Source organism: Caenorhabditis remanei, chromosome X, assembly GCF_010183535.1.
Source record: "Caenorhabditis remanei strain PX506 chromosome X, whole genome shotgun sequence".
In the NCBI taxonomy this organism is placed as follows: Eukaryota; Metazoa; Nematoda; class Chromadorea; order Rhabditida; family Rhabditidae; genus Caenorhabditis; species Caenorhabditis remanei.
Window position 1 is genome coordinate 16,196,417 of NC_071333.1, and position 136,697 is coordinate 16,333,113.

A 136,697-nucleotide genomic window follows, 5' to 3' on the forward strand; every position below is an offset into this window, starting at 1 on the left:
TCATTCATCTAAATGTGTGGTGCTCTTTTGCACTACCCCTCTTTACTCTCCATGTCATTATATTTGCATAACCAGTGCTCCGGCGAGGAGGCGCTCCTGAAGACGAAGAATGAGAAGAGGAACGGCAGTCCTTGTCTTCTTCCACTGCTCCATTCCGTTCCATGAAATTTGCACAACATTAGATCCGATCTTCTATTCTTCTACTCATTTGCATGTCGGTCATTCTAGAGACGTAGAAGGCTCTCGATTTACACTTAAGAGTCAAGTATTTCATCACTTCATTCACTTCATTCACCAATTTCCTGGGTCTTGTTGAAAGCCCAAAACCCAAAAAGCTAATAGTTTTCCTAAATTCATTTTTTGTTACTTTAAGTTTTCAGCATAAACGTAACATCCAAAAAATTTCCCATTGTTTTCACAAATACCTCGCCCTATTAATCCATCTTTTTGCTACCTTAGCCTTGGGAGGGAACCCTTTTTTCACTTTTTTCTTCCGTTCACACCCTCGCATTTTCGCGCCTTATTTGTTGTAAGTTTGCTTGTTTAGCCATGGTTTTCAATTTTATTCCGATTCCTTTCCTGTGTTCCAATAGTTTTGTTTGTTTTTTGTTTTCATTTCTATTCTTTTAAAAATGACTTTTGGACATGAGTTTTTTTAAAAGAAAAAAGTTACTTGACCACCATGTCGTCTTTCGCCATTTTTGACACTTTGAGACACTCCCTCGAAATTGGATACTTTGTCGCTCCTTTTTTTGGTCAAAAGTTACCCCCTGCTATTTCCATTTCAAATGAAAATGACTTGACCGCCGTGTACGTCTACTTGTTGTCTTCTCTGATGACACGGAGTAGATGTCTTCAGAACAGAATAAACAAAAACACACTCTCTTATCCCTTTTGGAATGTAAGAAGAAAGGAAAAGGGGGAAAAAGGACTTCTTGCAAGTTTCTGCGCCGTCAATTTGATTATCTTCTCACTTTTATTTTTTCTTCTTGTCACAAGTAGATTCTTTCAATGTCTATTGATGTTTCTTAACTATGAAAGATTGTGTTTCACTTTCTAATTCTCTTTCAAACAAGTCAAATAATTGATTAGTGATTTGACATAGGCAGTGGTAAGTTTCGGCAAAGTAATTTTTTGTTCCGAAAAAAAGTTCCAGCTTTTTCTTTTTCTATGACACATTCCGTTACTTCATATATATTCCCTTCAAAAAACCGAATACCGCTCTACTATACTGGTATGATAGCATAAAAGATTAGTGGTATGTGTGCACATATTGCGGCAAGATCGGTCCTCCCTTTCTACCCTTTTATGGTCCTCAGCCCCTCCTCTTCACAGACTGAATCATTGTTTGACCAACCTCCCATCAAGATCTTCTAATCCGCTGCCTGCCACCCGTTTTTATATTTTTTCTTCGACAGTGTGACTTTTGGAGCACCATCCCCATTTTAGGACTGTCAACATGTATTTGAATATAAGAATATTTGGAATTTTTGTATGCCAGTTTTCTCATCTCACTCACTTTTTATCACTTTTTCTCCCAAAAAGTCCATAATGATTAGCGTTAAATTTGATGGCGACTACCAGGTGGCGTGTTGATGAAAAGAAAGGAGATGAATATGAGAGAATGGGAAAATGAAATAAAAACGAGATCTTGCTAATCTGACTCTTCTCATTATCTATTTCTCGCATTTAATCTTTGAAGAGAAACATATTAGGGCTTCATTGAACACAATTGTTTCTCAATTGGTTTTTTTTTAATCTAAAGAATATAGAATAATTGAAATTTCACATGCTCTCAATTCTAAACCACCCGATTAATGACTTCTTCTAACTGTCACTAACCCAATGAAAGACCTTGAGAGAATGAGAGAATAAGCGGTAGGGCCCTTCCTTTCCTCCCATAAAACATTAATAATAATGATACTGTCCTGAGACGAGAACTGTCAATACAATTACGCAATCGCTCCAGAAAATCATACACCTTCCTGACAACATCTGCTCCGATTTTCTTCTCCACTCTACCTTATATGTCTCATTATCCCGTTTTTTGTTGGTTGTGCTTCCATGTGTCCTAACGTTTATAATAATTGACGTTTGCAGGTGTCATGAAAAAGCGATGAATTGTAGAAACGACTTTTGCAGTATGAGGATGATTATCCTGATATTTTTATGTTGCTTGGTTAGAATTGGAATTTCAGAATTAGAATCTCGTAAGTTTTAAGTTACAACTAATTCTAATAATTTTTATAATTTCCAGAGTTATTTGATCTACCATCATTAAATGTGAAGACCAACCAGTTATACCTTCATAAAAAGAATGCAACCAATTTAACATGCGAACTGACTGCGGGTTACTCAGAAGCCCGTATGCAGTCAGTGATATGGTTGAAGGATAAAGAATTTATTGATATTAATGATACGGATTATGAGTGGAAAGGTTTTATGTAAGACTATCCTTCTAATTTTTTATTTTCAATTCATTTTGTAATTTGCAGACTAACAATTCATGGAACACGACCGCAGAATGAGGGAGAATATCAATGTCTTGCGGAAATCAATAAGATACGCTTATCAAATCGTCAATTGATAACAACAACGATTATTTCCTCTCCACTGAAAATTCGAAGGGCAAGATTTACGAAGTTTGATGAGACATACGTGAATCATGTAAGTATTATAGTATAAACTGTTTTGCCAACATATTGTTACATTGTGTCAAGTTTTATGATAAGGTCTCCTCTATTCATACAGTAGCTCCGGCTCAAATTTTGATTGCACAAGTATGCATTGTTTCTTTTTTAGATGTGCCATTGTCGCGTGACATTTGATGATTTGACAGGCGACATGCATGTCAGGGTGGCATTTTCACTTTTTTTGTTTCAAAAAAAGTTTTTTTGAAAGAGATGAGCCAGAGGCCAGAAGTAAGGGGATTTGAAATACACTTTTAGTACAACAACAATTCTGTCACTTTTTGCCTACGAAACATATGTCCGAAATTTGATAGCATGTTGTTGAAATGAACCAAGGACTTGTTGATTGAAACATTCGTGTACCGTCAAAAGAGATGCCAATCTCAAGACGGCCATCTGTTCTTTTGGTTTAGTATCCATGTTCGGTGCTGGGTTTCAAGTTGATAGATGCTCAGACATGAGTACATCAAATGTAAATTAGCGCGCATGCACTGGATTAGCGCACAAATGACACAATAAGGGGGATGTACAAAAGTTGAATGAGTTTCACATGGAAACGATGTAATGACAACAATATTAATTGCGAGAAATGGGGGAACATACGACATAATTAGTATACGGGTGTTCCTTGAGAAAACATATGGTAACTAGTACATACGAGGATTATATTATATATTTAGGCGAAGTATAATGAGCACAGAAAATATATTTGCAGGCTGCAATCACAGTTCGAGAAAATGAAGTGGCACGTATACCATGTGCAGGAATGCCCGATGTTATCCCATCTCCTGCAACACTTTGTTTTCAACGGCTGGAAAGTGACGATGAGTGTTTGGGAGGGAGAAGTATGGGTTTTCAGATAAAGTCAAACTATATAAAACTGTTTCAGATGACACTAAATACTTTATCAGTGAGACTGGAATGCAGATTTCTCTGGTGACTCCTTCAGACGCCGGATTTTATCATTGTGTGGTCACAAACGAATTCACAGGTCAAACCAGAAAAAGTCCCAAGCCTGTTTTAATAATTGTGAGTTTTCAGGTCTATCTCTCAACTCTTTTTTCTAATTTCCAATTTCCAGGTAAAAGAAACGAATTCCACCAAAAAAACGGTTGGGGAAGTTATCAAACCCGTATTAGTGTATCCATCCAAAGAAACGACAATCGACAAACCAATAGATTTGGCAGTGGCTGAAGGCGAAGACGTCATACTTGAATGTGTTATCAATATGGCGAAAGTTGTTTGGATCACACATAATGATACCACTCCAAACGTCACAATGGATGATAATACATCTAGATTCCAACAAATTTGGGGAAACCTGAGAATCCGGAGTGTGGCGTTGGGAGATGCTGGAATATACTCTTGTCTTGGCTTACCGATTCTTAGTGTGAATGAATCATTTGATGGTAATCGAACAAGACCAAGAGTTGATTATAACCTGGTGGTCTACTCACCTTCCGGAGTTCGCTTATCCATTACGGCTCAGTATGATAAACGATATATGGTGAGTTGAAAATGGATGAATTTTGATAAAGACAAAATGAGGATAATTTTTCAGTTGGAATGCCTGGCGACAAATTTACTTTATGAAATCCCAACAGCTTATATCAATGGAACCTCTATAGTTCATAACATTAATGCGATGGGGATACCTAGCAATACGAATTTCTATACCAACCCTATCAGAGTTCATATGGAAGTGAAAACCTCATTTACTGGAAGTATACAGGTACAGTAACAACTCAAGTTGACATAATTTCATATATGATTATATTAAGTGTGTATCCCGACCTGCAATGGTAGAAGGAGAAATATATGGATATGGTTTGGAAAGAGGAAAATCTATGAATATGTACGTAATGAATATTCAAAATTCGAATGATTTGATCATCAAAGGACCGCATAATATCACCGTCCATGTTGGGCACACTGCAGATTTTCCGTGTATAGTGCAGAGAGTGAAGGCTAGGTCCTGGATGAAGAGTGAGTAATGAAGTTATAACAAACTTTCCCTGAAAAATCCAAAAACTTATTCCAGACAACCGCACATTGACATTGTTCACTGCCAGACGAACTATTCTGGGATCCAATTCTTTAAGAATCCATAAGGTTGAACTTGGAGACGAAGGAATTTATACATGTGTTGCTCAAAGTGAAAGTGGTCACACCAGTCGGTCATCCGCATATCTGACTGTTATTGATAACTCTACTACTACTGCTCCAGTTGTAACATCCACCGAACCGTTCTTGGATAAAAAGAAAGATATGAAAATTGATGTAGAGGATGTGAGAGGGTTTGTGACAGGAACGGAAGTAAGGATACAATGGTCTGTGTTAGGAAAGATGGAAGCTCTTACGAAAGTTGCCAAGTTTTTGTGAGTTTTTGTTTATTTTAAGCATATTTTTCATACTTGTCACGGGCCTGGCCGATTTCCAATTGTTCATCAGCCCTACCCGGGTGAAACGATTTCTTCCCGAAAAACATGTTTTTTTCAGTAGTAATTTTTGAAAAAAGAGTTTTTGAGGCATTTTAGCTATAATTCGAGTGAATTGACAATTTTACGTAGTTTTACAGTGAATTTATTGATAAAAATTACTTGAAAATTTTTTGAGGTATTAAAATTGCGAAAAAATTTCCCACCCGGCCTGCAAAATCTTTTAACCATTTTTTTCAACACAATTTCAATTTTCTTTCAGAATCGAAGCCCAGAGGTTTGGGACTCCTGAAGATTCTTGGATTGAAGCGGAAACTGTGGATTCTCATGTGCGTGCTACAACCATCAAATCCCTTATTCCCGACAACAAATATAAATTCCGCATCAAAATGGTTCGAGACGATGGGACCCATGTTGTTAGTCTACCCACTGATTTTATGAGTGTTGAAGCGACCAGTGGAGACGTCCTTCCTATGTCACCAAAGGTATAATTAACTTTACTTTTTTGCTCACGAACCCCCTTTTTCCTCCAGATTCTATCCGTCTACCAAACATCCGCGGATACTGCAAAAGTGCTCTTCTCACATAACGTTCTTATTGAAAACGCCGCCGCCAGGACGTTTGTGATCATTTACAACGAGGTGTCATCAGAGCAGAATAAATCACAAGTGGTCAGTCGTTCTTTTATTTTTATCACCGCTAAGCTCAGTTTTCTTCTTTTCTTTTCCGAAAGCACTCGTTCTTCTCAAATTTCTGAAAAGTTTTCTCTCAAATTGCGATAGGATAGAAGACTCCGAGTGACAGTTTATTGCACTGAGAGAACACGGAACACTTTTTAAATGCATATATCTCACAAACACATTTTTGACATCAGTCTTATTATTTTAGAAGTGTATTGCTCAAAAATTCAGTATTCTAGTCTGCAGACTTACAACGGGCCGAGTATTAGTACACAAATTAGAAAATTAGAAAATTAGTTTTTTTGTAAAAAGTCGAATTTTCGACATGTTTTTAACTATCGATAAAATTCAACCGTACATTGGATTTTTGACTATTTTTGATAATTTAAAAAAAAATTTTAATTGTGCACATTTTCGACTCCGAGCTGACGGGGCAGAGGTTTTGCAAGTCTGTCACAGAGACATTTTGACGTTAGTCTTATAATTTTAGCAGATTATTTCTTAGAAACCCTCATTTTATATGTGATTCTGACTAAACTGTGATAACTTTCAGATTCAAGTGGACGGTGATCAAACAGATGCAACTATTACCGGACTCACCTACGAAACCGAGTATTTGATCCGTGTACTTGCCGAGAATTCAGCTGGAAAGAGTTTGAGCAGTCCCGAGTATCTGTTTGAAACGACTCGTAAGTGATTTTTCTTTCATTTCGTTTTCGTTTCCCCGTCCCTGACTTTTGCCCTCTTCGTGTTCACTTTTCGGCTTGCTTTGCTCTCGTTCCGCTAAGCATATATTTCCCACTGCCACACACGAAACTTCTGATTGCTACCAGATGTGTGTTAGGAAAACGAGGATATAAACTGATGAGAACGGCCTTCAGAATGAAATTTTCTGTTGTTGGCTTAGATGCTGGGAAACTCTTATAATAAGAAAATTTTAGATAAAGGTTGTGATTTTGATCATAAGTTAGAACTCTACTATTCATGTTCCGGAATCTGAACATTTTGCAAAATACTTTCAGAAAAAAAGCTAAATCACATTTGCGTCATTCCTGCTCTGCTAAAATTGAATCTAAACGTTCGGCCGAATTTTTCGTTCATTTTTTGTTCTATTTGAAGAACAGCTTCCACCCGACTAACCAATCATCTTAACATCCTTTTCCTTTCTTTTAGTTTTTTTTCTGTAAATAATGATGCCAGAATATCACAAGGTAGACTGAAGTTTGTTGAAAAATAATTTCAGTTTGTTATATCACGGTTTTTGATGTGGAGAATTTTTGGTTAGTGGTTACAAGCTTGGAGTTACCAATTTGAGCTTTCAAGTGAATTTTCCAAAGTTTTATTTCCCTGTGACTCCTCAACTAGCCTAGTAGTCTTTTTGTTTGAAAAACGGTATACTTGGCTAGTAGAATTGTTTAGATATCAAATAACATCAAATATATATCAAACATATATATTTATAGTCAGAGTACTCGCGGCCTAAGCATTTCTCATAGTGAATTGATGAAACGAAAAACAACTTTTTCTGTTGAAGTTTTATATTCTCACACTTGCACTCCACTCAATATCTGCAGTTCTCAAATTTCACTGAGATTCTTCCCTCGTATCACTTTTTTGAAGTTCTCAAATCGTTGTTCCTCCCCTCTACTCCCGCAACATTTTTTGTTGCATTCTTCCGGTAGACCGTCCTGGAAGCACTCACTTCCATTCTTTTCCATAAAATGATGACTAAGAATATAGAACATAGTTTTCTATACTGTTTACAAGTCTCCGTCTTGTCCTCTCTTTCACATTTTGTTTCCGTTGTCCTCTTAGATAGCCGGCAGAAGGACGGCAGGATGAAATAGTGTAATACGTATTACTCATCACTTTTTGAATCATTTGCTTTGCCTCTTAACATTTCCAACTCACTTTTAGAAGTCCATCTAATTACTATGTAGTTATTACTAAAATTTCAGCAAAAAGGAATGCTATTGACATTGAGAAGGTTCATCATTAAATAAGCTTCATCAGTGGATTCTATCCTAATGACTATCCTATTCAGAGTACCCAAAAAGAAGAGAGAGTGACGTCCACAAGTTTATATACGCATAATCTATCTTCACAAAAAGGTCCAATAGGGCGAAAAAATGTTTATGCAAATGATGGTGGGGGGCACCGGGTCGACGGCCGGATGTTGCACCCCACACTCCTTTCTTCCCACCTCTACCAGATGCGTTTCGTATAAAATAAACCATCAGTCACCTCTTTTCTTCTCAACAGATTTTTGTGTCAACATTGTTTCTTTTGCTTATTTTTGAAAATTGGGTCGTCAATGAGTCTAGGAGGTCAGATTTGAATTTTGTATTAAAATTGTTTTGTTGCTTGATACTTGTTAGATTAATGAGATCTGCTGAACAGTTGTAAAGAATGCTCCTGTAAACTTTTTTCTATTTCAAGAAACATTCTCTCGTAGATCATGCGCTGCCTTCTGTCCCGTCTCACAATCAATTTCCGGTCATAGTCCTATCATTTTACATATTACGGGGTGGCACAAGCTTGTGAGAACCCATTACTAATGTTACACTTGAGCCCTCATTACGCTCGTTGTCTTCTCCTCTTTTCACTATCATTGATCTATTTTCTGATTGTTCCATGCTTTCGAGCTTTAAGTGTTTTTATTTCTTGTCGATTGGAAATTTCACAGAATCTCGTTTATTGTTTCATTTCTGTTTGATAGAACAATTTTTGTGGTGTGAGCTAGCTTGATATTTTTCCTGACGGTGAATATCTTACAAATCATTAGAAATCTAGGACATGCAAGATGTCGTCTACTTTCTCCTACTTTTTCCTCCGAAGAATGATGATGTCCTTGTTCTTGTTTTAGTTCACCAATCCGTAACTTTTGCTAAGGTCGAGACGTTCATTTCTTCGCTCACTTTAGCACATTTATCACATTGATTGATGATCCGAAGTGTACCAGAGAGTTGGTTCATCGGCTACACATTCAATTTTTCTCACACCTGGTTTAGATTACTCTTCCTTATATTCTGCAGCATCTTAACCATAGATATATGTACCTTTGTCAATTTTGAATATTTTCAGATAGCGGAATGTTGTCATCAGTGCGGATTTTCATCGGATCCATCGAACCACATTTGACATTCAAGAATATCGCTCTCGGAGGAATTATCACATTTTTGGCACTGATTGCAGTGCTTGTTTGTTTCTTCGTTTTCTGCAATCTACGCCCAGGAAAACAACGACAGAAGAGCCAAGGTGAGTGGACTTGAATTTAAAGATATTTGGAATAGTTTTTATCAAATTTGATACATTTTGAAAATGGGGAATTCAAGAAATTTAGTATACTGAAAAGTACTGTTCAGAAAGTTTTTTTTTTCAAAACTTGCCAATTTCAGCTAATGGAAAGTTCTTAGACACCTCCTACCGCATCTTCAACGAACAAAAAGTGCACAAATCTCGCGGATTCGACACCCAGGCCGGAATTCTGGAGCCCGACGTTGATGAATGCTCTCCGTTGAAAGTAGTGAGTCACATTCGTCATTTTGCCACGACGTTTTTGCTATAGCTTCTTGTCAGGTGTCTTCTCCAAAGGGTGGTAGTATGGGATAAACAAAAAAAAACAATTAATTTATTGCAGCGACAAGTCGATGAGAGACTTTCGGGTGACTCGGATAAATATGGGTTCAACAATCACGATGAGAACTTGCCAAATTTATATGGAAACATGGATGATATTATGGATATGGAGGAACAAGCGGAGATTCCGAATGATCCAACTTATGTCTCAGCATCCAAGATGACCAATGACTATGGTGTTCACTCAACAGCTAGATGCTATTCTCCGGAAAGTCGTACTTCTCATGAAATGCTTGTTTCATACTCAAGAAGTGCGCCCCACTCAACTGCCAATAGCTCATCTCCACAGGTACCGTTTTTTCTTCAAGTCATCCAAAAAAAGTATTATTCCAGATGAATGGTTCAATGCAACGTGTCAAAGCATACAACTACGCGGACTCTCTTCTCTACTCGCCCGCTGGTACAACATCTTCAATCGCTGAGACTAATAGCAGTGGAACTGGTCCAATTAGAGCTCACTGTGACTCACCGAACACGGCTCCAGCGTAAGTTTTGAATTTTTCATTTTTGTCTCTGAAATGCGGTTCGAACCTTTATAAAGTTATCGAAGATAGGTCTAATTTATATAAACTATTTTCAGAAGCGATGAAAGTGACCAAGGAATCAGATGTGGTGGATCATCTAGAAACAGTCATATTTCCTCAACTGACGGAGCTAAAGTTATGACTATGGGCACATTTAAAGGATCGACGCCAACAAGTTCATTTGTTAGTACATTTGACAGAAGACGCTCTGAAAATGTTGCTTGATTTAGTCTTATAGTCATACTCCCCCATCCGCCTTATTATTGTTGTCTTCATTCGGGTCTCTCAAGTCAATCCACGTGTTGCTAACCAAATCCCGTTTCCCCATATTACTTCGAACATAAACTGCTGATAGAATAGCTTTAATAGTAATACATAATTTTTCTTCATTTTTATGCATTTTACGGGTAATTGCCATTTTCTTGGTCAATTGTTTCAAGCTTTTATGTAGATTTGTGCACAAATTTATTTATCTGTTTTATTTTCATACTGTCATTAGTCACTCTATCCCAGTCAAGATCTCTTTCGAGACAAGCCACTTAATTTTCTTTCGTTATTTTCTTTTCTGCCACATTGTATTCTTCAATAGAATCGTTTTTGCTTTTTTTTAATGAAGTCAGTTTTCAATTTTTTGGTTTTTTTACAGTAGTGTTTTTCTTCAAAAAAAATTTTCAAAGGTACCCATTTCGAGCAGAATGTGCAACATAAGCCCCTGTTTATCAGGTGCCAGCTGACCCCTGCGTCAACCAAAAACAACTGACACTTGATCTTGTTCAACTGCACTTTGAACCTGACTCTGCAAACTTTCTATTAATAACATATTTCATAACTTCAAGAAGACAGCATTTCCTTCTTTTTTCAATAACCAAGGACAAAGGATGCGATTGGCACGCAATTGTGTTGGTAAGGTTTTTCCTTCTTTCTGTATGTTTCCATGTCGAACAAAACAATATGAAAAATGCGAATCTGTCTGCTTGTTCTCACAGTCGAAATTTTCAGAAAAAAAACATTAAGCTTGAAAATTTTTGTTTTAATGGTTACATACTTGATTATTCTGTCAACTGTGCGACCTTTCAAAGATTCTTCATTGAGTGGGAGGATTAGTTTGTACGCGTAAACCTAGTATGATCTAAAGATTGCGCAATGAGTCTGTGTGTACGGCGTAAGGTCATTGTCTGCTTTGCAACAGACACACTATCGTACGTTCATTCCACTCATTCTGTGTATTTACGTTTAGAACCATTTCCCATCTTATTACTGTCTTACTTCCAACAATTGTTCCTTTGTTTGTAGTGAAAGTTCTTCTAAAATTTTGTCGCGCCCAGAACCTGGTTGTTGTTAACACGTCCCTACTGTTCATCAACTTTGGGTAATTCGCGCGGTATTCCGCTGTAGATCAAAGCGATTAGTTTTATGGCCAGAATTTTGTCTATAAATTTTGTCATGTGTTCAACTTTCTTATCTTCTTGCTCAAGACTATGGATTCATTACCCGAAATCGTCCCCACGCAATTACTTGGGATTAAGAGAGATAGTGCTACTGCGCGCCACTGGAAAAAGTTCAAATCTCGACAGCTTGGCGCGAAACGCCCGGGATTCATTCAAACCGTTCTAATTAATCCGCGAAACTCTCTTCTTTCCTTTCTCGTTTCTACTTTTTTACTCACTTCTCACATATTCCCCATTTATGGGTGTTGTATGTTCTTATAATTTTCGCCCGGTTTTTTTTCTCTCGCACAAAAAAGGATGAATTAACTATTATTATTCCAATCCTCCTTTCTTTCGGTTTTTAATTTCTTTAGTTTTTTGACTTAATAGACTATCACTCAATCTTTTTGCGGTCAACTGAAAGGGAAGGAGGTATGTCTCTCGTTTTCTAACAATCGTGGACTGATACATTTCTCTTTGAATTCACTTTTCTTTGATACATATCTCTGCAAAAACTCAAGGTTGCAGGTCAAAGAAAGTGAGAACAAAAGTTCAAACGATACATTTCGAAATAAGTTATTGAAATAACAACCTCATTAACATTGTGTTGTTCAAGTATTCGAATGGCAACATGCTAGAAAAACAAAATAATTTTAGTGAGAAAGCACATGTGCAGCGGCTTTGTTTGTACAGTACCTCCAACACTAAACTAAATTCGATGACGCGCGCTCTCCCGAGACAAAAACTTTCTCATCTTCGATTCAACTCTCCGCTCATAAAATAAAGTAACTGTCCAGCCACGTGACTCCACATTCCCAAAGGGAAACCCTTTTGTGTCCTGATAACCATTCTTTGTCTAACAACAATCACAGGATAGTTTTTTTTGTGCGAAGGAGTCAGGTGGGAGTTGAATGAGGAACGTGTCCGTTTCATTTACTCCTCCACCAATCATCATCAGTTGATCACTATTTGTTCAAAGTCAACAAAAATTAGTGTGGATTGTGAAAAGACGTTTGGAAATGACCTCCCTTTCGATAAGGTTTCTTAAATACTTATTTTATCTGCCACTGTTTTTTTTGTAAACCTTGTCTAGTTAGCCAAAAAAAATGTTTTGATCTCTCTGAACTTTTTAGCGATTAGCAATAATTTTTCCTACTTTCTAATGGAATTTTCAATCCATTTTTTCATTTAAGATACATTTTGTGGGCGTGAGCACATTACACCACACCATTATTGTTTTTTGTCTGTCTGCCACGGGAAAATTGAAATAAAAAGAAATGTTTGTTTCATAAAGAATCGTCTTATGCTTCTTTTCTTTCTGGGTTTAGAATTTTTTTTGTACAGCCAATTCTTCTGCTTAGCTTCCATGATAGTTAGATTACACTTTTCCAAGAAGGTGTTTCCCGAACCTATTGTAGCCTACGCACCCCATGACGATGTTGCCATCATTTTTCTTATCATTATAAAAAGTTTCAGTTCAGGACAAGACAGAACACTAAAAAACTTTTTATCTTTCTTATTCTTCTTTCAATTTTTCATTTTCTGCATGACCGACGAAAGTCATAAGGGGGATCCCCGCTGCCCTATCTACAACACGAGAACATTCTCCCCTTCTCACTTTTAACTGTGTATCATTTTCCAAGGTCATACCCTTCATTTTCGACCACAATTGCAAAACGTCTTCCCCGTTTCTTCATCTTAGTCGTTTTTATGAGAGTGTATGGGTGAGTGTGTGTTTCGCTCTCTTCTAACTTTCATATCACTTACTTCGGTTTCCAATGGTTTTTGTGTTCTCCTTCTGAAGGAGATATTCTACTTTTTTTTCCTGAGACTGTTTCGTCGACGTTTGGGTGTGGGATGTTTCAGAACGAGTTTATCAAGTTCATCATTACTTTTCTTCTTGATGTTTTTTTTTTCTTTTCTCTCTCCATACTCTCTCTCTCATCTCAGTTTTCATTTTAAGTTTTGTCATTCGTCTCATTGGTAATCCAAGCAACCACCGTTATGCCATCCGCCAATTCTTTCCATGTTCCATCGGACTTCTCTCAGGAGCCAGTAAGCTATTCTAAGCTATTCAAACACAGAATAACTCTCTATTTCTATTCAGGTCCAATTCGTGGCACTCGAGGACACCGGAGCAATTCTCACTCACTCTCGCAAGGGATACGTAGCCATTGGAGAGAAGAGAGTCGAGGTTCCAGTGGTAAGTTGACTCCTATTCCGTTGTGAACTGTTATTTTAGTGAGCAAAACAAAAAACTTCGGCTGGAAGCAGTTTATGTTGCGAAATTTGAAATTATCTGCACTTTAAGTGAATTACAAAAATTATTCTTATTCCAACAAAATGCTTTCAGGTGGACTTCGTTGGAAACTCCGATGTTGGAGTTCTTGAGAACACTTTCACGATGCAATGGCAAAACATTGGAAACACAACTCAAGTCCATTTCACTGGCACCGGAGGATCATTGATCGGATCCGAGGGAAATCCAGGAGTGCTTCTTATCGGTGACGAGCTCATCAAAGTCAATGTATGTCTGGAAATGGAAGTGATCTTAAATATGTTATACTGTTTCAGCTCCTTCTCAAGAGAACTGACGGATCATTCTACTTGGAGGCTAACGAAGATTTCTTGATGATTGTCGCAAAGTCCGAACCAAACGGATCCCCAGATGTTGATACCCTCCAGGCTTCACAGTAAGTATCTTAAAAAATACATTTTGCTCATTTTAATTGATCCTTGTTAATTAAGATTGATCAAAATTAGCAAAACAAAAATAACATTTCAGATTCCCAGCTAGCGGCGCCAAGCTCCCAATCGGATATTGGCACTCCGTCCCATTTCCAATTCCAGGAGCTGGAAAGCTCAACCTGGTTGAGTTGGTAGCCAAATCCGACAAGAACGTCGTCATCAACGTCGCTGAAACCACCGGGGCTCCACTCCGAATCCCAATCAGCACTGTGTTGGACCAGGATTGATTTATAATCTATGTCACCGATAATGTTTTTTCGATTCCATTTATCCAAAGTATTAACGTGTTTGAACAACTATATGGTACTGATTATTGAGACAGAATTCCATCGTCTTACTTGTGTAGTGCTACTTCCTTCTAGATTCTTAATTGTGTTCTTTCTACTTTTTGAAACTTTCCATGCCCAACAGAATTTCTTCACCATTTCCTTTTCAATCAATTAATTCCTTTCTTTCCCGTTTCTGTGTGCTCATTCCTTTATTACCTTTCACTGAAATTTGCCATTTCTGATACATAATGTGAATTTGAAACGTTTCCTAATAAATCTTTTGAAAAAATCTACCCGCTTCAATGAATAAGGGAGACACAAACTACAAAAAGTAATCGAGTGGAAGAAAAAGTGGCAGAAAAAGTTTTATTGCTCTGTCTCACTTGTCTTTATTACTGGTGTGTTGTGTTTCATTTCTTGTGATCTTTGCCTAAAACCGACAGTTCAGATCGAATCATTGAACAAAAATGGAGACATTGGTGGTGATGATAAAGAATTTGAAAATTGAATTTGATAAAGAGCAGCAGGTATAAAACCGAAACATTTTTTTGTTTTTTAAATTTTCTCTTCTAGAAACCAATTCACAAACCAATTTAAAAGTTTAAGTTGATTTCTACTCCCTTAATTAGTCCCCCAATAAATTTTAACTGAGATTGATCTTTCAGTGGAATCGTTACGTCGACGGAGACATTCTTTACGATGTGACTGATGAGAAGAGTGCGAATACTGTCTACAGCTATGTTGTCGACCCGGAAAATAATTTGTCTTTGGAAGAAACACACAAGTACTTTGAGTACATCATGCAGGTCATCAATTTTCATATCTGATCCATTTTCATATCATATATTTTTTCTCACATACAGGCACTGACAAATCTTTCTGTTGACGCTATAGACAAGATTGACAACAAATGGCTGGAAATGGCTACAAAAAACCGGGAAGTTTTTCTAGAAGCAAAAGCGAAAATTCTTAAGAGATGGACTGGATTGATATTTGAAAAATGTGGAGCGGAGAGCACCAAGAATGAAATTTTTTATCAATTGGAAAACTTGACTTTGTCTTTTTGGAGAGCTTCTGCAGAGAGAAAAGGTTTTTCAACAAAACATATTTCATCATATCAAGTTTTGCAGGAAAAATAATATTTTTCCCGGGAATTCACATAGAAATTGTTCCATTTCTACAATCGATAAGAGTGGTGCAGAACTATGAACAATATACGAACGAACTTCATGATGTATTGAAAAAGTATCCGCTAGGTAAGTGAATGACAGTATACTGTAGTATAACTTAAATTCAGAATTTTTGTATCAGTATGTTGAGCCAGAAGAAAAACCCGAACCGTATGATGAACAAGTTCCGGAAATCTTCGTGGAAAACAAGAAAGCGACAAAGAAGAAGATGAAAAAGAAATCTTCCAAAAAAGGATTGACGTTTGTATAATGATTCTGTGATTAGTATAAAATTGATATTTTTTCAGAAACACTATTGAGCTAGCTTTGAAAAGTGGTGAGAAGCGGAAAAAGAAACAAGCACATTTATCACAGAGAACATTGGTATATCTTCAATAACTGTTTCCATTTACTAGTTTTCCAAATTGTAGCTCAGTAGATCGCCATCTTTGAAACGTGGAGAGCACATTCGATTTAATCTTTACTCGGATGTCACTCCAATCTGGAAGAAGTCGGCGGGCAAAGGTAAAATGATCTCTAGTACAACTCGACAGTATATTTCAGAGCGTTCAAACGAAGGAACCGAACACAAAATAGATTTTGGTACAGAAGCATTCCTAGGGCCTATATATCACATATCTTCATTTGAAAGTGAAAGAAAGTCTCAGAAGTATGGATCATGGAGCATCACACTAGGTATCCAATTTTTGTTTTGAGGAGTCATTAGAATTTTAACCTTGCAGACGCGAATCTAGAAGAGAGAAAACTTAACGGTGAAAGTATTCTGGTATCATTGAAAGTCCCGGTAGAAGAAGTTTTTCTCGGATCCAATGAACCTGTAGTGGCATTTCGTGATGATACATCAACCGATTGGAAGAAAGGAGTGTTCACAACTCATTCCCAGTTTGATCAGAGTGAGCAAACCAACTGGAAAGACAACACCTTATACAAAGATCATTCAGACACGTTCATTGTGACAACGCGACTATCCAAAATGGGATTTGTCTCTCTATTCCAACACAATGATTTTCACTATCCCTACAAAAGTTGGCAAATAGTTTTTGACAAGGATAAGATCTCATTGAAATTGCATACCAATGTTGTAGAGCTGGCGTTTGTTATTGAGGTACTCAATTTATCAGTTATTTCTAACTTTTTGTTTCCAGGGATACTACTTCTACTTGGACACTCTAACTGGCGATGAGTTCAGTAAATTGAGAAACCTACATCAGAAAAGAATGTCTTTGTCGGAGCTGATGATGAAGTTAGAGAGACATGGTGTTCATATTATTCCGAATAGTGACATTATTAACAAGCATAGAGACACCAAAAAAGTATTCTATACATGACGACCAGTATAAATATAAAGATATTTGTTCAGGACTTAGAACTAGAAATATTTACTTATCGTATAATTTGCTTGAATCAAATCAACTGTGAATCGTGTCGGATGAATAGCACAGTGTCTTCTGAAACTGTTGTTCTAACAGTTGACGGTGCACCTGTAAGATAATTACATAATTAAGTACTTATTGTCCAATTTTAAATAATTCAGCGTAATATCACCACAAAAGCACCTGGGAAGTATGCTGTCAACTTTGGTGACGCTGGGAAAAAAGGGAAAATTCATGAGAATACTGTAACACCTGCAACACTTTTCCAATTTTTGATGGTTACTCGACCCTTGATTGTTACAAAATAGTTATTTAATCCATCCTGACCAATTCCCTACATAACTTGTATAATTTCCCCCACTACATATTCTTATAATGCCTAATAATGAATCCAGCTTGTGTTTCATTTGTTATCTGAAATCTAACATAGCCGATAAACAACAGAAAGCGTAAATGAACCAGTCGAGAAACGACAAAGAAAGTTGTCAGATAGAGATCTCACAAAAAGCGCGCCGTTCATATAGTTTGGTTAATTTCCGTCGAGCGACTCATTATCCTCATTTTGTTCCTACCAGCTGACATGTTTTTCCGGGTTTTTTGGCTGTTTCTGTTTGCAAGTTTTTGGCGTTTTGTTATAACAGTTGACTTGCAGAAAGAAGGTATCAAACTTTGATTTTGTTAAAATGATAGTTGAGGTATTTATATTTAGGAATTTGCCCTCCCGTTCTTGATATAATAATACTGTTTGACACATCCGGTGGAAATGATACAGTATTCGAACAACAGAAATATTGGACTATTAAAATTGTGAGAGATCTTCCGATACATGAAGATGCTGTCAGAGTTGGATTGATTCAGTGAGTAACTTCAAATTTTTTAAAGATGCCCAACTAAATTTGCGATTTAAGATATTCTGATGCTGCAAAAACTGAGTTTAATCTCTCAAGATATTCTGAAAGAAATGATATTATTACACATCTGGAGACGCTAACATTCATGCCAGGAGAAGATACAAGAACTGGTGTGGCATTGGATAAGGCAGATGAGGAAATGTTTAATTATATCGGAGGTGCCAGGTAATTGCTATTGTTATTTCCATTTCTCAATTCTTTATAACCATTTTGTCGTTTAGACTAAAAGCCACCCGTCTAATCATTCTATTCACTGATGGCCTATCAATGGATAAACCCACAAAGTCTGCAAAAACATTAAGGAGAAAAGGTGAAGATGTTTTTCTTTGGTTATTAATTTTCCTCTTTTTTCCAGGTGTCAAAATATATACGATTAGTGTGAATAGCATTGGATTTGTACCGGAAATGTTGGGAATTGTCGGCGATGCGGATAATGTGTTTGGGTGAGTGTAATTCTGAGAAACTTGTGGAGTAGTAAGGGCAAACGTAGTAGTTTTTATAAAAAACACAGGTGAAATATAGCGAAAAGGTTATTATGACTAATTTGGGGTATGCTTTTGTCATGTCACAAAGTTTCTTCAATTTTGCTTCATCAACACGAAAAGTGAAAAAAAAACAAGTATGAATCACGCAAAAAACGACTTGAGATCGCAATCTAAGCTAGTTACTTTCATCAGAATTTCTTTTGATTTTAGACCAACTGATGAGGATCGTATTGAAGAGCGTCTTCTTACAGAAGTTGAACATTCTAGATCATGTGAAGTGCAGCCAGTAAGTTATCTTTAAAAATGAGAGAATTTTATTTCTTACTGATTTTAGAAGCGCCATGAAAAGACAACAAGTTCATTTGGTCTCAGAATAACAGATTTCATTGCTATCAACCCAGAAAGCTCAGAAGTCAATATTGCAAATACAACGACTATTCCAACAACTATAACATCGGATTCGTTCGCAAGAGATCCAGAAAATTCAGATGAGGCGGATGGTGATAACAATGTGGAAGATATAGGGCGCAATGAAACGGAGACAACGGTCGTAATGGAGATCACAACCACTTCTCCCGTTTCACTATCCTGGAAAGAGCCGATACAATTGTTCACTGTAGAGGCCGAATCTACACATGAAAACAAGGTGCTGAATTTGACAAATTTGAAAACTTCGTTAGCTGAAGAATCTAACACGTCTGAAGCCAAAGAGATTAATGACACTGTCTCTGAGACTGCGTCTACCGGTCAAACACCTGATGATCAACTTACTCTGTCTACTGAACTCCCAACCTCATCTGTTTCTGTTGACTCTCCCACTGAAACGACTAATTCTGTGGAGATATCATCCACTCCCGCGTCTTCACCAGAACCAACCACTGTTCTCACAACACTTCCTCCGGTGACAACTATTTGTATCAATGCACCTACAACTACCGTAACTTCTAGCACCGGCTCGTCTAACTTGTCTAGCTCAACCAGCAAATCCTTTTTGGTGAAACTTGGAGTGGAGAAAGAGAAGAAAGAGAAAGACCCTGTAAGCAAGTTCTTGGGTAGAGATGTTTCGAACTCAAATCTTATTAAAGAAGAGAAGGAGGAAGTAAAATTATCTGAAAACAACTCTGAAGAACCCAATGCATCTGAAACCAAAACTCTACACCCTGATTCATCAGTATCTGAGAATAAAACTACATCAGTCCCACCAGCAGCCACAAATAGATTCTTCTTCTCTACTAGAGTCACATTTCGACCAGTGTCCTCAACGACTCGAATATCTACAACTTCTAGTATTCCGTCTACTACTTCTACAGCCACAACAACTTCTGCAACTACAACAACTGGCAGACCGGTGCCAACTACAACTACACTATCTTTGAGATCTAGTACTTTGAAACAAAAAATTGAGTCTACTGAGAGGTGAGTCTCTTTTTTTTTGAATTTCTAACAAAAAATTTCCAGTTCTACCACCAGTACCTCCCCGAGTTCCCCAGTCACACCTCCCCAAAAGTCAGCCTTCCTATTCCAAACCCTTTCCGCTGTCACAGCGTTCCCTACGCTGTTGAGCATGGAAAAAGCTGTAAGTCGAGTTGCCCTTATGCATATGCTCTCTTGTTTTTCTTATTTCCGTTCATTTTCCTCGCCTCCTCCTCCTCAGTTTCGGGAAAACATTCATATTTTATGTCCGTTTTAGGTGACGCTACCCATCAACAACGCACTCGGCGTAAGCAAACCAATGAAAAAGAAGATTCGAAGAATAATAAAGAGAAGACGAAACATCCTTCCATCGAGCCAAGCGAAGAAAGTGACAGACAAGGTGGTGGAGGTAAAAAGGGTGCCCACACCGACTACGCCACCGATTAGAAGTACTTTGAGACCGATTATTATTGAAGAGAAGGAAGAAGAGATATTTTGTGAGTGAACCCTCAAAACAGTATACCAGCTACATAAAACGCAATTATAAACTATGAATGTACCAACTAAAAACATTCTTTTTTTGTAGCTTCCAGTGTACAATGTCCAATGGATATCCTGTTTGTGGTTGACAGCTCGGGATCCATTGCACGGACCTATGATACCCAAAAGGTCAGTATTATACTATATATAATATAAAAATACTATAAACAAGGACACCCATTTCCAGGATTACCTGACACAACTAATCAAGAAAGTCGAGCCAAGTCGTAGCCACCGTGTAGGTCTTATTCAGTTCGCTGGACCACATATTCAAAAAATGGAATGGTCTTTTGACACGCATTCAAAGAACTCACAGCTTTTGTCTGCAATTAGAAGTGTCCGACATTTGACAGGTGCGTTTTTTGAAACTTCAGATGTTTTTTTTTGCAAATAAAGGTTCTGTTTATACTTTTATTCAGGTACTACCTACATTGGAGCCGCTTTGGAGCTATCACTGATTCTTTTGGATTCTAGAAGAAAACATACCGAGACTACTGTAATTCTGATTAGTGACGGGTAAAGGTCCCCAAAATTGTTAAAACAAGAACTTGTGTGCTTTCAGGTTCTCCCAAGATGACTCTACACAACAAGCAAAACTTCTCAGACAACTTCCCAATGTTAAGATGTATGCAATTTCCTTGAATAAATTAACAAATACGTAAGTTCCCTGAATTTGTCATCATCCCTGTCTTATTTATTATTATTCTTATCATTTTTACTAATTATATATTATTCTTACAGGAAATATCTAACGGATATTGTCGGTGATCGGAAGAATCTATTCATTAATGACGAAAGCCACTGGTTTGAGGAATTCTTCACCAAAAAATTACGATGCGTACCGACTACTAGATAATATAAATAATAATATTTGACTAATAATTCTCGTATAAGTTCCTTGTGGCCTTTTAGGTGAAATGATTTTGCTGTATACTATAATAAAAACAAGACTGATGTGAATAAATTGTTTTTTGTCTTTTTTGTAGCCCCTCCTCCATACTCCGGCTCATCATCATATATTGTTGTATACGAGATCTAGAAATTGAATTATTACAACATAACTAAAAGAAGAGGAATATGAATGTTCCGAGTTTCTTTTCATTTCCTAGTTTTTGTTCAATTTAATTAAAATGTTCATATGAAATGCTGAGATGTATTTTCGAAGCTATTTTTAGTTATACATGCTAGTCGAATCCAACTGAAAGTGTGAACGAAAACCAATTGGAATTTTGTTTTTGGTTCAATCACGACATGCAAAATTCCGTGTCGGCTCGTGTCCGGTCGAAAAATTGCGGGCCGGATTGGAATTTGTAAACATTTTACTACAATTCTTTGCAAAATTTATTTCAGAAAATGTTCCCTTTTTTCTCAGTTATATTCCTCAAAAAACTTTGAAACCTACAAAAAATCAGTCTTCACGTTTTTTTTTACAAATCAAATCGTGAAATTTTTGAAAAATTGATATTTTCAGTACTGAATTTCCGGCCCGACCCGTTGCAGGTTTTATCTACTTGGCATTTTACAAATGTAAAGCGGTATCTCTGAAAATGGTGGTACTTGATAATATCTTCTCAGTCTTAGAAAGAATATGTGATCATCAATTCCCTTCCCGTCAGTTTCACCCATATAAAATGTTCCAGAACATCAAAAATTCCTGCTAAAAGACCTAATTTTTATCATATCTTCTTTTGACATGCATTTTCTCGGTCCTTCCTCTCATTATGAAGTATGTTGTGCAGTCATGCAAGTGACACTTTTGTTTTGATCCTAAACTCATTTTGTGTTGTTGTTATAGTGAGAAAAAACGACGAACATCTTTCTGTTACTAAATTTTTTATTCCCATCGTTTCTTGTTTTCAGTTTGCACAGTGAGTGGCAAAAAAGTGAAAAAGATGGGGGACAAGTTTTCACTCGACCTGGCTCTCATCATCCTTTAACTTCTTGTTTTTGCAAAACGCTAAGCCGTTCTAGTTTTTTTTTCCATATGACCTATATCATTGGAAAACTGAGAAAACGCTGTTTCCAAATATATATTCAGGTTTTGCCCTCGAGGCCTGGTATTCGAAAAAAATGAAGTGACAGTTCTGAAAAATAACAATTTATTATCTTTTTAACACGCGAAATTTGCAAAAAAAAAGTTTCGCATGTCAGAAAGGTAAAAATTTGTCATTTTTCAGACGTTTGACCTTGTTTTTCTCGAATACCAGGTTTCTAGAGGATAAACTGAATATAAATATGAAATCAGCTATTTCTCAGCTTTCCATCGATATAGGTTAACTCCAAACTAGCTTCATGGCTTTCACAAGTTAGTGTTTCGTTCAGAAAAGTTTATATAAAGATCATACTGTTAATTGCTGACATTAACTATCACTACTTTTCTGCAAACATTTCGCAATTAGCAAAAATGCACAAGTGGAAAACTTTCTTGGATCCCATTTACGAAGACAGGTGGTTTTTGAGGGCAAGAGCTCAAATTTAACATCTCATACTTTCATTTGGAGCTATTTCCTGTCGTTTTCTCTTCTACTCTTGGTATCCGTTTCTTTTTTCTTCGTCGAAAGGATATTACGTGAATAGGCATTTCTCGACAATTACTGGTCCGACTTCTCAATATCTATGTTTAGACTTCCTGGAGTTTTTGTTTTTTGTGTTGTTCGAAAAGACCTCCGTACGTTTTTTCTGCATTTCGGCATTTTGTTGTACATACTTTACTTAAAAATGCATTTCATGAGTAGAATCCGTCATTTTTTCCTGCGCATCTTTGCCATGAGCAAAGTCTTAACTTTGGAATAATGAAAATTGTTTAAAATTGTTCTGACATTCCCAAAAGATGATCTTCCTAAAAGTTGAGTGCAATAAGTTCAAGTGTTTTTTTTTCTCACAACAATTTGTTCTCCTGTCCTGTCGTTTTCCGAAAAAAAGGTACCTCGTGCAATAAGTGTTGCATGAGTTATGAAGGATTATGACCAGTGGACCCCTAGTACCAAAAGTGGTTTTTTGTGCTCCGAAACTTTAAGAAACATTCTTTTTCCCGCTGCATACTCTACCAAATGATGCACACTTTTACGTAGCGTGGCGTGCAACTTTTTGATGAATCGTACGAGTGTACACATTTCATTCCAATGAAAAATTAATAGAATAACCAATTCTATCGTTTCCCTTCAAAAAATTTGGGCAGAAAAACCAAACGAATAGAAGCGAGCGTACCCTTTTATTGCCTTTCAGTCGGTTACTTACCTAATGTTCATCGAAATCCTCTTGTTTTTTGTTTCGCTCTCTTTTTTAGCCGATGCGCTGAAAAAAACGCTGAAAAAACCAAAACATGTCTGCGGAATGTTTTCGATGTGACAAAACTATCAAAACTTTAAAGAAGAAATGAAATTTAGAAACTTTATAACTGAAAATGTCACCTAAAAAACTGAAAACAGTTATTCCAGACCCAATTGTTCATTTTTCACAGGCATGTGAGTTCATAAGAGTGAACTTATATTTAATGTATATTTCCTGATGTATTTCGTCTCTAACATCAACAAACCTCCCCACCAAACCTTGTTTGTTCCAACACCACACAGTTTCTAATGTACACCTTTTCCTCCTTCACCATCATCATCATCATCATTTTGTTTGATGCTCTCATTGAACATTCCATCGTTATTCTAAGAAATCGAAGTATCTCTGAGTATATTTCCCTCATCTTTATTCAATTCTTTCCTTTTCTGATTGGTCAGAACATTTCAGTCACTCACTTTATTTTACATATTCATCCCACCGACTATTTTGCATTGGGTGGTTGTGGTAGTGTATTTGTATTTTAATTCGTTCGAATAGTAATTAGTTTGCAATGCAACTCAAGATAGCTTTGCCACTCAATACCACGAAATTAGTGAAAAATGAATGAAACATTTTGGGTGATGTTTGAACAGAGGAATCCTTCCCTTCTTCATTCAAATAATATTAGACTAATATGGAAGAGGAGTACGGTAGCCGTTTCATGTCAAATTTATTCACTTACACTGTTTTTTTCTACTCAGTCAATCCTTAATCCATCTTTTAACATTTCCCGACCTATTTGTATTGTCCTCACAGGAAAACAGGAAAAACACGGGTAATCTCCTCCTTCTCCTACAATTTTATGATGTCTTCTTTTACTCTTTTCGTTTTTCTTCACAATTTAATTTGATAGAATTTGATTCGCAGTGATTCCGTTGCAGTAGCAAAAAAAGAGCAATTAATTTCTCAACCCACTCTTTGCTTCTTCTTTCATGTTGTATTCTTCCTGGTTGCAATACCAAAACCAATTTTTTCCCTTTTCTCTATCATTCCGTTTCGATTCTTTTGAATTTTTGAAATTCCGGGATTGAGATTCCTGCTGCTCCCAATTCATCATTGTGATCTCAGAATTTTCGACGGAAATGGCGTGAGGACGAGGTCCTTAAAGACACCCATCCATGCATATCCCAAAGAGGAGAGAGAAAAACACTTTTTGCCCGTTTCGAAGAAAACGTTTCGGACATAGACCGGCTTTTTTGGCAACTTTTAGTATTGGGAAGAACACCCAGAAGGATAATAACATCGGATATGTCCAAAAAGTGAATGAGCACAGACCCAATAGCCCTTTTTCTAAACTCAGCAACTCTAGGTGAGAAAAACATTGGCTGTTTCAATTTTGGAATAAAAATTATTTAATCCTACATTATGAATAATTTTTGTCACAGTATAGGTCTTGTTTTTTCTAAATGTCGTTTTCAAACTTTGGGTCTAAAGTGCTTAAGACATTCTTTAAAGTTTCAGCTTCCTCCCTCCCTATTTACTTCCTCATTCACCTTAAGCGAGTAGACATGAACTATTTGTTTTGGAGGATTTATTTATCTAAAACCGAACACAAAACCTTTGACCCTTTATATCCGAATATTCGTTCTCCACATGTGTTCAGAAAAATGTCATCAGAATTGTTTTAATGATGATTAAAAACTGGAAAACGGCAAGGCAAAAATTGAGTGGTCATAATCATAATGACTTGCAATCAACAAAACAATTATTTCACGTCATGTACTCTATTCTATTGTAATTTCTGAAAAAATGAAAACAATATCCGGCACGTATGATTCACAGGTTCACATAGACTTGAAATGTTTCAAATGGTCCTTAAATTAAAATTTTGATGTGAGTCCCCAACTCTCGTATTAATCAAGAACCAATTACATATATCTCAAAATATCTCCAAGTTCAAACTCCCAAAAGTTCTTTTCAAGACATCCGCTGTCGCGGCTCATTTCACTCCACTATTTTCATCCCTCCTATCGTGCAGAAGATTTTCAGAGCACTAATCCAATTACACTCATAATCTCTTTTTTCTCATACCTGTCACAAACCATTGCTTTCTTTTTTTCATTCCATTCACATCGTTCATTTTTTTCAACTTTGTCTGAATCTAATGTTCTGTGTTATATATATTATCTTAGAAATCATCATTTTCATAGCTTTTTCTGCTTCTGAACATCAGATAACAATAAAAAGAAAATAAAGAACAAAACTTTGAAAAAATAAAATAAAACTAAGTTTTCAAAGTTCCTGCTTCTTTTTCTCCAGTCATTGTCTGGGACACTCATTGGTGACACATCTCTGAAATAATAGTGCAGAAATAGCCATAGAGGCTTCTCCTAACGGTTTTCCGGTGAGTTGACAATAAAAACGTAGGAGGAATCCGGTTGTTACCAGTTTTCTATTTAACGCCACTAATTTTCATTCGTATTTTGCTATAATTACACAGAACACTAGACTGTGTGTCGTTCTCTTTATTCCTCAAAATAATTTTTCATCTTTCAAACTTTGTGGCTATTCTGGTCCTGTTTTTTTGATCGTGTTTTGCAGAATTGTCCTACGAAAACGAACTTGACTTGAATATTCAGCGAAATGCATAGTCGTTCTATTTTGACTATTTTGATGTTCTTGTTGAATTTCTCAGTATCCATTTTTTGAATAAACGGCATGTCACGTCTTAAAATCGTTATATAGGAAATCACGCACGTTCAAAATCTGATGCATCTAGATTTGTGAATTTTCGGTTTTGGTGTCATTCTGTTTCTAGTTTTTTTATAAGAAGACTCATGGTGTTAGTGATGTGTACATTTCTGTCAACAACTATCGAAGTCCGTGACTTTTCATCTTTTCTAGAACATACTTTCGTGTCTTCAAGTTAGTTCGTGACAAAAGTACAGAACTATTCATCATTTCCGGATCAAAACGGAAGAAAATGTTTGGACCCGTTCAGACTGAATTATTTTCCAGCGAGTCATGCCAGTTTTTTGGCTGCTCTACATCATCGGTATACATCGGAGCGGATAGCGAGAAATAAACATGTTCTCGGCACGCAACTCGACAATTAAGGATTATGGATATAAGTGTCCGTCTCTTCTTTCTTTGCAGGTCGGTACGACTTGACTCCACCCACATCTTTCCGGACGCCTCATTTCTTTCATTTTCTATCCTATTCGCTTTTCGGTTCCCTTTTTCTAGACTTCCAGTACATTAGGATTAGATGAAATGAGTAGAGACATTTTCTCTTCTTCTTCTTCTCCTGCCCCGTTTACTGATCCCTTTATTTCCATTTTTTATTTTTTCTATCAAATTTCCATCTCTTTTTTCTTTCTCAATTCCCATTATAATTCAACCCATCAGACGTTTGCCAATTTCTGCCCACAAGAATTGACATTTTTGAAAACGTAAAGCTATTACACATTTATACGGAATATACGTTCCCCCGCAATAATTTTGTCAGCGGCTTTTCTCTTAGGCGTAGCTTTAATCAAATCTCTTTTCTTTCAGTAAGAGAGAATGATAGCATAGAAATCTCTATTCATCATTTCGCGTTTTCCACTAGCCATAGTAATCGCTAATCTCAGAACTCACCCCCTGTTTTCCACATTTTCTGATTTCTTTTCTATTATGTCAGTCTATACATTTCCCTGTCTTTGGTACGTATTATACAATGGGAACAATAGATGAGACTCGGTTCATTCTGATAGAACACAACGTAAAAGAAGAGCTGTCCGTGCGATTAATTTGTTTTTCGAAAAGGACAGATTTCGATCTGAAATTTTTATAATGTTCTGATAATGTTTTCGAACAATATGACACATTTTTATATTTCGGAAGGAAACAACAAAATTAGCCGCGGTCTTCGTTTTTTCTTGGTACGAGAAGACAGTGCCTGAGAACAATATGGTTTTTGAATACATTTCCATTGTTTCTGATCGAATAAGACCTGATACATCCAAAACCAAACCAACCAAGTCATTTGGCAGAAATAGAATATCCTCCTTAACACCAGATAATCTCAAATTGAACCCTCCTTAACATGATATAAAGTCAAGAATGTTCGTCATTTATTCTTATGTTCTTCCTGTTAGTTTATAGATTTCTTCTCCATCTCTTTTACGTTATTCCGAATATCCTATGAACCATGTCCGACTCGGTTCGTTGACTCCTTTTCTTGCCATTCTTGTGTGAGAGCTCAAGGGTTTCTCGTCTGAAATTTTTCCTCCTTTTTCCTTCTGTATGCTGCATTGACAGGGTTTGGTCACAATCATGATTTCTTTAATATGAACTGTTTTTCTTCAATTTCCAATTTCCAGTTAAGAGTCATTTTTTAATTAGCTAGGAATAATAACCATTATCATTAATTGTCAATCTTGATGAGTGCATGGCTCTCCAAAGTTAATGTGATGGTAATTATCTTTATAGTTTTTTCATTTTTTCTCTCTCTAAAGACTCCCATACATAATAACTGTTTGAGTCGAGCTCACATTTCTTTTCGAGAAAAAATGGAACAAAGGAGAAATATGAGAAAAACTTCCAGTTTTGAAGCTACACCCTGCAAGTTGGAACTTTTGGTTTCCTGGTAGGTTTCCTGGCACAGTAATTCAAAGAACGTTCCTTTGTTGTTTTATTTTCTTGGATTCTTGTTAAGAGGTACACGATGACGGCCGTTCAAAAATTTGTTTGGCTTCTTCATCCCTTCTCACATATTTATTACCACCACATAGTCATTCTCATCTCGACCAGTAGTTACACACACGATACCATTTAGTAGTAGGGCATCGTAAAATATCAAATGTACGCTATGAGCTTTTTTTCTTAGAAGTCTGAGAAGCTCAAGATTTTTCAAGAAATTGTTGTGACTTATGACGTCACCTCTATCGGGGGGGACACCTCGTTTTTTTAAGAACACTGCATTCTGAGGCTAGTTTTGCTTTAGAAAACAAACAGATATTTTGGAAAAAGTTTTGTTTCGAAAAATACTTAAACATAAACAATTAGTGAGTAGTACTCCCCATGTTCATTTTTAAACGGATTCTTTGTTCTGCGTGGAGTTTTTCTCTTGGAAGTACAAAAACTGGAAACCCTGTTCAGTTTTTTTGCTCAATCTTCAATTTAGTTCAATCTGCGATGATACGAAAAAGATTCCAAATTTACGCTCGAAAAAGTTCTAGCTGAAAACATTACTTTTTTAAACAAATGAAGATCAGGTTCTTTCTGACCTATAAAAGGTTTACTTCCGCTTTTTGATCCATTTACTTCTTCAGATGATAAAGACAATGCTGTTTTTCCAAAAATCTTCATATATTTTATTGTTTTCCTAAGGTCATCCATAGTTGTTTTCCCTCCTTCCACAAACTCATGGTAAAAAAAAAGCCCTTTACTTTTTCTTCTCCACGCATGAACTTTGGTTCCTGCCCCGTTTTTTCTTGTTTCTTTTAACCAAAACTCGATTATCTGTCAACTAGACCCTCCTTTCTTTTTCAAAACTAATTTTTTGTTCGGTTTCAGTGTGTGACACAACACTTCGAACTATGGCTATGAACTCAACGATCATCTCGCTTCTCAGTAATACAACGCTGATGGATGCCACCGATCAGCCGGGATATTCTGGTACTGCTAAGGACGCGATGTGCACTTTTCCAACTAATTTTGCGGAGGTTGATTATATCAGTACTTATATCTATCTACTCGCGATCCCAACGATTTGTGTGCTCGGTGCCGGAGCTGCTGTAATGTGTATTGTGGTATTCACTAGGAAGCAAATGAGGTGAGTAAAAATTACTGTAGTCGGAGGGAATTATAGGTTTAAATTTCAAATACAAAGGAAATGTTAACTTTATCAATTTCAAAATCCAATTATATATTTCTTTTTTCTACCGAACGTGAATTTTCAATATCCATTTCTAATGTAGACATCTGAACTTATCTGTGTATATTAATAATCTTTTCATAATCTTCTTTTATGAGAATCTCAAGACTAATTTTCCATTCCTCATTTCCTATTTCTCTCCATTTTCTGGGTATGTTCAAATAAGATAAAGTTCAAGGGAAATGAAAAAAGACCAATATAACATTCCAATATATATAACCATGTATACAATACAACACGTCAAAAAAATGTTGCAGATCATCACTCAACGTCTATCTTGCTGGTTTATCGGTTTTCGATCTTATCTTGCTATCCTTCAGCGCACTGATCTTTTCACCGCTTCAAGGTTGCGTTTTGCAGGTGAGAGTGACATTGAGTTGATATTCAGTGGAATATCTAATAGGATTTGTATGAATTCGCAACAATTTATTCATGAAAGAGCTTAAAGAAAAAACGGAAAATGATGCAATGGTTTTAATTGAAAAGGGTTAGAGCTTTTATCTTATAAGAGTAAAGTTTAAGCTTGTAAGTCCAGAAAGCTTAATACCACTGACGTACTTCAACGGATTATTTTGAAAGAAGGTGGCTTCTATTTATATCTTCTGCTTATAGGGACATGGTGACACAACGGTTTGTCACTTCTTCTGGAGATCCACACCATGGACATTACCTATATCTAACATTGCCCAGTGTGGTAGTGTCTGGACATGTGTCGCTGTAACGGTCGACCGATTTCTGGCAGTCAATTACCCGCTTCATAGCAAAATTTGGTGTACACCACGTCGGGCTGCTACGATTCTGGTGGCTATCACGATTTTCAGTATTGTGTTCAAGGTAGGGCTCGTTAAGTTTTTCCGACAACTGTTATTTTTGGTATTGTGTCTATTAAAGGCTAGAATTATCCAACTTATTATAGCTTCCAACTATACTCCTGTGAAGAGCAGTCATTTTCAGGCACCAATGTTCTTCGAACTGACCAATGATGATTGTGGTCGACTGCGAACTTCTTTTCTCAGAGATAACAAGTATTACAAAGAATACTATGTAACATTTGGGTACCTCATCGCGCTTCTCTTGATTCCTTGGACTATAATGATCATTTTGAATGTTTTTGTTGTGAAAGCAGTGCACAAGGCGTATAAGATTCGTAGATCAATGCAAGGTGGAAAGAATAATCAAGAGGAGAAAGATCGAAGGTGAGTCGATGATGTGAACCATTGTGGTTTTAATTTATAATACTTTTACTGAAAAAAAGTTCGGTTCTCTAGGTGTAGTTATTCACAAACAAATTTTTGAAAGACATTTTTGAATGATTTTCTTCTTTTTTTCATGGCATGTCAAAAGCTAGGAGCACAAGAACCGAACCAAAAGCATGTACCATTTCAAAAAATCTATCGCTCAACCTTTCCCTCTCCTATTTTCGATTCGTCAAAATTCCAAAATGCGTAGAAAACATTTTGTTCCCCAAGTTCAGAAACAGTCTCAGATGCACCCTGATGGCTATCGCTATGGTGCTCACTTTCTTGGTTTTCAACGTGGTCGCCGCAGTGAACAACTTGGCTGAAACGGTTTTCGAAGTCAGCTTAGGATTCTGGAGCCCAATTGGTAACCTGCTCATCTGCTTGAATAGGTATCCTCAAATATCAAAAATAGAATCTATTTTGCACTTTCAGTGCTTCCAATATCGTGATCTACTCCTTATTTGGAGCCAGATTCCGTCAAATGTGTGTTCTTATGCTTTGTGGCAGACAGAGCCGGTGGATGGAGTGGCTCAAAGTTGGAAGGTACCCTCCTCAGTAATCCTTTCAGCCCCTAATTCATAATACTAATTTGTTCTAATTACAGAAGTATGGTCAGTGACTGGGATGGACGAGATGGGACTACCAGAAAAACGAGTTTGGATGCCAGCACTGCTCTATTAAGCGCTCGGGTTGGTAATTTAAAAAATTGGAAATATTGTTAATGAGATATCATATTTCATCATATTAGGAAGCACTGGTTCAAAAAATTTCTTCTTCTTATCTATGCTTTCGCTTTATGTGTTCCGCCTCTCAAAATACTATTACAGCGTATGACCATTTCAAATTTTATTACATACCCAATGGTAAGTTTTGTGTGAAGACTGGGTTTTCGGAATAGACGAGCAATGATTTGGCGTGCAGTTTTAGTTATTTCTTCCCCCGACTGATTTTGCATGAAAATTACCCCTTTGTTACTATTCAATGATTTTTAGCTACTATTTCTATGAATTTATTACTTTATCAATTAGTTGTTTGTTTCCTGATTTGAAAACCTATTGTTTTCCCTCGTTAGAAACTACATGGTTTTCCTCTAGAATTTGTTCTGTTTACCATCAAAATAAGTAGATATTATGATTTATACTAGATATCACTTAAAATTTCCTATTAAAACTCATTAACCTTACAGAGTTCCCGTAGGTGGAGCAAACGAAGCCAAAGTGGAGCACCACATCAGCCAGCCGCTCGCAAGGACACCGTTATTTATACAAGTGCTCAGAATAGACTCTCACTTCAAAGCACCCCGTCGTGAAAATAATTATTCTAAAGTCATATCTAATTTCTGTATATATCTTTATGACGCAAGTTCCGGTTTATTGGTTTCCCACTGCTTCTGTTTTTTTTCTTAAGTTATTGTTCATAATTTATTTTAAAAAATTTGTCAGTTTAATGACACGGATGTTGACAAATATCATTATGCATTGAAAATTTTTTTATATTTTGCTTTATTTCTTATGTGTGCTTCACTGCTTCCGCAAATGTGTGTTTTTTAAATTGCCATCTTTTTGAAAACCTGTATAGTATCAATTGTCTAGTCAAAATGTAGTACTGGTTCACGTTCTTCCCCCATCCCGATTTTTCCGATCTCTTGTATTCTCATTTGGGTTTATCCGGTTTTCATATTATTAAATGCTGCTCGGCTAGTGTTTTCGTACGCTTTTTGTTTGTTGGAACAATTTTTTTCACAATTCCACATTTCCCTTTACGGTGAAAACTTTTTCAATTCACATCAGATTTGATAACTCTATTTTTGAGTAAAAATGAATAAACTTTTATTTCAAATCCTCTTTTTTTGAAGAGTTTCACATTTAGAGCTAAATATATGCTGCCAACATTCTTATTTCTCGGGATGCTCGATATTCCTAATAGTGTTCGGGGCAAATAGATAGAGAAGCAGGTGGTCAGCAAAAGGGGACACCCCTGACCGCAGTGTGTGGTAACCATTAGCAACGCGAGCAGGCAAATTTGGTTCCATTTGCTGCTCGTATTCCTTCAAATTGTTCAAAATGTCTCGACCAGTTCCACCGCCACCGAAAAATATGTTCAGGTAAGATAATTTTAATTAATTGATGTTTCAAAATTCAAACTTGTCAAATTTCGGCCATGTCGGGTATGGCTGAGATTTTGCTCCGCCCGGCCCGGCCCGACTCGCCCTGATTTTTTGAACTGTTAAAAGATTTTACATTTTAAAAATTCAATTCCTTGATGCATAAATAGCTTTTGATTGAATTCTAAAGTATAGTCAAAAATTCTACATTTTCGGGAAAAAAATCAAAAATTTTCAACATTTCGTTCAAAATTTCGTTGAACAAATTTTTAATTTCAAATTCCGGCACGGTCCGCGACTAAATAAAATAGATCGGAAGTTTGCTTCGGTAGCCCACTGCGTTTATTATCCAGCCATTATAAATTTTTATTTCAGGGAAGATTCGTCTTCTGATGAAAATGAAGCTGTTGATCCAGGAAACAGCAACATTTTTCATAGAAGGCGTGAGAATAACCAAATCGAAGCACCCAGTGAGAATGAGAATGATGAAGTCTTCCATCCAGCTGCTGAGGATGTTGAAACTGTCGAGGTCATCAAAACAGACAACGACAAAGTTGAAGAACCAGCAGCAATTCCAAATTTGAGAAACCGTCGAGTGTCTTACGGTAGGATTCCCGTTCCCCCTATGGCAGTTACAGTGGCGGATATTCAAGAAGCAGCGAAACAGGTTTTTGTCTTAATACAACAAAAAGAGAAAATAATTGAAGTGGTATTTAGAGCAGAGAAGAAAACGGTAAAGAAGAAGTGGAAGTTAGAAAACCAGTGGACACAAGACGCTCATCAGTTAGCTTGGATGTTTTCAAAGGGTTTAGGGATCCACATGACAAGAAGAATATGCCAGCCAAGGATAAGACTATCTACGTGGAAGGACCAAGTGAGTTTAAATCAAATTTTATTTTTCTCAACCACTGCAAACAGATGTTTTCTATTCTATTCAGATGGGAAGTTCCGTGAGATGAAGAAAGGGAGGTTTTGGGACAAAGACAAATTTGAGTCCCCAATTATCATTAAACCTAAAAAGAAAGAAAAAGAATCAATTATTCCATATCTACTGAAAGCACCTGGACAAGCATTCCGTACACAACGGGTGTATAACCAACTTGCCAATATCATTCAAGGTTTTCTGGCTGGAATCACTGTGATGCTGGCAATTTTCTCGTTTAATTTGGATGCTTATGTATGTTTTCTCGATAAGAATGCTATATTGATTTGATTTTTAGGTTTTGGTAGGTGGATATCGTTTGATGAGTCTTCCTATCCATGCAGCCTTCATGGTTGCATTCACTGTTGGTTTGGTATCAGCTATCGATAGGTATAGCCTCTCAAAACTGCTGGTAGCAACTAAATAACTCAATTTGCAGAACTGGAATATACGAAGTAGAGCATTTCACTTCAAGAACGCGATTGACAGCTACAATTCACAACAATGGGTTGTTCACAGTCATTGTCTGGTTCTGTGGTTTGATCTCTACCCTTCTTTGTATACAGTTGGAAAGTCAACTTGCGTTTGCAGTATGTTTACTTAGTTTGATTATTCAAAAAATGTTATTGCAGCCAACCAGAATACCAGCTGACAGTCTTATTTACAAGTGGAGAATCTTCAATGTTCTAAGAGCTCTTACTGCAGCCCTCGGTTTTCTTCTATTGGCGTTCAAACCTGATTCGGATACTATGGCTAAAGAATTAAGGACGTAAGGGAGCACTTTCGGATTACTAAAGACAAAAATCTTGATTTTCAGAGCCATTTTCGATCAATTGGAGCTTGTAACAACTGATCCAGACAGACAAAAGATCATATTGACTGCTATGAAGATTTGAAGACGTTCAGTTTCTTATCATAATTACATTGTGTCTTTTTTTGTTATCTTGAGACCATGGTCATGTAGTTTACATATATTTATCGACAGGTTTGATTGATGACATAATAAATCTTCAATTTCCGTCCGTATGGCTTTTTGGGAGAAAAATTCATTTCCGGTAGGGAATCAGATGCATTGTTTCTCACCAGGTTTATTTTGGGAAAGTCGTGAAAGAGGAAAAAAATACATTCAATCATTCTCAAATCCCATTCGCTACCGTATCTGGTCCCAAATCTCGAAAATGTAATGGCGGACACATATAATTGCATGTTAGGTGGCTTCAGAAAAGACCTTGTTCTTTTTTAGTGCTTCTCCCCCCTACGATTCGTCTTCCAGCTCGTTGACTCCACTCCTTTCTTCATTTTTTCCATCTTGCCCTCCATCCTTTCTTCTAAATTTGTGTTTTGTTCCGCAGATTCATCTTCGCATTCTCCCATTAAAAGAAGTTGTCCCAGCAATGCCCCCGACAACCAGCGCCGAGATTTTCGCATGACATTTGCCATCATCTTGACGAAAATGAATGGAGCCCGTCAATTCTTTTAATGAAAACGTTGAATGCGGACCTTCTTTTTTCGTTTTCATTTTTGTCCTTCATCACATTTTCTTCCTGACAATCCTTTTTCTGCTTGGCATTCTCTTCTCATCTCGACACCAAATGTGCTGCACTATAGTGTCGAAAAAAAAAGCGTCGTTCGATGCCGACCCTGCCTTTGTCTTCCCCGTCTCCGATTTTCTTACTATACCTCTCCTTTTCCATTCGTCCGTGTGACCGAAGGCAAAGACAACGGTTCGCGGGGGAAGGAAATCACAACAACCCCCACAGACGGCGTCGAGAACTGTTGCGTCTTTCTGCGCATCGATAGTGTCCGATGACTGCCAACGGTCGAGAACCAAATGGGTTTGCGCTCTAATGCAAACCTCTCAATTAATAATCTTCTCGAGATTGACAGTAATGTTTTTCTCTCTCTCAAGTCGCAACAATTTCATACTTGTTGCGTTGTGTTACACCGCGTATCCTTTCTTTTCTTTCATTCATCTGTCACTTTGCAACTTTCATTTGATGCGTCTCTTTCTCTCTGCTCGAAAACAGTTTGTTTATATGTAAAGCGTGTGAAAACTTTCTCTTTTACTTTCTCTTTTCTGAAAAAAGCGAATCGACTTTCTCTTTATTGTTTTAGAACTGCTATGGAGTCCAGCTCTAGTGGTGGAGCGGTGGCTGAGCACTCTAGACGTCGTATCGCGTATTACTATGACGCGAATATCGGAAACTACTACTATGGTGTAGAACACGTCATGAAACCCAACCGTATCCGTATGGCTCATCACTTGATTCTTAACTACGGAATGTACAGACATCTCGGAATCTTTGTGAGTTGACCTTTTATTTTCACATTTTGAAACAGAATAATTATTCAGAGACCATTCCCAGCAACTGTTGAGGAAATGAGCCGATTCCACAATCCTGGGTACCTCGAGTTCCTCAAAAAAGCTACTCCGGATAATTTGAATCGCTTGGGCGGGGGAATGTTAAAATGTAAGTGACATTTGAATTGGCAACACCAAGTGACCAATCGAAAAACGTTGTGCATACACATGTTTCTTAGTTATCAGTTGCAAAATAGGAAACTGCTTATCAAAACGTCAAAACGCAACATCGCATGTTCGCCAACTAAATGCTCAACCAAACATTTGAGTCGATATTAAGATGCGCCTATTATACTCTTAATGACGGTCGAATACATTGAAGGGAGTATGTCAATAATTGTTTGTTCAAACAGGTTGATGGTATTACCTTTTCTGCAGAATGCACTTTACAAATTGAACGTCGCAACCGTATGAGAATTGTCTGTTGGAAATAACTTCTTAAATAGTGTGTTTTAGTTAGAAATGGTGTTTCAAGGGTTTAACGAGTTTTTGAACAGTCATAGGCCCGGGTACTGGGCGCCGAAATTCAAATTTCAAATTTTTTCGAGTTTTTGAAATTTTTTTAATTTTTTCGCGAAAAAGTCAAGTTTTCGACTATCAGTCAGAATTAGAAAACAATTATTCAAAAATCATCAAAAAAGCTCACATTTTCAGTGAAAAATTTCAAAAATTTCAGAAAAAACTTGATTCATTTTTTGAAGCCGGACCAGGTTTTGACAAGTATGCTAAAAATAGGGAAACATATGAATACTTCCAATTTTAGATAGATGCATTGTGACAAACTAGCAGAGCACACCATATCCCTAAAATGTTAATTAAATTAGAAACTTCAGACAACGTTGGTGAGGACTGTCCAGTTTTCGATGGACTCTTCGAGTTCTGCCAACTCAGCAGTGGCGGATCTCTGGCTGCTGCCATCAAATTGAACAAAAAACGAGCCGACATTGCAATTAACTGGATGGGAGGTCTTCACCATGCTAAGAAAGGCGAAGCATCTGGATTCTGCTACACCAATGACATCGTCCTTGGAATTTTGGAGCTGTTGAAATACCACAAGCGTGTTCTCTACGTTGATATCGATGTTCATCATGGTGATGGTGTGGAAGAAGCATTCTACACTACCGATCGTGTGATGACAGTCTCATTCCACAAGTTTGGAGATTTCTTTCCGGGAACTGGTGACATCAAGACCACTGGTCATGGAATCGGCAAGAATTTCTCGGTGAACGTGCCACTAAAGAGCGACATCAATGATCAGAGTTATCAAAGCATTTTTAAGCCGGTCATGCAAAGAGTTATAGAACGTTTTGAGCCGGCAGCCATTGTTCTCCAATGTGGAGCCGACTCTTTAAACGGAGACCCGCTGGGACGGTTCAATATGACACTCAAGGGTCATGGGGAGTGTGTTCGTTTCCTCCGTTCGTTCAATATTCCCATGATGTTACTTGGTGGAGGTGGATACTCACCAAACAATGTTGCTCGATGCTGGGCTTATGAAACAGCGATTGCGTGTAATGTGGAACTTTCCAATGATATTCCATCCAACGATTTCATGGAGTTCTTTGGACCAAACTACAAACTTCACATTGAAGCTCGCAAAGTAGAAAATAAGAACTCACAGAGTTATTTGAACAAGATGAAACAAGAAATCTTCGAGAATTTGAACGACCTCACTTTTGTCCCAAGTGTACAAATGCGACGTGAGTTTTTTTTAAAGACTATCATTCAGACTGGTCACGGGCCGAGCCGGGCCGGCTCAAAATTAGAAATACTCTCGGCCCGTGTTGAAATTGTTTTTGAAATTTCTCTGAAAAAATGGTTGTTTTTGACTAAAATTTGAAATGCACTCAAAAATTCACTCAAAAGGTAACTATGAATAATAACATTTTTCTTCTGAATTTTAGAAAAACTTCAAAACATTTTGTTCAAAAATGAGACTACTTTTGAATCCGAGGCAAGAGAAAGTTCGGCCCGTCACAATTTTTGACAAGTCTGCTATCATTTATTTATCTTTTTTTCAGCAATCCCTGAAGACGCGTTCCAATCTTTCAACGACCCAACGTTAACCGTAGACATGGCCAACCCGGATATTCGTCACGCTCCCCAGATTATGGACAACGTTGTAGCTCATCCAGGAGAATTTTACGACGCCCAGAACACTGCTGGAATGTTCAGACATGAGGAAAACTATGCGCTCAAATTCCCCTACCCTGATCATCAGTACGGATTCTAATGAGATCCTGAAGTTGGGCTACAAGAAATTACTGTATATGATTTTACCTAATAATAATAAGGACGCCATTCATTTTGGTGTTTTGAAGGTTTTTTTCTCCTGGGCGTAGTTCGATTGCTTAGCTAACTTATTACCAATTGTTAGTTTCCTTCCCTATCTTGTTTTATTTAAAGATCTCAATAACTTAGATCCATTGACCTGCTTCTTGTCCATTCTAGTAAATTCATTCCCGTTCCCGATTTTTAAATTTCATTCCCGATTGTCTTCATTTTTATGATTTGCATTTACCAACAAGCCGTCTCAATTGTAATTTTTGTAAAGTAAAAGAATAAACACTCTTCCTTTCAATCGAACTTTCAAAAGTTTCATGACAGCTCCCGGTCGTTTTTTTCTTCATTGATCAGTCCGGTTGGTGAGCAATTTGTGGGGTGTGTGTGAGAAAACGGAAGATTTCGTTTTCGTCGCGGAGGCGCCCTCAAGTGCTTTGTTTCGCGTATACACGAAAAAATATACATGCACTGTGGGGGTCTCATCTCTCCCTCCGTACGATTTTCTGCGGCAGCCATCACTATGTGTATTTTTCTTATTTGCGGTCCCAACAAACATATGCCTGCCGATCTCACATATGAGATATTAAAATTGCATGGTTTACAAATGTTGCATTTTTCGTTTATCACTGTTGATAATTTTTAGTTTTTCTATGAATAAGGTTTTGTGGGAAACGAAACCTAGCTTTCACTACAAAAAAATTTCGCCTCATTACTTTCATGGGATATTCATTTTTCTTGTGCACTTTGATTTTCATTGAATCATTATAAAATATATATTCTAGAGTCTCATGGCTCTCCAACTATTGAAACGACCTCGACCGCTCCCAGCTTTTAAAGACGAAGAAAAGGGTATCTACGCTCAATGGAAAATTAAAGTAAGATTTTCTCCAACTATTAATTTCCCCATTTCTATTTTTAGGGTTTCTATTATCGAAAAGCAGGATTACCAAAAATATCAGTAAAAGGTGTTGCAAGAGTACGGTATGCTGAATTGGAAGTGGAGGGTAAACTTCCGCATTTTACCGTTTCTAAGCAATTAGTAAGTTTTTTTTTAATTACTCACATGAATTTTAATTATTTCTCAGGTAAACATTGGTTATGTAGAAAATGTGAACGACGATATTCTGGATATAAGAGGATGCGATTTCCGACTTCTGATATTTGGAGTTCAACATGTTGAAGTGAGTTTTGTCCCTTATTCAGACTATTTTATTTGTACGTCTTGATTTCAGATAATTCGAGACTGGCTTCGTTTTCTGGTGATAAGACAACGTATTCCACATTCCTTGATGGGTCTTCCTTTCGATTGGCAGGTGAGTGACAGAAAGTTTTAATTGGTAACGAATTTTTTCATTTTGTTTTTAGGTGAAACCAATACGAGACGACAGAGAATTGCAACTATCTCGTATTTCACCGTTCCATTGCTTCAAGATTTGGTGAACTCCCGAAAATCATTTTGACCTCATAATATATTCCGTAACATGTATTAAAATAAAAGAACTATTTGAAAACAATTTTAAAAAGTGTCATGAGAGAGGTGATGCTATAACAACAATAACTATTAGGTTGTCCCAAAAGTTTTCGAACATAGTTTTGTTAATCTGCTATAGGACAGAGAGCGAGAATCAAACCAAATAGTGCATGTTTTCCATTATATAAGACGTCGGGTGTATTGACAATATCATTCATTTCTTCTGGCTGCCTTCTCTCAATGAACGCGGCACCAATCTTTGTCCCCGACCGACTTCATATTCGTCATGTCATTTTATTTTTGTTTCTATCTAACTCCAAAATCACTGAGATTGAAGAACGTATGGTTGAAGTTTAAAAGGATATTGCCCCTCAACGGCAGACAATTAGCCGTTAGGTCCATCGTTTCAGAAATAATGATTTTCCTTTGACCGAAGCAGCACGTTCTGGAAGACCAGTGGAGTTCGACATTGACAAGTTACGGGAGGTAGTGGAAAGTGACCCACTTCAATCCATTCGTGAACTGGCAACAGTAATGGGCTCTACTCACTCGGCGGTAAAAAGATGACTGGGAGCTCTTGGCAAGTTAAAAAAAATGGGAAGATGGATACCACACAAATTGTCTAACTTTGACCTTGAGCGCCGAGTGGACATGTCACTGCATCTTCTAACCCACCATCCTAATTTCAACTGGCTGGATCATTTGGTTACGTCGGACGAGAAGTGGGTCTTATACGAAAACCACCACAGGAGAGCCCAGTGGGTTGATGCTGATAAACAGCAAGAGGATGTCGTCAAACAGGAGATACACCCTAAGAAAATAGTGCTCTCCGTCTGGTGGTCTGTTCATGGAGTGCTTTATTGGGAACTGCTTCCGGGGGCAAAAACTATCACCGCCGACTACTATTCTTCTCAATTACAAAAGGTGAAGCCCAAACTGAAAACCTCCCCTCTACACGGTCACAAAGTCCACTACCGCCATGACAACGCAAGACCACACACCGCAAAGACGATCAAGTCTCTCCGGGCTACATTCTACTGGAGAGTCCCTGCTCACCCTCCGTACAGCCCTGATATCGCTCCTTCGGATTACCATCTGTTCAGCGACATGCATCGATCCTTTGAAGTCCAGGACTTCAAAACAAAGTCAGAGGTCGAGAAATGGTTGAAGAAGTATTTTGACTCGAAGCAGCCTGAGTTTTGGCGGAAAGGTATTGAATCTCTACCTACTAAATGGCAAAGAGTCGTGGATAAAGGTGGTCACTATGTTTGATTTTTGTAATATTCTGGCTTTGAATAAATTTGAATTCAATAATGTTCGAAAACTTATGGGACAACCTAATATTTCCAAATACATCTGTGCCAAAAATAGTTTTGATCTTTTTTTGATGAATCACAAGTTTTCTGATACTAATAGTTTCTTCCGGCAAGTTTTAGTTCAAAAAATGACTAATTACGCTGACAATACGTCATGAACTTTTTTCGAGCTTATCAGTAATTGAGAGTGGGGGTGAAAACGTTATCATGTTGATGACGCAAATATATTAACTGAGTATAAATACACGGTTTCAATTCTGATTTCCCATCGAATCTTCATTTGATTCTTTTCTACTTCTACTTTCCTAACACTACCAATGTCATACTACGGAAACGGTGGATACTCTCCATACGGTCAACCTGCCTTTGGTGCCCCACCACCAGTCTACAGAGCTCCAGGGTACATGCCACCAACTGTTCATATTCATTCTGATAATCATCATCACGGACACCATCACCATCATCACGGATTCCTTCATGAGTTGGGACATGCTTTGACTGGACATCATCACCACCATCACGGACACCACTACGGACATCATCATCATCACCACGGACACCATTAGTCGATTTTTTTTAAAATTTTCACTTTCGTGTTTTCTTGTCTGGCATAATTAAAATTAAGTTTTCATAATGAATAAAAATCTTTTTTTTTACTTCATTTTAAATTCTGAAGTCGTAACAATTATCTGCATCCAAGAATTGAAAAAAGTGGTGTTCTGTGAGGGGTGTTGTTTCTTTTCCCATGTACACGCTTTTTTTAGGCCCGCTAATTTTTACGCACGCAAGGAGGTCAAACAGCACCGCGCGTAGCTGTGAACGGTGTGCGTGGTCACACAAAATTAATGTCGCCCATTTTGCATAAATGTCTCTTCTTAGTCCTTTTTCGGCATGTTTTTATTTATCCTAAATATCACGAGTAAAGGTTTCCAGAATTTTCCGCTTATTGATTTTTCGACCCGATGCAATTTTCCACTATTTACCTATTTTGCTGAATTTCAGGTAGTGCTCCGTACCACAAGGAACACCTCTTTCCACACATCAACAAAGACTGTTGATGTGTGGAACAGCAAGACGATTGAGGAACATCTCGAAGATTACCTGAAGGAATCTGATGAAATCGAAAACACAAAATGGGTGATTGTGCTGTCAAAACAATAGACGGTGAGATTTATGAGGTAAAATTTTTTGAAAAAAAGATTTGTTGTTCTACATGTTAGAATACTTTCAAAACGGCAGTTACACTAGCTCAGTTGTTAATAACTCACTAAAAACAACAAATCTTCTGTTTTAGAGAAACTACCTGCCGATTTCTCGAACAAGCATATGAAATCGAGAGGAAACGGCAAGCAGCAAAAAAGAAGAGAGACGAGAAATGGGAACCGATAGTTACATGAAAAAAGTCGACTCGGGAAAAGTCAAGGAACACTAAAAACAAGAAATGCAAATTCTGGCAATCAATGAAGATCTGATTTTGGTAAGGGTTTTTTTCAAAAAAAAGCTTTATTCTGTATGTTAGAAACCTTTAAAACAGCAGTAACACTTACTTCGTTGATAATATTTCATTAACAGTAACTATTCCTTTACATGAACTAAACCGACACGTCAAAAATCGATAAAACTCTATTTTCAGATCAATCCTGTTTCTCCAGCAAGCAATCGATATTGAAGCAAAGCGATAAGCAGCAAGAAAGAAGAGAGACAAGGAGGAACCGATATGTGCTGCTTGCAGAAGACGATAAGGAAAACAGGAATGCAACTCGATTAGGGAAAAAGAGAAGGGTCACTGAAAATAAGGCACGCCAATTCCAGCAATCTGAAGAAATCGAAAACTGGAATGTACACGAAATCGATGATTGTGAACGATGGGAAAGTTATAAGATGTGCCCGAAATGGATAATTTTATCCGCAATTTGTATCATTTATTTTTATTTATTTTACTAATCATTCTAATTTTAAAATGTTTTTTTAATGTTTACTCATATTTTTTGTAGTATTCAGCTAAGTAGCCCTTTTTATTGTATTATATTACGTTTTATATATTTTTTTATAACAGATTAACAAAAAATAAAGCTTTAAATTTGGATGAGTATAGTCTCTTATTCAGTTCGCGATTTGATGAAGTGAATTAATTGTAGTTGTTCAGTCACTGTAACTCTTGCGGAAGTGTTTTACGTATCCAGAATCCGCTCTAAGGCTTTCACGTATTGTACCTAGGTTCTATCTGCATTAAATGTCTTTTTAGAATGTATGAACCATACAGAGTGACATCAGGCTTCCAACAACTTCTTCCAATTAATTTTCTCATGGAATAAGTGTATTCCAGACTTTAACCTACCAGTACTTCCGCTCATGCACTAATTATACCGTTTGTAACAGCCGACGACCGGTCTCCCTTTTTCTTCATAAATAGCTATGTTCGAGTATCAATAGTCGTTTAGAGAAAACAAAATTCTCAGCTGACAATAAGAACTATACGAATTTATTCATTAGCAGCACGGGAAAACAGTGTTTGTCAATTTTTAAGATAGGAATTAAAATAGCCAACGGGATACAGATGCAACTTTGAATTTTCCATATACAACAATAAACCTGAGAGGTTGAAAACATTGGAAGGAAGAGGACGCGATTTCCGACGTCTGATATTTGGAAGTGAGTTTCGTCTCTAAATCGAACTAACGTTTTTTGTACGCCTTGATTCCAGATGATTCGAGACTGGCTTCTGGAAAAAGGCAAGGGTCACTGAAGGTAAGAAAAAAATGATTTCGACCTCATAATATATTCCGTAACATGTATTAAAATGAATAACCTATTCGAAAACAGTGGAATAAAAATCTCACGAGAGAGGTGAATCTATAATAACAATAATCAAGTGACTATTTCCAAATACATCAGTTTCAAAAATACTTTTGATCTTTTTTGATGAATCACAAGTTTTCTGTTAATAATAGTTCCTTCCGGTAAGTTTTAGTTCAAAAAATGACTAATAACGCTGACATATCGTCATGAACTTTTTTCGAGCTTATCAAAGACTGAGAGAAGCGTAAAAACGTTATCATGTCTATGACGCAAATATAACCACAGAGTATAAATACAGGGTTTCAACTCTAATTTCCCATCGAATCTTTTCTTGATTCTTCTTCTTCTTTTTTTTAACACTAATAATGTCATACTACGGTAACGGTGGATACTCTCCATACGGTCAACATGCCTTTGGTGCCCCACCACCAGTCTACGGAGCTTCAGAGTACATGCCACCAACTGTTCATATTCATTCTGATAATCACCATCACGGACACCATCACCATCATCATGGATTTCTTCATAAGTTGGGACATGCTTTGACTGGACATCATCATCACCATCATCATGGACACCACTTCGGACATCATCATCATCACCACGGACATCATTAACTCATTTAAAACATTTCTATCTTTTTTATATACCTTTTTTCACTTTGTAATTGTGCATAATTAATTTTTGTGTAGTATAATAAAAAAAAGAAAAAACATTTTAATTTACGTTATGTGTTTGAAAGAGGGTACTTGATATTAGAACTCGGAAAAATAGAACTGCGACAAAATGAAACTGCAACAGTATAGAACTGACTAAAATAGAACTGCTACAAAGTGGAACTGAACACAATGAAACTGTTACAAAATAGAACTGAACGAAGTAGAACTGCTACAAAATAGAACTGCTACAAAATAGAACTCTACCACTAGTTTTGAAAAGGCTTATTGGGCTCATCTAATATAATTTTATACAGTTTTTTGTTGACTATTTAAGATACAAAGACTTTATCTCCGTAAAATAAGTGTTTTAGTCGACTTTTCTCTTCGAAAATTGGTTAATATTCTTCTAAAAAGTCACGAATGCAAAAACTTTTTGAAATATGTGAACCATATTGAGAGACATCAGTGTTCCAAGGATTTGCTTTCAATAATTTTTTTTTTTTTTTTTTTTTTTTTAGATTCCATATGTAAGCAACCAATACTTTTACTCGCGGACTAATTATACAGTTTGTAACAGTCGACAGACAATTTCCTCTCTTTTCCACGAATTCAAGTATTGATAGCCGTTTAGAAAAAGGAAGAAACGTCATATAGTAAAGACGCAAGCTAACAACAAAACCGGAATAATGCTTGTAAACGATTTATTCGAAGATATTATCACTTTTCAAAAGGTTCCGGAGTGCACATCCAATTGATACAACGAGGTCCGTTAATATCCAGCAAAAAGCGGCGGCAGTCTTCATCGTCTTGACATCCACGAATTTTTGGCGTGGATCTGGTTTCTGAGCCCGAGGCAAACTCTTTTCTGTCGCTGTTGCCACTCAGGAGCTTTTCCGCGCTGTTTGAAATTGGCATCAGCCCCAAAACGGCTCCAAAGAAACAAAGTACAAGAATTGCAGCAATAGGGAAGAAACGCATTGTTGAGTTGTATTCAGCTACGTGAATGGTTTTCTTCAGAAGCAGAGCTGCCTATTTATTTGAAATCGGATGCACGTAGTTTATCATTTTTTGTTTGGGAACCAGAAGCCGACAAAGAACGGTTTCTCAGCCGACAATGAGAACTATACGATTTTGTACATTGATCTTTTCTACCTGTGTGTGGAAAACTGTGTTCGTCCGTTTCCAAGATTGGACTGCAAACAGCTTTTGGTATATTTAAATTTGAAATGTTCCATATACAACATTAAACTTGAAAAAATGAAAACCAGACATGAAGAAACTTTTCCATATAGGAGAAGGATTAGGTGGAACAAAGTTTCAAAATATTCTACACAGTACACAGTTTTTCCAGTGAAATGAGTCTCCTCAGAGCATTCATAAATCCTTCCGGAAGAGTTTCTTAAAAGAACACAGGTGACTAATCGAAATGACACTACGTCATGCACTTTCTATTCAAGCTTATCAGTGTGTAGGAGGCAAAATAACACAAATGTTTTATCATGCCTCTTTCGTAATCAACTAGAAAAAGTATTAATAAGTTTTCAATTTTGTTGGTAACATCAACTTCTTTTCTGTTCTCCCTGTTTCATTTTCAAATCTTATCACCAATATGTCATACTACGGTAACGAAGGATACTCACCATACGGCCAACCTGCTTTTGGTGTGCCACCACCAGTCTACGGAGCTCCAGGGTACATGCCACCAACTGTTCATATTCATTCTGATAATCATCATCACGGACACCATCATCATGGATACCTTCATGAGTTGGGACATGCTTTGACTGGACATCATCACCACTACCATCATGGACAGCACTTCGGACATCATCATCATCATCACGGACACCATTAATTTATTTATAACATTTTCATCCAATTAAATTGCTGTTTTTGTTATTTATTGTTGTGCATAATTGATCTTTGAGTAGTATAATAAACATTAAGACATGTTTGTTTAGAGTTGATCACCATGGTTTTCAAAATAAACCAGTTACTCGTTTTCCTCAAAATTATGAGCATTTAACTTTACTAGATTAAGAAAATTGGAAGCGCTTCTTTTTATTTTATTGAAAATAATGCATTTTGTTTGTCATTAACATGTTATTCATGATTTTCGGAATTCTTTTTAAATATCATCAGTGATGAGTTGTTTTGCAACGAGTTCGCATCATGTGTAATGGAATTTTCATAAGTCAGGTGAGACCCAAGCTCAAACGTGTTCATCTTCCCAAACTAGATGATTCGAGCTCTACTGAACATTTTTTTGGTCGGGAGATATATCTCAAGTTTTTTTTACAAAAAATTGTCACACACATGTTCTTTGCTTTCAAACGCAAACAGTTTTGATACCAAATCTTTTTTTTCTGAAAAGATACAAATTTGGGTGTACTCGTTTTACGATCTCAAATTGAATGGGATGACTAAGCGTTCAAAATCAACGTCACGCTACTTTCAAACTTATCGGTGTGAAAAAAAGGCGGAAAGGGTATTGTTAATTCTTATCTATTTTCATGACGCAGTTTTTCAATTCGCCAGGGTATAAATATAGGGAAGCAGTGGTAGATTGGTATCGTTTTCAAAAGTTTCTTTCCTTCTTTCTCTCCTTTTTTTAGAATGTACATTTTTTCATTTCCATTTTACAGCTGAAAATATGTCCTACTATGGAAATGGAAGCTACTCTCCTTATGGCCAACCTGGCTATGGCGCCCCACCTCCAGTCTACGGAGCACCTCCACCAGTCTACGGAGCACCTGGGTATATGCCACCAACAGTAATCCATACTGACAACCACCATCATGGACACCATCATCATCACGGCTTCCTTCATGAGTTGGGACATGCTGTGACCGGTCATCATCATCATCATCACCACGGACATCATCATGGACACCACTAATTTATAATCTTGTTTTTATTGTTAGAGAGATACGGTTTCTGCATAATGATGAAAAATTTTTGTCATGTATAATAAATCAATGATTACTGACTTTGTGCATTTTTTTTTGTTCAAGTTACTGTCAAAAAATAGTTTCAAGCTGTCTTTAGAGACTGCGACACAGTCTTGGCCTCCAACTCCTACTGTATTACAAACATCAGTCAGCTGAGACCGGAAAAGTTATTTCAACATAGTGTAAAACTAATTTACAAAACAGATGAGTGCCCTTTTGCAAACAAAGACCCACAGGATACTGACGTGATGTAATATGACACCGTTGTGAAATATTTTTAGAGAAAAAAAACATCTCAATTTACTTATTTTTGGGAATACTAAAGCTCTAACAGGCGTTCTGATGTATTCTGTGTAACCGTTTAAATTTTTTTGAATACTCAATACTTTGGAACTCTAAACTACATACATTCAACAGTACCGCTTGAAAGGCTATCAACTTTGGCTGTTTTCAATGGAAAATGACCAACTTTGACAGTGGTTCGGGTTAGACAGAGAAAAAGCACATGATTTTTATAGTTGATCATTTTTTGTAGGGATACAGCCATGAAAGTTACAGTTCTTCAAAGTCATTTTTCCCTGAACCATTCCAGAACTACAAAAATGATTTGATATTTTCGCTCAGTCCACATGACACCGATATACACTGTTAAAGTTGGTTAATTTTCCTATTCACTAAAAAAGAGCCAAAGTTGATAACCTTTGGAGCGGTACTGTACATAGAATCCCAAAAACGATTGAACATCGAAGGGAAGAACCAAAAAAAATCATAAAACTGTAAGACCGTTCTTATCAGACTGTGTCAATGATCAGTTTCAAAAACGTACGGTATTTCAAAATACATCTTCATCACTATTCATTTGTATTACTGTTCTTCCATTCAAATGACTCAGAAGAATAAACAAAGTCTGTGTTTTTTTAATCTTCTGCTCCCATGTTTTTATGAACATCGACGTGACTAATACAAACAACAATACGTCAGCCGCCTCTTTCAAACTTATCAGTGACAAAACGGGGTGGGCACTTAATTTCGCTTTTTATCTTTTTTGATGACGCAATTTTTAGAGAGTGTCGTTTAAATACCCGACAGGATTGCCATTTCAGCATCGAGCTTTCTCATTCTTTTTCATTCCCTTTTTTCAGCATTTTTCACACTTCGATTTCTTTTTTTTTTGTATTGTGTTTTTCTTCCAGAAAACTATGTCTTACTACGGAAACGGATACAATCCATATGGAACTCCAGGATATGGAGCACCACCTCCAGTCTATGGAGCTCCTCCACCAGTCTACGGAGCACCGATTCACATTCATACCGACGGGCATCATCATGGCCACCATCATCATCACCACCACGGTTTGATGCATGAGTTGGGACATGCCTTGACTGGACACCACCATCATCATCATGGACACCACCATGGACACCACCACCATCACCACGGTCATCATTATTAACTTCGGTGTTGAGATATTTATTTGTTGAGAGCATACTTTAAAACGAGTAATTTTCAATAAATCCTACTAATGTTTGTGAATAAGCTATTTTAAAAAATGCGTTGCTTACCTTAACCTATCAGTGTGCAAGTTTATAGAAAATTCTGAACGCATACCAAAAGTCAATTCCCTTGTAAGATTTGTAATAGAGGAGCACCTAGTAGTGCCTGTTTGCAGCGGTGTACCTCGGTTCCCAAAGGAAACATCAAAAAGCTGCTAACTGACAATATATAGCTTAATATACATAAAATATTTTTTCAGCTGAATGTGAAATAATTTTCACATTTCCAAAGACAGCCGAGATAAGATGCTCCAACTTTTTCTACCGGATGTGCCTCTATTTTTTTACAGTGAATTCTGAAAAGAAAGCTCAAAATCTCATTTCAATAAAGACACAAGTTTGCAGACTTTTTCATTTCAGTCCTTGTGAAGCATTGGAAATAAAATCCAGTCTGTTTAGCATGAATTTTCTGTTTTTTCAGTTTCACAGATTTTTCCTCACACTATTTGTCAGCATTCATTTTTTATTACGTATGTCCCATATAACCTTCGCCCGTAAACTTTAACAGTTCCGTTTTTTGGTCTATCATCCCGAGGTTTGGACTTGAACTATTGAAAAAGCTTACACAACATCAAAGTAGACTGATAAGCAATGTCAACCAACGGTAAAGCATGAAACGTGCTTGAAAATAAACCGTAATTATTAGTGTACACATGACATTTGGAATGTCATGTTTTCTATTCATGTTCTAGTGTTATATTGAAAAATGTGACATTTCCAATGTCGAAGCTTTCAGATTATAAGGAATAAATGTGTAAAGACAGAAAAACCGGAAAAATATAAAAATTACCGTGTAGTCAGTCACTCTAACGCTCGCTGACCAAAATAAGAGTAACATTGAAAAATCAGCACATCTAACACTGCAATGCGTAAAATTTTTGAATTAAACTATTTTTCTGATTCAGAAGAAAATTGGGCCGCTGCTTGTTTTTTTGTTAACCATTTCCATATACCAAAAATAGCAAGTAATACTCAAAATTTATGTTTAATTGCTTCACTAGTCATGGAAAACTGTAAACTATATGCAGTAAGTAACATTAACGATTTAATAACTTTACAAGTGTTATAGATCTATTTTTGCCATGTATTTTCACGTACGTATTTGAAAAAACGAAATCTTTTTTTTTTGTGAACCTTGTTTTCCTGCTGTTAGAATGCTACTAAAGCCTGTATTCTAATATTCCATTTTCAGAATTGAAAAATAGTTTTTTTGAAAAATATTATTATAATTCATTGAAATCAAACAGGATGATCATTTATTCAGTAGTAGGATTCATTGGGAAGGATGACAATATTCATGAATATACAAAATGAATTTTACATTTAATGGTGTCCATGGTGTCCTCCATGGTGATGGCTCTCGTAGTGGCTCTCGTAGTGATGACCACCCCCGTGATGTCCTCCGTGGTGATGACTTTCATGATGTCCGTGATGATGAGTATCCATGTGTCCTCCATGATGTCCTCCATCGGTGTGAACGTGGACAGTGGTTGGTGGCATGTATCCTGGGGCTCCGTGGACTGGTGGAGCGCCATATCCTCCGTGCATTGGTGGTGGGGCACCGTATCCGTTTCCGTAGTACGACATTTTTTCTATAAGAAGACATGGTTGAGAAAAAGATTGAAAAAAAAGAAAAGAATATAAATCCGAAAAATCGAAAAGTGTCAAAAAATGCAAGGAGAAATGAAACAACTGATGAGGTAAGGTGAAGTCGGTGTGGTATTTAAAGAACCTTCGGTGAATGGAGGAAATACGTCATATGACAGATAAAATCGAAATTATCAATGCGATGGTGGCATTTCGCCCTCCCCACATTTGACGCCTGATAAGTTTGCGAAAAAATGACGGTATTGTTATTTGCCTTAGTCACCTTTCCACTTGCCTCAGGACAAAGGGGCTTAAGCAAACTGAAGAGCGGAACGGGAATCGATCTGACTGACTCATAGGTCAAAAAAAGGCAAATGATCCAGAAAAATAGCACGCCCTCATGATGTTGAAGTATTTTGAAATTGATCAACATCTGAAATATCAATTGACCAAACAAAAATATTTGTTCACAATCAGATTTTTGGATCACATGAGTTATGAAACTAATTATGTAAAAGCTTTCAATTATTTTTTGAATTCAAACGCTTCTAAATACCACAAAGTATAACAAAAAAGGCCGATCTTTTTTTTTCGTTTTTTTTGTTTCTATTACCATTTTGGTGTCTTTCTCTCAAACTATATAAATGGATATTTGATCATATTTATATGAAAACAATAGATATTAATACATAAAAATTTCATTCGATTGAGACAATTCGATTTATAAATTCGAGTTCAATGGAATCTGGACGGAGACGGTGGATTGTTTTTGAACACATGAAATTGACATATTGAAATCACGGTACAATTTTATTTGCTCCTTTTTCCACATTGCTCAATGTGAATTATGCAGCATATCACTCGTTGACTTACGCAACTGTAAAAAATTTAATTAAAGTATTATTTTGTGTTGGCGATACTTATGTTCATTAATAATATTTTATTAATTCTATGAAACTGTTGGGAGCCTGAACGTCCACATTTTCCACTTATCGCAGGTTATCATTATTCAAAAGTAATAAATTTCAATAATTCAAGTTCAACGTGTCCACGGCTTCCGCTGCAATCCTTGTGCGAATAATATAGGCATGATTTTCAAAGATTGTGAAGAAACATAGTCTAAAATAAAAAAACGAAACAAGACAAATTACATTATCAGCTAAAAATCATATAAAAGAGGGTGCAATTTTTAGTCCTCCAGACCTCAGTCATTCGTAATGAATCCGCACGCGAATCCGTGTACCATCCGCGCACGAGACAATGGATTCAGCGTAATAAAGTGCGGAGTCGTATTTGAAATTTTTGATGACGGGCCGTACGCGACAGACGAGTCGTGAAAATAGCCGTAACGAATCGAATCAGGCACGGATCGAAAACCTGGAAAATCTTGAAGCGCGTTTTACCTATGAAACGTGCAAAATTTTGAACAAAAGTGAGAAAGACAAACATTTGACTTTGAACTTATACATCTTTCCTACAAATAGTTAATTAGATTTTCCATTAAAATACATGATGTCCAATTCGATAGCATCGTATTTTATGTTTTTGAACTGCAAGTTCATTGTTAAACATTAGATGGACCGGCAAACTCCCGAACGTTGTTTCGTGAACCGATAAACTGTCAAGCTGTTTCCTTTTCTTCACCAGTACAGATTTGTTCAAACGGTTCTTTAAAAAATTCACCGATCATATTAAAATTTCAACGAAAACACCTATTTTAACAACAGTATCTTTCCGTGTTTATCATTTCGTGTTTTCTGTCAAAAGTTCTGCAGTTCTATTCAGGAAGAATGATTACATATTTATTGTACAGCAGAAGTGTATGCTCAAAAAAAACGGTTCAATTAATGATGTCCATGGGAATCGTGGCTGTGATCTCCATGGCTGTGCTCGTGAGCAGCATCGTGTTGAGTGTGAGCACAATGCTCACCAGCTTGATGGTTTCCAGCATGTTGAGTATCACAGTGATCTCCGGCGTGATGGACGTGTTGTCCATGAGCGTCGTGTTGAGTGTCGTGGTGATGTCCATCCTTGTGCTCATCGTGATGATCGTGGTGACCGTCGGATGGTCCGTGCTCGTGTCCTTGATGCGACATGTTTCAACTGAAAAAAAAATAATAAAGAGAGAAATACTTGAATACTAAAGAGCAGTGGAAAAAAAGAAGTTGTGATGAATGACTGTCCTGGCAGGTCTATTTAAAGGAAACCCAGTGGTTATAGAACACATCACGAGTGGAGATAAAAGGTTTGACAGTGAGTTGGCATTGCGATAGATAAGGGAATTGCGGTCGACGTGGGAAGAAAGTCTCGAGTTTGTACATATGGTCTTGCTTTTACTATTGACATTAGTCAGTCACCTCGTAAAATAGATTTCATGCGAAACACATCTCCATCGGATTGTCCTGACTCAGTTGTTGGCTTTGGCGCATTGAATTGGATGGACGAATGGTTTTTTGAATGGAATGTTTTGTGCGTGGTGAAACTCACTGGGAAATAAAGATGGCATGTTTGGGCAATGAATGTTATTGAATTCTGCAAATTCCTCAGAATCATGAGATTTTTCAATTTTTTCGATGTTTTTAAGTATCGGTAAAAACTCAAGATTAGATTTTGACTATTTTCATGGAAATTTTGATTAAAAAATTGTGCACAGTTTTGCCGAGCGGGCCGGGCCGAGATTTGCATGTCTGGTTTTAATTTGTTTCTCCATATAAATGCCATGTAACTGTTTTAACCATAATCCAAAATGTTCCTCATACCGGTAGACTACATTCTACTCTTACTTATACTCTTCCTATACTTCCCAATGTTGTTGACATTGACACGCTTTTTCAAACATTTTTTAACTTTCACTTCAATACTTTTAATGGCATTGATAAGCTGTGATGTCACTAGACTGAAGCTCAGTACAATCACAATGTACAAAACGTCGAAAACGGTCCGGAACGAAGAGAGATAAGAAGTGTCAGGTGGCATTAATTGGGTGTAGTTTTATTGTTTTTTCTATTTTTTCTTTTCAAACGAGAGAAATTGGTTTTCACAACGTTTTATTGTTTTAGCAGGTGACTCGAAGTGAAAGAGCCAAGAAATCAAGTGATAAGTAATTTTCATATTGGCATTCCTCAAAAATTTAATGGTGCTCGTGATGGTGTCCGTGATGATGTCCATGGTGATGGTGATGCTCCTTCTTTCCATGTTTTCCATGACTGTCTTCGTGATGATGATCATCGTGAACAACTCCTCCTGGAGCAATGTTATGGCCTGGAGCACCAAGTGGTGGTGGAGGTGCGTATCCAGCATTACCGAATCCGGTACCAGCGGTTGGTCCAGCGTACCCAGCACCTCCGTATGGTCCAGATGGTTGACCTTGTCCACCACTTCCATATGGAGCTTGTGGTCCATTGTACCCTCCATTTCCATAATGCAAGGTTGGGATTCCGTCTTGGTGAGGTGGCTGTCCAGGGTGACCGGAGTTGTTGCCATATGGCCCGGTTGGTCCGTTATAGCCAGCATTTCCATAGGATCCGGTGTTCGGACCGTTGTAGCCTGCGTTGCCGTAGTTGTTAGCCATTTTTCTGAATCAACACAAAAATAAGAATTATATGAAGATTATCGGAGAATATAGTAACGGCCAAAAATATATCATGTTTTGCCAAAATGCATAACTTTGAGAGAGCGTCATGATAAAGTAATCGTTCCACAGAATAACGGTTTATGGATAGAACAGACAAAGAGTGGAACTCCAATTTTGTAGTTGGGAACGTTTTTGTCCAGACGCTCCCTAAAAAATTTACATTTCGACAGAGTAACTTCTCCCTTAAATCGACTCATTTCACTGCAAGATAGTGGAATTTTTGAGCTATTCACTTAAAATTACTATAACTCTCTAGGGAGTGTCCGTAGAGAAACATTGTCAACTACAAAAATGGAGTTCTACTTTTGGTCGATTTGATCTCATAAAAATTATTTTGTGGGAAAGTTAGTTTTACTATGACACAATCTCAAAGTTGGGAATTTTCAATTGAAAAAGGCAAAATATGATTAATTTTTGGTGGTTACTGTATGTTTAAGGTATGAGGCGGAAAATAAGGTTCAGAAAAAGTAAAGGTAGTTATGGGAAGATGAAAATGTTCAGACTATTTATAAGACACGAAACGATGGATTGCATTTGAGTTTAGACTCAAGACACATCAACAGCAGCCATTTTCTACCACTAGATGACTCACATCAACACGAATCAAAAGATTCCCGCACTTTGGACTGTCTGTTCAAATATTTGTCCCTTCCACCGCAGATTCTCTGAAAAAACTTCTTTGCGTGCTGCTTCTCTTTTTTTATCTGTTTGCTTTTTACCTTTGAATTATATTGAAAAGAAGACGGTTCGTGGTGAATAAAGCGTTTATTTATGAATTTTGTTGTTGATTACACCGGAAAAAAGAAAAAAGGGCAGAAGGGGGTTGAAACACACTCTAAAATACAAAATGGGAAGGGAGAGAGAATATTATGAAAGAATTGCAGATTTTTTTTTGGTGATGATGAGGAGATGTTGATGACAAGTGATGCGAATGGCTTAGGCGGCGACAGCCTCGGCAGCGGCTTCACTGTCTGGGATCACGACCTCCTGGAATGAAAAACGTATACTACTGTAGTAACAGGATATTGAACTTACAGCTCCCTCATTTGGGTTCTTAGCTGGTCCGTCTTCAAAGTCCTTGTCTGGAATCTGAAGTGGGATTGGTGCAACTGGTGGCTTGGCAGCATCTCCTTCAGCTTTGACTTGCTCAACATACTTTGGTGGCTCGAGGTTCTTTCTGAAAACATTCATTTTGTTGACGACTCGTTAACAAGTCAACCACGCACCTGATCTGTTCAAGCTCGTCGTTCTCCTTGCGTCCCCACTCTGCTGGCGGCCGGGCGGTTCCGTGGGCGATGGTGAAGGCTGGCTTGACGAAGGGGTTTTCGAAGAGGTCACGACGGTCGACGTATGATCTTCTGTCGGTTTGACGATCGAACTTGGAAGCAGTGGTGATCTTTGGTGGATGGACTGATGAGGCGGCCTCCTCTGGGTCAAGTCCTTTCTTGAGAGCCTTGTTACGGGCGACTTGCCGTTGACGCTCGCTGAGCTCTTTCAACTGCAAATTTTCAGTTTTAGAAAATGATTTCGCAGTCACATAATCATTAACTTACGTCGTACTCTTGACGCTCACGTCTCTTCTCCAAATCGTATTTCTCTCCCTCAAGTTTGACAATACGGGCGTGAAGTCCCTTGATTCTGTCCTTCAAGTCGTTTGGCATAAGGTTGGAGACGTCTTGAGCCTTGCAGACAGCGTTCAAGAAAGCTCTCTTGGCATCCTCCTGTTGTTCCTTGGAGAGTCCTTCAGCCTTGGCGCCTTGAGCAAGGTTTCCGAAGCTGGCGGCTTGGTCACCCTTAGATTGGACGGTGAAGTTCTTTCCTCCTGGTCCTCCGACGGCGGCTCCAGCGAAAGATCCAGCCATCATTTGTTGACGGCGAGACTTCTCCTCGTTCTTGCGAGCCTTCTCGGCATCAGCCTTTGCCTTACGGTCTTCTTCGTCCTTGCGGCGTCTCTCCTCATCTTGACGTCTTCTCTCGGCGAATTGACGCTCGTCTTCTTCACGCTCAGCGCGACGTTTCTCTTGCTTCTCCTTAAGCTCACGGAGCTCCTGCTCCATTTGCTCCTTTTCAAGAACACGACGTTGCTCGTAATCGAGAAGCTTAGCGGCTTCTTCTTCCTCGTGACGTTTCTTGGCGGCCTGTAAGTAACTTTATTCAGAACATTCCCTCTTCCAGTCGAATCTAGGTGCACCGCCCACGCATATGTTCCCTAACTTACAAGCATGGCAGCTTCAGCCTCAGTCATCTCTGCTGGTGGCTTCTCCTCCTGAACTGGTGGACGTGGCTTTGGCTTCTCCTCAACTGGAGCTTCTTCTTCAGCGGCTTCTGGCTCTTCCTCTTCGGCTGGAGCATCCTCGGCGGCAGCCTCTTCGGTCTCCTCGACCTCTTCGGCCAGGGACTCTTCAACTTCCTCCTCCTCCTCACCGGAACTGTAAGAGGAGGATTGTATTCATAGAAGATAGTGGATAGAAGTTGGTTATGGTAGAATCAAAGTCATAGTTAGAAATTCTCAGTTTTGGAATCTATCGTGTTGAAAACTTACAGCACTTCCTCCTCGTCGGACATGGTTATCACTGAAAATTTGAATATAGATGTTTTTCCGAATTCAAAAAGTGATAAGATTGATAAGAAAATCATTTCAATACGAGTAAATAAATTGATCTACAAATTAAAGTTATTAAAATAAGAACAATACTAGATAAAACCAAACACAACGTTCAGTTCCCAGCATAAAGTTGAAATGAACAATCGGAGTGTGTGCGGTTTCTGTAAGCCTTCCTACGAAGCTCCTGCCATCGGGTTCCCGGATTGATGGGCGGAGCCGGCGGGTGCCATTCTTCTTCTTCTTTTTCTTTTTCTTTTTGCCTCGTTTTCCACCCTCTGCTCTTCCTTTCGTTGTGTAACTTGTAACGAATCGGGGGTCCGCGGAGCCGAGAGATCACATCTCTCGCTAGATGTGAAAAAGAAGAGGGGCCGAACAAAAACGATGGGTAGGCGGAGGTGTGTGTTGTAAACCTTGGCGATGAGCTCGGCAGCGACTATGCCTCATGAAGAGGCAATAGGATAGGATCCCGGCAAAAATATCACAAATTACTGCTTCTCGTTTCTGTTTCTAGAAAGAAAAGGAGAAGCAGATGAAGAGGAAGCAGAAGACAACAAACAACTCTCTGGGATCCCTTTGCCTCTTCCTCTAGCTTTCTGGTTCTCTTTAGGCTCCCGGGCTCCCCGGAATAAATCTTCAGTCACCACATGGCTGAGAGATCCGTGGATAGTGTGGTTCTGATGAGAGACATGAAAAAGAAAAAAGATGAGAAAAAGTTTAAGAACAGCTAGTTGTGTTCCTAGCAGAGGTTGGAGGGAAAACCTGGGGGATTTTGGATTACACAAGTTTTTGTTTTTAATGAGATAGTTGGAACGGAAACTAATGTAAGCGTGAAATAAAATATTCGTGGAACAGAAATTACAAATCATGATTATTAGTTACTTTAAACTGTGAACACTCTCCTATCCACTCTGAAAACCATGTAGGGATAAGATAACAATAAGAATGGGCTGATTCTTTTTGTATCTGAAATTCATTCTTCCAAAAAAAAACATAACGTTTTCAGAAATAGTTTCCTGAAATTGCAGAACTTTGATTCTTAAAACCATAAATATGTCAGGAAAGTTTCTATCATCATCTTCACTTGACAACTTTCATGAGTTTTTTTGTTTATGAGAACCGAACCTGACTTCTTGTTGCAAGAAACATCACTGCCAAACTCCAGCAGGCAGAATGTTAAAAAAACGGATTTTGGATTGTGAAACAAATAACACTATTAGAATCAACTAAACAGTTTCCACTAGCCGAGTAGTTTTGAGATTTCTTATCACTGACAGATATACTCTAGTTTCACAACTGAAGTATCAAGTTACACTGCCGACTGATTGAACCAAGTTTACATTTTTACAACTCTTACTGGAAATATTGGTAATAAATTCATTTTTTGCTGTTTCACGAATAATATACTGTTATATAGTTGGAGTACTTTTTTCAAGTAATACATGTTGCTAATAGCCAAACTTTTGACACCGCTTGATCAGACTACATTTCCAATGAAGCAATAAATCACCACCCCGTGGCAACACACATCTCCTCTCTTCAGTATTTTTTCCTTGCTCTTTTCCAGAAAAATGGGTTTCCACACGCAGTCGACACACCACCGAGTGATCTGTCATTTAAACCAACACACCAGCAGGAGATGTGTCTTATAAGGCGGCACACCACTTTCAGATGTGTCGGATTTTCAAACACTCGTTTCAGAGGCTACACTTTTTTCACACAAATCCGACACACCACCGAGTGATCTGTCATTCAGATCAACACACCAGCAGGAGATGTGCCGTATAAGGCGACACACCACTTTCCGATATGTCGAATTTTCAAACACTCGTTTCAGAGGTTACACTCCTTGCAACACATAAACGACACACCATCGAGAGATGTGCCGAAACAACTCGGCACACCACATAGTGATCTGTCTGAATAGCAAACATCAGTGCCAGAGGCTAAATTGCCTTTGACCCTTGATAAGTATCGCTTCTGAAAACTCCTCAAACTACGTATCAGTCATCACTTTCAGATGTTCCGGTATACAATTGAAATATATGTAGGAAAAATTAGAAACTCTACACGTGAAACTTTTAATATAAATTTTTGTTCGAAAGATCGCCCATTACATCCTTTCAATTCACAATTTTTTTAAATGTTACTTTCTGTAGAACCAAGAAAACTACACTATCATAATCCCGACGCTCTAATGTTCTGAATATTACCAGTTTTGTGTTTCCATGCTCGCGGCACACCACCGAGTGATCAGTCCTGAAAACCAACACACCAGCAGGAGATGTGCCGAAACAACTCGACACACCACATAGTGATCTGTCTAATTGACAAGCACCAGTTTCAGAGGCTACACTCCTCTCAACACATAACCGACAGACCACCGAGTGATGTGCCGAAAACGTTCAACACAGCACCGAGAGATATGCCGAAACAAATCGGCACACCGCGCAGTGACCTGTCTAATTGACAAACATCAGTTTTAGGTGTTTCGGTATACTACTGAAATATATGTTGGAAAAATTAGAAACTCTATTTTTGAAACCTTTTTCTAAATTCCGATACAAAGAATTTCACATTTGTCCGGTTTCTACCGGTTTTTATCTCTAAAAAGTCCATAAAGTCATCTCAAGTTTCAGACTTGCCTTCATAACTCGCGGGCTTGATGCAGTTGCGCTCTAGCGCATTGTATCTATTCTCCGGCGCGAACATGTAAAAGTGAAGGGAAAAGGAGAATTGTAATCATTCTTGAGCTTGGGGTCACCTAGAGTTAGGTGATTTTTACCCGTTTCAGTCAAGTTTCGCCCGTTTATACTTTTTGGGTGGTTTTTGTCACCTGTTTTCTATTGTTTTAATTAGCTTTTGTTTGTCTTTCTAGCTTAGGGTAGCTATACTGTCTCGTTCTTTTGTAAGCGATTATCGAGAAGATAATCGATTGATTGTTACTAGAATAAATTCGTAACTATCTAGAAAACTGTGTTTATTGATTTTCTTCGTTTTTCGCTCATTGTCTGTTTACCAGAAGCTAGCGTGACACCGTTGTTACGTCTAACTTTCTGACTTGGGGGCCGAACGCCGTTGTTTGACCTCTCGTTACCGAAATCTTCTTCGGAAGACGAGAATTGTTCATTTCGTTGGTTTTTCTTACACGTGGACCCGGAAAGAAAGACTAGCGAAGTGATAAGAACTCTGTTTTTTGCTTACACGTGGACCCGGAAAGCAAAAATCAGTTTTCGTTGCCTCTAGTATAAGAATTGTCTGTTGCTACACGTGAACCCGGAAGCACAGTCAGTTTTTATTTGTCTCTTGCTGGAAATTGTGTGTGCTACACGTGAACCCGGAAGCACATTCAGTTTTCTCTGCCTCTTGTTACAAAATTAAGTGTTGCTACACGTGAACCCGGAAGCACACTCAATTTTTGTCAGTTTACTGATTTCGGCACATAATTTTCAACGGAAACGTCGATTTTCCGGGAAAATTATTGATTTTTTTTGTCGGAAATTAATTTTCGGTGAAAATTTCGTGCTGAAACAGTAAAATTTTTCGAAAAGGCTAATATTTGAATTAGAAGTTGGCAAAAACAGTGCGAATTTCTAAAATTCAAGTATTTCTTGTCGGAAAATTCAAATTGTTCGCAGAGAATAGCTGTGTGTGAATTCTTCTGAGAAGCTGGTGCATTTCTTCGAAATAATCGTCATTTCATCGTGATTTTACTTCTTTTCGTCAATATATCTGTGCGAAATTGGATAATCAAGTATAATTTTCCAGGGTAAAACTCTATCATTGCGAGAAGATGGCGGACATCGACGAAGACGAAGCGACGAGAAGGGCTGAAGAAGAGGCGAATCGATTGGCTGAGGAAGAAAGAATTCGACTGGAAAACGAATTGTTGTCAGAAGAACCAATGGAGGAAGGAGATGAAGAGAAACGAGTCCAGGAGGTGAGATTAGCGGAAATTGAAAAGGCCATCAATGAAACCTGCACTGACATCAAAAACCAGACAAAATTCAGCACGAAACAGTGTAGAGTATTGTTGTCGCCACTCATTGGTAAAATTCTAGAAGTAGAAGAACAATTCCGTGGGAAAAAGAAAGAAAGTGAATTCTGGGAAAAGATGAATGCCAAAATGAATGAAACTATTTTGTCATTGCAGAATGAATTGGAGACGTCGGTCGACAAATTCAAAGCATCACAAGGATCGTCTGGTCAGTCGCTGGAAAGAAATGAAGAAAGAACAAAGCTGGTGAGTTTGCTAGAAGCAAATGAGATTCATACCGAAGCGGAATTGAACAAGTTGTTTGAGAAATACGAACAACTGGAGTATGAATTGAGCGTCAAAGTGGAATATTTGCAGCGCTCTCAACGTCAAACGGACTCGTTTCGTTCGGAAATATGTCGATTGAAGATGAAGTGTGATCAACAACAACATAAGCTTCTCGCCGAAGAGGAAAAAGTAAAGAAGATGTCGGAAGAGTTGAAAGTGAAGCATTCGGCTCATAGTGCAAATTCGGCGACTCGTTTCGGTGAGTGTAACCAGCAAACGGGGGAGCAAAAAGAAAGTACGCGTTACTATAATGCAGAGACATCCGAAATCATTGATACAATTCCTCTGCAAGAATCGCTTGATTCTGGTAGAAATTGGAATCAAAGGATCGTTGAACAAAATGCTCAAAGAAACATTATTGTTCATAATGAACAGGGAATGTCAAACATGAGTGCTCAATGGAGAATGGCACAAGCTCTGCCAGACCCTCCAGTGTTCTCTGCCGGGAAAAACTCGGTAACTGCGGAAACTTTTGAGAGGGCATTCTACATGAAATACAGATTCTTCGATATTGAGGCTCAGAAAAACTTTCTTGAAACAAAATTCCTGTCTGGGAACGCGTTAACAGTTTATAAAGGGTTACCGGAGTCAGACAAAAATTCCGTTTCGCGTATTCTCGATGCCATCAAACGTCGGTTGAGTCAGTCGGAACCAGAAGAGTCGCGCCGGGCGAAAAGCAAATTTCAAGCATTGAAATTGCACAAAGAGCAAACTGTTCAAGACTTTTGTCTCATTATGGACGAAGTTGTTCGCATTGGTTACAAAGGAGTGCCTGAATACCAAATTTCTTCAATGAAAACGACAAAGTTGCTTGATGAAATGAGAGAGCACACTGTTTTTGAAGTTTTGCTTCAAATTCTGTGCTCACAGCTGAGAAATTGTCCTGTTGAGGAGCAATATGAGTTGTGCCGAGTAGAAGCAACAATGTTTGATGAAGAATGGAGAAGTGGGAAAAGGAAAGCAGCGAAAAATGAAATGAGAATGAACCGAGGGCAGTCGGATCAATATTCTCATAACTTGCAACGCACAGGTTCTACACAGAACAATGCATTCGTACCACAACAGTCCTCCAGATTCAACAGATACACTCCGAACAGACAATCGAATAAGTATCAAACTAATTCGGGATCTGATTCCAATAGTAATCAGTGCACATCAACCACTGGGCAACAACAAAATTCCAGTTTAAGCAATGATTTGAATGATCAATGTGCTCCGAAAGGTTATATGTACAATGAGAAAAGTCCGGAATGTTGGAAGAATTTAGTCCATAGTTCAGATTCTGCTGATAACGCGTCGAATAGTGCGTTGCGGTTTCACAAATGCAGTGAATGCAATCAAACTGGTTGCCATGCACCTACTTGTTCGAGAGCGCCTGGGTCAAATACATCAAAAGTGAAGATTAATTCAACTATTGTTTGTTTCAGATGCGATCAGCAAGGACATATCGCTTCGAAGTGTCCGACACGGAATGCTTCGATACAAGAAGTTAGAATGGCTCCGGATGTTCAGTCGAAAGTTGAAGATCAGAAGTTCAAAATGAAGTCTGATACAAAATGTTCAAGTGATAAGGAATCAGAAAGGGAACTGATTGATCACGAAATGGAAACGAAAGATCTGTGTGAAGGGCAGAGTGTTGCTGCTAGTGTTTTCAAGAAAGATATGGTTATTGATGTGGACAGAGTGCCAATTAAAAGCATCAATTCCATAGAATTTTCTGTTATGAGTTCCGATGAGATGTTGCGTAGTGGGGATACAAAGGATGATGGACTTCAGGCCTCCTGCACAAAACACGCACATACAAAGGACAATAATGTTGGTGTGAACAGGGAGTTCACAGAAGCCAATAGTCATAAAAACGGAAATTGTGATGAAGAGCAGAAATCTGAAAGGGATCAGAGAGTATGTAGTATTTCATTGACGAAAACTAAGAAGCAAAGTGTCCAACAGAAGAAAGTTTCTGATGTGATTTCAAGTTTTGGAGATCTGAAGAGAGATCAGAATGAACAAAGTGTTCAGAAAAGCATTGTGAAGTGTGATTCGATACAGTTGTCCATGTCTTCAGAAGATGGAGATGGAAAGAAAAAGAGGAATACAGTGGACCAGAAAGCTGTCGACAAGGTTATGTGTCAAGGTCCCCCACTGAATTCCATAGAAGATTCTTCAAGTCTCAATCAATATGATGATATGGATGCTAACGAAGTAACGGATATTGTGAAGATAAACACATCAAAATCAAAGTTTCTCAATCAAAAGTGCCCCAAAAAGCCTGGACTACAAAAAACGGGAGATGACACCTGCGGTGTTAATTTTCCAAAGAAATCCAAACGGCGTAACAAGGAGGAAACCAGTCCGAGAACGGATCCACCAGTAATACTTCGTTTTGATTCGGATCTATGGTTGCATGATACCGCACCGGGATCATTGGATTCTGACAATGACGATCAACTCGATTCCTATCAAAAATGGAAAAGAGCTGTTCCAAAGATGTTCAAATCCCAAGTGGTGCCTCGTCCTCTGAAGGATCCACCAACTTCAACAAATCAATCGACTTGGAGTGACACCAAGTTCGAATCTGCCAAGGAGTCACCTCGTCCACTCAATGATCCACCGGATTCATGGATGGAGGATGTCAATTGGAGACGCATGCAGGAGGAGTATCGCCCTCGAAAGGACCCACCGAGCCCATATTGTCAACATGGTCATAGGAACCTACTTGGATGTCTTCAGTCTACGCAGTTCTTGCCGACTCCGATGTCTACGGTCAGCAGCTAGATTCTCTTCACTACCGGAGTTCTAATATAATAATCCTTTTATCTTTCTTATTTATTTATTTTTAGTCTATAGTTTTATTCCCCCCTTTCCAACGACGATATTACCCCCCATGTCTTTATCATTTTCTATAACTCTTTATCTACTTTTTATCATATTCTATATTTCTATAGTGTTTAAGTTAAACCCAAAAAAGCTCAATCTTTTGTATCTCCTAGTATCTTCACGAGTGTTCCGTGTCATTCATTAAAGCCACGGGAGAAGGGACTTGAAAGGACCCCGAGATGTCCGGTTTCTACCGGTTTTTATCTCTAAAAAGTCCATAAAGTCATCTCAAGTTTCAGACTTGCCTTCATAACTCGCGGGCTTGATGCAGTTGCGCTCTAGCGCATTGTATCTATTCTCCGGCGCGAACATGTAAAAGTGAAGGGAAAAGGAGAATTGTAATCATTCTTGAGCTTGGGGTCACCTAGAGTTAGGTGATTTTTACCCGTTTCAGTCAAGTTTCGCCCGTTTATACTTTTTGGGTGGTTTTTGTCACCTGTTTTCTATTGTTTTAATTAGCTTTTGTTTGTCTTTCTAGCTTAGGGTAGCTATACTGTCTCGTTCTTTTGTAAGCGATTATCGAGAAGATAATCGATTGATTGTTACTAGAATAAATTCGTAACTATCTAGAAAACTGTGTTTATTGATTTTCTTCGTTTTTCGCTCATTGTCTGTTTACCAGAAGCTAGCGTGACACCGTTGTTACGTCTAACTTTCTGACTCATTACCTATTTTCAACTCTCAAGATATTGTTTCTCTCTAAAGATTTACGAACACTATCAAAATCCTGATGCTATAATGTTCTGAATATCACCAGTTTGTGTTTAAATGCTCGCGGCACACCACCCAAAAGAAACCACCAAACCAATAGCACATCTGTTTCAAGCCGCGGCACACCACATACTGATGTGCCAAAAACTCGAAACACCACGATGTGATCTGTCAAAACTACGAAAACTAGTTTCAGCTGCTACAAATCTTCTAAATATTTCTTTGTAAAGACTCGTTTCCCACGGCGGTCAATCTGGTTTTCATAGCATACTTCTCCAACCAAAACGTATTTCGTCAAAAACATCTGCTCTCATCTAACTGCTCACTATCGATTGACCCACCACCAAAAAATAAAGCGTTTTCAAGTTCTGAATAAATTCAAAACACTCACAAGAGATGTGTTTCGAACTATAAAAGCAGTTTCAGAAGAAATCAAGTTAACTTTTTACACAAAGTACTCATTTTGAACGAAATTTTGGAACAAAATACATTGAAAATCTCGAAAACAAGAGAGTAGCTGAGATGACCGCTAAACTATCAATACAAAGCACAAGTTATCATAGAAATTGTATTGTCAATCATATACTTTACTTCAAAAAAGCTTCCTTCAATTTGAAAAAGTTGAAATTATTGTAGACAGCTTCACGCCTTGACACAGTGGACACAACGATGTCGGTATTTATTCCAGACGTTTAATGTTGCAACTTCAAACTTTGAAGCAGCAGCCTGAAAAAAGCTCTGTTAAGCTAAAACAAGTGGGGAAGAAAGAACAGAGAGGCGTTATTCGTCTGTTCTCCACGAACAGTGTTGTGATTAATAAAAAAAGAATTAGATGAAAGGTCATAGAAGTTTGATTACAAAACGAGTTTGATAGGAAAATGAACTGATTTTGCTTCTAGTAGAAGGGCAAAAGATTGTTGAAAATGAAGATAGCGCTTTATGTCAGACTGAAAAAATACACATACACATTTGAGCATTTCAGATTGCTTCAAAACATGTTTCGTTGATTCAGTGAAATTTCTTTATGTATTAGGTTGGCAAGAAAGTTTTTGTGCATGTTTTGTTTCGAATGCTGCCAGTCAATCGACAAGAATCAAAACCAACTACGCATACCCTCTGTTAGATAAACTCTCTGTGATTCTGATAGCAGTCAGGAATTCTCCCCGACGCTTCTCTTCTGCAAGAGCCATGTCTATCTTTATTCTTGACCGACAACTCTTACAGCAATATTTTTATTTCCGCTTTCCATCTAATACCAAAATTTCAAAATTTGTGCAACCAACAGGAAAAGTTTACAAGGATGAATTCTTCTTTTGGCACACTATAAGTAATTAAGTTTCCAACTTTGAGAAATGCGATTTTTCTGTGGTCGAAGTACCACGTACTAAAAGTGCATATGAATAGGATTTGTACATGCTGTGAGCTGTAAAAGGAGAGTTTCCATCTCAATCTTCCTGTGAACTATTAATGATAATCACTACTACTTATAACACAATTGGAAACTTTTTGAAATGTGTCGGCAACAATAAAAAAAGAGACATTGAACAGTCATATTTTGGCTAAGATCCGCGTTCAGTGAAAGGTAGACATGCGGCTTCGAATTCTCTCTCCTCTTTCAAACTTCAATCGACTTAACCATTTGGGTATCACTGATAAAGAGTGGGTATTGCACACAAACTACCCCAGGGAAACCCACCGACTTGTCGTTGATCAAACGCTGATCATCAAAAGGGAATCATACCCAAAGAAAATAATGACCCTAATGTGGAGGACCCAACACAACGTATATGATTGGAAAATGTGAAAAAATAATCGTCTACTTCTGTTCTTTTTGTGTGCAAAAAATCAAAACTATACGTGAGTCTTTAGCTCCACACGGTCAAAAAGTCTGCCACCTCCATAATGTTGCATATCCGCTAGTTGCATACCCGACAAAATATTTTCTCACCTATTATTGGAAAATAGTTTTTAATTATTCAAATTAGAGTTCGGACCTTCTTCTAACGAATTACTATAAATTCGGGGTAATTCAGCGCTCTGCCGCTGAACAGGACTTCGATACTTGAAGTCAAGTCGAAAAATGGGTGGAAGTCTATTTTGCCTCGAAACAACCGGAGATTTGCCAGGACGATATCGGGAACCTATCCAGTAAATTGGAGACAGTTGTGGACTAAGATGGTTACTATGTTTGGTATTTGGAATGCTTCCTGTTTGAGTAAAAACAACTTGAGTCATGCACAAAAACTTTCTTGCCAACCTAATAGAAGTTGAATTAACAATAGAATTTAACCAAATCCTAGAATTTCGCCACGTGCGGAGCTTCGTTTTTACATATTGGAAGTTATGAGGGATTTTGCATGCTCAAATTTAGTTTTGTGCTCAATCAGTTCAGGATTATGGGGCCCAGTACATTTCAAAAATCGTCTGACCTGGAGCCAAAATCTCAAACGGTTAAGTTGTATGATAAATTGGTTTCCATGCAGTAAGCATATATCAACCAGGACTGGGCATATTATTTGAATTCTTGTTTTGAATGCTCGATATCTTTGGTGAAAGTTAACCAATCTGTTCAAAACTTTCTCGGCTGTTTTTAATTACTAATTTTTACATTAGGTGACTCAATTCAAGGAACAAGGTTGTGCGGTTACTGTGAACTAAAAACATGGTCAAATAATTTGCCCAGCTCTGATATCAACTTTGTATTCAAAAATATCAGTAATACAGCATGTTGTGAAAATTAGGAAAAACCAGTGGAAGTTAAAAATGATTAACAATTTTTAAACCAGGAATGATGCTTTCAGAACTCCCTCCTACCAAAATATTAACAAATTCTAATTGTTTGATCCACCAAAAACGCTCTTGTGATTAGGTTTGAGTAGCGTTAAGTTTCCCCAACTTTCGTTTGTATTTCTCTAAAGATTAGTTCCCTCATTAGATTATCCAAAGTGTAGAACAGTGTCATGGTTATTTTCAACAGATAAGTTTGTTTTTCATTCCTTCCAAGCCGTCGTTTGCCTCAAATTCTATTTTCATTTTTCAGTGATCCCATTCCTCTACAACAAATGCTCGTTTATTACATCTGTCAAATTGTGACGTTTAGATAACCATACAAAGTCTTATCTGCTGCAAATGTAATGAGACAAATGTGAGAGATATCTGAATGATATTATTAGAGTAGTAATTAATCAGATTTCTGACATTCTAAACACTTTATAATTGTTATAACATCCATCTGCACAGCACCTGTTGGTACAAATAAAGGTAGGCTTTGTCTACATGTACCCCCCCCCCTCTTTGTGTATTCTCTTTACTGTTCTTCTACCATTTTTTTGTATCGCGTTTCTCCAAAATGAAAAAGGAATTCCAACTGTGTGAACTACCGAATAAAGTCATAACGAATGTTTTGGCTACAATGCATTTTATCACCACGTAAGTTTTTCTCATTTAAAAAAATTGTTGCTAGAAGTGTATTGTAACCCACCCCGCTTTCAAATAAATCATAAACGACCCTCCATGACAATTTTCATAAGCCATTGTTATTCAAAACTAAACTTTTCAAATGTGGTTTATCCATACAATTTTCAGAATGTCGATCGCACAGTGCTCCACAAAATTCTACAATCTTGTGAATTCACTGAATTTGAAAGCCGAAGTCTCCATCGAGGATTCGTATTTCATTAGTGTATTCACTGACCATTTTGAGCTTAATCTAATACTTCAAGATATTGCACCGGACACAACGCTGGTTGGATCAGTGTTGGCAAGTCATGAATTTCAAAGCGAATGTAATGGCATTTGGAAAAGACTGAATAACCGCGTAATAGGGCAATGAATAAGAACCAGAATGGATTCATCGCACTTTGGATGGAGTAACACAAAAACAAGTGTTGGTCTCGCTTTATTGTGACGATGACAGAGCAAAATCAATAATTTAATGTTTCACGACGGAGCGAATGATTTTTATTGAAAAAAATCCGTACCTGAACGGCCAACCAATTGAAGTTGAGCAGACATCACAATTTTAAATCAGAAATTATGACTACTTCTTACTCAGCAAAGAATTTCCAATAGATCTTGATCATAGTTACCGTAAAAACTGTATTTGAGGTGCTTGCAACTCCATTGTTCAGCGGGTCTGTCGGAGTGCAACTCTATTATAGGGGCAATTTAAATAGAGGGTGTATTCATCTATTTTTCGTCGACGAATTCGCCCGTCCTCGATACCCAACTATCTTTTGAATTTGTTTGATTTCATTAGTTATTTATGCCGAATTCTTCAAACTTTTACGTAAAAACGGACAAAAAATCCTGAATTTTTATAGCAAACTTCGTTTTCAACAAGAAAAATGCCGTCGGGGCACCACTATTAGAGGGGCACCTCAAATACAGTTTTTACGGTATTCAAATTCTTCTAAACTCTTGAAATGTAATTTATCGATAATAAATTCAGAATAACGATTGCTCAATTTTCTAAAAAATGCTGCAATCATGTGAAATCGCTGAATTTGCGATCCCGAAATATCAGAGTCACCGTCGACGATTGGTACATTATTCAAGTTAACACTGGCCGTTTTAATCTTCATTTGGAACTTTAAGACATTGCCCTGAACACAATGATGGTAGGATCAGTGTGGGCAAGAGATGGATATCGATCGGAATATGACGTCGTTTGGAAGAAAACAAATACCCGCGTCATTGACTGGATTCGATTTATCTTGGATTTGATAAACGAGAAAGTCCCATTTTTATTAGAAATTGGGGACGGTGAATATGAGCCAGAATAAATTCAACGATCATTGAATGGACTCACAAAAAGAAAACTGGAGGTCTTGGATCCTTCTGACGATGAGAGAGCTCGATCAATAATTGAATGTTTCACAACGGAGCCAATCTTTTTTATTGAAAGAAAATCCGTACCTGAACGGCGAACCAATTGAAGTTGAACTGACATCCAAGTTTTTAATGATAAATTATGACTTCATCCAACTGGGGCATGAATTTCCGATGAATCTTGATCTTCTGTTGATCACCAACAGTAAAATCATAGATCTAGATAACCACAATTTCTCCCTAAAGATCTGTGCTTTATTCTGAGATCATGGATGCATGAAGCACTTCCAAACCTTCAATTCTTATGTTTCCTGACAAATCAACTCGTGAATCCAGATGAATTGCTGCATGGTATCCATCATCAAGTAATTTCTCAAGAAATTATAAGAGAAAAAACATTCTTGTGCCAAAAAATTGCAGTAATTCATGATTTTCGATCCAAATCAAGCTCCTATTTTATCAATCCACAGTTTCTTCTTCATTTTTTGTTCCGAATTTTTCTGTACAAGTCTTTCTATGTCCCTTTTTTAAATTTGGTTTTCCATTATTTGATTATTTTACACCCTATTTTCAAGTGTAAAATTTTTCATTTCCCCTATCAAGCTGCTTTTTTATCACATCCACAGTTTCATCCCCATGTTTCGTTGTGACGTTTTTCTTACAGTTCTTTCGATTTCCTTCTTCTATTTGTTTTATTCCACTATTCAGTTGTTTTACACGCTTTCTTAAAGTGTATATTTTTTTGTTTTGAGTAACTTCTCAAAATATTTTAAAGGAAATATTTAAAAATACTTCTTTTTTTTTCTTCTATTTTCGTATTTCTATTGTTGTTCTCCGTTTTTCAGATTTTTGATGGAATAAATTTTAAGCTAAGGGCATTTAACTGTTTTCCTTTTGTATTTTTCGAAATTTTCTCAAACTGAGAATAAGCACTGGTTCTGACTATGTCGTATTTTTCTTGATTTCTTCCATGGTGTAACTACAAAATCGTCTTGCTCTGTCAAAATACTGGCCACTTTCGTTGAAAAACATAGTATAATGAGTGTGGTGTAAGCCATTTACCGAATCCGTCTTCTTCAAAGCGCTTCCATCTTGTGTTCTGACCGATTCGATAATTTCCTGGTTGAAAAAATGGTAAAAACATACACTTCCCGTGTTTGTTCCTCTTTAATTGTAAAGATTAATGCGTTCCAGTGAATGATATCGTTGATTATCAATGTTCCATGAGGGTTCCTTTAAAATAAATCGGATACGGTAACATTTCCGTGGCGAGACCAAGATACGCATTCGGTGCGTTGCGGTTGCGTCGCGGTCTTGTTTATCGGTCCGCACGGCCATCCGAGAGAGAAGAGGTTGAGATGGAGAAAGACAAGAAAAGATCATAGTGACCGGAGAGGGCACAGAAACATGCCAAGAGAAAGGGGGAGACGACACACTCTCCCAGCAAACAATGACGTATGCTCTTGGTCGATGTGATGGATTCCGAGGCCTGTTGGAAAATGGAGAGGAAAAAAAGAAATTCCAGAAGACACAGTAGGGCGACAGATGGGTGGAGCGAAGGCTTTCTAGAACCAATCGGCAGCGAAGGAGGCTAGAATAAACTTCGAGTCTGACAAAAGAACAGTGGTTTTCAGAGTAGGTATTGCTTGAATTCGATTTTTTCTGAAAAATTTGGAAAGATCGACAGTTAATTAGTGGAGTTATATTGAAATTTATTGAAGAATCTATTGTAGGAGTGTGTAATAATTAAATGAGTGTAACTATTCCTCCAATTTTATAAATGTTTTCGATAATTAGTTCCAAAATTTCAAGGAAACTCAGTTTTTGTAGCTCTAGGTCAAGTTAAGATTAGTTCCGCACTGAATTCGTTCAAGCTGTGGAAAATTTGAGCATTTTAAGCAACTGAATTTTTAATTGAAACATTTTCAAAAACTGAAAGCAGGATTTTTTCCAAATCGTCTAAAGAAATTTTGAGATCTGTATTAATTTCTTTATCCGAAACTCCTTGCCTGTGGGTTACTTGCCAATTGCTTCTGAATGTACTAGTTACACATTTGGATAAAACGTTTTCATCTCTGCACACTGACCAAGGCTTGTTGAAAAATAATTTTTTAATTGCAAGTTGATATTCCACGACATCAATTTAAACGAAATTTTTTTTGATAAACGTTCATTTGACTTCCTTCAGTTGCATTTAGTCATTTGACCAACGTGAACGTTATTTTCTCCGTTTTCACGTCTCTTTGGCATTGCACACTTCTCTAAATTTTTCCCCGTTTCTCAGTTTTTCTGTGCTCTGAGCCAACAAACGCAAGCGGCTTGAATTGAAGCACGCCATAACCAACAAAAATACAAAATGATCTAAAAACTTAGAAGATATCGAGACTTTCTGAGTGGGAAATTTTTGTGAAGGAAAGTTTGTATTCTGAAAAAGACAAGAGATCTTTGAATGAGTAGGAAGCCATTGAAAATGTGGAAGGGTCTGAAAAAAAGGTTTTTCAACTAAATGAAGAAGTTAAAATCTAGGTTTTTTGGAATGAGGGCAGACAACTACATAAAAAATGAAACTAAATAGAAACAGGATTTATTTGCAGGCTTATATAGAAAAACATCGAAAAGAGCATTTTTTGAAATTGGCATGTCACCGAATGATCTCCCACAAAAAGTATCATGCTGACTGAGAACGGTCCTGCAACATGACACATTACCCGGTGATCAGCAAGAAAAGTTAGAAACACCATATGAAGTCTTTGAAACTTAGTACATTATAAAGCAAATCGCTAGACGAGTCTGATCAAACCGCTCAAAGGTTTTTTAAGATACGGCACATCACCAGATGAAACACAAAATGTTTCAAAACTAGAACACATCATAAAGTGGTTTCCAAATCTTGTATAGACCTGGTTTACCAGTTTCAGTTCACTCCTCACTGCTTGGAGTTGAAGATCAGCTCTCGAATTGCATCAAGAATAGATTCACCTACAATTTCAGAAAACACCGCAGCGATTGTTACATATCCTACTAAAAAATGTTTCTTTGGTTTCAAAGTAAAATGTGCTAGCTCCATTCATAATTTTTTGAAAGTTCCACTTGAAAAGACAAATTTCTGGTGTTGAATATTTTATTTACGGTACTGAAACAATTTGAAAGCTCTCAATATCTGAGAGAAAGAGGCAATGCTCCAACTGGATTTTGTTGCTGCGGTTCTTGTTGAAGCATCACACTCAGCTTCCACTAATCGCGTTCTTCAAAGTTCGCTGTCTGATTGGATTGGGTTTACTTGACCATAAATACGGCGCTCGTCACGATTACCTGAAAATAATAAAAAGTTATAGCTGATGGAATTTGTTATGAAGAATGTTTAGATTTATCACGTTTGCCTGAAAAAAACTCTATTTGAAACGTGATGTTTCTTTCTATATCATAAAATGTGCGTTTTTGTGATGAATTTGAAAAGAACGGAATAAAAATCCTAATTTCACTACTCAACTCACTCGTCAGTTTATTTCCACGTTGATAAAGCAGCAGTTTATCTTGATCGATTTTCTTTTACACTGTCAGCGTCTTCTTTAGTGACTCGTTTCATTTCAAGGTTCTGAGAAACTTTGTTCCAATTATATATCATCCGATATCGTACATCAAGAAAGGTCGCCGACGGGGATGGACGAAAATGGTCACGTTGACTATTGGAGTGGAGTCCATTTATGTTGCAGAGGTAGATATGTGAAATAAATGCAAGAATTGAGACCATTGGAATTCCTGTAGCCATGTCGATACGACTTGCAAAACACCACCAAAATGAGTGGAAAAAAAACCATGATTAAAGCAAGAAACGTATTTTAAAGAACTAAATTGAACTATCTAGAAGACATCCTTTGAATCTGGCAATAAATTTGATTTGATTCAATTGTGTATCATTTACATGGTGGCTCTTATTTTCACATGGTTTATACCATCCATGAACTTGGTTGAGTATATTGTAGTGCCAAGTAACATTGAAACATCAAGGAGAGTCACATTTCCAGGTGGTCCATTTCATCTCTTTTGTAGAGTCATTTTTATCAAATCCATCACAATCTTCATCATCGTTTCGCCTGCATGGTCAACTCTTCTCCCTTTATAGAAATTCCTGACTGCTCGGCGACAAATAGCCTCACACAGTTTCAGTGTGTTTTCACAGTGTAAGATCCTTAGTGATCATTCGATATCCATAGTGCGGGTCCTGCAACAAACGAATAAACAATTTTATTCAAGTTCTCAACTCACTTAATTGTATAAGGTAAACCATACGCACTTTCCTGCGTTGTCCATGTTTTGTTCCCGTTTTGTTGTCTATTTCACTCCCGCCGAAGAGTATTATTGATCCTTCTGGTCTAAAAAATAGAAGAACATAAGTAAAATATGTTATGTGTACTGTCTTAAATTGTTTTCAAAGTGTGGAAAGATTTTGAAGTAAACTGAACAAGTCGGCAACGCTAAAAAAAACATGCTCGTAAATCGACACAAAAAATTATACTTTTTTCTCTTACAAATTTCTCGAGACTCAAATCGATTCATGTTGAAAATAATGACTTTTCGAAGAGCTAATTTTTTTTCTACCTATTTCTGTAAATAATTATATTGAATTTCAGCTTGGGTCTACAAAAAAGGGATTTAAAGAATTTGCCAGGCTGGTATACAAAGGGTGGGATGGAATTTCGGAGTGTCGTTGCTCGTTGTTCTTCCTACTACCAGTGGGTAGGACTGTTGTTGCGAACTGTGAATATATTTTTAAAGTCAAAAACAAGAATGAATTGAAGGTGATGAGATAGATATGTTTCTCCAATCACTGAAAATCCTGATTTCTTGAAGAAAAAGCCAAAAAAGAAAAAGGGAAAGAAAAACAGAAATAGAACACGTATAATGAAGCATTATGAGTAACGGGAGGAATATTAAAAAATACCGAAAGTTATGGAAATTACAATGGAGGATTCCAATTTTTAAGCAAGTAAAACTTGGTCGAACGACAGTTCGCATTCACTTTGAAGCTCGCAACATTTCGCGACCGATTTTCATTTGGAACTCGCATCGAGAATCAATATAAACATCTCACAAGGGAAGTATTTGGAGACGCCATTTTCAAAGGACCTATAATTTTGGTTATAGGTATTTTCGACCACGGGGAGTCCATTTCTGCTCTCAAATTCTGCTAAATGTGTCTTCGACCCGAGTTATGAGCTCTTAAACGTTTCATATGGTCAAGCCTGTTTGCATGGATTTTCAATTTGGCTGTATATACGCCACCGCGCCAGCGGTTTACTTGTGCTTGTACGTTGCAAAAATGAGCATTTATTGCGTATTCTACTTGTCGATTTGGAATTCCATGTGAAAAAAAACTTATCCATATGAAACGCTTGAGAACTCACAACTCGGCTGGCAGACACATTTAGCAGGTTTTGACTGCAGAAATGGAATCTGCGTAGTCGAAAGTACCTATAACAAAATTTATAGGTCGTTTGAAAGTGGCGTCTTCAAAGACTTCCCTTGTCAGAATATGAAAAATGAATTAAAAATCATCGAAATCAACAATCTTCTTCATTTTGTAGTTCGTAATTATCTGAAATAGACTGAAAACCCGACGAAAGCCTGAATTTATTTGAAAATTTCAATTTTTCTTTAAATTTTATTCATATGACTAGCCACAGTTTTCTTGTCGTAGAATCATCGAAATCTGTATTTTTGATCATTTGCAGTTTGAAACCATTGAATCGAAACGAGAATCAGATGATGTTCAAAGTTTTTATTAAACATTGAAATTTTTATTGAAGTTCCGGAGTTCATTTTCAGCTTATTTCCGTTGATTCCAAACTGTGAATGAGTAAGATAGTTGATTTCGACGGTTCTCTTCGACAAGAAAGCTGTTGCTAGTCATCTGAATTGAATTCAAAGAAAGAACCAAACACCCCTTTTTTTGGGAACCTTAAAAAAGAGATAGGTTCCACCGAGATTTGAACTCGGGTCGCAGGATTCAAAGTCCTGAGTGCTAACCGCTACACCATGGAACCTTGCGGTATGCCGATCGGAATGAGCGGTTTTATGGTGGCTATTGTCATTCCTGGTGTCAATCTCAGTTTGCTCTCGCACTTATCAGAAGCTATTCTTCGCAAGCAGAGTAGAAATGAAACGGGTGTACTGTTTCAAAAAACGTTTGGCATTTTTTGAATTTCTATAAAAATAAAACAATCTGTGCTTGAATGTTTATTAAAAATAAAAAAAATATTAACTAAGATTAACAATAAATAATAATAAACAAAAAAAAACAATTTACGTTGTTAGAACTATAAATTAAACAATCAGCGTTCGAAAAATAGCAGCTATAATAAAAACGTGAAATATTGAAAAAGCAAACAAACAGTATCAAAAGTGAATCGCATTTAGAATTTTTCCGACCCCATCTGGACGTTGCAAAAATTGACATTGTCACAGTAACAACTCCGGAAGAAATTCTCAACGTCCTCATTCCACTGAAATAAATTTATTAGGTTTTATCATAAGAAATAAAAAATGAACAAGTCTAAAAAACATTCTCACCTCCATAAGACAGTCCTGGGAACCATCATACTCATTGGAGCCATCATACCAGTAAATTGTAGTGGAATAGATATAGGTTTTCACACAGCTCTTGAAACCATCCACCGCTTTCAAGGTGTGAGAGCCGCCCACGAGGCAAGAAACGGCATTAGTGAATGGTGTGAGCACGGCGAAGATGATGACGAGGAGGTAAGATAATTGCATTGCTTTTTGAGGTAGAAAATGTCGAGGTAGAGTAGAGATGGAAGTGAAACTGAGAGAAAATTCAAACTTTGGAGTGACTTATACTCTCTTGTGGACCCCGCCTCTTTTTACTGCCATAGACGTTCTGAGAAACAAACTCCGCATTGTTTACATGTTCCTGAGAAAGGGGCGTGCACTTCAAAGCACGGAGTAAAAAATTAAACCTAAAGTGTTAACTAAAACTATAAAATAAAATAAACCTGGTTACAATCCTGAACCTGCTAAAACAGACACACGGAAAAACCTGTAACAGAGGCGCACCTAGCGGGGCCTGTTTGAAGCGGTATAAATTGGTTCCCAAATGAAATATAAAAAAAACAATTAACTGAAAAAATATAGCTTGATATTTATAGAATATTTCTTCTGTAAAAAACATTTTGATATCGTTAAAGACAATCAAAAATAGAATGATCCTGTAATCAATGTCTGCAAATTAAGTGTCACTTCTGAATACATATTTCATATCTGAAAAAAAATTCCAATTGCAGCATTCACCTCGTTAACCCTGACCTTCTCCCAATTTGGTTTTTCCGGATCCCATCGAATTTAATGTAAAAAATCGAGTGAAAAGTTGAAAAGATAGGTTCCACCGAGATTTGAACTCGGGTCGCAGGATTCAAAGTCCTGAGTGCTAACCGCTACACCATGGAACCCTACGGTGCTCCGGTCAGGAAGCGTCAATCATATACCATGCAAGGAGTCATTTGCCACTCTTATCGGAACGCGAATAGGAGCCGGCTCGGGTTTGTGCAGCGCTCCGCCAATTGAGTAAACAGAACAGAACTTTTCTTTGCCAAAAATGACCTTTGCGTGAGGAATAGCCAAACCGTTTTGAGTAAAAGCTTTGGTTTTGTTGATTTAGTTTTTATCTCTTCAAAACCCACAATATTTATACCTCACAAACTCACTGGCAGATAAAAATAACAACAGTTTTAGGCCAAACTTCAGCCCGCTTTTGGCACACTTACTTTTTGGAGTGTTCTTACTTTTCTGAACTATAGTTCATGTTTACTCTATAGAGAAACGGCGGGACTCGCAACACTCAGTGATCAAACTTCAGAAAAATTTAATGACTTTCGGACACTACCAAACAAAGTTTTTGGCAGAAGTTTTGGCTTTCATTCGTTGAATTTCAGTAACAAAGACACAAAACTGGAGAAACGTTAGTCCTTGCAGTTTTCCTGTTGAATTTCACCGGATTCCATCAAGTTTAATGTAAAAAAATTACCAGTTCAAAAGATAGGTTCCACCGAGATTTGAACTCGGGTCGCAGGATTCAAAGTCCTGAGTGCTAACCGCTACACCATGGAACCCTACAGTGCTCCTGCCGGAAAGCGTCAATCATATTCCATACAAAGAGTCATTTGCGACTTTTATCGGAACGGGAACAGGAGCTGGCTCTGGTTTGTGCAGCGCTCCGCCGATTGAGTAAACAGAACAGAACTTTTCTTTGCCAAAAATGACCTTTGCGTGAGGAATAACCAAACCGTTTTGAGTAAAAGCTTTGGTTTTGTTGGTTTAGTTTTTATCTCTTTAAAACCCACAATATTTATACCTTACAAACTCATAGGCAGATAAAAATAACAATAGTTTTAGCCCAAACTTCAGCCCGCTTTTGGCACACTTATTTTTTTGAGTGTTCTTACTTGGCTGAACTATAGTTCGTGTTTACTATAGAAAAACGGCGGGACTCGCAACACTCAGTGATCAAACTTCAAAAAAAATTAATGGTCTTCGGACACTACCAAACAAGGTTTTCGGCAAAAATGTTGGTTTTCATTCGTTGAATTCCAGTGGCAAAGCCACAAAACTGGAGACTTTCCCATTGAATTACCGGATTCCATCAAGTTTCATGTAAAAAAGAACTACGGAAAAGATGAAAAGATAGGTTCCACCGAGATTTGAACTCGGGTCGCAGGATTCAAAGTCCTGAGTGCTAACCGCTACACCATGGAACCTTGCGGTATGCCAAACGGAATGAGCGGTTTTATAGAGGCTATTGTCATTCATGGTGTCCATCTCATGTCAGTTTGCTCTCGCGGGGTACAAATATTTTACGCTATCGAGTTTCTTAAAAAGTATACGATTTTTGTTCAGCATTCCATTTTCGTATTCCGAATATTCTACCATAGTCCCGATTTATTTTTTCCTTACTGCCAAAAGAACTACACGACAACTAGATGACCGATCTAAGATCTAATTTGGTGCGCGCATGAATGCGTTGCTCTTTTTTTTTGTTGCATTTTTGCATTTTCTAGAACCAAAGTTCTTTACAACACATGAGAGGAAAAACGAAGCAACTCGCAACTTTCTGTTTGGAGAGTAATTGGAGTTGTCTTTAAAAACAAGGAAAGAGGAAAAATACACGGTAATAACAGAACAGGCTTATGACACAAATAATTGGCAAAACGTTTTGTACTGAAACGGTGCTGAAATTAAAATTACAATTTTCGGAATCATCCACAAGTTTCATTTTCAAATTAAAGTATTTCATGAAGATACATCCTACATTTCTGAACACATTGCATAGTTTTCTAGAAGCTACCCTACTTGCCGAGTGACAAGTAGGTGTAGACCAACCTGCTAAACTATCAGTGTCATAGATTTTTTATGTTTTTTAATTATATTTCCAATTACAATTAGTTCTTCAAGAAAATTAGATAGTTTCGTGATAATACAATAATGGACAAAATTCTATCAACTTTGGCAGTTTTTGTTGAAAATGTCCAATTTTGAAAGTGTGTCGTGATAACTCCGATCCAGTGAGGTCTTGATGAATCAGATATATCAAAAAAATAGCTTCATTTTTGTAGTTGACAACAACAATTTTTGTAAGGGCACTCCTAAGAGAGTTATGGTCATTTTAAAGGGGCAGCTCAAGAATTGCTCTATTTTGCTCTGAAAAAACTTGTCAAAAACACGCATATATCCTCCAACCTATACTAATCTTTAGTTTTTTTTCCCCATTTTTCCACTTTTTACCGGAAGAAATGGATTCGTAAACCAGTGGTAGAGTAAACTCATGAATAATAACTTGGAGTGCCATATTTTGCCAAAAACTTTTTGAACGATCAAATTGTAACACATTTTGTTAGTTTGCAACTTTTTGATATCTATGCGTAGTGTCAAGATGATATAACTCCGTTTGAATCTCCTTCCAAATCAAGCCAATTCGAATTTGCATACATCAAAGAAAAATGATGTAAGCTGTTTTGTTGAGTGATGAAATTTGCAATACTTTTTTCACGGTTGAAGTGTGACTTCTCAACCATCTGCATATTATTTATTATTATTTTCTGGGTTTATGGATAGAAAAGACAATATTTGTTCTGGAATTTATTGATAGAAGAGGTAGTGAGTCAAAATAAATAGAGGACACAAACAATTAAATATTAATGAGAGGACATGGAATAATGCAGAGTTGATTTTTTGAACTGTAGATTGTGAGAAAATAAATAAATAGAGGGATAGCAAACACTTCTCAATTATAAGAACAATTATAATAACCCTTCAAGTCTGCAAGAAAATATTTGAAATGTCTCCCGGCTTCCTCGTCGCATTCCTGGGAAAATGCATCCATGAGAGTCGAACGTTCCTTCAAATCGAGACACTTCTTGGCGATTCCATCCTCAGTGAAGTCATTGACAAGAGTTTGCAATTCAGGGGATTGAATTGTTTGGTTTTGGAGCTGGAATTATAGTAGATTCTAACAAAACTAACTTTGAACTGCTAACTTTTATTAAGAATTATCATACATTTCTAATAAATAACTTATATAAAAGACTTACTGAGCGCAGACAGTTCGCATACGGCGTTGTTAGAATGAACATCCTCTTACAAACACCTCCGACTTGCGGCATTTTGGGGAGAAAACAATTGAATTTGTTTAGTGATGGGCAATTCTGAAATTCAAGATTTGCTTTGAATTTGGTCTCCAAAAACTTACACTATATCTGTCACAAGTCTTGAGCGTACTGTGGGCATTTGAAATGTCCAGATCAAGAGTTTCCTTTGAACCGAACACATTTTTTTCAAAGAAAGTGGCGTAGTCAAGGAAGAGGGTTTCGACGCTGGTGCAGAACTTGTACATGTCCTCGCTTTGTTTAAACTGAAAATGAGGAATTACTAAATGTGACAGGAAAACATAAATTTTGAATCTAGAAATTGTGAAGTTTTGAAAAACTGAACTCTCATTCGTAGCATACTGTAGCTGTTTCAAAAATGACTGACTTTGACAGTGTCCCACTGTTTTAATAATTGTTTTATAGGCTAGACGTTCATAAGTTGTGTGGATCAAATATAGATTTTCACTTTTGTAGGTTTCAATTTTTAAGCGATAGCTTTTTGAATGATTAACTAGGGAATGCAGTGAGCTTGACAAATTCAAGAGAAACCTGCCAGGGCGTCACTTGCACAAAAAAGGTCAATTACAATATTATAGATCTTCTACAGTCAGCCTGTTATTTATTGCCCCCTCCCATTCACTTACCCTTTCACAAGCACTCTTTTTTTCAGCAATAACGCAACAACAAACGAGCAAAAGGCTCAATACGGGAAGAACGCTCATCGTCGTCTTCGTCGATGGCCACGATGGAAAATGAAGACCGAGAATGAACTGGAACTCTGGAAAGCAGGGAGGCGGGGCGTAGAGTATTCCTGAGCAGTTGTTTGTCTTGTTTGTTGTTTCTACTATGTAGCGTGCCAAAAGTTTGAAGAGTAGAAGAAGGAAGAGAAAAAAACATAAATTATTTGTGTAATCTCTCTTCTTTTTTCTTCTTGCGAGTGTCCACTCCGTAGAACCAAAGTTCGGCTCCTTTTCTTTCTGCATGCAAGAAAAAAAGAAGCAACTGGCAACATTCCCCCCACCAAACTTCATTTCATGCTCTCTCTTTTTGTAACAAAGTGACCCATTCAAGAGGAATGCGTTTGTTTACGGGAAATGGATCCTAGAGTCAAGTTGCAACAGTTTTTGACCAAAAGTGAGAAGAGAAAGGAAAGATAGAGGAAAAGATAGAAAAATGAAATGAATGAGAAAAAAATAATGCCATCGTCTGAAATTAAAAAAAAGAGATAGGTTCCACCGAGATTGGAACTCGGGTCGCAGGATTCAAAGTCCTGAGTGCTAACCGCTACACCATGGAACCTTGCGGTATGCCGAACGGAATGAGCGGTTTTATGGTGGCTATTGTCATTCATGGTGTCCATCTCAGTTTGCTCTCGCACTTATCAGCAGCTGGGAAACATTTTCCTACGCTAGTGGATTGCTTGAAAAAATATATGTTACACGCAAACTTATCAAATTTCGGCCCGGCTTCAAAATAAGTTTCCTCTTTTTTATCACTTTTAAAAAATTTTTAAAAAGTTTTACATTTAAAGAAATTACACTTCCTTGATGCATATGTAACTAGCTTTAGATTGAATTTTGAAGTTCCCGGGATCGCCAGTGACATGTTAGGATATTATCAGCATCATGTTCTTGCATTCTGATATCCTACCAAAGTCCCTTTTTTCCTTACCCTTCGTTGAAACCACTGCACGATAACTAGATGGGCGATCTGGGACCTAATTGTGTGCGTGCAGGAATGTGTTTCTCTTTTTTTGTTGGTTCGTTGCATGTCCACTCTCTTTAGAACCAAAGTTCTTCCTACTACACAGAAGAAGAAAACTCGCAACATGTTGCAATCAATCTTCCGTCTCAATTCGTTCTTCGAGCATCAACAGGCACCGGAAATGTTGGTCCACTAGAAATTTGTTGATGTCAACATCGGCGTAGTTTGATCTACAAACAAAACAAAAAAGATTAAGAAGGGAAGATGGCGTGTTGACTGAAATATGGTGGATGGAATGCGGTGAGTATCAAACTGAAATTGATACCAATGAAATGAAAACTACAGTAGTGAAGAGGGGATTGCAAAGAAGAGAACGAGAATGTGGTACTGTTGTCATTTCACTTGTTTTCAAGAAGAACGTTGTAATGCTAGAATCAGTCCAGAAATCCTTTTTTCTCAGAATTTAAAAAAAATTCAAGAAAATCTCTTTCACATTTGGCTTAAAGCTAATTCATTTTTACGTATCCGTAATTCATAGCCTTTGATGAAATACAGTACCGCTCAAAAGTATATCAAGTTCTGCCTTTTTCAGTTAAAATGCCCAACTTCGAGAGTGTGTCATAGTAAAACTAACTGTCCCACAGAATAACTTTTTATGGGATCAAACAGGCCAAGCTTTGAACTACATTTTTGTAGTTGACATATTTTTTGTACGGACACTCCCTAGCAAGGTACAAATCAACAAAGTAATTTCTTCCTCAAGTCGACCCATTTCAGTTTAAAATATATACTTAAAAGTACTATAACTCTCTAGGAAGTGTTTGTACAGAAAAGTTGTGAACTACAAAAATGGAGTTATGCTCTTGGTATATTTGATCCCATAAAAGTTATTTTGTGGGACAGTTAGTTTTACTATGACACACTCTTAAAGTTGGGCATTTTCCACTGAGAAAGGCAAAACTTAATATACTTTTGAGCGGTACTGTAAATATACAGATAAGCGATTACTGTAGTTTTCATTACTAAACATTGCGCTCTTGTTCTTAGCGTCTATAAACAAATTGCCAGTTTACTGGTCCATAGTTTTGTTACTTGTGCATTTGTTCTTTTTTCTTTCACTTCTTCTTCGTCTTTCTTCTTCACTTCTTTTTGACCAGCACATGAATTATTTGTGTAATCCCCTTTTCTTTTTTCTTTTTGCGTGTGTCCACTCACATTCAGTTGAACCAAAGTTCGGCTCCTCTTTCTGCATGCAAGAAAAAAGAAGCAACATTTCTCGACCAAACTCTATTTTTGCTCTCACTTTTGTAACAACGTTTCCCATTCTAGCGGAATGCGTTTGTTTACGAGAAATGCGTAAAGCGAATGTTAGAGTCGAGTTACCAGAGGAAGTGTGGAAGAAATAATGGAACTAGAGAATAGGAAGAACACAAAAAACGAGTAACTAGAAACCCAGATACAGAAAGCCCCGTTTCAAAACTTATGGCTTATTAGTAGGTCTGAAATTGGCGGGTCTAAATCTGAAAAGTCAGTGTTAAAGTCTGAGTCATAATAATTTCAGACCATTCTCATACATTTACTGTACATACCCCATAAAGGGAAACATGCCCCAGGTGTTTTAAGATTTGTTCGTTTCATAACAGATGCTAAGATTTTTCTTTCATCTTTTCAGAGTGATTATGAAAAACGGAATAGCTCAACTCCTAATCTCTTCAGATGTTTTCATGTGCCTGGCGCCGAGCAACACTAATGCGGATTAAATCTTCCAGTGAAAGGAGTCGTGCCCGGTACGAATCCGGATTATACCAACGTTTATTTATAATCCTTCATATGAAGATGTAAGGAAAAGTAATCCAAAGCGGTTACTGTAGAATTATTAAAACCTGAGCGTCATGGTTTCCAGAGAATCAGCATATATTAAATCAGCTACAGTATGCAGCACCGCTGCTTCTGTAGTGATGTGACGCTCAAAAAAGGAAGAACCCCATTTTTCCTTTGACACGCTCACCAGAACCTTGATAAAACCAGTTGCAGAATCATCTTTCTGACTCATACAAACTTTACAATTCTGAAGTTGATAAGAATTTTGAGTTATCACATGAATTGACCTAATGAGTTTCAGCTTCAGTGATTCCCCCCTGTTCTCATGTTTACGATTCTTGTGTTCCACCTGAAAATCTGAAAAGTGTCTTTGTGTGTAGTGTGAACTACTTGAGGCCTTCAGTTTGGAATCAAGTGTCTCTGAAACAATGAAAACAGTACACGACTTCTTTTCAACTAGTTTATTGAGAATGTTTTAGAAAATTAATGGAAAACACGAAATTGAGGCTGCTTGTGAAGGATAACTGGAAGAGTAATGAACTATCTATGGAGCAGCAACAGACGTAGTAGAAGTCAAATTCAGTTCTCTGGATTGCACAAATTTGTTTCGCAGTGGCATGCGATTGCCTTCTCGTCGGATTTGGTCAACTGTAAAATGTTCATTGTTTGAAGAAACAATTCGAATAGAAGAAACTCACGATTCTCCAACAATTATTGAAGGAAGGGTTCAGCTCCATTTTTCTTTTGCTGCCGCCATAGATTTTGCGGCGGGCTCCAAACAGAACGGTGCCAACATAACATAACTGAAATCCGCTCTCCAGGTGAACATCATTTGTCTCTCCGACGTAGCAGTCTAGAGCTGCAGAGGAGACAATGAAGCAAATCAGGAGGAAGACGGTCATTTTAGAATGCATGGTGAGTTCGAATTGGAGAACGTCGGTAGGACAGAAGAAAAGAGTGAGGAGCGGCTCCTCAAATAGGAGCCAGCGTCTGTTTTGGCTCCGCCCCTTTTGCTGAGCTAGTGATGTTTCCTTGTTAACAACGGATATATTCGTAATCTGGGCATGAGATGAAGATGTTTTTTCTATTGTGTTAATGGATTAAGATTAACAAAGGATGATGTTGAATAGATTATGAGCTTGTTATTATCGGAATAGTGTTCTGAGATTTAAGTGCACGTGTACCCAGAGATAAATTAAAAATCAAAAATCACCGGTTGATAAAATAGAGTGTAGTTTTTATTTATTTTTGCTGGGTTGGTATTTAAAAGAACAAGTCTTTCGAAGAAGTAACAAACATGGGATAACAAAGAAAAATATGGCTCTATTACAGTTTAGATGTCCTTTAAAAACTAAAACGTCCCTTAAAACACTTAAACGTCCCTTAAAACACTTAGACGTCCCTTGAAACACTTAAACGTCCTTTCAAACTCTAATTTTTTTAAAACGTCCTTTCAAAAGTTTAGACGTCCCAAAAAACGTTTAAACGTCCCATAAAATGTTTAGACGTCCCTTGTAATCCCAAAATATAGTTCTGAAGATTTAAACGTCCCAAAAACATTTAAACGTCCCACAAAACATTTAAACGTCCCAAAAAACATTTAAACGTCCCAAAAAATATTTAGACGTCCTTTGAACACTTTCAGTGGCTTTTAGTGTTGAAGGGACGTCTGAACATTTTTTGGGACGTTTAAATGTTTTTTGGGACGTCTAAATGTTTTTTGGGACGTCTAAATGTTTTTTGGGACGTTTAAACATTTTTGAACATATTTGGGATCCGAAAGGACGTCTAAGTGTTTCAAGGGACGTCTAAGTGTTTTAAGGGACGTCTAAGTGTTTTTTGGGACGTTCAAGTTTTCAAAGGACATCTAAACTGTAATAGAGCCAAAAATATTTTTAAACACAGAAAAGCCATGAAAGACACCAATAGGAAACAATAATGAAAAATTTTTAAAAATTTTTAAAAATTAACAGCACTTTAATTAAGGAAAACAACATGTTCGCACAACAGAATGACAACTGATCTCTTTCGTTTCCGGAGTTAGGGTAATCTGCATATGCTTGGTCGAAAAATGTGGGATAGAAATCAAGTTTTTCCTGCGTTCAAATCATTAATTCAATTTTCTTTTTTATCCAGATGATTTAAGTTTTTTCAGTAGTATTTTTGGTCGCTGGTCTCAATCGATATGCAGAATTTACTTACAGTTTGAAAACCAAAAAAAAATATCAAAACCGGTTGTGTTTCTATTACGTTTCGCATGTTTGATGAAAGTCCCAATTATAACTGATACGTTCTAAGTTCAATTAATCACGTGGACACAAGAAATGTAGCAGAGGGGCCAAATCTCTGTGTTGGGGAGCTCGCTGAAGATGCTGATGAATTCTCGCTGAATGAGAACGAATCAGACAAAATTTGGTTTTCCTGGTGATTCCAAAATGATGCAGCAGACAGAAAATGAATAGAAAACGTACAAAAGCTAATACTGATGTTTCATACACGATCATTTCAGTTTTTTAGGCAAAGTCCTAAATGTGCCTCCGCTGAAACTCTAACTTCATACATTCTACATTTTTAGGTCCATATATTGTCATTACCCTTCTTTTACAGCAATCATTGCAATCCCCCGCTCCGATCATACTTCATTCAGACGTCATTCACAAAATTGTTCTTCTTTTTCTGTTTTTTTCGAAAATTATCATTCGTCATATTTTCTAATCAACGTTAATTGTATGAATCAGAAGGTATGTCTCTTGGGTGTGGACGTCAGGTGAGCATATGATGTATCTTGCTGAATTTTGTTTACCTAAGCAAGTCGAGCTTATCTTCGACGCAAATTGCTGCAATTTAAATGTACAAATGACACAATTATCTTGAGTAATTAGATTTATTAATTGGAACGAATAGGTTAGCATACGAAGATATGACTACGGTTTGTTAATCTGAGTTGTCGTCCGAGGCGTCCTCCTGAATCAGTGGGTCTTTTTCGTCTTCCTCGCCATTAAAAGAATCCGATTCGAAGCTCCAGCTGTTGCGGCCCTCCGTTTCTTCTCCAGCGGCACTCTCGGTATCGCTCTCATCGGTAGATCCAATGGAAGATTCGTCAGAGCTATCATCATGAACCAATTGATGATAGTCGTACTGTTCATCGACGACTGAAATTCGAGAAGTTATAAACTGAACTTCGAAGTGGATAAATTTACCGCTAGAACCGCCGTCACTCTCGTCATCGGCTTCGTATCCTAGATTGTCTATGGCGAACGGATGTGAAACATCATCCTTGTTATCGAGAGTGTAGTATTTGAATCCGTGAGCAGTAAACACTTTGTGTTCATTCACGTCGGCAGTATTTCTTGTCAAGTTCGTGCCCATCTTGGTATGGATCTGCAACAATAAAATGATACAAAGAATTTTTTCGTTTCATAGAAAAAAAGATGTAATCCAAGTCTTTAAGTCATTTCTAAGATTTTCAAAGAACATCTTCCCAAGAAAGCAATCAAACAGGCTAAAATACTTAGAACACTTTGTTTGAAACAGAACAGCTTAGAAATTTCAGTTTCTACCTCAATTACTGTCAAGGGAGTCTCAAAATCCGTAATCAAGGAGAAAAATCAAGAGAAACAGACTAACTTCAAACAAATCATGAGTTGTGAAATAATTTTGTGTAAAAGCTAAGCAGGACTTTAGACAAAAATCAGCAAAGTACATCGTATGCTCACCTGATATCCATACCCAAGAGACATAGCTTCTGATTCGTACAATTAACGTTGATTAGAAAAATTTTGTGGATGACGTCTGAATGAAGTATGATCGAAGCGGGGGATTGCAATGATTTTGCTGTAGAAATGATTAAAAAAGTGGATGGTCCTGAAAATGTGGAATGTAGAAAGTAGGATCATGTTTATAAGGTTTCCTAAAATACTGATGTGAGTAATATCGTCATTTACACTTTATACCCAGAAAACCAATTTTTGTCTGATTTGCTCCAATTAGGTTGAATTTAACAACATCTTCAGCCAGCTTCTCAACACAGAGGCGAATCAGAAAAACTTGATTTCTGAAATCTTTTTCTGTTCAAACAAGTCCCTCTTGTTCTTCAACTTTGAAATTGATTCGGTCCCCCCTTCCTGTATTTTTTGTGTTCACGTGATTAATTGAACGTGTCAGTTATAATTGAGAAGTTTATTTATCAAACAAGCGAAACGCGATGCAAACGCAACCGGTTTCAATTATTTCTTTGATTTTTAAACTGTAAGAGAATCCCGCATATCGAGTGAGGTCAACGACCAAAAAATTCACTGAAAGAACTTATTTTTCTGGAGATAATAAGAATATTGAATAAATGAATTTAATTTAATTGCGGCAACACTAGATTCCTTTGTTCCAGCTACGATGTTCCGTTGGTAACGCACCTGAAAACTTTTCAGCGCTTCGGAATAATTGATTTTTTTTTCAATAATTTCTTTACTGCTCACATCAGGTCCAGCTTTATAAAGTTCTAGTGAGAAATAACCTAACACGTGCGAATTAGTGTCCAGCGGTTTGCATGCGTTAGTCAAATAATGTCTTAGACAAACTTGGTGTTTAATTGATAGATGACTTTCTGGGTAACTCAATTACTCAGCACACCAGCACATGAAACTGTGCTAGCACAATCATTCACTTCGACGGCGTAAACGTATTTTGTGAGTTCCTTCCTCCTTCCCTTTTCGACTGAAACCAAAGAAAACAAGCTATTAGTGTTAACTTTATTATGTTGATTAGTAATTATTGTCAGGATATTATGTGACGAATAAGTATCATTTAATTATATGATGTTAGGCGAATAATTAAAAAATTAGGAGATTATGATGAGATCGTCGATGTTGGTGACCGTTAACACTAATGAAAAAATGGATGTTATTTAAAATGGAGCCTCGTCCTCGATTCCGTCGACGGTGCAGTTTTTCTTGTACTCCGGCTCGTCCGTGTCTGAAATGATGTAGTAGTACAAAAGGACATTTTTTACCAGGGAACCTCAGAGGACCGCAAATTTAAAATCGTTCCAACCGATATTAAAGATTTCACCCCTGTGCACGGACAGCACCAAAATTTTGGAAATGTCATTGAAGCTATCTTTAATATCTGGTAGCAGTTTGGAACGATTTCAAACTTGGGGCTCCCTAAGGTTCCTTCGTTAAGTGATTACAATCACTAACCATAGAAGTCGTCAGTCTTTGGAGACTCCCCATCCTTCTGAGAATCAGTTCTGGCTCTCTTGACACCTTGCTTGTCATTGGTCTCCTCGACCTTCTCCTCTTCCGGCTTAGCGTCTTCCTCAGATGCCTCGGTGTCCTTGCCTGGAGCGGTCTCCTCATTTTCAGCAGCATCCTCCTTCTCAATAGCAGAGTTCTCGGTATCACCGGTTGGTGGAGCATCAGCGGTCTCTAAAAAGCAGAAAGTTGATTTCGAGTTGGTTATTTTCTCTTCAGTAAACAAACCCTTTGGTGGAGTCGCTTCTTTAACAGCCTCCTCTTTAGCCGATGCTTCAGTTGGAGACTTGGCTCCTGGTGGAGCAGCTTCTTCGTCGACTCGATCAGTTCCAGTGTCCTCCTTAGAATTTTCGTCGGCGGTTGGAGCAACCGGATTCTTGTCAGCATCTGAAATTCAGAATTTTAATTTATTTGAATAAATTTCCGAGGGTTTCTTACCGGCTTTGAGAGCACTCTCCTGCTCATCGGTCCTGACCGGATTAGTTGGAACCGTAAAGACGGCTTCAGATTCTGGAATAAGTTTTATCAGTTAAAACCGTTCAGAGAAATTACTGGCCTACCGTCACTCATGATGATTAGTCCAGTTGCTGAAGTAGTTTATAGACTGAAATAGATGAGGGTTGTTAAAGAAAGCAGAAAGGAAAATAACACAGTCAGAGGTATGAAAAAGCATTCAAGCTATGGTATAACAAAAAAATGGCTCCACAGTTACAAAACACGTTCATTGGAAAATATCTTTTTTTTAATTATGAATCTTCGTAATCGCTTGACACATCTGAGAAGCCGAGTGCTCGCCAGTCGTCCTCGGTAGGCGTTCCGTGGCCGCTGGACTGGTCATCGGAAACATCGATCGGTTCTTGCACATTCACTCTCTCTTGATTAGCCACTCGATTAAAAAATGCAATCAGAGCCGCTGGAAACGTCCATTTCTAGAGAAGAAACACACAGATCATGCATACGTTACCATTTTCGACCGGTTGAACAAGCTGACCAATAACCACCGCATAAGGTTGAGCCGCATTCGGTTGAGCCGGGTTGGGTTGTGCCAGATTAGGTGGTGGTGCCGGCTGTTCACCACGTGGTACCGGCACATTCGGTTGCCGAGCATCCGGAGCTACGTTTGCGCCGACCGGCCCCACATGCACTTCACCTGGTCTCTCGTACTCTTTCTCCTCCGGTGTCGTGCTATCCGCCTCTGCGACGGTGGGACGCTCATCGAATTCGCGGAATCGCGAGACGTGGTAGTATGGAGAGTCTACAAATGAGAAGAAGGGTTGAAAATAGAAACAAAAAGTGTTAGAGTATACCATCCACGTATTGAGACGCGATTGGCGCATCTGGTTCTTCGATTGCCTCCATTGGAGTCACGAGCTGAAAAGAAAACAGTATAAATTATTGAAATTTTGTCAGAAATATGGGTATGCATTGAGATGGAACAAGCGAGCCTACTCATTTTTGATCCCTTTAGTTGACCAACCTATGTTTGAAGACGTTTATAAAGAAAAATAAAGAACCGAGAAATGATCTCTCCGAACAAAAAGAACCGTTTCACAAAAATTGGAGACAAAATCTGTCTACTTGAATTTGGAAAGTAGAAATCGCTCATGTCCTGTCCAAAAGTACATTCAGAAGAGAGAAAGAAATAGAAGAAGATGATGATGAGAGAAAAGATCGTCGACAGAGATACCCGATTGATGTTGATAAGAAATGTGTCTCAAAAGGATAGTGGTCTCATGTTTTTTGTTGTAGATTAGCTAAAAAATTGTTTGTCAAAGTTCATCTTATACAGACCATGCTGATGGGATTTGAATGATTTTTTCAGAGAAGTACACCGTAAATCTTGTATGAGTGGTCGCCTGTCTTCGTTCAATCTTAGACACCGAATGGAACCAGTTTTTCACTGCCTGATCAATCGCCGCTTCTCAAAAAAAACACACTTTGAACGAACGAAGGCGCCAAATGCTATCGTATTTAGTTGTTTTTGAAATTCAGACGTCACTGACGACGATTATAAACTATTGTTATTAACTGACTAATCAAAGTAAAACCTTATAGCTGAGACAATTGTTCCGAATTTTCAGTCAGTTCACATTTCCTCCGATAGTTCTTTGTTAATCCGTGTGCACTTTCTTATTCCCTGCTCACGTCAGAGATTCAAATCGGATTCGCAAGTCTTTCACAAAAGATAATCCCTATCCCCACGATCCATTAGGACACATCCGGTTTTTAATTAAAACGTGTGCGCTTTTACCTGGTGCACCTTTATCGGAGAGGGCCCGTCTGTCTTGACGGCACCTTCTCATTAATTTCTGCTCTCCACTTGCAAAATAATTATTATAACCATCGGTAATTGGTTTCTATTTTGTTCTATTCAAGAAAGGTTATTACTTTAAATAAAGGGGATGTTTTATGAGTAGCCGAAGGAAGGATATAAACAACAATTTAAGACAAAAAAAATTAGATTTGCAACGGTATGGTCCGGGCCGATTTGAATTTTCGTCTATGCTTTCAACTATCGATAAATACTCAAGCATACAAAGGATTTTAGGCTACTTTTGATCAAAATTTCGAAAATTTTCTAATAATGTTGTGAAAATTGTGCACATTCTTGAGTCTGTTAGAAACTAAAAAAGGTGAGAATGATCAAAGATAACCATGTGAAAAATCGGTCACTTACAGGAACTAAGGAAGGAAAATGTTTGTCAACAACACTTATAAAAATTGACGCGTTTGGAGAGTAAAAAGAAGGAAATGAAAATGAGAAGATAAATGGGAGCAGGAGAGCAAACTAGATTGATGAAAACTAATAGAAATTATTAACTTGTGGTATTCACCACGAAACAGGGGAGGGGGGGGGGGACTTTCAACTCACCACAAAGGTCGGCCATCCTTGCCCAGTAGTGCAACGTAGTAGTTTTCTTCTTCGAAAGACATCAACACTCTTTTCCGCTCATATACACACAAAACATACGACGAAGAAGGCGGCTCACACAGATTCATTAGTATATTGAGATGAGCATAGAAGCGAGAGTAATGCAAATGTGAAAAGTATACAGCAAGACATTGGCCGACAAAATGCGCGCCGAGTGGCAGCGTGTGGACTTCTATCAGTATACGAAACACACCTCGATGCATATAGAAAAGCAGATAGAGGCTAATCTCCTGTCACCTTTTCGAAGCTCACGCGCTCTAACATATACACTCACGCATAAGAACAAAGTGGAAATTGGAAAATAAGCAAAATGTGAGTTGAGAAGAGAAGGGATTGGAATTGTGTTTTGAACTGAATATGAAGTACACAAAAACACGAGTGGGAAGTTTGAAAAATCGAAAGATTGTGAGAAATTGCACATTGAAAACATAACAGTTTCAAGGGATTCAGCCTATTTTGGTGGAAGTTGGTCAGGCTTAACTCATTTTTCAGAATGTTCGACTCTAAATTTGATTTTGACTACTTGAAATCTGTGATTTTATTTATCAACAGCTTGTGTGGCAAAAAACTTAAGTTATAGGGACAATTGAGACAAAACTATACCAAAACACGTTCTAGTCAAAACTCAGATTCCGCACTCACTCTAACAATCGATAGTAGTAGAACTGTTAATGAGTTTTTCTTGCCTGTTGTTCAATCAACGACTGCCAATATACTACTGTGCATAAGGTGATTTAATCATAACAATTTTCGAACGTAAGTTATAACATGACGTTTCGAAAAACATGAGTGCAATATTTGTAAAACTTTGGAAATCGCGTAAAAACAAATCGGGCGCCCCTTTTGAGAGCTACATTATCTCTTACCCCTCTTTCCAAGTTCCAGCTCTGTTCGAACACGAAAAATGTAGTGCTCGCCGACTGTAACTTATTATTAGTCAAGTACGCCAAAAAAGCCCAGTATGTAACCCCCAGTATGTGACCCTATTCCTTAAAACACATTTATTCCAGCTACGATTCGATCTGAGAGTTGCTCGAATGTATCAGAGCGCTTCTGTTCGACTTCTTTAAAAACCTTGTCAGTGTTATAATACATACAAAATTTATTGTTCTCCTGAAAAGTGCTGTCAAATTCTTATTTTTTCAAATCACTGAAGCTAAGACCCTTGTTTTGTATTCTTCATATAAAGCTCTGAGCACTCTTAATGTTTCTCATCTAACATGTAATACTGCTCTTAATACGGGTGTACACAAAGAATGCCATTTTTCTTTTCACATTTTGTATTTTTTCCCCTTTATTCCATTGGAGTATCTTCTACTCTACTTCACAATTCACATCTGGCAACGTGCTTCTCTATCTGGTTATCTCTGAATGTTATACTTTGTGTGTAACCACTCTCCTTGCTCAGTCTTTTTTAATCTCCTGCACTCTCCATTGTAATCTTATCGATTCGGGTGTGAGTGTGAGCGTGAGAATTTTGGCATACTCTGAAATGGATAATACCCTTTTTCTACTTTTTACAAATTTTGTATTATATTTGTCGTTTTACAGAGTTGTTTTAAATTATTTTCAGGATTCAAGTTACTTGGAAATGGAAGAGGAAGAAAATCGTTGCCTATTTATAAAAGTCACAGGAAATGATATTCAACTTGCTAAATGGCAAATGCTTGCAAACGTTTTTGCTGTAAGTTAAACTTTTAGATATCCTTCCTGTTTTGTTGGAATTCGAAACTTGACAGTAAAATAGTGTTCAGTTTTTGTGTGCCGTTTCATGTCTTGTTTGCTTCGTTCTAGGACAATTTTTCTGTGAAATTTTGAGTTTAAACTAATCATTTCAGCAACGTCTCGAAACACCGAACACCTCATTCACAATTACACCAATTGACAATAGGTTTGCAGGATCAGGATTAAGTGCAAACAGTCTTCGGGTAATTAAGAACTTATTCTTCAGATAACTAGACATGGATAATTGAATCTAAAAAAGTTGTGTTCAGATTGCGTTAGCGCAGCTTGAGCCCAACGTGCGTGATGTTTTTCAAGTTTTTGGTCCATCTTACAGTACAATAGTGAACAGTCAGTACATAAACGTGCTTCAAACTCCCATGGCCCTAAGAGCCAGATCACCCCTTATTTTTCAGGTAAGGTTGTTGTCCAAAAGTCCATCTGACAGTATTCTTATTTTAGTGTGAAAAATACAAATGTAATGCTCAGAAGAAACAAATAGCCCACACCCATCATTATAGAAACTCCGACTCCATTTTGATAGTACCCGGAGTTAATATGGATTTATCCGAGAGTCATTGCGTACAATCATTGCAAAACCAGATAACGCGTTTTACACATGAACATCCGGCTTTCCAACAGTCGATTCCGGCACTGATCAACGTCTTCGCACAAACCCTGGGCGGTTTACATCCAGGAATGGCGGTAGCTATTGGAAATCTTCCCCACAATAACGCCAGACTAATAATGACGCCAAACCAAGTCAGTTGAGTTTTCGTGTTGTTTCTGACATCAGACATTTGTTTTGTTTTTGAAACTCGTAGATTTATGTTTCAGATCCAAGCCGGACTACCTGTGCAACCAGAATTACCTGTTGAACCGCAAGAGGCAAATGACAATCAACAAACAGGCTTGCCCATGGAAGAGAAGCGTTGCCTATATATAAAAATCATAGGAAATGATCATCAACTTATTAATTGGCAAATGTATTCACACGCTTTGACTGTAAGCTGAAACTCTATGTTATCCTGAAGTTCAACCGTTCGCATTCCTTTACAAACATTTCGTTCATCTTTTATAAGTTTTTAGGAGGAGCAATTATGGTTATAGTCAGTGAAACAGTATTATCTTGTTGAAAGTAGAAATCTGGCGATGATAATTACTAATTGAACTTATTACTTAGATGAGATTAATTTTTGGTGAAACGCGAAATTATCTCCTTTATTTTGGTACTAGATCTCGCGTTACATCCAAAAAAATTCCCATGTTCGTTTTAAAATTGACTGGAATTTATATCTCAACAATCAATTTACCAATCAACTGTTTTAGGCTCGTTTAAAAACGCCGAACACCTCATTTACAATCACACCAATTGACAATAGGTGTTCAGGACTGAGCGCAAACCCCCTCGAGGTAATTGGGAAATGATTTTTCAGATAACTATACTTGGAGACTCAATCATTAAAAAAAGGTTGTAGGTTGCGTTATCTCAGCTTGAGCCCGACGTGCGTGCTGTTTTCCAGTCAGTGGGTCCATCTTACAGTACAATAGTGAACAGTCAATACATAAACTTGCTTCAAACTCCAATGGCACTCAGAGCCAGAAGGCCATTATATTATCGAGTAAGCTTGTGGTCAGGAAGCCCATCTGACAGTTTTATTTTTTTCAGTGTGCACGATACAACTGTGAGCGACAGAAGCAACAAATAGCCCACACTCATCATCTGAGAACCCGTTATTATGACTCCATTTTAATAGTGCCCGGAGTCAATATGGATATATCCGAGAGTCATTGCACACAATCATTCCAAAACGGACTAATCCGCTTTCAACTGGAGCACCCGGCATTCCAACAATCGATCCCTGCACTGATCAACGTTTTAGCACAAAACCTGGGCGGTTTGCATCCACTGGGGATAGCTCTTGGAAATCTTCTGCCCAATAACGCCGGTCTAATAATGATGCCAAACCAAGTCAGTTGATTTTTCGTGTAGTTTCTGGCATCAGACATTTGTTTTGTTTTTGAAACTCGTGGATTTATGTTTCAGATCCTAGCCGGACAACCGATGCAACCAGAAATACCTGTTGAACCAGAAGAGGCAAACCTTGGCCACGAAGAAGCGGAGCAGCCAGATGAAGCAGAAATAGTCAACATGGAAGAATGAATATTACACTCTCGCTGACTACGCCTACCTCTCCTCTTTTTGATTGAAAGCATACATTAAAAAACAGATAATTACTTTTCTATTGTTTTTGTTTTACATTGAATTAATTCAATCTTACTATTCTTTATAAATCTACTTCTCCGTTTCTTTAGCGATGGCTCCGGTAATAATGATGACTGAGCAAAAATACACTTTGGCTCATATCCATTTTTGCCACGATCCGCTCTTCAATTTAAAACATACTCATTTCCTCCAGAATCTGCTATGATCAGTTTGCCATACCATTTTCAGTGCAAACTTTTATGATTCTAAAAAGTCAAAGATTTTTTCGCTCCCCTCTCTAGCCGCCCCCCCCCCTGTGGAAATGTGCTAATCGAATTTAAACCTGCCTATATATACCGGAGGCGCTCAAGAGGAAAACCACAGTTGAGACGAAATGTCTTCTTTTCTCCTATTCTTCCTTCTACTGGTCGCTTCCGCTTCGGCCGGAGTTTTGTACTTTCGGAATGCTGATGGATCATTCATGATGTCATCTGGATTGGATAACATGTCGAATGAAAATCTGGCAACGTCGAATAATGGAAACTCCAAGGACGAATCTCGTCATTTTGCCGGAAGTTAGACTTGATTACAGATTGAATGACTCGAGAATCTACTTGCTATCTATTTTACAGATGTCGACCACCCAATGAATGTCATCCACGTTACCAGATTTCCTGGTAAAAACGTTAATGTTGTCCAGGACACTGTGGACGACAGGATCGTACATGAAACCATTCAACTTGGTGACCCCGACATATCTGTCGTTGAGAAAGCTCTCGTCAAAGATGTCGTTCGTATAATAATGAAGAATGATGAATACATGATTCTCCTCAATCACCCTACCTTCCCGGAAATCGTGGCAATGGTCAGATCTATGCTGAGAGAGCCGATTCAAGAAGTCATTCAACATCAACTCTGGAGCAAAGTTCTCGCGATTCGTGAATACTACGACAACGTCTTCAAGCCATTCAATGATCCAGAAGCCAAGGCTACAGCAATGGAGTTTTTGAACCATTTGAAGAAGTCATCGGAAGATCACAAATTGGCGGTCACTGATACTGTGGAGTTGGGTAAAAGAGTGAAGGAGTTGGCATTTTTGCTCCAAGAAGAGGAATTCGATCAAAAATTGAGTGAACTGGAGGGGACGTTGGATGATTCGAAACATGAATACAAACGTAAGTTCCGAATAGAAAATGAGCATTGGAGATGGAACTAATATTTTACAGGGAGTCATCATGTCAGAAAAAATGCTGTCGATGTGGAGCCGAAATTCGCAAAATTCCCTCCGCCAACAGTTCTTCCACCTACAACACTTGCAACACCACGATTCCATGATTTTGGAATGATGGAGATGAACAACGATAACTCGAATGGTGTGATGAAACCAGTGGTGAGGAAGATGAACAACGGTGACGCGAATGAAACCATGAACCAAAAGTTCAACAACGTGGAGAACGGTAACTCTGAAAATCTTAAAAGCTGGTCTAAGTACTTAAAAGTAAATTTCAGAGAATATGAAAAATGGAAATATGAATGGCAGTACCCGGAAATTTTCAAAAAGGAGTAGCGAAGAAATTCCAGAGTACCCGAGAATACGTGGTCGGATGCCGCCAGTGGTCAGGAAGATGAACAACGGTGACGTGGATGAGCCGCGATACAGGGTGGAGAACAATGATAGTTCGGAGGTCGAGATGAAGATCAACGGTATTCTGGATGGTATTTTGGAGCCGAAGCTGAACATAACAAACAACAGTAAGTCTAACTACAATTCAAAAAGTAGAGTGTATCAAAAAATTTCAGAGAAATCGAAGAATGGAAATGCGGGTACAAACAAGGATAACGCTAGTGGGATGAAAGTTGAAAACTTGAACAGCACCGTGAAAGTTTCGAAGAGCAGTAGCGTAGAAATGCTCCCAACAACATCTGCCCCACGACGTAATGCTTTTGAATTGACGGAGACGAGCAACGACAATTCGGGTGGTGTGATGAAGCCGGTTCTTAACCAGATGAACGGTGATGCCATAAACCCGAAGTTCAACAACATGGAGAACGGTAGTTCTGAAAATCTTTAAAGCTGTAAATACGTGAAAATAAATTTCAGAGAAGATGAAAAGTGTAAATGACGATTCTAATGGTGTGATGTGACGAAACGCTCCGAATTCCCTCCACCAACAACACCTGAGCCTCTAAGGAAGATGAACAACGGTAACTTGGGTAATGTGATGAAATCGGTGGTCCAGAAAATGAACAACGGTAACTCGAATAGTGCGATGAAACCAGTGCTGAAGAAAAGTACTAACCCTACAGTGTACCCGACAACGCTTCCACCACGACGTAATGAATCTGAAGTAATGGAGATGAACAACGACAATTCGGGTGTTGTTATGAAGCCAGAGCTCAACAAGATGAACAATGGTAACGCGAATGGCGCCATGAACCCAAAGTTCAACAACATGGAAAACGGTAACTCTGAAATTCTTGAAAGCTGATCAAAGTGCATATAAATAAATTTCAGAAAGTATGAAAAATGAAAACATGAATGACAAGAACTGGGAAAGTTCCAAAGAACAGCAGCGAACAAATACCTCTTATTACTGCCAACACCATGATCTCTCACGATTTTGCACAGATTCAGAGAACAGTAGCGCGGAAGAGGAGGAGCTAGTCCCAGGAACACCTCGACCACCATATAATAGTAACGAAGTTATTGACTAATCTTCTTGATTGAATATGAATAAAGATCCATGAGAACTATCGCGTTAATCGTTTCAAAACTTGCAGAAATTTGCAATTCATTTATCAATCCCCATCCTTGAAATGATGTAATTGATCCAAATGGTGTTATGAATAGCGAAAAAAGACTTTGCAGTAGAATAACCCTTGGGTGAAGTCGGGAGACGATTACTTTTTTCTCATCTGAATTTTAATCAGACTTGCAAAATATCGGCCCGGCCCGGAGCCAAATTTGCACGATTTTTACATAAAATTTTTCGAATTTTTAAAAAAATTTTCATCAAATATAGTCAAAAATCCTATGTAAACTTGTATTTTTTTTTATTCTTGAAGACATGGGACGTGGTAAAGATTGGAAAATTTTAACACGATAATCAAGTTTGAAAAAAATAGGTGGTACCATTAATGAGACTATAGGGATGAAGGAATTGGGATTTGAGTGGGCGACGACAAAGGGGAACTAAGTTAAGATTTCAGGTCGGTGGGGGTAAAAAGTATGAATTGTTATATCGTTGTATACCTCTACGTGTATAGAAATGGAGAGGTTTTCTAGGGTGGGACTTAGGATGCTAGAGACGGAAGGAGAGTATACTGTCCATCAGAACTCCAAGGTAGGGAGGACATAGGTTTATTTAACAATATAAAAATATATAAAATTTATATTTAAAATATGGAAATTGGGAGAGAGGGATTTAAAGGACTCAAAAAGGGTGCGGAACTTGAGTTACGGTCAGGGAGAAGACCGAGATCTCTAACAATGAATAAGTCGGAAATGAGGAAGGACTCAACGTGATATGGATGAGAAAATGTTATGTAAACCAAGATGTAGCAATATAGTTTTGGAAGGGGCTGAAGGTAGAAGGTTAGTGTTAGCCCAAAAAATTAAAGTGTCGATGCCGGATTGGAGAAGTGACGAATTGTTAGAGAATATTTTGATGTCATCAGCACAGAAATGGAGGTCGGTGAGGACTTCATTAGACCATTCGTATTTAAAATACCATTTCACATAACCACCAAATTGCAATGTTTTTGATTGACACACAAGATAATGCTCAAAGATCTTTATTCAAACTTCATCAAGAAGATTAGTAATCATTTCCTGGATCAATTTCATCCTTCTCTGCAAAACCGTGCTGAGGAGGGTTCATGTGGTTGGCAGAAATGAGAGGGAGTTCTTCGTTGCTGGTATTTGAAATTTTCCGAGTACTGTCATTCATATTTCCACTCTTCATCTTTTCTGAAATTTAATTTTACGTATTTTGATGAGCTTTTATGATTTTCAGAGTTACCGTTCTCCACGTTGTTGAACTTTGGGTTCATGGCACCATTCGCGTTACCATTGTTCATCTGGTTTAGCACCGGCTTGATCGGACCAACCGAGTTGTCGTTGTTCATCTCCGTCATTCCAAAAACATTACGTCGTGGCGCAGATGTTGTTGGAGCCACTTCTTCGCTACTGTTCTGTGACACTTTCACTGTATTGCCAATCAAGTTCCCAACTTTCATCACACCAGCGTTATCTTTGTTCATACCCTCATTTCCATTCTTCGATTTCTCTGAAATTTTTTGATACACTCTACTTTTTGAATGGTAGTTAGACTTACTGTTGTTTGTTATGTTCAGCTTCGGCTCCAAAATACCATCCAGAATACCGTTGATCTTCTTCTCGACCTCCGAATTATCATTGTTCTCCACCATGTATCGCGGCTCATTCTCGTCACCGTTGTTCATCTTCCTCACCACTGGTTTCATCACACCATTCGAGTGGTCGTTGTTCATCTCCATCATTCTAAAATCATTGGATCGTGGTGTTGCAAGTGTTGTAGGTGGAAGAACTGTTGGTGGAGGGAATTTTGCGAATTTCGGCTCCACATCGACAGCATTCTTTCTGACATGATGCCTTCCTGTAAAATAATAGTTCCGTCTCCAATGCTCATTTTCTATTCGGAACTTACGTTTGTATTCATGTTTCGAATCATCCAACGTCCCCTCCAGTTCACTCAATTTTTGATCGAATTCCTCTTCTTGGAGCAAAAATGCCAACTCCTTCACTCTTTTACCCAACTCCACAGTATCAGTGACCGCCAGTTTGTGATCTTCCGATGACTTCTTCAAATGGTTCAAAAACTCCATTGCTGTTGTCTTGGCTTCTGGATCATTAAATGGCTTGAAGACGTTGTCGTAGTATTCACGAATCGCCAGAACTTTGCTCCAGAGTTGATGTTGAATGACTTCTTGGATCGGCTCTCTCAACATAGATCTGACCATTGTCACGATTTCCGGGAAGGTAGGGTGATTGAGGAGAATCATGTATTCATCATTCTTCATTATGATACGGACGACATCTTTGACGAGAGCTTTCTCAACGACAGATATGTCGGGGTCACCAAGTTGAATGGTTTCATGTACGATCCTGTCGTCCACAGTGTCAGAGTTTCCATTATTCAACGTTGCCAGATTTTCATTCGACATGTTATCTAATCCTGATGACATGCTGAATGATCCATCAGCATTCCGAGAGTACAAAACTCCGGCTGAAGCGGAAGCGACCAGTAGAAGGAAGAATAGGAGAAAAGAAGACATTCTGTCTCAATTGTGGTTTTCCTCCTGAGCACCTCCGGTATATATAGTCAGATTTAAATTCGATTAGCACATTTTCCCAGCCGGGGGAGGGAGCTGGCGGGGAGATAAAAAATGGTCTTTGATTTTTCAGAATAATAAAACAGTGTAATAAAACTGGTACGGGAAACTGAGCATTGTAGATGTTGGAGAATCTGACTCATTCTTGGTGCTGTAAGACGGACCAAATAAACAGATGACATAGTGTGCTGAAACTTGGAAGCATAAATAATTTAGGGAGAAAGAAGAATGGAAGTAGATAAACAAAGACAACGCTAATTGGGTAGATTATGAATTCATGAATGACAAAATTGAGAAATTTAATCATTCGTAATGAAAGCAAGATTTAATTGGTTTTCCTTAAAAATATTTTGATATTTATGCAAAAAAGGCTGCAATCGATTCAAGAAAGGATAGTTATTTTTTCAATTCAGTTTATCCAATTCATCTTCAAAAAATCTTCAAAGTAAGTCGAAGATCATTTCCAGTCCCTGACATAAAAATGCATTTTTCAGAGATATTTTGTTGACTAGCATAAGATTACAAAAAGATTTGCAGTCATGAAATCAGATGTGAACTGAACTTCTCAGAGGATTATTCGGATTATTCAAAACTCGTGGAAGTGATTCAAAAAATAGAAACATGATAGGACTTTTGAAGAGAATGATCACTTTTTACAATTCACAAATCTTCAATGCGTGTTTGGTTCACGTGGAATTCTCTCTGCAGATAACACAGACTGGAGACACGGACTTCATTTTTGACAGTCAGCTTCATCAGTTACTCGGAAAAACTTATTTTTTTATACAAAGATAATTGATGGCCAATAATATGAATGAGTCCACCAATATTGGTCCGATCGCGGACTGCAATGTACACAAAACGGGCCGTCTTCCATGTACGACACGCATTTCCCACGCTGATTCATTTTTCTTCGTAAAACCCAGAACAAATATAATTACGCTTTCCGAGTATAATTTTACCAATTAACTATTCAGTTGCAGGTACTAACTATACTTGAAAAGACCCCGCATGTTATTTTTGTGATGCTGATTAAAATGACGTGCGTTTCTAGACACAAATCCGTTTTAATCTAGAAGGACTTATTTTTGAAATCTTACTATTTGAAGTGATTCACTTTTGACTTGGATTTGAATCAAAATAAAAAATGAAATAAAGGATTATTTTGAGTTGAGCAGGTGATTATTTCTTAATACAAGTGCAGCTCATTTTCAAGGAAAAACAACGAAAGAATTTATTACTTTGAGTGACGATGATGAAAAGCAAATTGGTTGATTATCAAATTGATACATTATTGATAAAATGTCACTTGTGTTATGTTCAGCGTCCTTGATTGTCCAGTTATTTTCTTCCAAATGCTCCAGAGAAAAATCTGAAATGTTTTGAATCATTGGTAAGCAATTCCTAGGATTTTCAGGTTACCGAGGGTCGTCAATATCAGATCCACGTTTGTCGTACATTGTGTACCTGTGCAAATCAGCGAGGGATGGGAGGATCATACGTTTTCCGAAGGACATTGACATCAATCTGAAGGGAAACGTAGGGTACATAAGAAAAAGAGGAGAATTCTTACCTTGGGTCATCCATCTCATCAAAGTTTCGTCGTTGAATTCTGATAGCACGGTACCTTGGCTCTGGGATCACTTCTGGCTCTAACTCGGCAACATCACCTGACCTTTTGCCAAACGACGATGTGAACATTCTAGAAAGATTAAATTAGTTTTTTTAGTTTTGAGATCAGAAAGTTTATTACCTTGGATCGTCGAAGTCTGCTCGCTTGAGGTACCTGTAATCGGAAAGTAAAATTAAAAATAGCATAAGACAAGAAAATATTGTTTAGTGATCACAATTTTAGTAAATCTCCTAAATCATTTATTGAAATACAATATTCTATGAGAAAATAGTGGAATTTGACACTAACCGTGACCACTTGGTTAATGTTAATAGATGGAACCTTGTGTAGCAGGGTAAACTAAACAAACTAAATCAAATAAATAACTTACATAGCTGATGAGACTGTGCTAAGAAGGCAGAATGAGACCACAATGAGCAGAACCGCTTTGATGTACATGATTACCACTGAAATGTTGATGAAATCTAGTTTCATGATATCACCTGTTCCAAGGGAGCGAGGGCGGAATATTAATATAGAACAAGCATGCAAATGATAAAACTTCAAAATATGATGCCAGAAAGAAAATTTATACTTGTTTTCTTTTTTCTCTGACAAGGACTAAAAGATAAAATGAAAAGGAACAAAACCAAGAAAAGTTACATTCGAAGAAATTGGAGGCATGAGTTGGAATTATGACAGGTGGGAAAGTGGAAGTATGTCAAATTCTAAGAAAGTAAGAAAAATGAGAGAGGAGGGAAACGGATGATTGATAGGCAACGCGCATGCCCTGATTGAAATAAAATGAAGACTACTAACAAGGGGCGGAGCTCACGGTGCTCTCTCTCTCTCTCTTTTTCTCACACCACCTTGTAATCCGCCAATGGATGGGATTAGTTTCGACAATCGTCAAACGAAATACTTCTCCGCTCTGTCTTGAATGGTGAGAATGGTGAGACGTCGTCGTGTGAAGGAGAAGAGGAGTCGTCGTGTCGTGTCCGTTGTATAGACGAGCACTGGAGAGGATAGGGAAAAGGAAAAGAACAATGAGTCAAAACCGATTGACATCATGTCGTAAATCTTGAACCTTCGCAAGCCGAGTCCTGCGAATAAGGGCGAAAAAAAGACAAATTGGCAATCTCACAGCAATTTTCCTTTTTTTGTAAGGGTTGGAAGAAACTAGATTAAAAATGCACATCACTTAAATAGAAGTACCATTCACACCAATTTTTTGGTTCAATGAGAACGGAAATTGGTTTTTGAAAGAATAGAGAAAAGTCAGACTAGATATATAATGCAATGTTGTTTATTTGCAGAATGAAACATGGAAACTGAAAATGCGTTGGAGGATAAAAAATGAGAATCTAAATTTCAGTGGTCAAAAATGAATTCACAGAAACCTGGTTAGAGTGAAAGCTCATGAGATTTGTTTTTTAAAATTTTAATTCAATTAAAATTGTGTGAGAAAAAAACAAAAAACATAGCAATTTGTTCTTCTCATTATAACTCATTCTGAGAACTCTAGATCTACTCCAAAAAAAAAAGAAAGCTCATGCTTATTCTAGAATGTAGCTATCTTTAGCACTCATCACACCCTCACACGGATATAATAAAACCAGAAGAATCATCAAGGATTCAGGGATTAAATATTGATATAGAAGGGGGACGGGTAGAAATGAATCGCTAACTAAGTGCTGAGCACGTGACCTAACCTGATGAGTGTACAAGTGGGGGTGTATCATTTACGTAAACCTTTTTTTGCGGCTTTGCTCGTGAAACACATAATTACGTCTACGTCTTTCCTGTCATTTCCACTGATTCATTGCAAGAAAGGAAATGATGGTCTGCTTTGCATTTTTGTTCCATTCCTTTTGTACAAAGTGTACTAGCAAGAAGAAAGAAATAATGAGAATTGCAATAGCATCATGAGAAAAGCAAAGTGCAAAGCATTCAGATGTGAAATTGCATGTAATATGATTTGGAAACATTTTTTTTTGGGGTTTGAAATTGAAAAATTGAAAATGTCTTGTCTAGACATCACGAAACATCCTATTATATGAAGAGAGTTCATTCTTTTTTCTTCTCCTGACAGATTTTATGACTCTAGGAAGCTAAAAATGGAACAAAGGAGATTCATGTCTACAAAGGAATTCATCTAACAATAGTAATGCGATTTCCGCAAAACTTCCTTCTCAATCTATCTCACGGAAAAAACATCATTATCTATACTATTTGACATTCCTGTCAATTCGTAGCTAAATGTGTTCTTATTTGAGAATGTATATTCGAGAAATTCAAATTCGGGATTAAGCCTACTACTGAAACCCTACAAAATGTAAAAATGAAGCCTTCAAATAAAATTCGTATCGGAACAGAACACGGAATGAAATTTTCGAAATAAAATTTCAAGATTAAGAAAGGACTTCATGCCTATCTACTAAGAATTCTATTCTGTGACTTGTTTTCTCGGTGGTCTAATTTAAGGGATCTGGATGATGAACCACATAAATTATGATAAATAGGTCAACGTGAGTTGAGGGGGTGGATGGAGATGTGTCACGCTGGGAATCATGCCGGTGATATATTGCCGGGGGGAAAATATATTTAAAAAATACATAAACTTTTTTTGAAACAGGAAGTAGTTGCACTTTTTACTGTTATGTAGGAATGTGAGAGCTCTTTAGACCAGGAATTCTCATTCTCAATATCTCTCATTGCTCATTCATAGTTTTACCATTCTACTTGGGTTCTATTTCTCTTTATGCACTAAGATGAGATGAGGCCGGAAGAAGATGTTTGAATTTGTTCAGACAATGATGAGCAGTGTTAAATTATAAAGTATTATTGCTGGAATATTTTAACACTCTGGGAAAAAGAAAATGACGTAGCCCACCCGAAGTTTTGAAACCCGATAAAAAACTTTTGGAACAAATTGAGCAACATCTCTGCAGGGTGAAGATTTGCAGCAGAAGAAGGAGTCTGTTTTGAACAAAAATAGTGTTTTTGCGTTATTTTGACTGAAGGAAGCTCAGGATCAATTATTCAAGTTTTAGTGACCAATTCCAATAACAAAGCAGATATAACCATAGAGGCGCTGACACGCCAAAAGACAAACATAAGGAAGAAAACAAGATTGAGCGAAAGAGGGTCAAGATGTAGTTGTAGTTTTAAAAAATAGGGAAGGAAAAGATTTCTGAACTAAAAATTACAATGGAAAATAATCCTTCGACAAAAAATATATGTATGTACACCCGGGACAGAAAGAAATGAAGATTCAATTCTGATTGTATCAATCAGAATTTTTATACACTTATACTCCTCAATCCAAGGGCTCGACACGCGTAGATGAAGCCTGTCGCACATCCGTGTTCATCCCTTCCAGCCACCTAAATTTCAAAATTGGACGCGAAATTGAAAATGGCAGAGACGTCATGTCGAATTCGCCAAATATGTGAGGATTCCTCCTCTTCTCTCTCTCATCCACTATTTCGAGATAATTCTAAACCGGTCATGACACTCATACCTTATAGAAGCATCGGCACGTTCCGTCTAGTGATAATCCAGGATAGAGCATCTTACAAGATGAGTCGTGCTCATCTGATGGGTGCCCGTCAGTGAAGGGATTCAGAACACGACAATTGTAAGTTGGACCCGCATATCGTCCAGTATGAATGACGACTGGCTTTGGTTGAGACCTACTTATAGGGTCGACATTTCTGAAATCCTGGATTTGAGGGAACATTGAATTGGGTAACGACTTACACAGGAGCAACAGGACGGCCAACAGTTTCCTGAAGCTTTCTAATTGGTTGCTTCCAATTCTGATTTTGATTGAAACGTGGTGGATGGCGAGGCCTAAAAAGGAAACTGCTTAATATGTATTTCGTTTTTATAAGTAGCAAAAAAACAGTAGCTCGTTCATTTTCTTATCTGAGAGTCGTTCTGTTTTTCTGAGAAACATGATGTTAGAAAAATATAATTATTCATATAATTTTTGTCTGATGTCACTCCAACAAAACAAAAAAAAATGATTTGGCCCAAGGGGTTCCAATCTAAATGTAAATTAGCTACATGTAAAAGTGAATTGCTATTTTTCTATTTTTAGACCACCCATAAATCTCACTCACCCTGCGACCCATCTACTAGCAGTGGTAGTTTTCCACCAGGGAACTCTAGTGGTTGGCACTTCTGTAGTCGTTCTTCTAGTGGTAGTAGAAGGTTTTGTAGTGGTCCGAACAGTTGTAGTCTTCCACCATGGAACACGAGTAGTTGGTCTTTCATGGATAACTCTTCTCGTGGTGCTTGGAGCTTCAGTAGTGGTCGTCGATGTCACTCTTATTCTGATTCCTCTAACAGTCCATTGTCTAGGTGTTGTGAGGGGACGCGGCGAGGTTGTCGTATCAATGATAACACCACCCTTACGCCAAATTGGTCCTCGGTTTATAGCAGGCTGTAAAAAACACTAGTTATGCCCTCCTTTCATTGTTTTTATACCGTTTCAGGCGTTGATGTAGTGGTGGTAGTGGTGGTACTGCTGGAAGTGCGTACTTTGAACACTGGCGCTGGCTGCTTTGGTAGAGGACGACGAATACGGCTTAAAACAAAAGAATTAATAAAAATCACAGCTTATGAAATAGAAATAATCCAATTACATTATACTAGTCGTGGGAGATTCTGTTGTTGTAGTTGTTGACGTTGTAGTGGTACGCGGTGGGGTGGTATGTTCTGTGGTTGTTTTCAGTGGTGTAGTTGTACTTTCTTCTTCAGTTGTTGCACTTTCCGTGGTTGGAGATGGTGTAGTTGTACTTTTTTGTTTCCTGGTAGTTGGTGCACTTGTCGTTGTAGTTTTCTACAAAACCCGATATTGAGAACAAAGGAAATTCGATGAATAGAATATGTGCTGAAGATAATCCTAATCTTATTAAACCTTTTTGGGCGTCATTGGTGTCGTCATGTAGAATGTAAACTTTTGCTCGCGGTTGCTGATAGTGGACGGAGTGAACCATGTGTCTCCAGCACGGGTGACAATAGGGACCTGGATTAGAAAAATTGGTTTAGATTACTAACAGCATATGCACCTGTGTGACTCCTCTATCGGTGCCCAACTTGTAGATATGGAACATTGGAAGTTGGTCAATGAACTGGTCGTACAGATCTTGTTTATCTGCAGGCTTATCCAAGTCGTCCGAGAAATCATAATCAAAAGAATTTGGATTTGTCAGCGCCGTTTCATCAACTATCACGATTGCTGGAAATAGAATCTTCAATTTTCAGAATTAGATTTCACTTCCTGTTTCCCGGAAAAATGTCGAAAAAAAAAGGATTAGAAAATTGAAATAAATATCAAAAGAAAACTTACGTCCTCTTTTGAACTTCGGAATCTCATGTGTTATATTTTGTTCTTGCCGCTTAACCTTCTCACATAACACCAAAGTTATGAAGAATAATAATAAGAGTTCCAGAAGAAGCATTGTTCTTCGATTTGGTTCAGCGGGGGTCGAAATGTTCTCCAAAACAGAGAAACAGAAGATTGACGGCGGTCTGAAAACAAAATGAAGAGAATTGTGGGGTCATTGTACAGAAGATAGAGAAGGGCGGGGTAAAGAAATCGAGAACGTTCAAGGGTGAGGGTTAGAGGTCTAAAATAAATGACCGTTTTAATTGGATGGAGGGGTAGGCAGTGAAAAATATGTCCAATGTCAAATGATCTCGTGTTGCTTTTTTGAGAGAAATAAAAAGAGAAAGAAGACAAATGTTCAATTTCTGATAAAGTTGATAAGTCAATCATAAGACTTTTTTGGGTAAAGTTCGATTTGCAAATCTCACGAAAATAATAGTCCAATCACCAAATGTCAGATAGAAAGTACACTCTTCGAATTGGAAATTCAAATGGAAATCAGAAATTCAAAGACAATTGTGATAGAAGGAAATTTGACCAAACTTCAGATAAAAAGTTATCAGAACTTCTGTTTTATATTTGTTTGCTTTTACTTTTTTAAACTAGTTTTCACACGGTTTTCTCTTTTTTTCCGCATACCTCAATTGAGGAACTAAAATTTACCAAAATTACTACCACGTAGTATTGTATTGCTATAAATTTCTTCACGTTTTCCCTTTTTTGCATTAAAAATACGCGGAAGGTTGGTCGAAATGGCCAAAATGATTTGATAACAAAGTCGAGAGAATTTGGGAGGTCGGTCTTGAAATAGTTTTCTGTTTTTCAAAACGGAATGTTTTATTCTTTTTTATTCTTACTACGCCATAAATGTATTAGTACCCCGTAGTACCCACAAGTATATAACCTTGAATTCCAAGTTTTTGGGTGTCTGTGACAGGAGGTCACTGACACGCTTCTCGAATAACTTTGGCACTTTGGCGACCAATCATTTGAGAATCTCTAAATCTCTTTGTGTTGGCAAGTTCAGTAACGGTTTTCTCTCTATCAAATGACCTTTTAATCGCGGCAAATGGACAAACGATACAAACAAATCAAAAACGATTTTATCTTGCGTCGTCTCAATTGAAATCAAATAAAATCGAATGACCATGGCGGTATTGGTTGATTTCAGAATAACTTGAAAAGTATTTGGAATCTAAATTTTACAAGTTTCAAAACCAAATATTAAGGGTCCTCTATTCATGTCTTTCTCCGGTCATCCAGCTTTTACTGGTGTAGCATAAGTGGCATGTCCCTCCTACAATAAATAAATACATACATACAAAGGGTTTTTGCATACATAGTAGTAAAAATGTTATTGTGACAAAGTAAGCCTATGGTTTTCAGATTTACAATTTATATAACAAAACTGAAGACAAAAAAAACAATCACATAATTAAGACAACAAAAATGAACTAATTATTTTTTACATTGGTTGCCATGATAAAGTGATTGATAGATTGCCATTGAAATTGAAAACAAAACAGTAAACAATATTTGATTGAAATTTAAAAATATATCTAATAGTTCTGATTTTGAAAAATAAAGAAGAAGAATACGAATGCTGAGAAAATAATAATGCGTTCAGGAAAAAGAACAACTGAAAAAGGTTCGCCGCTCTCAAGAAGGTACACACAATTTAGGTGAGTGTAATTAGACAGTAAGCTAGTTTCTGCCAGGACAATATTGCTACGCAGACATACATCGGAAACATAATGAAAGAAACAATGAGAAAAAATTTGTTAGGTGGTGAAAAAAGTTGCAAATTTGCAACAAAATTTGAAAACGTCTCTCGCGCGATCACTCAGACCTAATTGATAAAAATAATTGTTATGTCATCGTTATCATTTATTTATTCATTTAATCAAACAACCGGATTTTCTCAACTTGAGAAGGCTCAATCAATTCAAATCCAGTCTTTTTCATTGCATATACATTTAGATTTGTCATTTGTGTCACTATTGTGAAACGGTGGAAAATATAATGAAAAGGGAGAAGCAGGCATTTAGAAATTAGATGGATCTGTTCATCTGATTTTTCCGTTGGACTAATCCGCGGAAAACAGACCAATCGTGATTGGTCCGGTCTGCCTGAACAGCAGAAAGCCGGGTAGAGTCCGTATTTCTCTGAAAAACAAAATGTTACTATTTTCCAAACCAATGTTTAAACCTTCATCAGGAAATCCTGCTGTTTTCTGTACATCCTCTTGTACATTTTGTTCAATAGCGCCTTCACCAGATTCATCTCGTTGCGTAAACGGAAAACATCCCTTTTCAATTTCATCATATCCCTTTCTTTCTCAACAGCTGAGAAAGAATCATCAAACGCTTTTGTTTTCGGGATTTCTGGAATGATTCCTTGTGAGTGTCATGAAAAAAAAACAAATTCTATGAAAAGTACCACCTGCTGCAAGTAATTAGATATGCAAACTCAGTGTGTGTTTTATGGTGTTCATGATTTGTGATTTTGGAGGTATTTTTAAAATTTAAATGAAAACTAATATAAGTTAGTATTTCCACACACGTTAACTTCCAATTGGTCAAAGTTATCAACAAGTGTATAAGTTGATGACCTTCAAAACTTCAGTGGAATTTGTTCGTATCTTTTCATCATATAAGTTTAGATAATTGATACGAATGAAATTATTTTAAAATTTTTAATGTTGGAGAAAACTAAAGTTGAGTTACCATTCTTGCTTTAACAAAAGTGAAACATCAACCGGAGAGTAATATCATACTCAAAATGGGAAAATCAGCTGTTATTGGTTACTATAGTTCACCTCGTTCATATCACAGGGGTACCTTATGTTTTTTCCCCATAACTTCACTTTTTGTTGTTTTTCAGCTTTTTTCTTACTCACCATATACAAACGGTAGCCTTGTTGTTGTAACCGGTTCGGTTGTAGAACTAACTTCCAGCATTGCCTGTTCTGCTTTAAGGTTCCTTGTTATGTCTGCTGATATCTGATAAAAATTGATAAAAAAATAACGGCTGAAAAAAAACTCCAAAAAACGCCTACTTCTTCCGGCTGAACTAAACTTCGAATCGGTGTCATGGACATTGTTATAACGGGTTCCTCGTTTACTGAGAGATCCCCGAACTTAGTAGGTAATGGCATAGAGTTTTGAATACCTGGAATCATTTCTATAAAATAGGTTTCACTGGTTTTGGCTTTAATAACTTACCAGAATCAGGAAGAAATCGTTTGGATTTCGAAATTTCAAGAGGATCATGAGTGGTAGTTGATGTGTGATCCATGTCGTTCTGAAGTGCATAATTTCTCTTTCAGTTTTGAATCCTAGCAACAAAAAACCTACATGATGACGGTGTGCCGCCGATTCCAGGTTCTTTTTGTACACTGGTTGCAAATTTGTCTTCAAATTATTCCATTTCTCCAATTTATCTTTGTCATAATAATCCTACTTACAAAATTTTCATGATTACCGTATTTTGAATGACTCACTTTGATTTCTTGATGTGTCACATTTACAGTTTCAGCTTCTGGAAACGCAATTTCCTCATCGTATACAGTGTTATCTTTTGGATCAGGTGGTGCTACTGATACCGGGAAGAACCAGCCACCAACTGTTAGTTGCGCTGAAATGGATTGGCCTGATATCAAGCCAGGTAAGATAAAGTTCTTACCGGTTACATAAGGAATTAAGAATAATAGAAGTAGAAATACAACCATGTTCCTTTTCATCTTCAAATCAAGAATGAGAAGTTGTTAGTCGAGACCGAGAAGTCTCCAGCTGTGAGCTCATCAAATGGATCTGGGTCAAGATCCGGAACAAGACAAAACTGTGGCTGAACAAACACCACAGACTAACACCAGGAAACGAATAATAGGGAATTAAATAAGAAAATAAGAAAAACGACTGGAAAAGCAGAAGAAAATGGAAGAAAAGGGGGGAAGGGGGGAGTAATTGATGACATTGACTGAGTGGATCGTTTTCGTTTTGTATGTTTCAAGCACTCACTTTTCTTTCTTCTCATTTCTCTCACTTTCACTTTGATTTTATGTTTTTCCATCTTTTTTCTCTTTTTTCCAGAAGTTTTTATTCCAGAATTGGCAAATATGACAACATGTCAGGGAATCGACGTCTATCCGTTCATATTTCTAAGAGTGCTAACAATTTCCTGGCATGTTCAAGCACCATTCAATTTTTATGCATTCTATTGTATAGTTTTTGTATCTCCTAAAGTTATGAAATCTTTCAGGTATTTTTCGATACAAAAAAGCTACAAAATTTTCAAAAATATACCACAGATGGCATTTGTTAGTGTACCAGTGCTCTACAACATTTCTAGATTTCTCGTTCTCCATGGGTATCACACCGGTGGTAATTCCTGCGATGCCTATCGGATATTCTGTGGGGTTATATAGGAATATTATGAACTGTCATCAGATGCTCACACTGTCACTTGTATGCATGACAACATCAGCGTCCACCACAGTGGAAATTTTCTTCTGGAGATGGCAAAACATTATTCTCCCGAATTCCAGGTGTTGAAGTACCAATTTAGAAGGGAAACTTATCTATCTTGCAGGTTGAAACTAAGAACTTTCACATATTATAGTATCTGGATATTCGCTTTGTCACTTTTATTTGGAAGTATTGGTCTTATACACAATCATTTGGATTCGGATCAAGAATTCTTGAGGTTTAAGCTGAAATCCATTTATTCTTGTGTGGGTTTTTTATTTGAACAACCTGGAGTTTATATTTGTGAACCTGAAAAGTACCTGTGGGTTGTGATATACGGTTTTATTTCATGCAGTATCGGAGGGTTTTTTCTTGTACTATTTGTCTATCAATCATTACAAGCAATTAATCAAATGGCAACAAACCGTAGTGCATACGCAAGAAATGTTCAGAAGAAGTTGATTTATCTTCTATGTGCGCAGGTGTAGTTATGAATACCAGCAATAACGTTTTAGATAAAATAATTCAGATGATGTTCCCAATGGGCGCGTATGCAATTGGTGGGACTACAATTGTAATTAGTTTATCTCTTCAGTTAGTTTGGATGCAGCGTAAGGCATATTTTAAAAACGCAAATAGCCTGTCACCAAGGCAAGATATTTCAGAGGCGTTTAACTTTGCGATATTAATATTTTCCAATTACGGCTTGGCTGCTTCTATATGCTTGATAGTTTGTAATGAGCCATACTTGCGTCACACAAAACGACTACTTACTTGTGGTAAACTACAGTGTTACCGATCTCTTATCATTCTTGTTTGATTTTCAGAGTTTGTTCCAGACGACGTAACAGCCAAAGTGAAGTTGTGTGTGAAACGTATTCAAAACCTACTGAATTGTTTTAAACTGTTTCATTTTTTAGATATAAGACTGAGTAAGAAAGGATCTCCTGTTATTCGAGTCAGCGACCGGAGTGCTGTCAACACATAATGAGGAATAATTGTTCGTTTTTCTACAACGAATAAGATATTCTCACCGTCAGATTATTTTGTTCATCTGTTGTCTTTTTGGGTACCAGTCATCTAAAAACATTTGTTAAGTAGCAAGTGATTTTATAATATTTTTATATATGTACAGTTTTGTATACAGTTTTTTACAGTTATACGAAATTTCTGCTCTACTCTTTTTTCATCTAACTTTTATCAGATTATTAAGGCATAAAGCACATTTTTTTCTGATTCTACTATTTTTCTTTATAGTTAGTTTTTCTATTTACCTCACGTGAGCGCATTTTGCAGTAGAGCGAGCTTTCCACTTTTGGTGTATTTCATCATTTTCGTTTCGATTTTTTAGTCATATGACACAAAACGTTTACCTTATTTATCAATCTCCGTTCAGCTATTTTTTCTCGAGAATCTGAAAACTGTTCGAGTAAAAGTTCTGTGTACCTTAGTTGTCTTATGTTTTTTTGTTCTTCAAATATAACCAGCTTCTCTCGACTAGTTCGAACAAAGTTTTATAGGTTTCCTGGCTTCAAAACTTGGTGATTCCCATATAAAATGGTTTAATTATTTTACTATTCATTTGACCTATCATCATTTTTTGATATCCCCCGTTTTCATGGTTATGTCATAATTGGAAATCGAGCCTCTCTGAAATCAAATTAATTTACCCTATAATGTATATGATTTCACTAGTTTCTACTTCTTTTCAATTCATCTTCTCATTTTTTCATTAGACACTCAAAAACTATATTCTTCACTTCATGTCAGATTCCATAACGCGCATGAGTATCATGAAAAAGTAACATTTCTCCTTAAATTTTAAACTCACCCAACACTTTACCACATTTAGTGAGAAATTACCTTGTCGAATAAGTAAAACGTAGTGATATCTGAAATAGGGGAAAAATATTTAAGATTTTCCAATCATTTCTTTTTGACTCTAGTCAATTAAAAACATTTTTTCGTGAATTAAAAAAAAATTATTTATCCGTAAAAATAAATAAGACTATTTTACCCGTAGTACTTACACGTATTGGATGAAAGAATTCACAATAATTGTTATGAGACAATTGAAAGAATAATTGAAAAGAATAGATTCGGTAGAATGAGAAATGTAAATCAGATCACAGTGGGAAACGATAGAGCATTTCGAAGAGAGAGAGAGAGACAGAGAGGAGAGGACGATCTTGAGAAGAAAGAAAAAGTGGACGGCGATCAGATTGAGGAAGGTCCTGCAGTTTGCTGGGATTGAGACGAAGAAGGAGAATTTGGAGTTGCATCCTTGTCTTCCACGTAGGGGGCTGTGGAAGGTCCAGGAGTTTGCGGTTGGGATGGAAGTGAAGAGGAAGGTCCTGGAGTTGGCCCATTCTCACTTGAACTTTCTGGAACCTTGCAGTCCGGTACGAATGCATCAAAGATGTCACACAGATCTTTCTCAGAGAACATGTGTACAAACTTGATCTTCTTACTTTTGTATTTTTCTCTGAAAAAAACATGTTTCTCAAAAAAAATTGCTAATATTTCTTACGGAAGATCGCACTGGCTGCAAAAGTCATTGGTCACTTCTTTTCCGTTGACAATTGATACCGTGTACCGACAGATATTAAATACTTCGGTTCCGCAGACTTCGCATCGTGGATTATAATCATCAGACCAACGAAGTTTGAGGCGATAATTGTTAGATTCGAGGTAGTCCTGATACCATTTCGTATGGGCTAAGCTCCTGAAATACTTAAATGAGCCTTGAGACTTAAAGTTCTGAAGTAATTTACCTGATCATAATGTTCCTCATCAACCGGTACATTTCAGGATCGTTCACAAACTTCTTATTCTTGGCAGCAAGCCACACCATCTGAATCACAGGAACTTGGTTGTACTTGTTTGACTCCATGTAGTGGTCAAACGCCACCATCGAAGTTGCGAGTTGGGTGAATGTTGGCTGCCCGACGTTCCAGGAGACATTTTCACAATATCCATTTGATTGAACGAAATGGAAGCATCCGGTGTTCAGATACACTAGCTCATCTGCCTTTTGCTCAAACTTGTAGAAGGGGATGTTTTTCTCCACAAGTTTGTCCTCTCCCGGCCAGTAGTCCAGATCGTGGTAGTCGACTTTGTTCTCCTTTGTAAGTCGCTCGATTTCGCCCCAATACTCGTACGGGATGGCGTACCATACGCAGCTTCCGGGTCCTCTGTTCCAATTGATACTTGCCATCAGGGAGTTCTCCATGTGGGCGGCAGTACGGCATCCGCAGCTCTTCACGTACAACTGTACAGTGTTCACTCCTAAGACCTTCACAGCAAGCAAATTGAGCATATTGTTTCTGCCGGTGGGTCTTAAGAACTCTGGGAGCTTTTTCAGCGACTGAAATAACTTAAAGTTAGCAAACGCAAAATGAAACTGTAACCACTGACCTCAAATTGAGCAGAGTAGTGCTCCTGGAGCAAATCGATATTTGATCCGAAACGAATCCACGGAAGAGTTCGATCCAGCTTCTGTTTGTTATAATAACCATTTTTTGGAGGGAGATGGATTTTTGGCATTGTGGCTGCGAATTCTTTCAGCTTTCTCTCTGCCTCTTCTGTATTCTCACTGTCCAAAACTGCGTCATAAACTGTAAGAAAAAAACACCGATTAAGCTTAACGCAATATAACTTACTCTCTTTGGCGTGTTTATAATCTGCTTTCATGCCACTTTCGAAATCTTTCATCAGTACTTCTTCATCATCAACAATAGGGACTGTCCATGTATCCTCTCCTTTATAGCTTTTATTCTGGTCCGCAGCCTGTGGAACTTGGTAGAGGACTTTGATCTCTTCCTCTGGCACGACTTTGGCTATTTCCTCACGCGAAAAAAGATTTGTATCGATATCGAGAACCTTGAAAACTCCACTTATAACTGTGACCGGAGCTTTTGTCGCAGTTTTTTCAAACTCCGGAGACAGCACTTGTTCTTTGTTTTCGACTTCAAGAACAGGGCAGGCTCGGCGGCATTTGTCCTTCTCCTCAGTGTTTGGTGAACCATCACTATAAAAAACTGCTTCTTCTTCGAACAATTTTTTGTCTGGATCCGGACGTTTCAGCTCCTTTGATTTTTGGTACACAGTGTTTATCTGGCTTTGAGTCCAGTTAGCTGCTTCCTTCAATACATGAGCCGATGTAATGTTGTGAGAATGATACATCGGACCCGTCAAAGAGATTCTTGGAGGCGGAGGAAGTGGGACAGAAGGTGCAACTTTTGTATTCCGGGGTTTCTCCTCACATGAAACCACTTCCGTGCAGAGCTTCTTCAAATATTCTGTACAATGACGATAGTCATCTTGATCTGGGAACTGTGTTTCCAGATCGAAAACACGTCTCATGTAGTGGCAATCGACACCTTCCTAAATATGAAACATTATTTTTCACCGGTTTTTAAGTATTTTAAACGCACCATCCGCTTTTTAATTACATTCGCTACTACGTTCCTTTTGATCGGCGGCACTCGGTCTTTCTCTTCTTTTTTCTTGTCTTTCTCTGTCTCTTCCGCATGAATGGTTATCAGTTTATGGGTGATTAACCAGTTCCATGAGTGCTCGCGGAGCTCTCTCTTCTTTCTTTCCTCCTCTGTCTCCTTTATCGCTTTTTTCTGTTTCTGCAAATCAATATAATTTGGATTTTATTATCAAATGTGCTCAATAACTTACTCGTGGCCCTTTCTTTTTGTTCTCTTTTTGTGGCTTCCTGGTTTTGACACTGATCCCGACGTGCTCCTCTTGCTCCTCTTCCTCAATGCCCTGGTCTGAGGTAGTGGGCCTTTGATTAGATGTTGATGGTTCTTCGTAATCCATATCATACTGTTCTTCAACTTTTCCTTCCGGTTTTGAATCAGATTCAGGATTCAGGGGGAAGTTGATTCCTGGAGGTGACGAAGTGGTGGCATTGTTTCTCAAATCCTCTGGTGTAGCCTGAAGTGGAAAAGATCTGTCATCTGTATTCAAAGCTAATTCTGGTGTCTCTTCTGTGTCATTCTGTTCATTTTGCTGATCCACTTCCATATCAATTCCATTATCTTCATCTTCTCCTGCAGCTGCACTCATCTCATTCTCAGTCGAGTTTGGTCTTGTTTTTTCATTTTCTGTTTGTAGAATATCTTTGTCTTGAACTTGATTGACAGGAACTAGTGCATTTTGGGGACTCTGCTCATTCACTTTCGTTTTATTTCCATCATCTACTTTTTGTCCTCCAGTCATTTTCTTTTTATTTGCGTCTGCTGTGGAAGATGTTTCAACTCGATCCCACTCTTCGTGAATGGTATCATCTGAAAGTAAAAAGAAACTTCAATATTTTGTCATAAACCATTGTAATATACCTCCATCTGTGGAAAAACTATATTTCACAGTCCTGTTTGAGCCGGTTGAAAGAGTCTCTGGATAGACGGGAGCAGAAACTGCAGATATTTCCTGGGCTGGCACAAAAGACGATGAGGTAGAAGGAACGTCAGAAATTGAAATGATGGGAGCAGAAGATGTTGATTGGCCTTCTGAATTCAATGATTAAATTTTTATGAAAAGATTGTGTTTAACTCACCTTCTGAATTTATTCCTGGAACTTCTGCAGACTGTCCGACAAGGAGCTCTCTGCTTCTTAGTTGAATTCTTTTTTCTGGAGGTGTTTGAACTGGAAGCCTTACGTATCTCCTGCGCGTGCTGCTGCTGCTGGGTACTGCAGGCACCGAAGAAAATGCAGAATTCTGTGAATCAACTTCATCATCAATTTGAGAATTTACTTCTTCGACTGAGGGAGTTTTCGCTTCTTTTGTCTTAGAAGAAGCAGTTCTTCTGCGTTTTTGAGTTCCTGCGCCTCCACGTCTTCGTTTCCTTCTTTTTTTAGCTCCAGAAGTTGCTTCCTGGCTCGTCGAGGGTGATTCTTCCTCTGCGACATGTTCGTTTCCTTCAAGCTGTTCTTTTGCATCCTCTATCTCTGTAGTCGGCACAGTGAGCGAAGACAAAGAAGGCTGGATTTCCATTGGTTTCTGCAATGACAGATGATTTTCCCGGTCGACGGCAAGATCCACTTTTTGGTTGGGAGAGCACTCCGAGCGTTGTGGTTCTTGCTCGTTTGCTTGCGGTTGAAGAGTATTTGATAGTTCTCCTTCATCCATTGGAATTTCCTTGCCATTGTTTCTCAAATCCTCTGATGTTTGTCTGATTAGACGTAGAGAAAATCTGTCATCTATCATTTCAGCTGATTCTGTTGTCTCTTCTGTGACATCCTCTTGAATTTTCTCAAGAGCCGGATTGACAGGAACTGTTGCACTTTGGGAACTCTCCTCATCCCCTTTCTTTCGATGTCCATCATCTACGGGTTGTTCTGCAGATGCAGTTGTCTCTTTTTCATTTGTGACTGCTGTTGAAGAAGTTTCGACTGGAATCGGCTCTTTGTCAATGATATTATCTGAAAGTAAAAAGAACATTGAATCCTTAGTCATTAACCATTATAATATACCTCCATCTGTGGAAGATTCCTGTCTCGTCAGGGTTGTTCCTTTTTCTGCGACATGTTCGTTTCCTTCAAGCTGTTCTTTTTCTTGCTCTATCTCTGTAGTCGGCACAGTAAGCAAAGATAAAGAAGGCTGGATTTCCACTGGCTTCTGCAATAGAAGATGTTCTTCCCCGTCGACGCGTTTATGGCTTGGAGAAGCTTCCGAGCATTGTGCTTTTTGTTTGTTTGAGTACGGTTGAGGAGTAATTGATGGTTCTCTGTCATCAATTGTACTTTCCTCCTCATTGTTTCTTGAATGCTCTAGTGTAGTCTGAGGAAGTGGACGTGGAGAAAATCTGACATCTGCCTTTCCAGCTGACTCTGATGTCTCCTCTGTGACAACCTCTTGAATTTGCTTGAGAGCCGGATTGGCAGAAACTCGTGCATTTTGAGGTTTCTGCTCATTCTCTGTTGTTTTATTTCCATCATCTACTTCTTTTCCTCCAGTCATTTTCTTTTTATTTGTGTCTGCTGTTGAAGAAGTTGGAACTGAATCCGACTCTTTGTTAGTTTTATTACCTGAAAGTAAAAAGAAAATTAAATCTTTAGCTATAAATCATTATAATATACCTCCATCTGTGGAAGGACTTAATAGCGCATCGATGTTGAACCCGGCTAGACGCTGAATTGAACCTGTCTTTGGATAGACGGGAGCAGGAGCATTTTTCGAGATTGCTGATAAAGTTTCACCACCACTTTGTTGGTTTTCCTGTGATCCCAAAAGAAAATAACAATGAGGATAATCATAATTTGTACTGGTTGCAATCGTCGTGCCGTTGGGATCAGAAGAGGATGATTGGTTTTCTGATTATATTATCAAAAATTTTGTGAGAAGACAAATGTATCACTCACTTTCTAAACTCTTTTTTTGAAACTCTGCAACAGACGAAGCGCATTGAATTCCCAGGGATCCCTGCAGCGGCAGATGCTCTCCCATGCCGAGGCCAGTAACTTCATCGCTTCGAGAACCCGCCGAGTGTATTGGTCCTTTTTTTGGTGTTTGGGATCGTTTGTTGAAATTCAAATAGTTCTTCCAATGACGCTCTGGAGTAGTTATTACATTAATTATTTTAACATGTTTTTGTTGAAATTCTTACTATTAGAGGATCCAGCACTCCTGGAGGCAGCGGTTTGTCTCTGCCTCTTAGCCAAATTGTTGACCTCCTCTACTATCCCAAGGGCAGCAACACGTCCTTGTTGCCTCATCAGGACTGAAAATATATTAATAGTGAAAATTGATGATGTTACTGATACGATTTGTTCTCACCGACTAATTTTGCACACTTTTGTACATATTGACTTGTTGTTCCAATGTTCGGGCAGTTTTGGCATTCAAATGCACTGTCGAACATTTGTTGTGCATCGAAATCTTCCGAAGGTATAAATCTTAGGTAGAGAAAACAATTGAGATACCGATCTAAGTCCAGAACCATTGCCTCTGAAATTATTTTTATTGAAAGACCTTCCGGAAGAAAATAACACGAATACTCATTTGATGCCAATTGCTTTTTTTATTCCAATCAATTGAAGGGAATAACAGTATTCGAAATTATAAGATTTTTTGATATGTATCATTTTAGAAAGCCCGGGAAAAGATTCTTTTGGAGCCTGTCTGAAAATAGTCTGAAGTTAGTTATAAGACCTCAAGTGCCAAAAATCACAACTCTTTGTGCGCTTCTTCAGTGCATTTTATATAACTTTTTCTCGTCGGGTTTAAATTAAAACGTGAAAGGAATTTTTCCTAATACATAATTTTCTAAAATTTATTGAAATTTCATGAAACAGGATGAGAAAATTTTCTGCTGAAATAAAACTGAAAAAAAGTCACGGCGAAAAACAATTTTGGCATTTTGAGGCCTCATAACTCATTTCAGACTGATTTTCGGACATGGCTCCAAGAGAATTTTCTCTTTTCTCTGGTTTTTTTAATAAATTTAAACCAAAAATCTTGAAATTTGGATTAGTGGAGTCCTCTTTTTATTAAAAAAAAAGTACATATTATGTCTCATTGTTGTCTAATTAAATGCCGTTAATACCATTTGGGTTGAGCCGGACAGAAGCGGAGCCTAGCTTCTGAAAGATGTGTTTTACTCAATAGGTAAACAACACCTATGATCATTCAAAATTGAATTTTTGAAAAACAAGCGAATAGCTTGAGTTCTCTCTTACATGTCTCTCTAACTAATTAAAACCCAACATGTTAAAGAAAAAACATACTTTTGACATCATTTTCTTTTTTTTGATCATCGAGGCAGAGTGGTATGCATCGATAACAGAATTTAGAGTTGTCAGTCCGTTTAGTTATCCATGAAACCGAAGAAGATTGGACTTCGTCTGGTTTTTGATCTGTAATAATTCAGACGTTGAATATCCTCTTTCTCAAGTTGGATAGCTCACTTTTTGGTTTTCCTATAACGTCATTAATTTCTTCGTCAATTTTCTGGTGGGATTCAATGTTTTTTTTCGCTTTGTTGAGTTCCTCGAAGACCTCATTACGTCCCTGACCTCTCACCATAACTGAAAAAAGTTTCCACATTAATGATTCAAACTGTAAAGCTTTATCTAATTGTTATGGTATTCGGTAATACTGCTGTCATAAACATTATTTTTCAATACTTATAGAATATATTCAGAAAATTGCGTTTCTTAACTTCTACCGGGTTGCCATCAAAAAATACATATCATAACTGTTTTCATTTAAAACGCAATACTACTTTTTTCGATTAGTGTACTTGTCCGCATGAAGGGGGACATAGGTATTCAAAAAATAGAGATCTTTGATATGGATCGACTCACAATTTTTGTCAGAATTTCTGGGATAAGAGAAAAGTCTCTAGAAGTCTGGTCCGAAAATTGGCCTAAACGAGTTATGGGGCCTTGATTTCTCGAAAAAGGGTCTTATGCCGTTAAGATTTACTTTCCATTTGAACGTAAAATACACTCGCAATACACGTGAAAAAGTGAATTTAGAGAGTATAACGCCGTGAACTCTGTTTTATCTGTAATATTTACTGTTCAAATGAGGAAGCATCTTTATGAATATGAAATCTTTGTCCGGAATTTATCTAGATATTTCAATCAGTTACATAAATCTTCTGTCTTTTTTTGTGTTAGGATATAACTCGGTTCATTGTTTTGAAATTTGTAATATCACCCGTTCAGAATCGCAAGAATTTGTTTTTGTCGCTCCAACTCTTTTCAGACTATTTTCAGTTGTCCACTTTCTGAGGCTCCTACAGAGTTTTAGTGAACATTTTGTCCAATTCTTAATTCTTCTGAATTTCTAAAGCATTATGCCTTCTTTTTCCGATATTCTGGAGAGCTTTCTGTAGATGATTTGAAAATGCGGGGGGCCCATTTTTGACTACTCTAATATTAAGTTCTTCTCATTTTTTCACATTATTTAGGTCAATTCCAACCAAAATTTTAAAGCCATGAAGATTCTTCCTAGTTTTAGGAGTAGAGAATATTGATTGAAGAGACTTCACGTATTTCACCTTTTCACGTGCACGCAAAAGAACGTTACATTGAAATAGGAGGCAAATCTTCACGGCGTGGAGTTAATTTTTGAGAGTTTGAGGCCCCATAACTCGTTTAGGCTATTTTTCGAACCTTGCTCTTAGAGACTTTTTCCTTTTTCCCAAAATTTCGATTCGATCCATATAAAAAAATCTCAATTTTTGGAATACCGGTGTCCCCCTCTAACGTTATTTTTCATTTTATACTGATTTAACTGCTGACAGGTTTGATTTCTGAGTACCGTCAAAATATATATATATATATAAATATAGGTTCTTACCAGTTATTCCTGCTTGTAATTTTTCAGTTTCCGACAGACTGTCCATTCGAGAACACTTTGTGCACAAAAGTGCACTTTGAATGCGTTCCTCGAGTTCCAAAGAATCTTCCCTAGAAGACAGGAGTCTGTGAACTGCAGTCAATCTAGATTTGGGACACAAATCTGAAACGACTTTTTTGAACTAACGTTATTCACGTAATGAGTCAGCAAAACCGTAAATAAAAATAAATCTTACTGTAGATCGCTTTCTCTCTTTTCCGGTCCACACTGAGGAGAGGTATGCATCTGTAGCAGTACTCACTCTCGTAGTCGGTGTCTACGGTCTCCTCGTCTGATGGCGTGCTCGATCTCGATTCGTCGGAAGAAGCCATCTGTAAACTTGAACATACATATAGGTATAGGTGGATTTTTCAAATGTAAGAGGCGGGTGGTGAGAGGGATCAGTGTTCACTTTTCATTCTGTGCATTTTGTGTATTTCGTGTTTTAAATTTTGACAATTAGTATCGCCAGCAGAAAAATTGTTCTGCAAACTAACTTGCCTTGGTTTTGTTGTTTTTTTGAGCTTGATCGCTTTGTAGAACACTGTTTAAGAATTATCTGTAATACGATATATTAAAACAGAGATTCATAAAAATTAGATGACAATCGCGAATATTTTTACCGTTTTAGGCAGAAACTGAGCAGAATAAAACAAGGTCTGAAGAGGAAGAAAAACAAATGAGTTGTATTTAAACTAAACGTGTGAAGAGAGTAGGTGCAGAGATGTGAGAATTAGACGGAAAAACAGTAGAAATTGGAAAATGAGGTAGAATAGATGTCTAGAAGCGAATTTCTAAACAAGAAACAGAGAAATATGCAGTTTTATGACCGGTTGGAACCTGTCTGGATAAATGCAGAAGGTGGAGAAAACTTAGAGAAATAATAGTTTGTTTTTATTTGACCGAGTTAAACAGATTTCAGAAGAACGCGGCTGTTTCAAAGTGTATATTAAGTACATAGGAAGCATTAAACATTGCTGCAAATGTAAAAAAGTGGAGAGGAGACGCAGGACGTTGCAGAAGTACACGAAATATCATGAGCGTAGTGGAGAGATAGAGAAAGAAAATGGAGACGGAGGGCAAGACGATGGATGCATTGGGGTTGGAGAGTTTCCAGGAAGAAAACACACGAGACGGTGTGAGAGGTGGTCAGTGCTGGTCGGCGCTCTTTTTACGACAGAGTGCATTTGTCGCCATGTCAGGAAAAAGGGCATTTGGTTCATTAGTTGTTCCAAATAGACACTGAGAGAGATGAGAACTGCAGAAGGAAGATAGAAATGTAGATATGCTAATCGCGATGGTTTTTTGTTACAATATGATGTAAGTGATAAGGAACATTGATGATAAAATATTGTACGGGGCAAGAGTCATAGAATAACCGTAATAGTGGTGCCTGTTCGCAGCGGTATATCGCGCTTTCCAAAAGAAATGTCAAATTGCAGCTAACTGACAAATATACACACACTTTGTTTTCTCCAAGCGCCTGTTGCATCCGATCTTCAATTCAAAAGTCTTCCATCGAAACTTTTGCCAAAGTGTGAAAGTGAGAAAAGAACGGATAGGTTGTGAGAAGGGGATCTGAACGTGAATATAGTGAAGACTGGGATTTCGAGAAACTCAAAAAAAAATTGAAGAGAGATATGTACAACGCACAAAAACCCTATAATGCATACTTGTCACGGGCCGGACCGGGCCGGGCCGAAAACAGAAATATTCTCGGGCCGGCCCGTAGCCCGGCCCGGCCCGCTCGGCCCGTTTTGAAACCCGTTTTTGAAACTTTTTTGAAATTTTGATGTTTTTTGGAAATTTTTTGAACAAAAAAAGTTTTCGAATAAAAATTCAAAATTCAATAAAAAGGTAATTATGTATGATAATTTAAGCATTTTTACTCTAAATTTTCGAAAAATTTCAGAAAATTTTGTTACACAAAATGAGTACACATTTTTGAATCCGGGCCGACGAAAGAAATTTCGGCCCGGCCCGGCCCGATTTTTTGACAAGTTGGCTATAATGACATTTTAAGAATATAAGATATTGAAGCCATGAGAGTAATGGAAGAATCTACTTGTTTGTTATTCTAATGAAGCGCTTGAGAAGTGAAAAAAGAAGATCGGAACGTAGATATGGTGAAGATGGTGGTCTCTAGATGAATGAGGTACTGTTTGAATTAAGACAATTGGCAGCAAGATGAATGGAGTCGTGCATATACATAGAGAGTGACATTGGTAGTGACAGTTTTACAGAGATATAGTTATAGAAAAATCAGAATAGAGAACTGTTTCGAGAGCAAATGAATTGAAATGATTAATGAAAAATGATAACGAACAAAAAGTTCATTAGTACTTTTTGTACAAATAAAAAATTTTGAAGAAGGAGAGAAAAAGGAGGAGACATAGACAGAAAAGATGGGTTGATTGAAAAGAGATTGCAGTGGTATTGCAACGGAATGAAATATTTAATAGAGTCTCTTCTAGATAACGAGTCATTACTATATTCAGGATATGTATATATATATATATATATATATATATATATATATATATATATATATATATATATATATATATATATATATATAAGAATAGATACAACCTTTTCTAAAGATTATTGAGGATTGAAACTATTTCAAAAACTGTCATATTTCTCAGCTATATAATTTATCTGGAAAAATTCACGCTTTAATTCAACCAAGCACTTGAAACAGCAACTCAGTTCGTTCGAAAATTGTATCTACGGGTTATCAACTCTCTCCTATTGAACCTTGTGATTATTCCCAAAGTTAAATTCTCAACAAATTGAGAGACAAGCTGCGAGAGGAATACTATGGACTTGAGTAAAAGCAAAAAATGAGGGAAAAAGAGTAGATGAAGGACGTTGGCACCGATTGACACTTTTCCCTGTTTCTCGAGTGTTCCAATAGTGAAGATATTGAAAATATCGATCAGAAATTGAGTTGAAGAAAACGCAACGATATTGTGTGTAAATAATAATGATACACTTTTATACACGGAATATTTTGTTGCGTGTGAAACATCTCTTCAGAAAATGATGAAGAATATATTGGTGAGTCGGTCGAATGAAAAAAAGTATCTGCGAGGAACATCTGGCAAGAGTAATCAAAGAAACCTTGCAGTAAAGGAAGACCACACTAACATCTGTGTCTTGGAAACGGCTGGACGGTGCAACTAATGCTTCTGATGTTCCAAGGTTTGCGTGGTCTGAAGATTGTTCCCAGAAAATTGAGATTTTCATCATTACGACTTTCGCTTTTGTTTTTCTCCATTGGGTGAAGTACAAAATACGATGCACTATATTTCCCCTTTTCTACGGCTACTGCCGATAAAATTTTGTGAGAAAGTCGATCTGATGGAAATTTTTCAGTGTACTCAATTAACAGTATTATTCATATTTAATTTATTCGAATCAAAAAAAAAATTACACGTAAAACCAATTCTTAAACCAGTGAATTACCCGTGGACAATTTTAAGAGATACAAATAAGGAGAGATCATGGAAAAGGCAGGGGGGGGGGAGGAGAAGAAAATAGGAATATAATGGAAAGCGATGATACAGTTATCATAAATGAAGCGATGATACAGTAATCATAAATGCCTAATAAAAACAGTGGAAATTTCGGCGAGTGGGGCATTAGTACAACGGTGACAGATGTAAATCAGAGAAAAAAGTGAAAGCGAAAGAGGAACAATGTTGGATGTCATAAAATATCGAAACGGAACAGTGGAAAGGAAGAAGTTGTGGAAGAAAGCAGTGAGATTGATGGGAATAAGAACAGGAGGCAATACAACAGTACTCATTAATGAACTGAAAGAAACAACTTTGGCAAGTGGGACAATAATACAACGGTGACAAATATAAATTAGAGAAAAAAGTAAGAGAGAGAGGAACAATGTTGGTTGTCATAAAATATCAAAATGGAGCAGTGGAAAAGAAGAAGTTGTGGAAGAAAGCAGTGAGATTGATAGGAACCGGTAGAGACGTAAAAACGGAGCCTCACTTGTATCCATCGAAAATTTCGCGGAGCTCCTCCAAGGTTCGTTGGTAGGTGAACTCCAGCTCATTGAGGATGTAGCCTTTTCTGTAAAATGAACATGAAAGAATTAGGGCAATTATAAAGTAGCTCTTACGGTGGTGTGCATCCGCTGCAAAAAGGTTTGGGATACTCTTTTTTCTTATTTGTTTCCTTTTTCACTGCCCAGTGCACAATATTGAACACCTCGCAGCCACAAGTCGTACACCACGAATTCTTTGATGCGTTTCCGTATGGGTCAACACCAAATTCCTTTTCGTTCTCCTTGATGTAAAGGAAATATTTTTCCATGTGCGCCAGACTCCTGAAACATTAATATGCTAATATTATTAAATAAATCATTGAGTTAATTTACCTTATCAGGATGTTTCTGATGAGTTCGTAGACTTCCGGAACGTCCATAAACGTCTTCTCTTCAGCCACGCTCCAAGCAATTTGTGCCAGTGGGATAATGTTGTCGTTCTTCTTTTGAATGTTGTGGTCGACAGCCACCATCGAAATTGCCAGCTGAGTGAAGGTTGGCTGGCCTACATTCCATGCAATGTTAGAGCAATATGAGTTGCTCTGCACAAAGTGGAAACATCCACTATTAAGATAGACCATTTCTTTTGCCAGTTGTTCGAATTTATAAAATGGTATCTTATTTTTCACCAACTCTTCTTCGCTCGGCCAGTAGTTTTCGTGGTGGTAGTTCGCCCCATTTTTCGTGGCAAGCTTCTCAAGCTCTCCCCAGTACTCATAAGAGACCGCGTACCACAAACAAGGTCCCGGACCAAGGTTCCAGTTTATGCTGGCCATAAGCAAATGCTCCATGTGCGCAGCGGTCCGAGAGCCAATCGCCTTCAAATACATCTGGATTGTATTAATTCCAAATACATTCACTTCTAGTTGGCTGAGGAGGTTCTTATTACTTCTGGGCCTCAAGTGCTCCGGGAGTTTTTGGAGTTCCTGTAATCAGTTTAATCAATAAACGTATACTAAAACTGGGGAATTCAAATTACCTCCAGAAGCTTCTCGCAGTCTTTTCCAGTGAGGTCGACATTGGTTCCAAATCGACTCCATGGAGAATTTCTATCACCAGACACCGGCTTATCTTGCTCTCTAATCATTTTGTCAACGAAACTATCAATATTGCTCTTCTTTTCCGGTCCTCTTGTTTTGTTATGTATAACCACTTCGTACACTGTAAAAAATATATTTGAAAGTGTATACTTCCAAAACGTGAGTTTGGCCAGTTACAATTCAGGCAAACTTTTTCGTATTTTTTCACTTGTAGCATGGTCAGTACCCACACTCCTTCAATTTGAAACCCACAAATTTTTTTTAATGTCACCAAAAAGCAAATTCTATGAATACATTTCTGAATAATTGTTCAATTTCATCAAAAATTGGAAAGTTGATATTTAAATTTTTTACGGCGATAAAAGGAACGGAGTCAAATGAAAGTGTATTTCGGTGTCACCTGATGGTCGGACGAATTTTATTTTGTATAGGTTGGACATAGAAAAAATAGCATAGAATTTTTGTAGTTGACCATTTTTTGTTGAAACACTATCTTGAAAGTTACAGGTTTCAATGCGTTTTAGAAAATTTTTGAATATTATCATTTTGACAACCTGTAACTTTCAAAATAATGTTCCTACAAAAAAATGGTCAACTTTAAAAATTATGTGCTATTTCTGCTCTGTCCAACCCACACAAGATAAAATTTGTCGGATAATCAGGTAACACCAGAATAAACACTATCAAACTCGGCCATTTTCCTCTGAAAACAGCCAAAGTTATAACCATTTGAGCGGTATTGTAAATTTGATAAAGCTGACTTTCTGTTTTCATCATCTCAAAAAAAAAAAGTTTGGCCCGACTTTACCTACACAACAAACGGCCTGCTCAGAACTCGAAGACTTTTTTTCTTAAATAATACACAAGAAACTTACACTCGTCGGCTTTCTTCTCAACTTTTCCCAGATACTTGAGATACTCGTCCAATGGGATTTTCTCTTCTCGATGGAAAATCGACCAAGTATCCTCTCCTTCGTCATTTTTGTTTTGTTCCGCAGGTTGAGGAACTTGATTCAGCACAGTGATCTCGGTCTTGTTTCGATCGATTGGCATCTTTTCTATCGCAAACTTGGCCAGATCGATTTCTGCCGCAGTGTCGAGTCCCTGTATCAATAAAATCGGTACTCCGTTAGAAATCTCCTCCAGCTTCTTGATCTCCGATGGGTCCATATTAGACACATTGACGACTGGACACGGCAAATGATAATCGTCCTTAGTCAATCCGTAGAAATCTTGCTCCTTTTTCAACAACCCATTGTCTGGTACTGGTGGGACGAGTTCTTCTTTCTTATAGACGGGATTCACTTTGCTGGTTGGAGAAGAGAGTGCAGCTTTCTTCACATCTTCCGCTGTGCAGTTATGCTCCAGATGCATTGTCCCGGTTAATCTCATTGTTGGTGGAGCAACGGTGGTCATCTTCGGATCACTAGATGATTCTCCAAACGGCTTTGTTTCGAATGCAGTGCAGCGTCTTTTCAAGTAATCCAAACAATAACGGTAGTTTCCACGATCAGGAAGTTCCGTGCCCAATTCGATGTCTTTCCTCTTTGGCATGTGCTTTGGATTGCTTTTTTCCTAAAAAAAGGTACGATTTTATGGTTTTAATTTATTTAACCATTAAAACGTACCGCCCAATTTTTAATACAGTTCTCCACTCTTGCTTCTTCATCCTTTTTCCAGACGTGATTCGAATCCTTCTTTTTCTTCTCATAAGCAAAACTTAACATCTGCTTCAACAACCAATCTGTATTTTGCTTATTCATGATGGCTTTTCTCCTCTCGACTTCCGCACTTGTTTTGTTGTTCTGTGAATTAGAATTCAAAAATAGCTGATTTTGAAAACCACGGAAGAAACTTACAATACGACGGCCGCCTTGTTTTCTGTTTTGTTTTTTAACTTCACTGTTTTTTGCTTCAGATGTCGACGGCGTATCTTTGTCTTCATTTGCGGACTCATTATTTTCTGGCTGGTCGTCATCATGATCTAAATTCACGGGGTTTTGAAAAATTTCCAGTGCTTCTTCGTCATGCATCAAGTTTTCAACAGCTTCCTCTGGTACTTGGTGGCTTTCATCAATTTCTTCTGGTACTTGTTGACGTAGATGTTCTTCTGGATCATCGAGCAAAGGTTCTCTGTCATCATACTGCATGTCATCATGTTCAGTCAAGTCAGTATGAGTTGGCATTTCCGAAGAAGCTGCTGCCTTGCTTTCAACTGCATCGGTGTCCGATTCTGGTTTATGTTCACGCTCTTCGTGCAAAATGTTTACCGGGACTGAAGACGAAGAAGCCAGATTTTCAGAAGACGTCAATGTTGTCTGTTGCTTTTTGGATTTGAGCATTTCAGTGTTTGAATCAAATGTATTTTCCTCTTCAATGATGACTTCCTTCCCTTCTCTGAGACTCGAGGCAACAGCTTGCTCATTTTCAGTTTTCGGCTGCGGAGAAGGAGTGTTATCTGTATTGTCCGTCGTTTCTTGTGTCTTTTCAGTGACAACCTGTTCAGTTTGATCAACCGGCGGATCCATTTCCATCTGTTCATCCACTTCGCTTGCATTTCCAGCATTTTCATTTTGCTCTGCAGCTTCATTCATATCATTTTGATTTGTTTCCGGTGTTGACGCTGTTGAGGAAGATGCGAGGGTGTTACTGTCTCGATCAGAATTTGTTTCCGTAATTCTCAACTCATGTGTACCTTCTGAATGATTTTGGCTCAATAGGCAAAGAATGGTCCCAACCGCAAAGAATGGTCCCAACCGCAAAAAATGGTCCCAACCGCAAAGAATGGTCCCAAAATTTTTGGGTACACAGTTTTGAGAATTGAATGGTCCCAAACGCAAAGAATGGTCCCAAAAATTTGGGTGACACGAATTTCAGAATTGAATGGTCCCTACCGCAAAGAATTGTCCTTCAAAATTGATACGAAAAACTTTTCACCATTCTCTTAGGCTTAGCTTTCTTAGAAATTGGTGAAAAAATTGACAAAACCGGTTATTAATCGTATTTGTCAATTTTTTGCACAATTTCTAAGAAACCTAACATGGAATGACTCCCGACTGGCTCTACAAAATTTACGAATTTATTGGCTTATTTGATAGATTCTACAGAAAAAATGACAAACCTAATAGCTTTTCCGGTGACTGGACCTAATTTTCGAGATTTTCAGATTTTTAGAAAATCAGTTTTTTTTCAAAATTTTTTTTTCATCATTTTTTTTCTCAATGTTCTCCCATCTGGCGAAAAAAACAAAAACAAGTAAAAAATAGAGAATTTCATAGACTTTTCGATAGGCTATGAAAATTTTTTTGGTCATGTTCCTACTTTGACCAGACCCCCGAAAACTGAGAGTCAAAAAAAATAATTTTTTCTGTGATTTTTTTCTTTTCTTTTTTTCTTTAAAAAATAGAAGAACTCATGCAAACAAATTTTTCAAAAAAAAATTTGGGGGTAATCGCGAAGAAAAAAGAAATAAATTTTGTTGAAAATTTCGGTTTTTCAAGATTTTGATGGGTATAGGAAATATGCGATTTCTTCTGTTTAAGCTTTGAAAACGTTGGTATATTTAAAGAAATTATTAACCACAAACTTTTAAAACCTGTATCAAGAAGTTTGAATGTTTTCTGATCAGTTTCCAATTCGTAGCAGAGGCTGATAAAATGCATTCTTTTGAGGTGGTGAAAATTTCAGAAGCTTACAACGTGCTTTAAACGTCAGACTGTTGTTTTGAAAACATGCCTAAAATGAAAGATTCAACAAATTCGGACACTTTAAACAAAAATTTTAATTTTAATTTTTTTTTGAAAATTTCATAAGGGGGGACCACATGAAATTTTCATGAAAAATGAAAATTTTAAATTTTTGTTTAAAGTGTCCGAATTTGTTGAATCTTTCATTTTAAGCATGTTTTCAAAACAACAGTCGTTAATCTGACGTTTAAAGCACGTTGCAGGCTTTTGAAATTTTCACCACCTCAAAAGAATGCATTTTTTGAGCCTCTGCTACGAATTGGAAACTGATCAGAAAACATTCAAACTTCTTGATACAGGTTTTAAAAGTTTGTCGTCATTAATTTCATTAAATATATCAACGTTTTCAAAGCTTAAACAGAAGAAATGACATGTTTCCTATAACCATCAAAATCTTGAAAAACCGAAATTTTCAACAAAATTTATTTCTTTTTTTTCGCGATTACCCCCAAATTTTTTTTTGAAAAATTTGTTTGCATGAGTTCTTCTATTTTTTGAAGCTTTTTAAAACAGTCCAACGACTTCACAGAAAAAATATTTTTTTTTGACTCTCAGTTTTCGGGGGTCTGGTCAAAGTAAGAACATGACCAAAAAAATTTCCATAACCTATCGGAAAGTCTATGAAATTCTCTATTTTTTACTTGTTTTTGCTTTTTTCGCCAGATGGGAGAACATTGAGAAAAAAAATGATGAAAAAAAAATTTTGAAAAAAAACTGATTTTCTAAAAATCTGAAAATCTCGAAAATTAGGTCCAGTCACCGGAAAAGCTATTAGGTTTGTCATTTTTTCTGTAGAATCTATCAAATAAGCCAATAAATTCGTAAATTTTGTGGAGCCAGTCGGGAGTCATTCCATGTAAGCCTAAGAGAATGGTGAAAAATTTTTCGTATCAATTTTGAGGGACCATTCTTTGCGGTTGGGACCATTCTTTGCGGTAGGGACCATTCAATTCTTTGGGACCGTTCTTTTATTTTTTGGGACCATTCTTTGCGGTTGGGACCATTCTTTGCCAATTGAGCCATGATTTTCATTAATCTTATTGTTACGGTCAACATGCAACCTACCATCTGGTGACCCTGCGGACTGGTCTTTTTCTTCTCTCATCTCAAATGAAGACTTTTTCAGTTGGGTACCTTCTCCGAGTGCAGGAAGTGCCCTTTTTCTCGTTGAACCTGTCTCTGGATAGACGGGAGCAGGAGCATTTTTCGAGATTGCTGATGAAGTTTCACCACCATTTTGTTGGTTTTCCTGTGCTCCGAAAAGATAATTAAAATGAGAATAATTATTATTTGAACTGGTTGGAATCGTCGTGCCGTTGGGATCAGAAGATGATGATTGGTTTTCTGAATATATTATCGAGAATTTTGTGAGAAGAGAAATGTATCACTCACTTTCTAAACTCTTTCTTTGAAACTCTGCAACAGACGAAAAGCATTGAATTCCCAGTGATCCCAGCAGCGCCAGATGCTCTCCCATGCCGAGGCCGGTAACTTCATCGCTTGGAGAACCCGCCGAGTGTAGAGGTCCCCCTTTTGGTTTTTGCGGTTGTTTGGGGAGACTTGAATAAGTTTGTCGAAGACGCGTGTGCTCTATTAAAGATATTATTTTACGGTTTTTGTTGAGATTCTCACTGTCAAAAGATCTAGCAATCCTGGTGGCAGCGGCGTCTTGTTCCGCCCTCTCAGCTTCATTGTTGATATTAAGGACTTTTTTGAGGGTAGCAAGACGTCCCTGTCGCCTCATCAAAACTAAAAATATGTTAATAATGAAACTTGATAACGCTACCGATAGGATTTGCTCTCACCAAGTATTTTTGCCCACATTTGTTCGTTTTGACTTGTTGTTTCAATTTTGGGGCAGTTTTGGCATGTCAATGCACTGTCGAAAGTTTCTTGTGCATTGAAACTTTTTGAATAACGAAATTCCATGATGAGAAGTCGTCTTACATATTCATCCATGTCCAGAACCAACGCGTCTAAAATTACTATTATTGAAAGACCATTCTGAAGAAAATAGCACAAAGACTCAAATAATGACAATTACTTATATTCATTTCAAACAATTTATTTTGAAAAATATTATTGTAAAACCTCTAATATAAGCGCACCCGCTAACAGAGCATCTTTGAACGTCTTATCTCGGCTGTCTTACGAGATATAAAAATTGTTTCAATTGAAAGAATATTCTATGGAAATTAAACTATACTTTGTCAGCTAGCAGCTTTTTGAAATTTTCTTTGAGGACCAAAATTATACCGCTGCGAACCAGCACTGCTAGGCGCTCTATTACAGATTTTACGGTATGTATCAAAGTTGTCTGATAAAATGACGTCTGACTACAATACCATTAGAATTAAGCCGGAAAAATGTAGAGCCTGATTTTTTGTTGTACTCGATGAATAAATGGTAACTCTGATCATTCAAAACTGAAGTTTTGGAAAAAAAAAATGCAAATATGTAGCTTAACTCCTTTCTTACATGTCTCTCCAATTAGTAAAAACCCTACTTGAAAAAAAAACATACTTTCAACGTCATTTTCTTTCATTCTGTCGTCGTGGCATAGTGGCATGCATCGATAACAGAACTTAGACTGGTCAGTCTGTTCAGTTATCCATGAAATCGAAGAAGAGTGGACTTCGTCTGGTTTTTGATCTGTAATAATTCACACGCTCAATAGCCATCTTCCCTAATGTTGAATAGCTCACTGATCTGTTTTCCGTGGACTTCTTCCATACTTTTCTGGCGCGATTCAGCATCTTTTTTTTCTTGAGTGAGCACGCTGAGTACTTCGAGACGTCCCCGACGTCTCATCATGACTGAGAACAGTTGCCACATTAATAATTTGAACAGAGAAACTTTATATAACAGTTATGACATTTGGTGATTTCATTCCGGGCCAGGATGAAAATGTTTGAACAGAACTTTTGGCTGGGCTACCAGCCGGGCCGGGTCGGGTCGTGAGAGTTTAATTTTTGGCCCAGCCTGTTGCAACTCTGCTTGATTTCTTATCATCAAAAAAGAAATATCGTCAATTTTTTTAATGCGCACTACTACTTTTTCCTCGACTAGTCTAGTTGTCCGCTTTGTGGTATTTTTCATTCTACGCTATGGAAGAAATGATAAATTCGGTTTCTGAGTACCGTCGAAAATTTTTTTTATTGGTTCTTACCTGTTATTTCTGCTTGAAACTTTTTAATTTCACTAAGATTGTTCATCGGAGGACATTTTGTGCACGTAAGTGCACGTTGAATGTGTCCCTTAAGTTTTGACGGATTTGCTCCTGACAGAATAGTGTGCATTGTATCCCATTTTAATTCGGTACACAAATCTGAAACAACTTTTTTGAATTAAGTTTGTTCACGTAGTAAGTTTACAAGAGTAGATAAAAAGAAATCTTACTGTAGATCCTTTCCTCTTTTTCCCGGTCCACGTTGCAGAGAGGGATACATCTGTAGCAGTAATCATTCTCATGGAAGATCTCTATAAACTCCTCGTCTGATGGCGTGCTGGATCTCGCATCGTTCAAGACATGCATCTGCAAACTTGGAATACACATAGATATATGAGAGGTATGTGGAGAGAGTCCCTTGGATAGGTGTTCATTTCTATCAACACCTCTGTAAATCTCACAGATAGCAGTCACAAAGTTTAAGAAGTAAAATAATTTTCTAATTTATTTGTAACCAATTAAAACCAATTATACTTTGGAAAATACTCTAAAAACATAAGCTATCATACTCACCTTGGAAAATAGTAATTGTTAGGTAAAAAGGGGCTGAGGTTAATTGTTTTGCTGACACGTAGTGAACAAAGTCCGTAAACTCTCAAAAACGTAAGTTTTGGGAGACTTAGCATTTAAAAGGTTTAGGAAAGTGCGAATTAGACGGTATAACAGTACACAATGGCAGGGAAGTTGTCTGAAAGCATATTCCATTTTCCAGAAACGGTTAGTGGGCGGAGCTCAAAAAAATAAAAGCATTTGTAGACTTTAGCAGACAGATGAATATACATGCGTTAAAGAATCTGTTCTAAACTGAGATCACCTTGTCTATCGTAAGCGCAGAACTAACGAACATACAGTAGACAATCAGCACATGGTTCCTCTTGAAACATAAAAGGAATGGAGGAAGCAGCTTGAAGAAAGATACAGCAATGTTTTTTTGCAGGTAAGCAACAGAAAATCATAAATCTAAGAATACATGCAAAGACCACATGTAAATTAGAAACTCTGTGGAAAAGCATAAAATATATTTTGAATGTACCGCGGATACCTTTCTGAGTGGAATCAGATAGTGAGAAAAGCTTAGAGAGATTTAGAAAAAGAGATATTCAAAGTCAAAGAAAGTTTGTTCCAAAGGTCATATAATGTACATTGGAAGCATTTACCATTGCTGCAGATGAGGAAAAGAGAGGACATTTACCAGTAGACAAAATATCATAGAGCTAGTGGAGAAATAGAGAAAGGTCGGAAGAAAGACATGATAGAGCATTGGTTAAGAGAGTTGTAAGGAAGAGGACACACGATATGGTGTGAGTAGTGGACAGTCATCTTTTTTGACTGAGTGCATTTGTTTCCAATGTGGAACTTTGCCG

General features: G+C 37.6%; 29 protein-coding genes across 29 annotated transcripts; 11 read left to right on the plus strand and 18 right to left on the minus strand.

Moving 5' to 3' along the window:
- Nucleotides 1-2,143: 2,143 nt before the first annotated feature.
- GCK72_025246 (uncharacterized protein) lies at nt 2,144-10,196 on the plus strand (the record flags this gene model as incomplete). Its single annotated transcript, XM_003100188.2, has 17 exons — nt 2,144-2,210; nt 2,258-2,444; nt 2,496-2,667; nt 3,406-3,535; nt 3,580-3,719; nt 3,772-4,197; nt 4,252-4,422; nt 4,472-4,676; nt 4,732-5,068; nt 5,391-5,613; nt 5,662-5,799; nt 6,362-6,497; nt 8,893-9,066; nt 9,207-9,334; nt 9,449-9,736; nt 9,781-9,932; nt 10,028-10,196. 17 exons carry the CDS (start codon nt 2,144-2,146, stop codon nt 10,194-10,196), a joined length of 3,243 nt encoding a protein of 1,080 aa, XP_003100236.1.
- Nucleotides 10,197-13,402: 3,206 nt separating this feature from the next.
- Nucleotides 13,403-14,373, plus strand: GCK72_025247 (uncharacterized protein; the record flags this gene model as incomplete). Its single annotated transcript, XM_003100136.2, has 5 exons — nt 13,403-13,453; nt 13,506-13,601; nt 13,752-13,925; nt 13,973-14,091; nt 14,184-14,373. The coding sequence occupies 5 exons, from the start codon at nt 13,403-13,405 to the stop codon at nt 14,371-14,373; spliced, it is 630 nt and encodes a 209-aa protein (XP_003100184.1).
- GCK72_025248 (uncharacterized protein) lies at nt 13,860-14,571 on the minus strand (the record flags this gene model as incomplete). Its single annotated transcript, XM_053736256.1, has 3 exons — nt 13,860-13,931; nt 14,266-14,442; nt 14,485-14,571. The coding sequence occupies 3 exons, from the start codon at nt 14,569-14,571 to the stop codon at nt 13,860-13,862; spliced, it is 336 nt and encodes a 111-aa protein (XP_053579822.1).
- A 311-nt stretch (nt 14,572-14,882) lies between these two features.
- GCK72_025249 (uncharacterized protein) lies at nt 14,883-21,183 on the plus strand (the record flags this gene model as incomplete). Its single annotated transcript, XM_053736257.1, has 20 exons — nt 14,883-14,942; nt 15,081-15,221; nt 15,279-15,504; nt 15,713-15,845; nt 15,893-15,968; nt 16,016-16,109; nt 16,328-16,498; nt 17,688-17,835; nt 17,887-18,054; nt 18,111-18,199; nt 18,245-18,332; nt 18,585-18,660; nt 18,709-19,790; nt 19,833-19,950; nt 20,065-20,284; nt 20,374-20,456; nt 20,515-20,680; nt 20,747-20,843; nt 20,890-20,985; nt 21,069-21,183. The coding sequence occupies 20 exons, from the start codon at nt 14,883-14,885 to the stop codon at nt 21,181-21,183; spliced, it is 3,447 nt and encodes a 1,148-aa protein (XP_053579823.1).
- A 7,996-nt stretch (nt 21,184-29,179) lies between these two features.
- GCK72_025250 (uncharacterized protein) lies at nt 29,180-32,067 on the plus strand (the record flags this gene model as incomplete). Its single annotated transcript, XM_053736258.1, has 8 exons — nt 29,180-29,415; nt 29,775-29,877; nt 30,130-30,351; nt 30,472-30,713; nt 30,992-31,147; nt 31,191-31,301; nt 31,363-31,447; nt 31,945-32,067. 8 exons carry the CDS (start codon nt 29,180-29,182, stop codon nt 32,065-32,067), a joined length of 1,278 nt encoding a protein of 425 aa, XP_053579824.1.
- Nucleotides 32,068-32,821: 754 nt separating this feature from the next.
- Nucleotides 32,822-34,680, plus strand: GCK72_025251 (uncharacterized protein; the record flags this gene model as incomplete). The annotated part of the gene is made up of 8 exons (XM_053736259.1): nt 32,822-32,862; nt 33,238-33,529; nt 33,580-33,736; nt 33,801-34,039; nt 34,083-34,174; nt 34,224-34,374; nt 34,417-34,553; nt 34,602-34,680. The coding sequence occupies 8 exons, from the start codon at nt 32,822-32,824 to the stop codon at nt 34,678-34,680; spliced, it is 1,188 nt and encodes a 395-aa protein (XP_053579825.1).
- Nucleotides 34,681-35,906: 1,226 nt separating this feature from the next.
- Nucleotides 35,907-38,379, plus strand: GCK72_025252 (uncharacterized protein; the record flags this gene model as incomplete). The annotated part of the gene is made up of 4 exons (XM_003100182.2): nt 35,907-36,089; nt 36,138-36,255; nt 36,980-37,846; nt 38,168-38,379. The coding sequence occupies 4 exons, from the start codon at nt 35,907-35,909 to the stop codon at nt 38,377-38,379; spliced, it is 1,380 nt and encodes a 459-aa protein (XP_003100230.1).
- Nucleotides 38,380-39,217: 838 nt separating this feature from the next.
- On the plus strand, nt 39,218-39,869 carry GCK72_025253 (uncharacterized protein; the record flags this gene model as incomplete). The annotated part of the gene is made up of 5 exons (XM_003100241.1): nt 39,218-39,304; nt 39,349-39,468; nt 39,515-39,610; nt 39,662-39,742; nt 39,795-39,869. The coding sequence occupies 5 exons, from the start codon at nt 39,218-39,220 to the stop codon at nt 39,867-39,869; spliced, it is 459 nt and encodes a 152-aa protein (XP_003100289.1).
- A 5,522-nt stretch (nt 39,870-45,391) lies between these two features.
- Nucleotides 45,392-45,652, minus strand: GCK72_025254 (uncharacterized protein; the record flags this gene model as incomplete). Its single annotated transcript, XM_003100144.2, has 1 exon — nt 45,392-45,652. One exon carries the CDS (start codon nt 45,650-45,652, stop codon nt 45,392-45,394), a length of 261 nt encoding a protein of 86 aa, XP_003100192.2.
- Nucleotides 45,653-50,502: 4,850 nt separating this feature from the next.
- Nucleotides 50,503-50,766, minus strand: GCK72_025255 (uncharacterized protein; the record flags this gene model as incomplete). The annotated part of the gene is made up of 1 exon (XM_003100145.2): nt 50,503-50,766. The coding sequence occupies one exon, from the start codon at nt 50,764-50,766 to the stop codon at nt 50,503-50,505; it is 264 nt and encodes an 87-aa protein (XP_003100193.2).
- Nucleotides 50,767-52,610: 1,844 nt separating this feature from the next.
- GCK72_025256 (uncharacterized protein) lies at nt 52,611-52,862 on the minus strand (the record flags this gene model as incomplete). The annotated part of the gene is made up of 1 exon (XM_003100219.2): nt 52,611-52,862. One exon carries the CDS (start codon nt 52,860-52,862, stop codon nt 52,611-52,613), a length of 252 nt encoding a protein of 83 aa, XP_003100267.2.
- A 1,034-nt stretch (nt 52,863-53,896) lies between these two features.
- GCK72_025257 (uncharacterized protein) lies at nt 53,897-54,337 on the minus strand (the record flags this gene model as incomplete). Its single annotated transcript, XM_003100222.1, has 1 exon — nt 53,897-54,337. One exon carries the CDS (start codon nt 54,335-54,337, stop codon nt 53,897-53,899), a length of 441 nt encoding a protein of 146 aa, XP_003100270.1.
- Nucleotides 54,338-55,336: 999 nt separating this feature from the next.
- GCK72_025258 (uncharacterized protein) lies at nt 55,337-56,965 on the minus strand (the record flags this gene model as incomplete). Its single annotated transcript, XM_003100147.2, has 6 exons — nt 55,337-55,387; nt 55,436-55,577; nt 55,627-55,898; nt 55,954-56,538; nt 56,619-56,829; nt 56,943-56,965. 6 exons carry the CDS (start codon nt 56,963-56,965, stop codon nt 55,337-55,339), a joined length of 1,284 nt encoding a protein of 427 aa, XP_003100195.1.
- Nucleotides 56,966-68,263: 11,298 nt separating this feature from the next.
- GCK72_025259 (uncharacterized protein) lies at nt 68,264-69,698 on the plus strand (the record flags this gene model as incomplete). The annotated part of the gene is made up of 3 exons (XM_053736260.1): nt 68,264-68,343; nt 68,500-68,699; nt 69,511-69,698. 3 exons carry the CDS (start codon nt 68,264-68,266, stop codon nt 69,696-69,698), a joined length of 468 nt encoding a protein of 155 aa, XP_053579826.1.
- A 6,459-nt stretch (nt 69,699-76,157) lies between these two features.
- Nucleotides 76,158-76,518, minus strand: GCK72_025260 (uncharacterized protein; the record flags this gene model as incomplete). Its single annotated transcript, XM_003100205.2, has 2 exons — nt 76,158-76,247; nt 76,315-76,518. The coding sequence occupies 2 exons, from the start codon at nt 76,516-76,518 to the stop codon at nt 76,158-76,160; spliced, it is 294 nt and encodes a 97-aa protein (XP_003100253.2).
- Nucleotides 76,519-80,038: 3,520 nt separating this feature from the next.
- GCK72_025261 (uncharacterized protein) lies at nt 80,039-80,647 on the minus strand (the record flags this gene model as incomplete). The annotated part of the gene is made up of 3 exons (XM_053736261.1): nt 80,039-80,245; nt 80,346-80,459; nt 80,504-80,647. The coding sequence occupies 3 exons, from the start codon at nt 80,645-80,647 to the stop codon at nt 80,039-80,041; spliced, it is 465 nt and encodes a 154-aa protein (XP_053579827.1).
- A 3,859-nt stretch (nt 80,648-84,506) lies between these two features.
- Nucleotides 84,507-84,829, minus strand: GCK72_025262 (uncharacterized protein; the record flags this gene model as incomplete). Its single annotated transcript, XM_003100172.2, has 2 exons — nt 84,507-84,575; nt 84,626-84,829. The coding sequence occupies 2 exons, from the start codon at nt 84,827-84,829 to the stop codon at nt 84,507-84,509; spliced, it is 273 nt and encodes a 90-aa protein (XP_003100220.2).
- A 2,032-nt stretch (nt 84,830-86,861) lies between these two features.
- On the minus strand, nt 86,862-87,296 carry GCK72_025263 (uncharacterized protein; the record flags this gene model as incomplete). Its single annotated transcript, XM_003100226.2, has 2 exons — nt 86,862-87,079; nt 87,128-87,296. The coding sequence occupies 2 exons, from the start codon at nt 87,294-87,296 to the stop codon at nt 86,862-86,864; spliced, it is 387 nt and encodes a 128-aa protein (XP_003100274.2).
- Nucleotides 87,297-88,827: 1,531 nt separating this feature from the next.
- Nucleotides 88,828-89,746, minus strand: GCK72_025264 (uncharacterized protein; the record flags this gene model as incomplete). Its single annotated transcript, XM_053736262.1, has 5 exons — nt 88,828-88,895; nt 89,123-89,350; nt 89,405-89,563; nt 89,615-89,686; nt 89,737-89,746. The coding sequence occupies 5 exons, from the start codon at nt 89,744-89,746 to the stop codon at nt 88,828-88,830; spliced, it is 537 nt and encodes a 178-aa protein (XP_053579828.1).
- A 176-nt stretch (nt 89,747-89,922) lies between these two features.
- On the minus strand, nt 89,923-90,535 carry GCK72_025265 (uncharacterized protein; the record flags this gene model as incomplete). The annotated part of the gene is made up of 3 exons (XM_053736263.1): nt 89,923-90,089; nt 90,141-90,431; nt 90,484-90,535. The coding sequence occupies 3 exons, from the start codon at nt 90,533-90,535 to the stop codon at nt 89,923-89,925; spliced, it is 510 nt and encodes a 169-aa protein (XP_053579829.1).
- Nucleotides 90,536-93,699: 3,164 nt separating this feature from the next.
- GCK72_025266 (uncharacterized protein) lies at nt 93,700-95,994 on the plus strand (the record flags this gene model as incomplete). The annotated part of the gene is made up of 8 exons (XM_053736264.1): nt 93,700-93,792; nt 93,947-94,036; nt 94,103-94,246; nt 94,293-94,592; nt 94,668-94,835; nt 95,309-95,452; nt 95,500-95,802; nt 95,878-95,994. 8 exons carry the CDS (start codon nt 93,700-93,702, stop codon nt 95,992-95,994), a joined length of 1,359 nt encoding a protein of 452 aa, XP_053579830.1.
- A 436-nt stretch (nt 95,995-96,430) lies between these two features.
- On the plus strand, nt 96,431-98,108 carry GCK72_025267 (uncharacterized protein; the record flags this gene model as incomplete). The annotated part of the gene is made up of 5 exons (XM_053736265.1): nt 96,431-96,611; nt 96,669-97,211; nt 97,263-97,493; nt 97,546-97,788; nt 97,837-98,108. The coding sequence occupies 5 exons, from the start codon at nt 96,431-96,433 to the stop codon at nt 98,106-98,108; spliced, it is 1,470 nt and encodes a 489-aa protein (XP_053579831.1).
- Nucleotides 98,109-98,231: 123 nt separating this feature from the next.
- Nucleotides 98,232-98,751, plus strand: GCK72_025268 (uncharacterized protein; the record flags this gene model as incomplete). The annotated part of the gene is made up of 2 exons (XM_003100214.2): nt 98,232-98,499; nt 98,552-98,751. The coding sequence occupies 2 exons, from the start codon at nt 98,232-98,234 to the stop codon at nt 98,749-98,751; spliced, it is 468 nt and encodes a 155-aa protein (XP_003100262.2).
- Nucleotides 98,752-99,854: 1,103 nt separating this feature from the next.
- Nucleotides 99,855-101,352, minus strand: GCK72_025269 (uncharacterized protein; the record flags this gene model as incomplete). Its single annotated transcript, XM_003100176.2, has 4 exons — nt 99,855-100,006; nt 100,059-100,325; nt 100,374-100,673; nt 100,725-101,352. The coding sequence occupies 4 exons, from the start codon at nt 101,350-101,352 to the stop codon at nt 99,855-99,857; spliced, it is 1,347 nt and encodes a 448-aa protein (XP_003100224.2).
- A 1,398-nt stretch (nt 101,353-102,750) lies between these two features.
- GCK72_025270 (uncharacterized protein) lies at nt 102,751-103,480 on the minus strand (the record flags this gene model as incomplete). The annotated part of the gene is made up of 5 exons (XM_003100161.2): nt 102,751-102,781; nt 102,832-102,936; nt 102,983-103,111; nt 103,163-103,195; nt 103,413-103,480. The coding sequence occupies 5 exons, from the start codon at nt 103,478-103,480 to the stop codon at nt 102,751-102,753; spliced, it is 366 nt and encodes a 121-aa protein (XP_003100209.1).
- Nucleotides 103,481-106,323: 2,843 nt separating this feature from the next.
- On the minus strand, nt 106,324-108,492 carry GCK72_025271 (uncharacterized protein; the record flags this gene model as incomplete). Its single annotated transcript, XM_003100244.2, has 9 exons — nt 106,324-106,407; nt 106,545-106,737; nt 106,784-106,876; nt 107,149-107,471; nt 107,516-107,615; nt 107,674-107,870; nt 107,949-108,056; nt 108,100-108,269; nt 108,381-108,492. 9 exons carry the CDS (start codon nt 108,490-108,492, stop codon nt 106,324-106,326), a joined length of 1,380 nt encoding a protein of 459 aa, XP_003100292.2.
- Nucleotides 108,493-110,621: 2,129 nt separating this feature from the next.
- Nucleotides 110,622-112,149, minus strand: GCK72_025272 (uncharacterized protein; the record flags this gene model as incomplete). The annotated part of the gene is made up of 6 exons (XM_053736266.1): nt 110,622-110,803; nt 111,319-111,421; nt 111,478-111,590; nt 111,644-111,722; nt 111,922-112,055; nt 112,104-112,149. The coding sequence occupies 6 exons, from the start codon at nt 112,147-112,149 to the stop codon at nt 110,622-110,624; spliced, it is 657 nt and encodes a 218-aa protein (XP_053579832.1).
- Nucleotides 112,150-115,102: 2,953 nt separating this feature from the next.
- On the minus strand, nt 115,103-123,581 carry GCK72_025273 (uncharacterized protein; the record flags this gene model as incomplete). The annotated part of the gene is made up of 18 exons (XM_053736267.1): nt 115,103-115,370; nt 115,416-115,610; nt 115,660-116,252; nt 116,303-116,502; nt 116,548-117,271; nt 117,340-117,522; nt 117,575-118,188; nt 118,240-118,410; nt 118,458-119,324; nt 119,376-119,930; nt 119,982-120,215; nt 120,264-120,455; nt 120,509-120,622; nt 120,679-120,849; nt 121,629-121,757; nt 121,809-121,928; nt 123,211-123,372; nt 123,512-123,581. The coding sequence occupies 18 exons, from the start codon at nt 123,579-123,581 to the stop codon at nt 115,103-115,105; spliced, it is 5,562 nt and encodes a 1,853-aa protein (XP_053579833.1).
- Nucleotides 123,582-127,259: 3,678 nt separating this feature from the next.
- On the minus strand, nt 127,260-135,639 carry GCK72_025274 (uncharacterized protein; the record flags this gene model as incomplete). The annotated part of the gene is made up of 15 exons (XM_053736268.1): nt 127,260-127,344; nt 127,394-127,600; nt 127,652-128,244; nt 128,298-128,479; nt 129,234-129,933; nt 129,987-130,163; nt 130,218-131,056; nt 133,170-133,448; nt 133,497-133,694; nt 133,737-133,853; nt 133,910-134,080; nt 134,628-134,756; nt 134,810-134,920; nt 135,274-135,432; nt 135,504-135,639. 15 exons carry the CDS (start codon nt 135,637-135,639, stop codon nt 127,260-127,262), a joined length of 4,083 nt encoding a protein of 1,360 aa, XP_053579834.1.
- Between the last annotated feature and the right edge of the window lie 1,058 nt (nt 135,640-136,697).